The 113,224-nt window shown below is 47.5% G+C and overlaps 3 protein-coding genes across 5 annotated transcripts; 2 read left to right on the top strand and 1 right to left on the bottom strand.

Moving 5' to 3' along the window:
- Positions 1 to 23,536: 23,536 nt before the first annotated feature.
- Positions 23,537 to 72,076, bottom strand: LOC142311225 (gastrula zinc finger protein XlCGF66.1-like). The gene is made up of 7 exons (XM_075349442.1): positions 71,996 to 72,076; positions 52,499 to 52,610; positions 39,200 to 39,391; positions 38,991 to 39,114; positions 38,830 to 38,906; positions 37,753 to 37,864; positions 23,537 to 24,430 (listed from the first exon to the last, which is right to left on the bottom strand). Exons 2-7 carry the CDS (start codon positions 52,574 to 52,576, stop codon positions 23,733 to 23,735), a joined length of 1,281 nt encoding a protein of 426 aa, XP_075205557.1. The 5' UTR covers positions 52,577 to 52,610; positions 71,996 to 72,076; the 3' UTR covers positions 23,537 to 23,732.
- Positions 72,077 to 72,106: 30 nt separating this feature from the next.
- On the top strand, positions 72,107 to 78,856 carry LOC142311230 (oocyte zinc finger protein XlCOF29-like). Of its 3 annotated transcripts, none has more exons than XM_075349450.1 (4): positions 72,107 to 72,185; positions 76,139 to 76,283; positions 76,422 to 76,610; positions 78,772 to 78,856. In XM_075349450.1, exons 2-4 carry the CDS (start codon positions 76,206 to 76,208, stop codon positions 78,778 to 78,780), a joined length of 276 nt encoding a protein of 91 aa, XP_075205565.1. In that variant the 5' UTR covers positions 72,107 to 72,185; positions 76,139 to 76,205; the 3' UTR covers positions 78,781 to 78,856. The 3 variants fall into 3 exon arrangements, with proteins under 3 accessions (XP_075205565.1, XP_075205567.1, XP_075205564.1); XM_075349452.1 differs by lacking the exon at positions 72,107 to 72,185 and adding an exon at positions 72,374 to 72,456; XM_075349449.1 differs by lacking the exon at positions 72,107 to 72,185 and adding an exon at positions 72,387 to 72,456 and having other exon boundaries at positions 76,144 to 76,283.
- A 22-nt stretch (positions 78,857 to 78,878) lies between these two features.
- Positions 78,879 to 108,354, top strand: LOC142312731 (uncharacterized). The gene is made up of 9 exons (XM_075351719.1): positions 78,879 to 79,436; positions 105,508 to 105,609; positions 105,689 to 105,790; positions 105,870 to 105,971; positions 106,054 to 106,155; positions 106,581 to 106,658; positions 106,740 to 106,953; positions 107,034 to 107,190; positions 107,319 to 108,354. The coding sequence occupies exons 1-9, from the start codon at positions 78,879 to 78,881 to the stop codon at positions 108,352 to 108,354; spliced, it is 2,451 nt and encodes an 816-aa protein (XP_075207834.1).
- Positions 108,355 to 113,224: the final 4,870 nt, after the last annotated feature.

Here is a 113,224-nt window from a genome sequence, read left to right as displayed (position 1 = left end):
AGATAGCAGCTCCTACCACAGGGTCACGGCAGGGAGTCCTCCTGTGTCCATTGTTCCCACATCATCTCATCTCCATATCACAGGAGATGGCCATGGAGGTGTAACACCTTCACAGATGCTGGACATTGAGAACAAGAAGGGAGGGGGGCACTGCCAGGGAGTGATGAGCGATTATGACTGGAAGTCATAATTCATCTTCATATCCCGGGATTTGCCTCACACCTCCCCCCTTTTGAGGGCGCTAGGGGGCAGCACACTCCGGTGTTCCCCCGTGCCCCCGTCCGCGACCTCTCCTTGTCGGGACAGCCCGTCTGCGTTACCGTGGTCACGGCCCCTTTTGTGGCGAATGGTGAAGTTGTATTGCTGGAGCGCAAGGCTCCATCGCAACAATCGCCCATTCGTCCCAGAGACGGTGTGCAACCAGCTGAGGGGATTGTGGTCCGTCTCCACGATGAAGTGGCGCCCGTATAGATAGGGTTGCAGACGCTGCAGGGCCCACACTATGGCCAGGCACTCCTTCTCCATCGTGGAATAGGCCACTTCCCTTGGTAACAGCTTCCTGCTCAGGTACAAGACTGGGTGCTCTTGGCTCGCAGAGTCCACCTGGCTGAGCACCGCACCGAGGCCGAAGTCACGGGCGTCGGTCTGTACTACAAACGGCCGCGTGAAGTCGGCTGCCTGTAGCACGGGCGGGCTGGACAGGGCGTCCTTTAGGGCCTGGAAGGCTGTCTCGCAGTCCATTGTCCAATCGACTGCAGAGGGCAGCTTCTTCTTGGTGAGGTCCGTCAAGGGCTTTGCCAGGCTACTATAGCGTGGAACAAACCTCCTATAGTACCCGGCGGTCCCCAAGAAGGACATCACCTGCTTCTTGGTCCTGGGGGTGGGCCAGGATGCGATGGCCTCCACTTTCTCAGGCTCGGGCTTCAGTGTTCTCCCGCCTACCCGGTGACCGAGGTACTGGACCTCGCTCATGGCCAGCTGACACTTTCCCGGCTTGATGGTCAAACCTGCCCGGTGGATCCGCCTGAGCACCTGTGCTAGATGCTCTAGGTGGTCCTCCCAGGTGGGACTGAAGACGGCAATGTCATCCAGGTACGCGGCCGCGTACCCTTCAAGTCCCTTGAGCAGGGTGTTGACCATCCGCTGGAAGGTGGCAGGGGCATTCCTCATCCCGAATGGCATCACCGTGGACTCGTACAATCCAAATGGGGTAATAAAGGCAGAGCGTTCCCTGGCCTTGCGAGTCAGGGGGATCTGCCAATATCCCCGGCTCAGATCCATGATGGTCAGGTACTGAGCCCCGGCCAACTGATCGAGCAGGTCATCGATGCGTGGCATTGGGTACGCATCGGCGACCGTGACAGCATTGAGCCCCCTGTAGTCCACGCAGAACCGAGTGGTTCGGTCCTTCTTAGGGACGAGGACTACAGGCGAGGCCCAAGCGCTGTTGGATGCCTGGATCACCCCCAGCTTCAGCATCTCGTCAATCTCCTGGCGCATGTGTTGCTGCACCTCCAGGGAGACCCGATATGCTGAACGCCGGATCGGGGGATGATCCCCAGTGTCCACGTGATGGACAGCCAAGTTAGTCCTTCCGGGCTGGTTGGTAAACAACCCCCGGAAGGGGTGTAGGGTGGCCCACAGCTGGGACCGTTGGTCCTCCAAGAGCTGGTGGCCAACCTCCACATCCTCAATGGATCCGCCTGCCCTAACCTGGGCTAGCATATCCAAGAGGGTCTCCGCTTCTCCCTCCTCGGGCAGGTTGCACACGGGGAGCGCACATGCCTCCCGCTCATGATGTGCCTTCATCATGTTCACATGGAAGGGCTTCCGCCTTCCACGGGCAGGGTCCAGGGTGACCAGGTACGTTACAGGGTTGAGCTGCTGGTACACGAGGTATGGGCCTTCCCAGGCTGCCTGAAGCTTGTCCTGTGGTACGGGGACCAGTACCCACACCTTTTGACCCACTTGGTAGGTCCTCTCACAAGCGTTCTGGTCGTACCAACGCTTCTGATCGGCCTGGGCTTGAGCCATATTGTCGTGTACCCGTTGCGTCAAGGCCTGCATTTTGTCCCGGAAGCGCACGACATACTCGATAACCGACACTCCAGGGGTGGCCAAATCCCCTTCCCAAGCCTCTTTCACCAGAGCCAGGGGGCCCCGCACACGTCGCCCGTACAGGAGCTCAAACGGTGAGAATCCTGTTGAGGCCTGTGGAACCTCCCGGTAAGCAAATAACAGGTGTGGGAGATACCGCTCCCAGTCACGCCCATGGGAGTCGACCAACATCTTAAGCATCTGCTTTAAGGTGCCATTAAACCGCTCGCACAGGCCATTAGTCTGTGGATGGTACGGGCTGGCCACCAGATGTCGCACCTGGACTTGCTTACAGAGGGCCTCCATCAGCTGGGACATGAATTGGGTCCCCCGGTCAGTGAGCATTTCCTGGGGAAAACCCACTCGGGAGAAAATCTCCAGCAATGCGGTGGCCACCTTGTCAGCCCGAATGGACGACAAGGCCACTGCTTCTGGGTACCGGGTGGCATAGTCCACTACCGTCAGTATGAAGCGTTTCCCGGAGCTGCTGGGGATGGCCAGCGGGCCGACCAGATCCACAGCCACCCTCCTGAAAGGCTCATCGATGATGGGCAGAGATACCAGTGGGGCTTTGGGGCGTGGCCCCGCCTTCCCCACTCTCTGACAGGTTTCACACGAACGGCAGTAGGCAGCCACATCGGCCCCCATTTTTGGCCAGTAGAAATGCTGGTTTAACCTGGCCTTGGTCTTAGCGATCCCTAGGTGTCCGGCCATCGGAATCTCATGTGCGATCCGCAACAACTCCGTCCGGAACGGATAGGGTACCACCAACTGTCGGTCCCTGGGCCACGCCTCCGGTGAACCCTGCTGGACCGTGGCCCGGTACAGCCGTCCTTGGTCCCAGACCACTCGCTCCGGGTCCGAGTCCGAGGGAGGCTGTGCCGCCTGCTCCTTAAGAGCTTTCAGGCTGTCGTCAGCTTCTAACGCTGCCTGAAACCCCTGACTAGATGCGGCCAGAATCGACGAGACTGTCACATCTTCGGTCAGTACCCCGGGACCTGTGTCCTGGCCTCCACCTGACTCGGCTGCCACTTGGTCAGAAGGGGAAGAGCTATCGGACCTCCGGGAGGCCCCTTGGCTTCCAGCACTCCCACTGCGGGTGACAGCGGCCACAGCCGCTGCGACCGTGGGTCGTGCCTGCTCCTCCTCCGTTCCTGACCAAGTCGCCGGTTCAGGCAGACCGACCTGGCTTCCTGACACCCCGGTTGTGGGGGAACCATGCACCGAGATCTTACCTGGGAGCACTTCCGCTCCTGGACCGGCCCCAATCTCACCTGCCTGTTCCCCTCCTGCAGCAACAGAACCCCGCTGTGAAATCTCTGGGGACCCCACATTTGCTGTGGTAGCCCCCACCCCACACACTGGTCCTCCCCCTGCAGCACCCTGCTCTCTGCTTATCCCTGCAGAGGGCAGCAGATCCCAGCTCACAGGCTGATTACTTGTAGAGGCATTGTCACACCTTTCTCTGACCCCCTCCCCTGTCACAGCTGCAGCTGTGTGTGTGTCTATGGTGTCTGTGCAAGCAGAAATATCAGAGTTCACTCCCCCCTCTCTCACATCATTCATAGATAACACATTAACATTGTCAGGAGTCTTGTCCGTACTGGCTGAAGGTTCAGCCCTTGGTGGGGGCCCAAACTGGGAGGGTATCTGCCCCAAATCTGTCCCAAGTAGCACGTTTGCGGGGATCCGATCAGTTACCCCCACCTCCCTCACCCCTCGCCCTGCGCCCCAGTCCACATAAATGTCAGCAACAGGCAGCGCCGGGTCAATGCCTCCAATCCCGGAGACAGCGAGGGTTTTTCCAGGGATCAAGTCTTGGGGGGACACCATCTCAGGCCGCACCAGAGTCACCTCCGAGGCGCTGTCTCGCAGTCCCATGGTCACAGACCGGCCGACGGTGACAGGTTGGAAGCTGTCCAGGGACCTACCACCACCCCCACCCACACAATACACCTTGGGCGGCCCTTGGGACGGGGACGGAGCCGGGGCCTTGGGACGCTGAGGGCACATGGCCTTGAAGTGTCCAGGTAGGTTGCACTGGTGGCACCGTCTTGGTTCTGCCACGGGCCTGGAGAGGGGAGTTGAGGGGGACACCCCCTGCAGTCTAGGGGCAGGTGGGGCAGTCGCAGAGTTCATCTTACCCCCTCTCCAGGTGCTGCTGGTGGCTGCTCTCCTGGCCTCAGGAGCCCGATTGTTGGTGTAGTCATCGGCCAGGGCAGCTGTAGCCGTGGACCCCTTTGGCTTCTGGTCTCGGATGAACTGGCGGAGATCCTCAGGGCAGTTCCACAAGAGTTGCTCCGTGATGAACAAGTCCAGGATCTCCGGTCCGGTGGAAAGCTGCAGGCCTTGGGTCCAGTGGTCGGCAGCTCGGGCAAGTGCCCGCCGGTGGTCAGCCCAGGAGTCCTTTGGTCCCTTTTGCAGGGTCCGGAACTTCTTGCGGTAGGACTCTGGAGTGAGGTTGTACTGTTGGATCAGGGCCCGCTTGATGGTGTCGTAGCCCTGATCTGCCTCAGCAGGCAAGTCCCCAAGGATATCCAGGGCCTTACCCCTTAGACGGGGGGTCAGGTATTTGGCCCACTGATCCTTGTCCAGATGGTGCTGCAAGCAAGTCCGTTCAAAAGCAGTCAGGAAAGAGTCCAAGTCTCCATCCTTCTCCAGCACTGGGAAGTCCTCAACACGGACCTTTGGAAGTTTGGTGTTTTGAAGGTCACATGTGGCTGATGAGGGCCGGAGCTGAGCTAGCTGCAGCTGGTAGTCACGGTCTGCCTGTCGCTCTCGCTCTCGCTCTTCACGCGCTGCCTGCCGCTCCGCAGCCTCACGCGCTGCTTGCCGTTCCGCAGCCTCAGCGTCACGCGCTGCTTGCCGCTCCGCAGCCTCAGCGTCACGCGCTGCCTGTCGCCCACGCTCGGCCATGAGTATCTCGTAGGTATCCCGGTCTCCAGCCATAAGCCTGGCCAAGGCAGCTTGAAGGAGGGCCTCTTTCACCTCTCAGGCCGGAGGGATTGGCAAGTGGTGATCTGCGGCCCGCTGCGGAGCCTGGTGATTCACTGTCCATTGCAGAGCGGAGGGCTGGCATCTGGCTCGTTGAGGACCCTTGGGTGAGCTGCTCCTCATCTTGTCCAGCAGTGCCAGGTTGTGCAATGTCCTCTGCAGAGCTGTTTTCTGGCGTCGAGCTCCTGGAGGACTCGTGGGCAACCTCCTCATTACTGTCCACAGCACCGTCCTCCCTCTCTTCGGCTCCTGCTTTAGCATTGGCCAGTTGCCTAGCTCTGCTCCTGGTGCCATCAGCCATTCTTGCAGACTTTTGGTCACTGACACAGAACTGACACCTGATGCCTCCACACACCTTACAGTATCTGCACTCTGACACTCTAGTGTTGAGCTAGTCTGAAGACCCCAGCAGCCACAGCTGCTGCAGGCAGTCTTTAGTGTCTGGGAGTATGGGTCTCACACTCACACACACTATTATCTCGATCCCACCGCTATGCCACCAATATGTCACAAACCACCGGGGGGGTCACTCAGAAATCCCCCGCGCTGGCTACCAGTACGTCACAATCGGGGGGTAACAAGTGGGGGGTCACCCCTCCTTTATACCTCCCGACCGACAGACAGAGCACGTGACGCGCTCTCTAGCGCCCCTCTTATAGTCAGGCCAATTATGGAATTGCCCGACAATAAGCAAGGAGGCCGCTATACTACTTATGCCGATTATTGAAGGGTCCCCGGTGAGAGTAGGGTATATATTCCCCCGACCTCCGCGGGCGGAATATATAAAACCTCCCCGAATCTCACTGGCCTCCCCACAATAATCCTTGGCACAACTCGCTGCCACCAACCGCTTCACGGTAACTATTAGCCGAACACACAGACGTGGGATTCAAGATCGAGATAACAGAACAGCCCAAGATTAATTATATAATTTAATCAGCCTAAAGCCACACTAGAAACTACAATATATACAATAGGGAATCTACAGAATATACATATGTCAGAGTACAGTTACAGATAAAGCATGGTTTACAAACAGGCATACACAGTTCCCGCAGTTACCTTGTGCGTCTGGCCACAGGGGGGCGCTGTAGGCCAGGTTTCCAGGAACTCCCACAGATGTTTCCTACACGTGACCCCCAGCGAAAGAACGCTGGAAAATGGCCGAAGTAGGGTTATCAACCTGGGCAAATCCAGGTCCCCTCCTACCTTCGTGACCTCAGAGGGAGCACTGCTCCACCCCTGGCTTGAGTTATGGACAATATCCCAACATGGAATATGGGCCATAACTTTGCCTGGGAGCGTCGTAGGCGGACGCCAACGCTCTCATTGTGACAGCTATGAATTTAGCTACAGAACGAGAGGACTCATGACTTGCCTACTAGTTCCCCATTGGCTGATATCACGCCTGGGGTATTTCCCAAGCTCCCGCTCCCATAAAAAGGGTGTGCCAGCATCGTCCGCATGCGGAGACACCATTTTTATGGTTGCCATATTTATCGGAAATATGGCTTGCGAGATATGAACCATTTTTTACTGGAGTCGTTCTGTCTGGATACTTCCAAGCTTGCTAATTAGATAGCAGCTCCTACCACAGGGTCACGGCAGGGAGTCCTCCTGTGTCCATTGTTCCCACATCATCTCATCTCCATATCACAGGAGATGGCCATGGAGGTGTAACACCTTCACAGATGCTGGACATTGAGAACAAGAAGGGAGGGGGGCACTGCCAGGGAGTGATGAGCGATTATGACTGGAAGTCATAATTCATCTTCATATCCCGGGATTTGCCTCACAGTCTCCTATTTTAGAAACCACCTATGTAGCTCTTTTGCATGATCTTACAGAAGCATAAAGGAGGTTTTATAATAAATATGTTACCATTTTATTATAATGATCTCCTATTGCAAAAATAACAATGTCATTTCTATAAATTCTGAATTGTTAAAAAAAAAAAAAAAAAAAAAAAATTTTGAAATTTTTGGCAAAAAATTGCAATTTCTTGAGCTGCCTCGCCACGTCACGGCAAATCTCATTTGAGGCAGTCCTACACTAAAATATTTTTATAAAATGTGCCATACGGCCTCACATATGAATAGTAGAACTGCTCTTAGCAGCACTCACCTGGTCTATTTCAATCCCGTACCCATGACTGAGTCATGGCTGTGGGCGGGACAGGTCCAAGCAAATGCTGCATGAAGTAAATAGCCTGTGGACAAGGCCTGATGACTTAATGTGAACAGTCACCAACCGCCAAAATCTAGACAGATGGAATACATCCCAAATTGGGGTGCATAGCAAGGTGGAGGTCAACCACCGACCAATTCAATGAAGAAAAAACAAAAAGCCAGCACTAAATGTGCACTTCAGCACTAACAATTCCAAACTGTACTTATTATAAAAATTTTGAAATTTTTGGCAAAAAATTGCAATTTCTTGAGCTGCCTCGCCATGTCACGGCAAATCTCATTTGAGGCAGTCCTACACTAAAATATTTTTATAAAATGTGCCATACGGCCTCACATATGAATAGTAGAACTGCTCTTAGCAGCACTCACCTGGTCTATTTCAATCCCGTACCCATGACTGAGTCATGGCTGTGGGCGGGACAGGTCCAAGCAAATGCTGCATGAAGTAAATAGCCTGTGGACAAGGCCTGATGACTTAATGTGAACAGTCACCAACCGCCAAAATCTAGACAGATGGAATACATCCCAAATTGGGGTGCATAGCAAGGTGGAGGTCAACCACCGACCAATTCAATGAAGAAAAAACAAAAAGCCAGCACTAAATGTGCACTTCAGCACTAACAATTCCAAACTGTACTTATTATAAAAATTTTGAGATTTTTGGCAAAAAATTGCAATTTCTTGAGCTGCCTCGCCATGTCACGGCAAATCTCATTTGAGGCAGTCCTACACTAAAATATTTTTATAAAATGTGCCATACGGCCTCACATATGAATAGTAGAACTGCTCTTAGCAGCACTCACCTGGTCTATTTCAATCCCGTACCCATGACTGAGTCATGGCTGTGGGCGGGACAGGTCCAAGCAAATGCTGCAAAAACAAAAAAGGTGACTCCGAGGAGAGCGCAGCCAAATCAGAGACTCTCCTGAGAGAAGTTATGGCAACTAGAAAGGCCACCTTTTGAGAAAGACGATACAAAGAAACCTCCCTAAGGGGCTCGAAAGGGGGTTTCTGCAATACCGTGAGGACCAAGTTAAGGTCCCAGGGATCCAAGGGCCGCCGATAAGGCGGAATGATGTGAGACACACCTTGCATGAAGGTGCGGACCTGAGCCAGCCGGGCGAGACGCCGCTGGAACAGCACTGATAGAGCTGAGACTTGTCCCTTGAGAGAGTTGAGGGACAGTCCTAGCTGCAGACCGGACTGTAAAAAAGACAGAAGGGTCGGCAACGAGAATGGCCAAGGAGAATGGCCGGAAGAGCGACACCAGGACAGGAAAATTTTCCAAGTCCTGTGATAGATCTTGACGGAGGAAGACTTACGGGCCCGAGTCATAGTGGAGATGACTTCAGGAGGAATACCAGAAGCCGTCAAAATCCAGGACTCAAGAGCCACGCTGTCAATTTGAGTTCCGCAGAATTCGGGCGGAAAAACGGACCTTGCGAGAGCAGGTCTGGACGATCCGGAAGATGCCACGGCATCTCCACGGACAGTTGGAGCAGGTCCGGATACCAAGCTCGCCTGGGCCAGTCCGGTGCAATGAGGATGACTCGATGGCCCTCCATTCTGATCTTGCGCAGGACTCTGGGCAAGAGAGCTAGAGGGGGAAACACGTAGGACAGACGAAACTGGGACCAGTCTTGAACCAGAGCGTCCGCGGCGAAGGCCTGAGGATCGTGGGAGCGAGCCATGTAAACCGGAACCTTGTTGTTGTGACGGGATGCCATTAGGTCCACGTCCGGAGTGCCCCACTTGCGGCAGATTGACTGAGACACTGCCGGGTGCAGGGACCACTCGCCACCGTCCACGGATTGATGGCTGAGATAATCTGCCTCCCAGTTTTCTACGTCAGGGATGTGGACTGCGGATATGGTGGACTTGGAGTCCTCCGCCCATTGAAGAATGCGTTGGACCTCCAACATTGCCAGGCGGCTGCGTGTCCCGCCTTGGTGATTGATGTAGGCAACCGCTGTCGCGTTGTCTGACTGGACTCGAATGTGCCTGCCCGCCAACAGGTGGTGAAAGGCTAGGAGAGCTAGAAGCACAGCTCTGGTTTCCAGCACATTGATTGAAAGGGCTGACTCGGACGGAGTCCAAGTGCCCTGTGCTCTGTGGTGGAGATGTACCGCTCCCCAGCCAGATAGGCTGGCATCCGTGGTGAGAATCACCCAGGACGGAGTCAGGAAGGAGCGCCCTTGGGACAGGGAGAGGGGTCGAAGCCACCACTGAAGAGAGCTCCTGGTCCGTGGCGACAGAGCCACTAACCTCTGTAAGGAGGAAGGCCGCTTGTCCCAACAGCGGAGAATGTCCAGCTGCAGAGGACGCAGATGGAACTGGGCAAAGGGAACCGCCTCCATGGAGGCCACCATTTGACCCAGCACCTGCATCAGACGCCTGAGGGTATAAAGGCGGGGCCTCAGGAGAGAGCGCACCGCCAACCGGAGTGACAGCTGTTTGTCTAAGGGCAACTTCACAAGTGCCGGTAAAGTCTCGAACTGCATCCCTAGGTACGTGAGACTCTGGGTCGGAGTCAGAGTGGATTTGGGAAGATTGACAATCCACCCGAATTGGGCTAGGGTGGCGAGAGTGAGCGAAACACTCCGCTGACAGTCTGCGCTGGATGTACCCTTGACCAGAAGGTCGTCCAGATAAGGAAGCACTGCTAACCCCTGGAGGTGCAGGACCGCAATCACTGCCGCCATGACCTTGGTGAATACCCGAGGGGCCGTGGCTAACCCGAAGGGGAGAGTCATGAATTGGAAATGATCCTCTCCTATCGCAAAACGTAACCAACGCTGATGTGACACTGCGATTGGCACATGTAGATAGGCATCTCTGATGTCGATGGACGCCAGGAACTTCCCTTGGGTCATAGAGGCAATGACTGATCGCAGAGACTCCATGCGAAAATGCCGCACCCGGACATGCTTGTTGAGAAGCTTGAGATCCAGGATGGGCCGGAAGGTACCGTCCTTTTTCGGAACTAGGAAGAGATTTGAGTAAAAACCTCTGAACCGTTCCTGAGCGGGAACTGGGACAATCACTCCGTTTGCCTGCAAGGACGCCACGGCCTGTGAGAAGGCGGCGGCCTTGGAGCAGGGGGGAGTTGAGAGAAAAAATCTGTTTGGAGGGCTGGAAGAGAATTCTATCCTGTAGCCGTGAGATATGATGTCTCTCACCCACTGATCGGAGACTTGCTTTAACCAAGCGTCGCCAAAGTGGGAGAGCCTGCCACCGACTAAGGACGTGGCTGGAGCGGGCCGAGAGTCATGAGGAAGCTGCCTTAGTGGCAGAACCTCCTGCGGTCTTCTGTGGACGCTCTTTTGGGCGCCAGTTGGATTTCTGATCCTTGGCTGAGTTAGCGGACGAGGCGGAAGGCTTGGAGGATGACCAGTTGGAGGAACGAAAGGAACGAAACCTCGATTGATTCCTACCCTGGGCGGGTTTCCTGGTCTTGGTTTGTGGCATGGAAGTACTCTTCCCGCCAGTAGCTTCTTTAATGATTTCATCCAGCTGTTCACCAAACAGCCGTGAACCAGCAAAAGGGAGCCCAGCAAGAAACTTCTTGGAAGAAGCATCTGCCTTCCACTCTCGAAGCCACAAAATCCTGCGGATAACAAGAGAATTAGCTGAAGCCACCGCAGTGCGGTGAGCAGCCTCTAGCATGGCAGACATGGCATAGGATGAAAAAGCTGAAGCCTGAGCAGTTAAGGTAACCATCTCAGGCATAGATTCCTTGGTGAGGGAATGCATCTCCTCGAGAGAAGCAGAGATGGCTTTGAGAGCCCACACTGCTGCAAAAGTCGGGGAAAACGCGGCCCCCGCAGCTGCATACACAGATTTGGCCAGAAGGTCAATCTGACGGTCAGTGGAATCCTTAAGTGAGGTGCCGTCAGCCACCGACACAACGGTCCGGGCTGATAGCCTAGACACCGGAGGGTCTACCTTTGGGGAGTGAGACCACTCCTTGACCACCTCAGGTGGAAATGGAAACCGGTCATCAGAACCACGCTTTGGAAAGCGTTGGTCAGGGCAGGCCCTGGGTTTGGTCACAGCGGTCTGAAAACTGGAGTGGTTAAAGAACATACTCTTCACTCTCTTAGGCGAGGTAAACTGGTGTTTTTCTGCCAAAGAGAGTTGCTCCTCTGACATTGGCGGATTGAGATCCAGCACAGAATTAATAGAAGCAATCAAATCACTAAGATCTGAGTCACCCTCAGAGAAATCGATGGGATACATAGCCTCCGAGCCCCCAGTGAGGGCATCCTCCTCATCTAGAGAGTCAGCTCTTGAGACAGAGCCGTGGGATGGGGAGGGGGAGGAAACCCCGCGCCTTCTCTTAGAAGGACGAGGTCTGGGATCAGATGATGAATCCTCCGTGAGCTCCGATGGACGGAGGTCAGAGGATAGGAGTCCTCTGTCAAGAGTATTAGAGGCACCCTGTGAGGGGGGCTGATACAGATTCATCAAAGTCCTGGACAAAAGCCCCATGGACTCAGCAAATGACTGGGATATGGACCTAGAAAAGGACTCTACCCAGGCCGGGGGTTCAATCACAGGTGCAGCAGCAGCCTGAGAGACCACTGGGGGTGAGACTCCAGGCTGTGGCACCGCCAAGTTAGAGCAGACATCACAATGTGGATAGGTGCTCGGCTCAGGCAGCAGGAGCTTACATGCAGTGCATGCAGAATAAGGCTTTGGAGCCTTGCTCCTTGTGTGAGACATGCTGCTGGAGTGGGGGCTTTGCAGAGAATGAACCCCATGGAGAATATACAGAGGTCCACAACCGGAGACCGGCTGTGGCTTACCAGACCGCTGAGCGCGGTGTTGTGTGCCCTCCAGATCCCGAAGCCCGGTCCCCCAGTCGCAGCACCTCAGCAGAGATGCAGAATGCAGGATGTCCCAGAGCAGAGTGAACTCTGCCTGAGAAGAGGGCGTTCCTATAAAAGAGCGGGAACTGGAGGGCTATAGAGACCTGCAGGGAAGGAGGGACGCCCCAGCAGTGGGGAGTGTCCCTCCCCTGTGTAGAACGGCCGCCGGGAGGAGCCGAACCTGTCCCTCTGCATGAGTGACATGCGAGGGCAGGAAAATGAAACTAGGCCTCCGGCGAAGCCAGGGCCTAAATTTAAGCGGCGAGGCCGACAAGCAGGCACCATCGGCGCGGTTCTCAGGCAAAAGCTAGAGAACCCGCCGGAAAAGTTAAAACAATCACATACAGCATACTCTCCCCTTACAATAAAGAACCGGGACCCCCAACATAAACGTCTCAGGTACTTAGCTGCTGAGACGCAGGGCCATGTCCCTGGGGATGAGTGCTCCGGTCCAACAGAATCCTCAAGGGGCTGTGGATGGAGACCGGACTCCTGCCAGGCATGGAGACCGTGCTGGCTCCCACTTCAAGCCAGAGCCCAGAAGGGATGGTGAAGGAGCGCGGCATGTAAGGCTGCAGCCTTGTAAATCAACCTTAACAACACCGCCGACACAGTGGGGTGAGAAGGGACATGCCGGGAGTCCAGACATGGACCCGCTTTTCTTCAAACTCTTTCCAAAAGTCAAACAAATCAGATGAGAATGCATGTGTGGATGTATGCCTCCTGACACAAAGCAATAAACTGGCTAGGACTGGCTACCAGGGGGTGTATAAGCTCAGAGGGAGGAGCTACACTTTTAAGTGTAGTACTTTGTGTGTCCTCTGGAGGCAGAAGCTAAACACCCATGGTCTGGGTCTCCCAAAGGAACGATAAAGAAAAATAAATGGCGAATAAAAAGTCATATGTAAAAAACTATATCAACAGAAAAAAAAGAAAAAAGTTACATTTCTCAGAAGATGGCGATGCAAAAACAAATTCATTTTTTGTAAATTCTTGTTTTTAGTGTGTAAAAGTAGCGAAGATTAAAAATAGCTATAAAAATATGGTATTGCCGTAACTGTACTGACCCGAAGAATAAATTGGGCCTTTCACTTTTAATGCAAGGTGAATTGTGTAAAACACTAAAAAATAAAAACAGTAAGTGAATTACTGGTTTTTGTTCATTCTGCAGCTGAAAATTCTGAATAAAAATCGATCAAAAAATAATATATACCGCAAAATGTTACCAAAAAATCTCCAACTCATCACTCATCAGCTCTCAGAACATGGTAACGAAAGAACTATTATAAACAAGTATTGGTACAACGTGATAGCAGCAAAACATAAAAAAAAACCTATATAAATCTGGAATCACTGTACAGTAATCACATCGACCGGTAAAATAATTCAGTCTTATTACGAATACCGCAAGGTGAACCTCGAAAAATAAAATTAAGATATATTCTATTTGTTCATTCTACCTCAAAAAAATCTGAATAAAGCTTGGTTCCAATTTATCCTGTGCTCTACGCTGAGCACTTATGTTGGGGCTTCCGCAAAAATCCCAAAAAACGCGATTCAGACAAAACTCCCAATGGAACCACTCCCTCACTCACTATGATGCAGACACTTTGGATTACGTCTGGTCTCTGTTTCGGCCCAGCACTGACAGACCACAGTTCTGTGCACGCCTAAAAAGATGGAGACCACTGAAACAGACACCATTTGGAGTCCAAAGTGGATCCACCTCATCAGAGTGGGTGCTTTCGTTAGGGGTTCCGTCTGAATCACATTTTGGGGGAATTTACACGGAAACCCCGATGTAAGTGCTCTGCGCAGAACACAAGAATGTGATCAATTGTTCTGTACCGCAAAATCTTACCAATAAAACCCCTAACTTATCCCGCAGAAAACCAGCCTCACTCCGGTCCATCATCTGTCAATGGAAAGATTGAGAGGTCCCACATTACTGGTAAAACTAAGAGTCTGGAAAAGCAACATGGCTCCCACCCCCACAAATAAAATCCAGTGACATCTTTGCTCCAAATCCAAATTCCCCCCTTATTTTGAACCCCCCTGTGCCTAAACTGCAGTAAGCGGCCATGTTTGATATTATTGTTTCGGGGAGAGCGCACTTAACAATTTACAGGGTGCATGTCGTCAGAAGGATAGGCTGGGCACAATGAATGGGAACTAGAATGGCATATTTGCACTTCTCCAGAAAAACAGCATGGTGTGAATGATACAAAATAGTCACTGCAGCCGTAGATGAATTCACTAAGGTGTAATTTCTACAATGGGGTCATTTTGGGGGATTTTCTGCTGTTTTGCACCTCAGAGGCTCCTTAAATGACGCCCACAAACTATTCTAGCAAAATCTGTGCTCCAAAAGCCAAATAGCGCTTCTTCCATCTCAGACCCTGCTGTGTGACTAAACCGTAGTGTCTGATGACATACACGACATCACCATGATCGTGAGAAAGTGTGCAAGAAATAATGGGGTCCATTTTCTCCATTTTAGTGCTAAAACATTGTAGAAAAAAAACCATAATTTTCGTTTTCATGTCCACATTTTAAAAAGTTCTGTGAATCATCTACGGGTTCAACATGCTCAACACACTCCTCGATGAATTCCCTGATAGGTCTAGTTTCCAAATTGGACCCTGCAAATGCAACATAGCATCTGCAATTTATTCCAGACAAATTTCTATTCTAAATGTCACTCCTTCCGTTCTGAGCCTTGCCGTGTGTCCAAACAGAGCTTTTGACTACATAAGGGGTATTGCCACACATAAAAAAGTGAGCAACAAACTGTAGTGCCCACTGTTTGGTGTTACCTCTTGAAAAAGTGAAAAATTTGGAGCTTAAGCAACATTTTTGTGAAAATGATGACCTAATGTTATCAAATTCTGTGAAGTATCTGTGGGGTCACAATGCTCACTATACTCCTTGATAATATGCTTGAGGGTTCTAGTTTCCAAAATGGGGTCACTTGTGGCAGGTTTCTGCTATTTGGGCACCCTAGGGGCTCTGCAAATGTAACATGGTGCCCGCTATTTCAGACTACTTTGTGTCCCAAAATTGGGCCTAAGAGGGAAGCAGAAACTCAATTTTCAGGCACAGTGTTTCAGGATGGTTGTCCCTAATCAGTGCAAAATATGAGATCTGATCTGGCTATATGAGAGGCTAAGATGGGGTCTAAGGGGGAAGCTATTCTCCTTGCCAAGACTGACACACCAATCCAGCATGCCAGTGATGAGGAGACTTTAAAGCTGCAAAGCTCCTCTAGGAAATGTGCAAATTATATCTTCTATGAGGAAGTAGTCAAATTCTAGTGCTACCTAATGGTGGTAGCAATCCTAACAGTCAAAAGTGACCCTTTAATGAGCCTTGTCATATGACTTAGTATTTATACCAGATCAGAAACTCAATTTGCAGACACGGCATTTTGGGTTGATTGCCCCTCATCAGTGTAAAGTATGAGATCTGATCTGGCATGTTGGATTTGTGTGTCAGGCTGCGTAAGGAGAAGAGCTTTCCCCTTAGACATCGTCTTAGCGTCTCATACAGCCAGATTAGATCTCATACTTTGCACTGACAAGGGACAACCATCCTGAAACACCGTGTCTGCAAATTGAGGTTCTGATCTTGCATAAATCCTAAGTCTTATGACAAGGCTTGTTAAAGGGTCACTTTTGACTTTTAGGATTGCTATTTTCAATAGGTGGAACTAGAGTTCATTTACTTCCTCACTGAATAGACAATTTGCATGTGTCCCAAAATTCTAATTCTAATGGTGATCCTTCCTTTCCAAGCTCTGCCGTGCGCCCAAACAGAGGTTTCTGCCACATGTGGGGTATAAGTGCGCTCAGAAGAAACTGAGTAACGAATTATGGAGTCCAATTTGTCATGCGATCCCTTGTAAAAGTGAAAAAATTGCGGCTAAAGCATTATTTTAGAGGTAAAATTTAATTACTTTTTCATTCCACTTTGCATTCCCTTCTGTGTGGCACCTGAAGGGTTAAAACATTTCCTAACAGCAGTATTGAAATATCTGAGGGGTGCGATTTTTAAAATGTTATCCAATATATAGGCCCCTCAAAGTCCATTTAAATCTGAATAAGTACCTAAAGAACAGGTTTTGTAGATTTCTTGAAAACAATAAGTAATTGCTGCTTAACTTTTAACCCTTCTAATATCCTAACAAAATAAAATGACATTTGAAAAATGGTGCAGATGTAAAGTAGACATATGGGGAATGTGATTTATTGATTATTTTGTACAGCATGACTAACTGGTTTAAGGATATAAAAAAATGAAAGTTTGAAAACTGAGTTTGTTTGTTTTTTAATTTTTGCCAAAGTTCCAATGTTTTCACAAATAAACGCAAAAAAACAACTACATTTACCAATAACGTAAAGTACAATGTATCATGGAAAAACAATCTCAGAATCTCTGGGATCCGTTGAAGCGTTCCAGTGTTACTACCATATACAAAGGTCAGATCTGTAAATTTTGCCTTGGTCATGAAGGTCAAAATTAGCGTGGTCACTAGGGGGTTGTGTAGTCTAAATCCTAAGTCTGCAGTCACTCTGTGTAACTGTAGACTTATGAATCCTCACATCACACACACAGTGCAATGTCCTCACAGCTACCTACCCAGCCCCCACACATAATATGATTTCTCAGCAGTCAGCCCATACAGGATAATGGCTCAGCAATACATTCTCTCACACACAGTGTTAGGCCCTGTGCGCACTAGAAAAAGGAATTTTCTTAAGAAAACTCCGGAGGCTCAGTAAGATTTCCGCACCTGAAAGAAAATACCGCACTGAAATCCGCATCCAAATCCGCATGCGTTTTTTTGCGTTTTGCTGTGGATTTTGTGCGGAAATGCTGCAGCCAGCAAAGGACTGGCTACTGGAGGAATCTCCAGTAATGCCAGGCCTGGATTCAATTACCTGCACTGAACTCCGGAGCTCCCACCTAAGCTCCGGAGTGCAGCCTAGACTAAACTGCGAGCGCCGAGTGATTGATTCCCCGGCGATTGCAGGCTAGACTAAACTGCGAGTGCTGGGGAAACAATCACTCGGCGCTCGCAGTTTAGTCTAGGCTGCACTCCGGAGCTCAGGTGGGAGCTCCGGAGTTCAGTGCAGGTAACTGAATCCAGGCCTGGCATTACTGGAGATTCCTCCGGTAGCCAGTTCCGCAGCTACCTGCAGAAAAGAAGTGACATGCAATTGTCTTTGCTGCGGGAATCCCGTAGCAAAACATGCAGCTGTCAAAATCCACAAAGTGCACACATCATTTTTTTTTCCCATAGGATTTGCTGGTGAATCACTGCAGAGATGTTATAAAACATTTTCTGCAGCGAAACATGCAGCAAATCCGCGGTTAATCCACGGGAAATTCCATCTAGTGCGCACAGGGCCTAATGCCCTTAACAGCTCCCCTCTCCCCATACACACAGTATGAGTCCCATACAGAATAATGTCCCCAGCCACCCTCACACAGTATAATTACACCCATAGTAACCCCTACACAGTATAATGCCAGCCCACACAATTTGATTCCTCCAGTCACCGGCACACAGTGCCCCCTTAGCACTCCCATATAATATGATTCCACCCACACAATCCTCTCCCTCCACAAATTAGGAATCCCTCACACACACAGTATAATTCTGCCACAGTTACCCCCATCCCCCATACAGTATAATGCTCCCACAGCATTCCATCATAATATTTTCTACCCACAGTAAATGACCTTACACTCCTCCCACAAAGTTTGATTCCCCCAGAGCCCCACAGACAGTATAATTCCCTCACAGTCACAGCTACTAAGATTCTTACAAAGCCATCTACATAGTGTGTGCTTTTACCACGGTCACTCCCACAGTATTATGCCCCCACAGTGCCCAATGCACAGTATGAATCTATGAACAGTCATCACCACACAGTATAATGCTCCTATATTATCCCCCATGGTGTATTTCTCCCACAACACCCCCACACAGTATGAAACCTCAATAGACCCGAACACACAGTCTGATACCCAAGCTGTACAATTCCCCACACATTGTAAAACGCCCAACAATACAGTATAATGCCCCAAATCCCCACACACCCAGAGTATGAGACCCTCATACTGGCCCTCATACAAGCAGTTCACTTACCTGCATGCCTGCTTCACAGCAACGGAGCTGCTTTTGATTGTCAAGTGACGCAAAGGTCCTTCAGGGCGCTATATGGACAGAATGCTGTAATGTGAGATGGTGAAACAACCCCCTTGCCCATTGCCAGAAATATGTACCTGGTTAAAGATGCAGATGGCAAGGCTTTATACCAACTTTATAATGGACAAATGTTATTTGTCCACAAGAGGCCACTGTTTCCCAGCACAAATGAAAGACTGCAATACATACAGTGGGTACGGAAAGTATTCAGCCCCCTTTACTTTTTTCGCTTTGTTTCATTGTAGCCATTTGGTAAATTCAAAAAAAAGTTAATTTTTTTTCTCAGTAATGTACTCTACACCTCATCTTGACAGAAAATAAACTGAAATGTAGAAATTTTTGCAAATTTATTAAACAAGAAAACCTGAAATATCACATGGTCATAAGTATTCAGACCCTTTGCACAGTATTGAGTAGATGCACCCTTTTGAGCTAGTACAGCCATGAGTCTTCTTGGGACTGATGCAACAAGTTTTTCTCACCTGGATTTGGGGATCCTCTGCCATTATTTTTTGCAGATCCTCTCCAGTTTTGTCAGGTTGGATGGTGAACATTGGTGGACAGCCATTTTCAGGTCTCTCCAGAGATGCTCAATTGGGTTTAGGTCAGGGCTCTGGCTGGGCCAGTCAAGAATGGTCACAGAGTTGTTCTGAAGCCACTCCTTTGTTATTTTAGCTGTGTGTTTAGGGTGATTGTCTTGATGGAAGGTGAACCTTCGGCCAAGTCTGAGGTCCAGAGCACTCTGGAAGAGGTTTTCTTCCAGGATATCTCTGTACTTGGCCGCATTCATCTTTCCTTCAATTGCAACCAGTCATCCTGTCCCTGCAGCTGAAAAACACCTCCATAGCATGATACTGCCACCACCATGTTTCACTGTTGGGATTGTATTGGGCAGGTGATGAGCAGTGCCTGGTTTTCTTCACACATACCACTTAGAGTTTTCACCAAACAGTTCTATCTTTGTCTCATCAGACCAGAGAATCTTATTTCTCATAGTCTGGGAGTCCTTCATGTGTTTTTTTGCAAACTCTATGCAGGCTTTCATATGTCTTGCACTAAGGAGAGGCTTTTGTCGGGCCACTCTGCCATAAAGGCCTCACTGGTGGAGGGTTGCAGTGACAGTTGACTTTGTGGAACTTTCTCCCATCTCCATACTGCATCTCTGGAGCTCAGCCACAGTGATCTTGAGCTTCTTCTTTACCTCTCTCACCAAGGCTCTTCTCCCACAATTGCCAAGTTTGGCTGGATGGCCAGGTCTAGGAAGAGTTCTGGTGGTTTCAAGTTCTTCCATTTAAGGATTATTGAGGCCACTGTGCTCTTATGAACTTTGAGTACTGCAGAAAGTTTTTGTAACCTTGGCCAGATCTGTGCCTTGCCACAATTCTGTCTCTGAGCTCCTTGGGCAGTTCCTTTGACCTCACGAATCTCATTTGGTCTGACATGCACTGTGAGCTGTGAAGTCTTATATAGACAGGTGTGTGCCTCTCCAAATCAAATCATATCAGTTTAATAAAACACAGCTGGACTCCACTGAAGGTGTAGAACCATCTCAAGGAGGATCACAGGGAAATGGACAGCATGTGACTTAAATATGAGTGTCTGAGCAAAGGGTCTGAATACTTATGACCATGTGATATTACAGTTTTTCTTGTTTAATAAATTTGCAAAAAATTTTACATTTCTGTTTTTTTTTCTGTCAAGATGGGGTGCAGAGTGTACATTAATGAGAAAAAATGAACTTTTTTTGAATTTACCAAATGCCTGTAATGAAAGAGTGAAAAATTGAAAGGGGTCTGAATACTTTCCGTAGCCACTGTAGCTTGAGACGGGGCGGAGCTATAAGCTGGGATAACATGTACATCACAATGTCACAATTTCAACTCTATCTGCATTCTCAATAGGTTGGTTATTCTTGAATAGTGTAGCAGAGAGCTGATGGTTTCTTGAAGCTGCATGCTTCACCATTCAGCATATGAATCTGAGTTAAGGCCATGTGCGCACTGGGAAATGGAATTTTCTTGAGAAAATTCCGCATGCTCTCAAAGATTACCGCACCCGCGGTAAAAAAACGCGGGAAACCGCACCCGAAAACCGCATGCGGTTTGCTGCGGTTTTACCGCGGTATTATTCGCGGTATTGCCGCGGTTTTGCCGCGTGCGGGTTGGGATGTGCTTTATTGCATTCAATGCAATAAAGCACATTGAAAAAAAAAAAAAAAAAAGTCATTTAATTCTGAGATAGTAGATAGATAGACAGAAGAATAGATAGATAGAGGTATAGATAGATAGACAGACAGATAGAGGGATAGATAGAGGACAGATCGCTGCATTTCCCACGGTCGGCAGTGAGTTCACATTACCGGTCGTGGAAAATGACCGGTAATTACCTCTGCTGTCTGCTGCATTCATTCAGCGCTGTGTCTGTGACACATTGCGGCTAGATGTCAGCAGTGCAGGACCCTGTGGATTATGCCGGAGCTGTGTGGATTACGCCGGAGCTTTGGTGCGGGAGGGGTTAATAAAAGGGTTAACGAGGCTTGTTGGTTTTATTTAAAATAAAGGATTTTTCGGTGTCTGTGTTTTTTTCACTTTACTTACGGGTTGATCATGTCAGCTGTCACATAGACGCTGCCATGATCAAGCCTGGGGTTAATGGCGGTGATCCCCCACCATTAACCCCTTGTATTACCCTGCCGCCACTGCTACACGGCGGCAGGAAGAGCCGAGGACACTCCCGGTGCTGCCGCATAATGCATGCGACAGTCCCGGGGCAGCTGCGGCTGATATTCTCGGCTGCCGGAGGGGGAGTGAGGCGGGGGACATTACCCCTGCCCCTCTCCCTCCCCAGCCTGAGAATACCGGGCCGCCGCTGTGTGCTTACCTCGGCTAGACGGTAAATATGCAGCGGAGCCCACGTGCTTTGTTTTCTATATTTCCGTTTGCTTTCTATGTGTGTTCTATGTGTCTGTGTCTATGTGTTCAATGTCTGTGATGTGTGTGTGTGTGTGATCTGTGTGTGTTTACTCTCTGCACGGCTTCCTCTTCCTGTAATGACATCACTTCCCTGCAAAACCGCAGACAGGCGATGTACATTACCGGAGGTAAACCGCGAAATACCGCAGGGAATAACGCAGGAAAACGCCGTGAACCGCACAGAATTTGCTGCCTGCGTTATTCCCTGCGGGATTTCATGATTACATTGGAGTCAATGGAGTGAAATCCCGCAGCGATGTGCGGAAAAGAAGTGACATGCACTTGTTTTTGCTGCGGGAATCCCGCAGCAAAACATGCAGCTGTCAAATTCCGCCTGGTGCGCACAGGATTTTTTTTCTCCATAGGATTTGCTGGTGATTCACTGCAGAGATGTTATGAACATTTTCTGCAGCGAAACATGCAGCAAATCCGCGGAAAATCCGCGGCAAAATCCGGTAAGTGCGCACATAGCCTAACACAGCAGGATTGATGATGTTACTAGATTGTGCCTTCTGCGCAGAGCCTTAGTCGACATGCTAGAGCAGTGCATTGGGGTTACTGGGCTAGGTGAATAATGCTGTTTATTTTTTCTTTATTCAGCACTTGAAGGGGGTTGTGGAAGCCATCATACTGTGTGGGGGCTATATGAGCTATCATACTGTGTAGGTTTGGGGGCAAGAGGAGGGCTGTCATACTGTATAGAGGGGCATAAATAGGTCTGTGGGAGTGAGGGTATCATACTTTGTGGGGGACTGTGATGAGGCCATCACACTGTATATGCTAATGTTAGGGTTGTGGGGGGTATCATTCTGTGAGGGCCAAGATACTATGTGGGAGAGATGTGGGGAAATCATACCATAGGGGGGGTCACTGAGGGCATCATACTGTGTGGGGGGCTGTACAGCCATCATACTGTGTGGGGGCTATCATACTGTGTAGATTTGGGGGCAAGAAGAGGGCTGTCATACTGTATAGAGGGGCATAAATAGGTCTGTGGGAGTGAGGGAATCATACTGTGTGGGGGACTGTGTTGAGGCCATCACACTGTATATGCTAATGTTAGGGTTTTGGGGGGTATCATTCTGTGAGGGCCAACATACAGTGTGGGCGAGCTGTGGGGACATCATACCATAGGTGGGGTCACTGAGGGCATCATACTGTGTGGGGGGCTCTATAGCCATCATACTCTGTTTGTGGACAGTAGGGGCTATTTACTGTGTATGGATCAATGGGAGTGGTCTCACCTTAGAATTGTAGCAACACTGTAACTCGCTTCTACAAGTATATGTTTATATATTCACATTGTCATGGGATTTTCTTTTTTAATTACAAATAACCATTCATAAAATCCTGAAACCAGTATTTTATAATGTGTGCAGTGATAGAAAGGTCAGTTTAACTCCACAACTACAAATGGCCTTGGTGCTCTGAATCACATTTTTTCTCCTTAGGCTAGGTTCACATTTCCGTTGTTTATGATCAGTCACAATCCGCTGCTCTGATAAACAACGCAGTCTGTTTGGCGGATTGCATTGTTTCCCATAGACTTGTATGAGCGGCGGATTGTGACTGATACCCTTGCGTTGCATCCGCCGCCGAACTGATCAGTCGTGGAACGACTGACCGTCGGGCGGCAGGAACGCAGCATGTAACATTTTTTGAGCAGCGAAATCCTTTTGATTTCGCTGCGCATGCTCTCTCTCGGCGGCTGAGCTATTGTGAACGATCAGCTGATCGCTCTCATTAGCCGGCCGCAGGGAGATCATCTGATCGCTCTCAAAAGCCGGCGTCCGGCTATTGTGAACGATCAGCTGATCGTTCTCTCTCTCTCGTTTTACAACGGAATCCGCTTTCTCATGACAATGAATTCCAATTCTTGTCACCAGTTGTACAACGCATCAGTCACAAGCATCAAGCAACGCATGTGACTGATGCAAAACAACGGAAATGTGAACCTAACCTTAGATCTGAGCCACAAATCACTTTTTAGCAAGTCATTTATAACATGGAAAATCAAGGCTAATTTCATCTTAATAATTAAAAGAGCGAGATAACTCTTAAATTCGGGTAAAAACAACTATGTTAATGCCATGATTAATTTTACTCACTTTGTGTGACTTCTTCCTTCATATGAAATATGAGACCTTTTTTTACATTACAAATGCAGAAGACATATTTCCTTTATACACCTTTTATCAGTTTCAAAATATGGTTTTATTGTAAAAGATTATTCACATTCCAGAAATAGATTTTACCGGAGTCCTTTTCACGTTCTACAAAAAACATTTCCCACATGTACAACATAATTATATTTTTACCATTTAAGAATAAGGTTAACAAAACTAATTTCTCGGTAGACCATCTCCAACTTTGTGAACATGTTTTAGTTTAGTGTCTATGATATATGAAGTTTCTGGTGTGCAACAAGATTTGATTTTTGGGTAAAGCACTTACCACATTCCAAGCATAAGAATGGTTTCTCTCCTGTGTGAATTCTCTGGTGATCGACAAGGGATGATTTCTGAGTAAAACATTTTCCACACTCTGAACATGAGAACGGCTTCTCGCCTGTGTGAGTTCTTTGATGATCAATAAGAGTTGATTTTCTACTAAAACATTTCCCACATTCAGAACATAAAAACAGTTTCTCCCCTGTGTGAATTCTCTGGTGGTCAACGAGACCTGATTTCCTAGTGAAATATTTGCCACACTCTGAACATGAAAAGTTCTTACCATTTTTGTGGGTTTTTCTATGTTTACTATGATCTGAATTCTGTAGAAAACACGTTCCACATACAGAACAAGATGACAATGTTTTATCCTTTGTGTGAATTTGCTCATGTTCTGGATGACTTGAATTATAGAAGATGGGACTAAAGCTTTCGTATTGTAAATATTGTTTTAAGTCTGTCGGCAGCATCAGATCAGGAGCACTTTTAGAGATATCTTCTTTTATAGGTTCCAGACTTGGGTGAACAGATGATAGATCTGCACTGCTGAATCTTGAATGTATGTGTAGAGTAATGAGATTGTCTTCAAGGGAACTTTGTGTAATATTTTCATGGTGTCTTTCTCTGCCCTTTCTGAGTCCATCTGGTGGAAAAAAGATCAGATTTCTGGTTTCCTAACATGTCAACATACGATGCGGTAAAACATGAAACTTTAAAACTTACAAATATCATGCATTGTAGTCAAGTACTGCTATGAAGTGGTAAAGAGCATTTTGCCATTACACAAAAAAATTGTTCATTATTGCAGACTCATCACACAAGAAACTAATTCAGAAACTATCCAATATATAAAATTCAGACATATTCTGGACTTCCAGATCCGGTCCTGGCTGAGGTGGAAGCCTAGAGGAGAAGCTCCTGCCACCCCTCACAGAAACCGACTAAAAAAAGCCCCCCCCCCCCGGACAAGCCACCGAGCAGAGAGCAGCACAGGAGGTTATCTAAAGCAGCCAGCTATGGAACGGTACCTCCTGAGAAGCGCTGGCAGCGGTGAGGGAGCCTGGAGAAGCAATGACATGGATGGGCAGTGCAGAGAAGAAGATAACAGCATGGCGCCGACGAGCCTGATGGGGGAGGAGCCTGAAGGCATGGTGCGAGACACAGAAAAGCAAACACAGAGCAGGAGGGGGAGAGATAAGGGAGATATGAGCGAGGAGACAGGAGATAAGGGAGATATGAGCAAGGAGTCACAGGAGGACTGAGCAGGAGAGAGGTGGATGCAGGGGACTGATGAGGGTGGATCACAATGGGAGGATGAGGGAGATATGGAGGCAGAAGGGAGAGAAGAAGATGCTGGCAAAGCAGGGGAGCTCAGAGACACAGCAGTGTTGGAGGATGAAACAGACAAACAGTACAGGGAGATTAATCCCACTCAGACACACAGGAAGTCAAATGCAAGAATTAACAGTACCCCTTCCAAAGGAAACAGAAAACAGCTTGCTACACCAACATCACAAGCCTTCAAGTTATTGGGGGAGGGAGGCAGTGGCCCAGTCCAGACAAAGAGCGCTAAGAAAACAGCACCACCTGCAGGCCAAGTCAAGTATACACAAAAGCTTAATGTGGACTATAAAAAACTGGCTGAAGAAGTGGCATCACACTTGTCAAAAGAGATTAAAGTGGCTATTGAGGCAGCCATACAAACATCATTAGCTAATATGCAAAAACAGATAAATGCCCATGCATCTAGACTAGCAGAATCAGAGCAGAGAATATCTGACTCCGAGGAGACAATACTGGCTATGCAAGCACAAATAGCAGCTCTAGCGAAATATAATGAATACTTAAAGGATAAGGCGGAAGATTTGGAAAACAGATCGAGACGCAACAACCTACGTATAGTGGGATTACCAGAGTCGGTGTCGATTGGACAGTTGAATAATATATGCGAGTTGGAGCTACCGCAGGCCCTGGGCATAAAGGTGAAATTCAGAGTTGAAAGAGCCCACAGAGTGGGTCCACTGAGACACCAGGAGGCGAATAAGGGAGAGGGCCAAAACTCAAACAAGAATATCGCGATAAGAGCCAAACAGGTGATAGTCAAGTACCTGGATTATAAGCATAAGGAGGAAATATTGAGGGCCTTTAGAGAACGAAAGTGTCCACTACAATATCAAGGCAACAGACTGCTAATTTTTGGAGATTACTCAGCCGAAGTATCCAGAAGGAGAAAAGAATTCAGCAAAATTTGCTCATGTCTGTACAACAAAAAAGTAAAATGCCAGCTATTATACCCTGCTACACTGAAAGTTAGAAATCCCAAAGGCTTGTTTGTATACTACAAGGACTACAAAGAAGCAGAAAACATTCTCATGGCAGAACTCGACAAGACTAGGTCAGAAAGGCAAGAAAAAGGATCTAGTGGAGAAGGGAATAATAGAAGAGGACCCCCCACAAGCTCAGGAAGAGATGTGGGACGTCTTGGGGGACAAAAGCAAGTCGAGACCAGGGAGGAAAGGAGGCTAAGCCCGGGTCAACAGCATAATTCTCGCCCGGAACACAGGAACCAATCCTTGGAGAGAAACCATGATGCCTGAACTGGAACTCCATCATTGTTTTTCCTTCTTTGCCTGTTTTTTTTTTTTTTCCAAACAGGAAGAGGCGTTGAGGAGGATGCATTAAGGAGAGAGGGATGGGGAGGTGAGAGGAGGAAGGGGGAAAGGAGAAAAGAGAGGAAAACATCCCAAAGTCTGGGCCCTCTCCCCCCCCTCATTTTTTTTTTCTTTCTCCATCTTCTCTCCCCGTTGTCTTTTTTCTTTTTCTCCTTTGTCCAGGAACATCATCCAGATTCAAATGAAGTGGGCTTGTTCTAAGTCGGACTGATGGCTACCTGGAGTCACAGATAAGTAGGACTGGAGAATCTTGCTGAGGTTTTGACATACTGTGCTAATTTTTGCATAATTTTTTAAGGCTTAATCAAGTTAGTCCGGGGATAGAACATATATTTTATGGGGGGTGATTAGGGAGCTACATATTTTGGCTAGGAATAGGGGAGCTCACCAACGTGGCGGAAAGCGCCGTGGATTTCTCGGAAGGGAAAATATGTTTTACAGTTACATGCTTTTTGTTGTATTTGTTATATTTGCAAGGTGGGGAAAGGGAGTGTCGATTTTGTGGTACCAACTGTGATTCTAGTGTCAAACATCTCGTCTTCCTTGATGCAGGGGCCCATAGGGGAGGGAGTAGTAAAAGCAGAATACACAGGTAAACATGATACAAATAACTACGTGGAATGTTAAAGGGCTGAGATCACCTAACAAACGAGCAATGATATTGAGACATCTAAAAAGACTAAAGACAGACATTGCCTTATTACAGGAAACCCACTTGGGGGGGGGGTAGGGGGGAGGATTTTTCCGCATGAAGTAACATTGGGTGGGCACCGTTTACGGGGCAGCGGCACAAGGTAGAAAAGCCGGCACTATGATCCTAATAAATAAACAATTCAGCCATGAGGTAGTGGCACATGAGGCAGACGACCAGGGAAGGTGGCAGCACTTAACAATCGTTAGTCCAGCGGGTAAACTCAGTATTTATAATATCTATGGCCCAAATTCACAACAAATCACATTCCATAATGGCATAAAGGCCACCATATTAGCAGATGGGGAGGCTAACATTATAGTAGGAGGCGATTTTAACACAGTCCCAGACTCAGCTGAAGATAGGAGGAGGGGCGAGGAGGGGACAGCTAATGTGGGCAGGAGTTTAGACAATAGGGATGTAACATTAGAAGACGTAGGACTGAAAGACATCTGGAGACTAACTCACCCACATGACAGAGAGTATACACACTTCTCTCACCCTCATGATAGCTGGTCACGTATTGATCAGTTCTGGATCTCGCAAGATTTACTGAGTGGAATGCAAGATTGTGTGATAGAGACTATGGTGATCTCTGATCATAGTCCGGTGAGATTGGGCATTAGAGAGGATAGAGAGGATCAGATATCATATGGAGATTCCCATCGTTCCTTCTCAGGCAAGATAATTTCCACAAGGTGCTACAAGAGTGGTGGGGAGAATTCACAGAGGACAATAAGGAACATAGAGAGTCCCCAGTGTTATTTTGGGAAACGGCAAAAGCGGTCCTAAGGGGCCGTCTGGTGGGGTACGCAGCCACGATCAAACGGAAAACCAATGAGTATTATAATTTCCATAGTGAAGCAGTACGGGTAGCATATACAAATTATGTGACAAATAGATCTCCCATGACAAAAGGCAGATGGCTGGAGGCAAAAGAGGGATTTGACGAATGGGCCAAAAAAAAGGAACAACTATTCTGGTCGCACAAGGAGGTTGACTTACATAGGTTTGGCAACAAGGCGGGAAGGATGTTGGCCAATCTGGCAAGGGGCAGCAGAAAAATGACAGTGATCTCTAAACTGAAAACAAAGGGGGGAGTGGTGACTACGGATCCTAAGGACATTAATAAATTGCTGGGAGATTACTATAGAAAACTATATGGGTCAGGGAATAACGACATGACTGACGAGGCAGAGTGGCTAAGACAAGCCCAAATGCCTAGCTTGACGGAGGAAGATTTGAGTGCCTTAAACACAGATATAGATCTGAAAATAAGGAGCGCTGATAGTGTAACACCAAAGTGATCAGTGGGGTATACCTGGAAAATATACACTCACCTGGATCAGTTGTGACAGTCACAACCACTAGTGCGCATGAGATAATTGCGTCTGCTGCAGCCCCACGTGGATGAGCATACAAGATAAGGCAGAAAAGGGGTTAATGCTGCGCATCAGCCAAATGAAGACGTATAATGTTGATGAAGATGAGTATTCTTTTATTTTATTTCATAGGTCTACGCGTTTCAAGGTGACAACCTCTTCCTCAGGACCAATGCATCAACAACAAATAAAAGAATACTCATCTTCATCAACATTATACGTCTTCATTTGGCTGATGCGCAGCATTAACCCCTTTTCTGCCTTATCTTGTATGCTTAAACACAGATATCACAGTAGAGGAGGTGACGAGAACAATTGGGGAGCTTAACACCAACAAGGCACCGGGACCTGACGGTTTTAACAGTGAATTCTATAAGGCTCTGAAGGATCTGATCTCGCCGGATCTAACCTCAGTCTTTAATGCTTTCCTGGGAGGGGCGGAAATACCCAAAAATTCCAACATAGCATATATTAAATTACTCCCCAAGGGAACCAAGGACCTGGATGATCCCTCTAGTTATAGACCTATATCGCTCATAAATCAGGATTTTAAAATTATGTCCAAGATCATGGCTAATAGACTGGCCGAGATGTTACCTAGGATCAGTACGAACCACCAGGTGGGGTTTATTAAGGGGAGAAATGCTTTTACCAATATCCGAAAGACAATTCTAGTGGTAGACGCGGTTAGACTGGGTCTCACTGAGGGAGGGGCTAGACATGCCCTAGTTACACTTGACGCAGAAAAAGCGTTTGATAATATAAATTGGAGGTGGTTAGACAGGGTAATGGAGGCCATAGGGATTGTAGGTAAGATGAGACTTTACATTAGAAACCTTTATGCCAACTCGGGAGCTAGGGTACACACTCCGCGCTTTCTATCAGACGTGTTCCCTTTGATGAAGGGAACAAGACAGGGTTGCCCATTATCTCCTCTTTTATTCAACCTGGCAATCGAGCCGTTGTCAAGAATACTACAGGGACAAAATAGCTTTAAAGGAATCAAGATAAGGGGTTCAGAAGTAAAGACAGCGCTTTTTGCTGATGACATCATACTTTATATGGGGGACCCCAGTGCGGATTTGCCACAGACTCTTGCCTTGATTGAAAAATTTGGTTCATTCTCCGGTTTCAAACTGAACAAAAAAAAAGTGCGAGATCATGTTCCTAAAGGGGCATCATGGGACAATGGGGGGACAAGTAAGGGATGGCTGTCTATGTGGAATTCCTATAGCACAATCTTCAATTAAATACCTGGGAGTGCATATAGGAAGAACGGTGGAAACAATCTATAACTTGAACTATGGACCGCTAATCAGGAAAATTATAGTTCAATTAAAGGGATGGAAAGGTCTGCCACTTCCATTACTGGCAAGATGCCACCTGATAAAAGTGATGAGCTTTCCTAGGCTACTGTATCCCTTCCAGACGATCCCGCTATTGCTAAAACTAAAGGATGTGAATAAGCTCAACTCCGCGTATACAGAATTTGTGTGGAGGGGAAGGAAACCCAGAATAAAGCTGCGTACGCTGATGAAGTCAGCAGAGGAGGGAGGTCTAAACTTTCCAGATGTCCAAGGGTATAATCTTGTATGTATCATGAGGCATGTAATTGATTGGGTGAGAGGAACGAGTAGGCACTCAGATCATGCGATGGAAACTAAATATGCGTCACCGTGGAATCTGACGTCCATTCTGCACTCCCCACTATCCAGGGTTGAAGGGCACATAAGGAACTCAATTATATTCCGAGACACCATGCTAACATGGAAGTCGGTAAGAAAAAAACTAGGGTTCTCATGGAAAGTGTCCAAGTACTTGAACCCCTGGGCATTCCCAAATTTTCCCCTGGGACGAGAAAACAAGCTATTTACTAGATAGAAAGAGAGGGGAGTCAGGAGAATGATAGATGTTATGAATGTGGAGGACAGGAGGTGGATGACAGGTCGGGAAGTGTTGGATAAGTACAACCTTAATAGTTCACATATCATCAAATATGAACAATTGAAGCATGGAATAATAGGAGACCTGGGTGTGGTTGGAAGAGAGTTGAATAGAAGTTCGATTGATGAGTTACTGGAATGTGATGTAACAAGTGTAAATGTCTCTAACATTTATCGATCGCTAAGGGGGGTGCTTATTTCACGGGAGGATAGTCGGACTTTAACAGCGTGGGGGAAACAATTGGGAAGGGAAGAAGTGGTAGATGATATACTGAAAGGATGGGTACAAGTGCGGAAACATATTACCAATGAGAGATGGAGAGACACTCAATTCAGAATTCTACATAGGGCCATTATGGGTTTCAACATTCCAGGTAGGGATAGGTGGTGTCCTAAGTGTCAAAAAGAGAAAACGGATATGCTGCATGGGCTATGGGAATGTGAGACAATCGTTAGGTTCTGGAACCAAGTCAGACTGTTTGCCCAGTCAACATGGGGAATTTTCAGCAATCTAGACTTAATGGTGTGGATTTTCCACTCCTTTGAGGGAGGAGTAGGAGGAGGACCGAGCACGCAGGAAAAAAGGAAATACACAATAACGCATGACATAGCCATGATAGCTAAGCGTTGCATCTTAAAACACTGGATTCAAAGGGAGGGCCCATCCATAAAGGAGATTATGGGCGAACTACACAACCTTCAGAAGTTGGAAAAACTAGAAGCGGAGAGGGATAAAGATGGGTTGACAGCCAAGTTTTTTGTGAGATGGAGACATTTTATTGAAAGCCAATTCACACAGGGAGAAATAATTAACCTGATGGCGCCTTTTGTTCACTCGGAGTGGTATATCCTGAGCGATATCCAGGACAGCCTGGGTAAACTGAGAATCACCTAGGAGGGGGCTCTGGCGGGAGGGGGAGACGAGACGGTTGGGAATACCAAGGCACGCTAGCAAAATTGAAATCATTCAGGGATGACACAGAGATTTAACGAATTGTATTGCATATGTTATATTATATTTCATTACCTCTGTTTTGGTTTAATGTTACTGATACTATCTTAAATCGAACAGCAGCATGGAACTCCAAATTGGGGTATCACCCACCTCTATGTCATATTTTGTCAGACTAATGTTCTTCTTTTGCAATGATATTTGTCATGTTTTTATAAATTTGAAAAATCAATAAAAAACGTTTTGGAAAAAAAAAATTCAGACATATTCTAAAAGAGTTGGAACGTGGCAGATGCCTGTGCTGGCAAACAGGAAAGCAAAGAGACAGAAGGTGATATGGTGAGATGAATTAATGTCTCTTCTAGGCTCTAAAATTGTCATCATGACATTTATGCTATACCTTGGCAATCTAAACGAAGCACTAATCTGAGTCACTCCCTTCCTGTAGACCGGTCTATTTTTTGGAAGTATAAGTAGATGACTGCTTCTTCTGGTTATTCAAACTTACAAACTGTAGCATGTTAAGGAAGCAGCCTAAGCTGTAAGCAACAGGCTGTGTGGTCAAGGTAAACAGAGCTTTCTATGGCCACTTCTCCACGTGCTGTTCTTCTTTATAGGCACATTGTATTAGTACATAAAGACATCAGCTCACAACTATGTACTAAGACACATACATATAGATACATATATATATATATATATATATATATATATGTGTGTGTGTGTATATGTATATATATATATATATATATACACACACACACACACACACACACACACACACACAGTCATATGATAAAGTTTGGGTTTTTGCAACAGCTGTTTCAGTTTCATATATCTAATAACTGATGGACTGAGTAATATTTCTGGATTGAAATGAGGTTTATTGTACTAACGGAAAATGTACAATCCGCATTTAAACAAAATTTGACAGGTGCAAAAGTATGGGCACCCTTATCAATTTCTTGATTTGAACACGCCTAACTACTTTTTACTGACTTACTAAAGCGCTAAATTGGTTTTGTAACCTCATTGAGCTTTGAACTTCATAGGCAGGTGTATCCAATCATGAGAAAAGGTATTTAAGGTGGCCACTTGCAAGTTGTTCTCCTATTTGAATCTCCTATGAAGAGTGGCATCATGGGCTCCTCAAAACAACTCTCAAATGATCTGAAAACAAAGATTATTCAACATAGTTGTTCAGGGGAAGGATACAAAAAGTTGTCTCAGAAATTTAAACTGTCAGTTTCCACTGTAAGGAACATAGTAAGGAAATGGAAGAACACAGGTACAGTTCTTGTTAAGCCCAGAAGTGGCAGGCCAAGAAAAATATCAGAAAGGCAGAGAAGAAAAATGGTGAGAACAGTCAAGGACAATCCACAGACCACCTCCAAAGACCTGCAGCTTCATCTTGCTGCAGATGGTGTCACTATGCATCGGTCAACAATACAGCGCACGTTGCACAAGGAGAAGCTGTATGGGAGAGTGATGCGAAAGAAAACGTTTCTGCAAGCACGCCACAAACAGAGTCGCCTGAGGTATGCAAAAGCACATTTGGACAAGCCAGTTACATTTTGGAAGAAGGTCCTGTGAACTGATGAAACAAAGATTGAGTTGTTTGGTCATACAAAAAGGCGTTATGCATGGAGGCAAAAAAAACGGCATTCCAAGAAAAGCACTTGCTACCCACAGTAAAATTTGGTGGAGGTTCATGCTTTGGGGCTGTGTGGCCAATGCCGGCACTGGGAATCTTGGTAAAGTTGAGGGTCGCATGGATTCAACTCAGTATCAGCAGATTCTTGACAATAATGTGCAAGAATCAGTGACGAAGTTGAAGTTACGCAGGGGATGGATATTTCAGCAAGACAATGATCCAAAACACCGCTCCAAATCTACTCAGGCATTCATGCGGAGGAACAATTACAATGTTCTGGAATGGCCATCCCAGTCCCCAGACCTGAATATCATTGAACATCTGTGGGATGATTTGAAGCGGGCTGTCCATGCTCGGCGACCATCAAACTTAACTGAACTGGAATTGTTTTGTAAACAGGAATGGTCAAATATACCTTCATCCAGGATCCAGGAACTCATTAAAAGGTACAGGAAGCGACTAGAAGAGGCTGTTATTTTTGCAAAAGGAGGATCTACAAAATATTAATGTCACTTTTATGTTGAGGTGCCCATACTTTTGCACCGGTCAAATTTTGTTTAAATGCGGATTGCACATTTTCTGTTAGTACAATAATCCTCATTTCAATCCAGAAATATTACTCAGTCCATCAGTTATTAGATATATGAAACTGAAATAGCTGTTGCAAAAACCGAAATTGTTATAAAGAAAAAAGGTTAACATTAATAGGGGTGCCCAAACTTTTCATATGACTATAATATATTATATATATATATATATATATATATATATATATATATATATATATATATATATATATATATATAGATATGTATATATATATTATATATACACACACACACACACACACACACACACACACACACACATATATATATACACACACAGTGCTGGCCAAAAGTATTGGCATGGCACCCCTGCAATTCTGTCAGATAATACTCAGTTTCTTCTTGAAAATGATTGCAATCTCAAATTCTTTGGTATTATTATCTTCATTTAATTTGTCTTCACTGAAGAAAAAAAAAAATTTGTCAAAGCCAAATTGGATATAATTCCACACCAAACATAAAAAAGGGGGTGGACAAAAGTATTGGCACTGTTTGAAAAATCATGTGATGCTTCTCTAATTTGTGAAATTAACAGCACCTGTAACTTACCTGTGGCACCTAACAGGTGTTGACAATAACTAAATCACACTTGCAGCCAGCTGACATGGATTAAAGTTGACTCAACCTCTGTCCTGTGTGTACCACATTGAGCATGGAGAAAGAAAGAAGACCAAAGAACTGTCTGAGGGCTTGAGAATCCAAATTGTGAGGAGGCATGAGCAATCTCAAGGCTATAAGTCCATCTCCAAAGACCTGAAAATTCCTGTGTCCACGGTGCGCAGTGTCATCAAGAAGTTTAAAGCCCATGGCACTGTGGCTAACCTCCCTAGATGTGGAAGGAAAAGAAAAATTGACGAGAGATTTCAACGCAAGATTGTGTGGATGGTAGATAAAGAACCTCGACTAACATCCAAACAAGTTCAAGCTGCCCTGCAGTCCGAGGGTACAACAGTGTCAACCCGTACTATCCGTCGGTGTCTCAATGAAAAGGGACTGTATGGTAGGATACCCAGGAAGACCCCACTTCTTACCCCGAGACATAAAAAAGCCAGGCTGGAGTTTGCCAAAATTTACCTGAGAAAGCCTAAAATGTTTTGGAAGAATGTTCTCTGGTCAGATGAGACAAAGGTAGAGCTTTTTGGGAAAAGCCATCAACATAGAGTTTACTGGAAAAAAAAAAAAAAGAGGCATTCAAAGAAAAGAACACGGGCCCAGTGTGAGAAAGCTGGGTCTTCCTCAGAGGTCATGGGTCTTCCAGCAGGACAATGACCCAAAACACACTTCAAAAAGCACTAGAAAATAGTTTGAGAGAAAGCACTGGAGAGTACTAAAGTGGCCAGCAATGAGTCCAGACCTGAATCCCATAGAACACCTGTGGAGAGATCTCAAAATGGCAGTTTGGAGAAGGCACCCTTCAAATCTCAGGGATCTGGAGCAGTTTGCCAAAGAAGAATGGTCTAAAATTCCAGGAGATCATTGTAAGGAACTCATTGATGGTTACCGGAAGCGGTTGTTCGCAGTTATTTTGGCTAAAGGTTGTGCAACCAAGTATTAGGCTAAGGGTGCCAATACTTTTGTCTGGCCCATTTTTGGAGTTTTGTGTGAAATGATCAATGATTTGATTTTTGTTTCATTCTCTGTTGTGTTTTTTCATTGCAAGTAAAATAAATGAAGATAATACCAAAGAATTTGTGATTGCAATCATTTTCAAGAATAAACAAGAGTATTCTCTGACAGAATTGCAGGGGTGCCAATACTTTTGGCCAGCACTGTATGTGTATACATATATATACATATATGGAAGTAGCACTCCAATGGAAATAAGTGGAAAAAGTGCATTTTATTCATTCAGTTACATGCAACATTTCAGCTTCTCATTTGATGCCTTTCTCAAGAATCAAATGTATTCAAGTACATTTATAACATTTATGTATTACATAGATTTATCTCTGTGTAAAGGTACAATGTGCCTAAGAGACAAGAACAGCATATGTAGATAGAAAAAAACGCTCCTATGATGTGCCACTTTCCAAAAAAATAAGATTAAAAATATACTTTAGTGTTTATTAAAGGGTTAATTGTCCGGTGTTGGGACAAACTTCTGCAGTCAAGCTATGTGACTGCAGAATTGTGATGGCGTGTGGGGTGTAAACTGTCTTGATTCCTCAGTTTTGTCGAGGAAGTAGTTACATGGCCACAAGAAATATGATTTGCTTTCACGTGCCAACTGGGTATGTTGACTAATCTCCATATAAAGGCTACTTTACACACTGCGATATCGGTCCCGATATCGCTAGTGTGGGTACCCGCCCCCATCTGTTGCGCGACACGGGCACATCGCTGCCCGTGGCGCACAACGTCGCCCACAGCCGTCACACATACTTACCTGTCCGGCGACGTCGCTGTGACCGGCGAACCGCCTCCTTTCTAAGGGGGCGGTCCGTGCGGCGTCACAGCGACGTCACTGAAACGTCACTGAAACGCCGCCCAATAGCAGCGGAGGGGCGGAGATGAGCGGGACGTAACATCCCGCCCACCTCCTTCCTTCCGCATAGCGGCCGGGAGGCCGGTAGGGAGAGCTTCCTCGCTCCTGCGGCGTCACACGCAGCGATGTGTGCTGCCGCAGGAACGAGGAACAATCTCGTTACTGCTGCAGTAACGAGATTTGAGAATGGACCCCCGTGTCGCCGATTAGCGATTTTGCACGTTTTTGCAACGATGCAAAATCGCTTATCGATGTCACACGCAACGGCATCGCTAATGCGGCCGGATGTGCGTCACGAATTCCGTGACCCCAACGACTCCGCATTAGCGATGTCGTAGCGTGTAAAGCCCGCTTTAGTGAATTGAGAGAAGCTGGAGGAGTCTAGTTGGCATGTAACGGTTATTGTTAGTATGCAAATCGAATACATGCAGCAGTCACATGATAACCTGCATGATCTATCCTTCTTTCTCTTTTTGAAATATAAAAAAGCAAAAAAGAAGAACACATATCCTTACTAACAGCAAAGATGGAACTGCAGCTGTACGTTACCTAGGCCAAAAACTACTACTCCAGCAGGATTCAGCTAAGCCCCCAATAGGTGGAGGCATCACAGGTGCAGGAGAAGCAAATCACACACTTCCAAACATGGAGGGGGCGATTGCTGGATGTTAAAACTGCACACTGATGGCTTGCATAGAGCGCTGTTCACACTTGCAGATGTGGCCATAACACAAACAAAAAAAACTCATTTTTTGGACAGGATACAGCCAGGCCCCTTTTTGTTGGGCCTTGCATGTTAGAGTTCTGTCCCTGTATGATGTGCAGTGGAGTACGGGTTGGCAGCCCCCTGATCTAATAGTATGGGCGTCACCTAATAGGCTGCGGGTTTGTGACTGTGCATCCGCAAGTGTGAACAGTGCTCTATGCAAGCCATCAGTGAGCAGTTTTACCATCCAGCAATTGCCCCCTCCATGTTTGGAAGTGTGTGTGTGTGATTTGCTTCTCCTGCACCTGTGATGCCTCCACCTAGTGGGGGCTTAGCTGTATCCTGCTGGAGTGGTAGTTTTTGGCCTAGGTAACGTACAGCTGCAGCTCCATCTTTGTTGTAAGTAATTTCTCTTTTTGAAGAAAAAAAAAACCAGATATGCAACTACCTGTGTTTGACTGAAAGTGGGGAGTAGGACTAACTGATTGCTGACTTATAGTTGAGAGTTAAATAATACAAATAATTTAATGTTGATTGCACTTTTGTGCTTTATAGGGAAAGTTCTTGATTGTAAAAATGCCTATTTTGTAATTTAGCCTTTGATTACCATCCATTACTGAACAGTGATGTTCTGTAAATGAATCCTGTTCTGAACCATACAGATGTACTCAATAAACTGATATGAATGGTACTGAGGACATCCCCAGTGTAGAGATTTAGAGGATACACCAAAAAGTAAAGTGGATGTATGCAAGAAAATATCATCTTGCAGAAAAGAGACCAAACTTTCTGGCTTCTTGATGGAAAGAGGGGAACAGACTCCTGTCTATATCCCACCACAAATATTTTTCCTCATATTTGAATATACTCACCTGGTTGAATAGCCACAGGAATTGCTTCTTCCTTGAACTGATTATCACTCTTCAGATATGGGTCTTCTATTTCAGCTTGAATTTCAGCTTTAATATTGACCAGATCTTCCCACTGATTCACCATAAGGAATAAATGAGTAATACTTTAGCACATCGACTGCTATCAATTAGCCCCCTACAATATCCCAGCTATCTAATAGTGCACATGCATGAGATGCCATCATGAACAGATCTAAAAGTAATTACATGTTATTTTTTATTTTTCTAAGATACGCACAAGTAAAATGCACTTAATTTATTGAAAGGCCCACCTCGTAATAAGATAAGCTCATGTCTTGTAGTTCTTATGCAGGGAAATCAAATACACACAATCATATTACCATATACTGTACCACGGTGTACTGACAATTGCTCATTTTGCCCTTCTACCAGTAAATTCTTCTCTTTTCTCTGCTCTATGTAGAAACAGGAAGTTTCTTGTCCCTGCATGAATCATTCCCCTCTTAAACGCCCGACCCAGGTGCTCCCTCCTCCTGGCTGCCAGGGACTTTTGCAGTGATCACTCATGCAGGGAAAATAGATTTCTTGTTTCTAAATAGAGTGAAGAAGGATTCAGCTTGTAATTTTTCAAATTACATAATGTCAAAGACCTAATGGAAAGCAGAAAGATTAACTGGGTAGAAGAGAAAATTTAGCAATTCTAAGTAACCAGTGTTCTATAATATAATGACAGCTATATATTAAGATGATAAAAACTTTAATGGGAGTGCTTTTTTTAATAAGATAACTATTTTTCACGCTTGAGTTGGGAGACACGCAGCCAGTCTGGGCATTGCAATCTGAGGAGATCAGATTGATCATCATGGATGTCTGAAAGAGCCCTTATACTGATAGGCAGTAAATAATGCGCCTCTGACAGCAAAGAATCTTCAAGACTTTTTAATGCTGCAACAGAATGCTTTTCATCTACAAATTATATTCCAACATTCACTGTTTTATATATAACCTGAAGTCTTATACTGAAGTCTATATGTGTTGCAAAACTTTAGGTTTTAGAAAGGCCTTAAAAAGACCTACCTGAGTCATCAGTGGACAATCCTGTGCAAATGTGGAATTGGAACCTCCCTCTGACATTCTTCTATTATTTAATCTATCTGTAGAAAACACACGAGGATGGAGGTATTAGGCGTCTTTCAAACTTGTGATCACCTTAACAACCAACAAAAGTCTCCCTTTACTTAGTGATGTGGGGTTCTGTGGGTCTTCAATCAGGACGTCCTTGTACAGATCCTTGTTTCCTTCTATATATTCCCACTCCTCCATGGAGAAATGGACAGTGACATCCTGACACCTTATAGGAACCTGACACATACAATGATACAGTCATCATCCAGACACATCATCCCTTGTTACGGTATAATGTGCCAGTATTCCCAGCAGCGCTCACCTCTCCAGTCAGCAGCTCAATCATCTTGTAGGTGAGGTCTAGGATCTTCTGCTCATTGCTTTTATTATGTATCAGTAAATGAAGAGGGTTCTCTCTAATAGGCCTCTGGGTTTTGCACCCTACTCCTATTATTTTTGGATAGTTGCCGGAGGTGACACACTCAGCAGAGGTCTTCTTCACCACTGTGTAATCCTGTGTTTGGAGAGTGACAGCATTCATTATATACATTCCAAAAACGCCTTCTCTCTCCAGCCATGTTTATTGATAATTGATAGAAATGGTCTATTAATCTTGTGTTTAGCAGCATGTATCAGGCACTGGCTGTAGGATTTCACTCACGGGCAGCATGTATCAGGCACTGGCTGTATGATTTCACTCACGGGCAGTATGTATCAGGCACTGGCTGTATGATATCACTCACGGGCAGCATGCATCAGGCACTGGCTGTATGATTTCACTCACGGGCAGCATGTATCAGGCACTGGCTGTATGATTTCACTCACGGGCAGCATGTATCAGGCACTGGCTGTATGATTTCACGCACTGGCAGCATGTATCAGGCACTGGCTGTATGATTTCACTCACGGGCAGCATGTATCAGGCACTGGCTGTATGATATCACTCACGGGCAGCATGTATCAGGCACTGGCTGTATGATTTCACGCACTGGCAGCATGTATCAGGCACTGGCTGTATGATTTCACTCACGGGCAGCATGTATCAGGCACTGGCTGTATGATTTCACTCACGGGCAGCATGTATCAGGCACTGGCTGTATGATTTCACTCACGGGCAGCATGTATCAGGCACTGGCTGTATGATATCACTCACGGGCAGCATGCATCAGGCACTGGCTTTATGATTTCACTCACGGGCAGCATGCATCAGGCACTGGCTATATGATTTCCCTCACGGGCAGCATGCATCAGGCACTGGCTGTATGATTTCACTCACGGGCAGCATGTATCAGGCACTGGCTATATGATTTCCCTCACGGGCAGCATGTATCAGGCACTGGCTATATGATTTCACGCACTGGCAGCATGTATCAGGCACTGGCTGTATGATTCACGCACTGGCAGCATGTATCAGGCACTGGCTGTATGATTTCACTCATGGGCAGCATGTATCAGGCACTGGCTGTATGATTTCACTCACGGGCAGCATGTATCAGGCACTGGCTATATGATTTCCCTCACAGGCAGCATGTATCAGGCACTGGCTGTATGATTTCACGCACTGGCAGCATGTATCAGGCACTGGCTGTATGATTTCACTCACGGGCAGCATGTATCAGGCACTGGCTGTATGATATCACTCACGGGCAGCATGTATCAGGCACTGGCTGTATGATTTCACGCACTGGCAGCATGTATCAGGCACTGGCTGTATGATTTCACTCACGGGCAGCATGTATCAGGCACTGGCTGTATGATTTCACTCACGGGCAGCATGTATCAGGCACTGGCTATATGATTTCCCTCACGGGCAGCATGTATCAGGCACTGGCTGTATGATTTCACTCACGGGCAGCATGTATCAGGCACTGGCTGTATGATTTCACTCACGGGCAGCATATATCAGGCACTGGCTGTATAATATCACTCACGGGCAGCATGTATCAGGCACTGGCTGTATGATTTCACGCACTGGCAGCATGTATCAGGCACTGGCTGTATAATATCACGCACTGGCAGCATGTATCAGGCACTGGCTGTATAATATCACGCACTGGCAGCACGTATCAGGCACTGGCTGTATGATTTCACTCACGGGCAGCATGTATCAGGCACTGGCTGTATGATATCACTCACGGGCAGCATGCATCAGGCACTGGCTGTATGATTTCACTCACGGGCAGCATGTATCAGGCACTGGCTGTATGATATCACTCACGGGCAGCATGCATCAGGTACTGGCTGTATGATTTCACTCACGGGCAGCATGTATCAGGCACTGGCTGTATGATTTCACTCACGGGCAGCATGTATCAGGCACTGGCTGTATGATATCACTCACGGGCAGCATGCATCAGGCACTGGCTGTATGATTTCACTCACGGGCAGCATGTATCAGGCACTGGCTATATGATTTCACGCACTGGCAGCATGTATCAGGCACTGGCTGTATGATTCACGCACTGGCAGCATGTATCAGGCACTGGCTGTATGATTTCACTCATGGGCAGCATGTATCAGGCACTGGCTGTATGATTTCACTCACGGGCAGCATGTATCAGGCACTGGCTATATGATTTCCCTCACGGGCAGCATGTATCAGGCACTGGCTGTATGATTTCACGCACTGGCAGCATGTATCAGGCACTGGCTGTATGATTTCACTCACGGGCAGCATGTATCAGGCACTGGCTGTATGATATCACTCACGGGCAGCATGTATCAGGCACTGGCTGTATGATTTCACGCACTGGCAGCATGTATCAGGCACTGGCTGTATGATTTCACGCACTGGCAGCATGTATCAGGCACTGGCTGTATGATTTCACTCACGGGCAGCATGTATCAGGCACTGGCTGTATGATATCACTCACGGGCAGCATGTATCAGGCACTGGCTGTATGATTTCACGCACTGGCAGCATGTATCAGGCACTGGCTGTATGATTTCACTCACGGGCAGCATGTATCAGGCACTGGCTGTATGATTTCACTCACGGGCAGCATGTATCAGGCACTGGCTATATGATTTCCCTCACGGGCAGCATGTATCAGGCACTGGCTGTATGATTTCACTCACGGGCAGCATGTATCAGGCACTGGCTGTATGATTTCACTCACGGGCAGCATATATCAGGCACTGGCTGTATAATATCACTCACGGGCAGCATGTATCAGGCACTGGCTGTATGATTTCACGCACTGGCAGCATGTATCAGGCACTGGCTGTATAATATCACGCACTGGCAGCATGTATCAGGCACTGGCTGTATAATATCACGCACTGGCAGCACGTATCAGGCACTGGCTGTATGATTTCACTCACGGGCAGCATGTATCAGGCACTGGCTGTATGATATCACTCACGGGCAGCATGCATCAGGCACTGGCTGTATGATTTCACTCACGGGCAGCATGTATCAGGCACTGGCTGTATGATATCACTCACGGGCAGCATGCATCAGGTACTGGCTGTATGATTTCACTCACGGGCAGCATGTATCAGGCACTGGCTGTATGATTTCACTCACGGGCAGCATGTATCAGGCACTGGCTGTATGATATCACTCACGGGCAGCATGCATCAGGCACTGGCTGTATGATTTCACTCACGGGCAGCATGTATCAGGCACTGGCTGTATGATTTCACTCACGGGCAGCATGTATCAGGCACTGGCTATATGATTTCCCTCACGGGCAGCATGCATCAGGCACTGGCTGTATGATTTCACTCACGGGCAGCATGTATCAGGCACTGGCTATATGATTTCCCTCACGGGCAGCATGTATCAGGCACTGGCTATATGATTTCACGCACTGGCAGCATGTATCAGGCACTGGCTGTATGATTCACGCACTGGCAGCATGTATCAGGCACTGGCTGTATGATTTCACTCATGGGCAGCATGTATCAGGACTGGCTGTATGATTTCACTCACGGGCAGCATGTATCAGGCACTGGCTATATGATTTCCCTCACGGGCAGCATGTATCAGGCACTGGCTGTATGATTTCACGCACTGGCAGCATGTATCAGGCACTGGCTGTATGATTTCACTCACGGGCAGCATGTATCAGGCACTGGCTGTATGATATCACTCACGGGCAGCATGTATCAGGCACTGGCTGTATGATTTCACGCACTGGCAGCATGTATCAGGCACTGGCTGTATGATTTCACTCACGGGCAGCATGTATCAGGCACTGGCTGTATGATTTCACTCACGGGCAGCATGTATCAGGCACTGGCTATATGATTTCCCTCACGGGCAGCATGTATCAGGCACTGGCTGTATGATTTCCCTCACGGGCAGCATGTATCAGGCACTGGCTGTATGATTTCACTCACGGGCAGCATATATCAGGCACTGGCTGTATAATATCACTCACGGGCAGCATGTATCAGGCACTGGCTGTATGATTTCACGCACTGGCAGCATGTATCAGGCACTGGCTGTATAATATCACGCACTGGCAGCATGTATCAGGCACTGGCTGTATAATATCACGCACTGGCAGCACGTATCAGGCACTGGCTGTATGATTTCACTCACGGGCAGCATGTATCAGGCACTGGCTGTATGATATCACTCACGGGCAGCATGCATCAGGCACTGGCTGTATGATTTCACTCACGGGCAGCATGTATCAGGCACTGGCTGTATGATATCACTCACGGGCAGCATGCATCAGGCACTGGCTGTATGATTTCACTCACGGGCAGCATGTATCAGGCACTGGCTGTATGATTTCACTCACGGGCAGCATGTATCAGGCACTGGCTGTATGATATCACTCACGGGCAGCATGCATCAGGCACTGGCTGTATGATTTCACTCACGGGCAGCATGTATCAGGCACTGGCTGTATGATTTCACTCACGGGCAGCATGTATCAGGCACTGGCTATATGATTTCCCTCACGGGCAGCATGCATCAGACACTGGCTGTATGATTTCACTCACGGGCAGCATGTATCAGGCACTGGCTATATGATTTCCTTCACGGGCAGCATGTATCAGGCACTGGCTATATGATTTCACGCACTGGCAGCATGTATCAGGCACTGGCTGTATGATTCACGCACTGGCAGCATGTATCAGGCACTGGCTGTATGATTTCACTCATGGGCAGCATGTATCAGGCACTGGCTGTATGATTTCACTCACGGGCAGCATGTATCAGGCACTGGCTATATGATTTCCCTCACGGGCAGCATGTATCAGGCACTGGCTGTATGATTTCACGCACTGGCAGCATGTATCAGGCACTGGCTGTATGATTTCACTCACGGGCAGCATGTATCAGGCACTGGCTGTATGATATCACTCACGGGCAGCATGTATCAGGCACTGGCTGTATGATTTCACGCACTGGCAGCATGTATCAGGCACTGGCTGTATGATTTCACTCACGGGCAGCATGTATCAGGCACTGGCTGTATGATTTCACTCACGGGCAGCATGTATCAGGCACTGGCTATATGATTTCCCTCACGGGCAGCATGTATCAGGCACTGGCTGTATGATTTCACTCACGGGCAGCATGTATCAGGCACTGGCTGTATGATTTCACTCACGGGCAGCATGTATCAGGCACTGGCTGTATGATTTCACTCACGGGCAGCATGCATCAGGCACTGGCTATATGATTTCCCTCACGGGCAGCATGTATCAGACACTGGCTGTATGATTTCACTCACGGGCAGCATGTATCAGGCACTGGCTGTATGATATCACTCACGGGCAGCATGTATCAGGCACTGGCTGTATGATATCACTCACGGGCAGCATGCATCAGGCACTGGCTGTATGATTTCACTCACGGGCAGCATGTATCAGGCACTGGCTGTATGATATCACTCACGGGCAGCATGCATCAGGCACTGGCTGTATGATTTCACTCACGGGCAGCATGTATCAGGCACTGGCTGTATGATTTCACTCACGGGCAGCATGTATCAGGCACTGGCTATATGATTTCCCTCACGGGCAGCATGTATCAGGCACTGGCTGTATGATTTCCCTCACGGGCAGCATGTATAAGGCACTGGCTGTATGATATCACTCACGGGCAGCATGTATCAGGCACTGGCTGTATGATTTCACTCACGGGCAGCATGTATCAGGCACTGGCTGTATGATTTCCCTCACGGGCAGCATGTATCAGGCACTGGCTGTATGATTTCCCTCACGGGCAGCATGTATCAGGCACTGGCTGTATGATATCACTCACGGGCAGCATGTATCAGGCACTGGCTGTATGATATCACTCACGGGCAGCATGTATCAGGCACTGGCTGTATAATATCACGCACTGGCAGCACGTATCAGGCACTGGCTATATGATTTCCCTCACGGGCAGCATGTATCAGGCACTGGCTGTATAATATCACGCACTGGCAGCACGTATCAGGCACTGGCTGTATGATTTCCCTCACGGGCAGCATGTATCAGGCACTGGCTGTATGATTTCACTCACGGGCAGCATATATCAGGCACTGGCTGTATAATATCACTCACGGGCAGCATGTATCAGGCACTGGCTGTATGATTTCACGCACTGGCAGCATGTATCAGGCACTGGCTGTATAATATCACGCACTGGCAGCATGTATCAGGCACTGGCTGTATAATATCACGCACTGGCAGCACGTATCAGGCACTGGCTGTATGATTTCACTCACGGGCAGCATGTATCAGGCACTGGCTATATGATTTCCTTCACGGGCAGCATGTATCAGGCACTGGCTATATGATTTCACGCACTGGCAGCATGTATCAGGCACTGGCTGTATGATTCACGCACTGGCAGCATGTATCAGGCACTGGCTGTATGATTTCACTCATGGGCAGCATGTATCAGGCACTGGCTGTATGATTTCACTCACGGGCAGCATGTATCAGGCACTGGCTATATGATTTCCCTCACGGGCAGCATGTATCAGGCACTGGCTGTATGATTTCACGCACTGGCAGCATGTATCAGGCACTGGCTGTATGATTTCACTCACGGGCAGCATGTATCAGGCACTGGCTGTATGATATCACTCACGGGCAGCATGTATCAGGCACTGGCTGTATGATTTCACGCACTGGCAGCATGTATCAGGCACTGGCTGTATGATTTCACTCACGGGCAGCATGTATCAGGCACTGGCTGTATGATTTCACTCACGGGCAGCATGTATCAGGCACTGGCTATATGATTTCCCTCACGGGCAGCATGTATCAGGCACTGGCTGTATGATTTCACTCACGGGCAGCATGTATCAGGCACTGGCTGTATGATTTCACTCACGGGCAGCATGTATCAGGCACTGGCTGTATGATTTCACTCACGGGCAGCATGCATCAGGCACTGGCTATATGATTTCCCTCACGGGCAGCATGTATCAGACACTGGCTGTATGATTTCACTCACGGGCAGCATGTATCAGGCACTGGCTGTATGATATCACTCACGGGCAGCATGTATCAGGCACTGGCTGTATGATATCACTCACGGGCAGCATGCATCAGGCACTGGCTGTATGATTTCACTCACGGGCAGCATGTATCAGGCACTGGCTGTATGATATCACTCACGGGCAGCATGCATCAGGCACTGGCTGTATGATTTCACTCACGGGCAGCATGTATCAGGCACTGGCTGTATGATTTCACTCACGGGCAGCATGTATCAGGCACTGGCTATATGATTTCCCTCACGGGCAGCATGTATCAGGCACTGGCTGTATGATTTCCCTCACGGGCAGCATGTATAAGGCACTGGCTGTATGATATCACTCACGGGCAGCATGTATCAGGCACTGGCTGTATGATTTCACTCACGGGCAGCATGTATCAGGCACTGGCTGTATGATTTCCCTCACGGGCAGCATGTATCAGGCACTGGCTGTATGATTTCCCTCACGGGCAGCATGTATCAGGCACTGGCTGTATGATATCACTCACGGGCAGCATGTATCAGGCACTGGCTGTATGATATCACTCACGGGCAGCATGTATCAGGCACTGGCTGTATAATATCACGCACTGGCAGCACGTATCAGGCACTGGCTATATGATTTCCCTCACGGGCAGCATGTATCAGGCACTGGCTGTATAATATCACGCACTGGCAGCACGTATCAGGCACTGGCTGTATGATTTCCCTCACGGGCAGCATGTATCAGGCACTGGCTGTATGATTTCACTCACGGGCAGCATATATCAGGCACTGGCTGTATAATATCACTCACGGGCAGCATGTATCAGGCACTGGCTGTATGATTTCACGCACTGGCAGCATGTATCAGGCACTGGCTGTATAATATCACGCACTGGCAGCATGTATCAGGCACTGGCTGTATAATATCACGCACTGGCAGCACGTATCAGGCACTGGCTGTATGATTTCACTCACGGGCAGCATGTATCAGGCACTGGCTGTATAATATCACGCACTGGCAGCATGTATCAGGCACTGGCTGTATAATATCACGCACTGGCAGCATGTATCAGGCACTGGCTGTATAATATCACGCACTGGCAGCATGTATCAGGCACTGGCTGTATAATATCACGCACTGGCAGCATGTATCAGGCACTGGCTGTATGATATCACTCACGGGCAGCATGTATCAGGCACTGGCTATATGATATCCCTCACGGGCAGCATGCATCAGGCACTGGCTGTATAATATCACGCACTGGCAGCACGTATCAGGCACTGGCTGTATGATTTCCCTCACGGGCAGCATGTATCAGGCACTGGCTGTATGATTTCACTCACGTACATTTGACTCTGCAATGCTGCTACATATTTTAGTAGCCATTCAGGCAGACAGGTCTCTCCCTGTACAAGCAGGCAGTCCAGGAGGGTAGGGGAGTGGGTAAGGAGAAGCCACTGGGACCCCACTGTCTAGCTAGTCTACTGGGTGGCTTGGTCCTCGGCCAGCTATTAAAGTATGTTTTTCTCTGAAATACTGCAGCGTTTCCCCCCTCTCAATATTGATGGGTTTGGCCGACAGTCTAGGAGCACAAGACAATTTATTGTATGGGGAAACATCGATCAGGCACGCCCGATGTCGGTCTCCTGAAGGTATTGTCTCTCAGGAATAAGGCACATGTCTGGTAATAGTTCTCTCATAGTAAATATAGTATTATTCGCCCAACATACATTTAATGTTTAAAGTGGCCTTTAGGGCAATATCTACCACGGATGTCCAGTTTGCTGTGAGACGGATCTGCACGAAGATTAGCACCATTGTGATTTAATGAAGTGTTGTAATCCTGTTTCTCAGGAATGTACTGCTTCTTTGCCTACCGGCTTCCTGGTTGTCAGGGGAGAAACACGCTACTGAAGATTCACAGTTTGGACCAGCACTCTAAGGCGGGCTTTGCACGTTGCGACATCGCAAGCCGATGCTGCGATGTCGCGCGCGATAGGTCCCGCCCCCGTCGCAGGTACGATATCGTGTGATAGCTGGCGTAGCGAAAATTATCGCTACGCCAGCTTCACATGCACTCACCTGCCCTGCGACCGTTGCTCTGGCCGGCAACCCGCCTCCTTTCTAAGGGGGCGGGTCGTGCGGCGTCATAGCGACGTCACACGGCAGGCGGCCAATAGCGGCGGAGGGGCGGAGATGAGCAGGATGTAAACATCCCGCCCACCTCCTTCCTTCCGCATATCCTACGGAAGCCGCGGTGACGCCGGTAGGAGATGTTCCTCGCTCCTGCGACTTCACCCACAGCGATGTGTGCTGCCGCAGGAGCAAGGAACAACATCGGACCGTCGCGTCAGCGTAATTATGGATTACGCCGACGCTGCACCGATGATACGATTACGACGATTTTGCGCTCGTTAATCGTATCATCTAGGCTTTACACACTACGATGTCGCATGCGATGCCGGATGTGCGTCACTTTCAATTTGACCCTACCAACATCGCACCTGCGATGTCTCAGTGTGCAAAGCCCGCCTAAGGCTACTTTCACACATCCGGTTTGAGCAGTGCGGCTCAATCCGGCTGTGAAACCTATGCAACGGATGCGGCGAAAACACTGCATCCTTTGCATAAGTTTTACATGCGGCCCGTCCGTTTTTTTCCGGTTGCGGCACGCTACTGAGCATTTGCAGTGGAAGAAACCGCATGCGGCAGCCGGATGCGTTTTTTTCCGCATCGCGCCGCATCCGGCGTCTATAGGCATGCATTGAAAAATGCGCCGCAGCGACCGGATGCGGCGCGATGCGTTTTTTTTGCCTGAGCAAAAAACGTTGCAGGCATCATTCCATCCGGCCGCAGCATCGGCTAAATCTGCCGCATGCGGCAAAAACCGGACCGGACGCAAGCCCATGCGGCACAATATGGCACTAATGTAAGTCTATGCAAAAAAACCCGCAACCGGCGGCAAAAAAAACAGTTGCGGTTTTTCTGCAGAGCGCCGTATTGTGCCGCAGAGCAAAAACCGGATGTGTGAAAGTAGCCTTACATTCCACTAGCAGAGGCAGCTTTGCCTTTGCAGCATGGTAGACAGTTCAGAGGAACTGAAGCTGGCTGAATCAATCAGGTCAGCTTCAAAGTAGCACTTGCTGACTCTCAGAAATGTCGACATCAAATACCCAGAGGGCGAAAGTTAAAAACTTGGACCAATTCCTGAGCCAACCTATTTGCGAGCCCCACATAGTCCTCCATACAGAATAATGGGCACCACATAGTCCACCATATAGAATAATGGGCCCCACATAGTCGTTGATACTGAATAATGAGCCCTACATAGTCCTCGATACAGAAAAACGGGACCCACATAGTCCTCCATACAGCATAATGAGCCCCACATATCACTCCATACAGAATAATGGGCTCCATATAAAATAATGGACCTCATATAGTTATCGATACTGAATAATGGGCCCCATATAGTCCTCCATACAGAATAATGGGCCCCATATAGTCCTCCATACAGAATAATTGCTGCCTGGCATCGCAGGCCAAATAAAATCAGCCAGCGGGTCAGAGATTGACACATGTGCTCTAAGGCATAGCGCAGGAATGCACAAGCTTTTCTGGTCAGAGAGCCATATGGTAAAACTGAATTACCGTATTTTTCGGACTAAAAGACGCACTTTTTCCCCCCCAAATGTTGGGGGAAAGTGGGGGGTGTGTCTTATAGTCTGAATGTGGCTACGGAAATGAGGGTGCTGTGGTAGATCGGGTCATCGGTGGCATGAGCAGGCTGTAGAAGCCTGCCGTGACCACGTGGGCCCGCTCATTTCATATGCGCGCCCATCCTCCCACCCATCATCCCGCAGCGCTGAAGCCGGTGCTGACAGGTGGGCGGGATGATGGGCGGGGGGGTGCGCGCATACTAAAGGGCCGACCTGCGTGATCACCCCTGGCAACTACAGCCTGGAGTGCTCATGTGCGGCTGTATTCACTGCCCCCGCGCATCATCATCAGCAGCGCAGGGGGCAGTGAATAAGTACAGTATACTCACCCGTCACCGTTGTCTGCAGCATTGCAATCTCGTCCTGTCTGCCGGCCAGCTGATCTGGGTAGAGAGCGGTGAGCACAGCGATGATGTCATCGCTGTGCGCAGCGCTAGTCTCCACACAGGTCAGCTGACAGGCAGACAGGAGGACGAGCGATGCTGCAGACAACGGTGACGGCTCCACACTCCAGCGGCGCTGCTGCCGGCACAGACAGGAGGAGGAGCGATGCTGCATGGAGTGAGGAAAGAGGAGTATAAACGTTTATTTTTTTTTTTGTGTGCCACATGTAGCGGGTCATATAGCAGGATGGATGGGTTTATAAAGCAGGATGGATGGGGGTATATAGCAGGATGGATGGGGTATATAGCAGGATGGATGGGGGTATATAGCAGAATGGGGGCATATTCCAGGATTGCAGTATATAGCATGATGAGAGCATATAGCAGGATGGCGGTATATAGCAGGATGGCGGTATATAGCAGGATGGCGGTATATAGCAGGATGGCGGTATATAGCAGGATGGCGGTATATAGCAGGATGACGGTATATAGCAGGATGGCGCTATGTAGCAGGATGGGGGCTATACCATGATGGCAGTATATAGCAGGATGGGAATATATACCAAGATGGGGTACATATATACAAGGATGGGGATAATATGCAAGGCAGGAGGATCATTACCAGGATGGGGTACCTTAATAGAGAATTTGGGGACATCACCCCCATAACAGTGTCAGTAGCAGATCCTCGCCCCATAACAACGTGTCATGACCACATCTTTTGCTTAAAATTTTATTTTCCTATTTTCCTCCTCTAAAATCAGGGTACATCTTACGGTCCGGTGCGTCTTATAGTCCGAAAAATACGGTACTACCTAGGGCTGCAATAAATCTTATAGGAATATCATCTGAGGCATTTCTCGCAAGCAAAATTATATCCCATAAATAACAGACAGAAAAGAGTCCAGAAGGAGAAGAATGGTGGTCGCCTTTTCACTTAGTTAGCGCTCCAGGGAGGAGAAAGCCATAGGTGCACGCAGCTCTGCATTATAAACTCAACTGCCATAAACTACAATGGAGACAACCACATACATCGATTGTCAACTGTAACTCGTGTACACTTCTGAAAGGCTGTGCATTGGAAGCTTACAGTATTTTTCTATGCTCAAATGTCAAATCCTGTACACATGAACCGGTCTTAGACTATTCATACATCAAACTCATTGTAAAAATAATATACTGTGAATGATTTAAATGTAAATGAAAAATGTAGTAAAAATATTAAAGGGAACCTGTCAGGTGCAATATGCACCCAGTGCCACGAGCAGTTCTGGGTCCATATTGCTAATACCTGCCTAACAGTCCCTGTATATACTAGCATAGATACAGAGATCTTTAGAAAAAGTATTTCTAAAGATCTTTCACTATATGCTAATGAGCGCGGGGACTAGTCCCCTGGGCGTTAGTTCCCCTTGCTAATCACCTCCATTAGCATGTTACTATGTCCCTGTAAGTGTGCTAACATGCCAATGAATGTTCAGCGTCAGAGGATGATCTCACTCACCTCTCCGCCGCCATCGCATCCGACGGGGGATTTCGGCTCAGTGCGCATGACCCTGTAGTTTGGGTCATGCGCACTATGAAACCGGGTGTACACGTCTTGGCTTTAAACTCCGGGGTTATACGCACTGAAATCCAGCGTCAGACGCTATGGCGGGGGAGAGGTGAGTGAGATCATCCTGTGATGTGTATTCATTAGCATGTTAGCACACCCACAGGGGCGTACTAACATGCTAATGGAGCCGACTGTCAAGGGGAACTCACGCTCAGGGGACTAGTCCCCTCACTCATTAGCATACGATAAAAGATCTTTAGCAATACTTTTTCTAACGATCTCTTTATCTATGCTAGTGTATACAGGGTTGGTTAGGCAGGGATTAGCAATATACACCCAGAACTGCTCATGGTTCATATTGGACCTGGCAGGTTCCCTTTAAAGGCTTTACCAATGTATTCAAGCTGACTGTACACCAAAAACCCAACTTACTTGTTAGAAATGACTTTATAGGCATGTAAAATGTATAGGCCAAATGTAGCGTCAGTACGGCCTACGAGTGATGTCACGAGACACAATCCCAGAATCGCTCACCTCTCCGGTTAGCAGACAAATGATCTCTAGATTGAGACTTATTATCTTCTGGAAGATCTCGTTCCTGGGCTGCTCCATCTGTGGTGACTTGTTCAGAGAGGAGAAAAATCACCTTGTGGAAAAGATATGGAGAGGCTTCAGAGTGACGGACATTCAGCAGAGCACAGCATTGATTTAACGTGCAAGTACAGTTTAGATACAGACATATAATTGTATATAAACTACAGTGGGTACGGAAAGTATTCAGACCCCTTTACATTTTTCACTCTTAAAGGAGAGGGTACTCCAGAAAACCATAGCAAGTAGAGGGTGGGTCCAGGCTCTGCTGGAACCCAGCCCAGTTAGCACAAACTCATTGACATGTTATAGAGAGGAGGACAAGAGTTTTTGAAGTGCAAAAAAATTACAATTTTTATTAGACACAGTGGGGATAAACATCCAAAACTTCATTAAAAGCCAGTTAAAATATTAGTGACGGGTTGCCACCACACATAACAGTAGCATGGGCTGGGGTGTGCACATATAAGACATGTGATTAACAATATCAAAAATGCAGGGAAGGCATGTGGGTATAATACATCAGATAGCTGTCTCTCTCAAAGTCAAGTGACAAAAACACATTGTGGTGCAATACTGAGAACAGCTCATATTAGATAAATGGCCCCACTGACGACCCTGCACCAGCCAGTAACATTACCTATGGCACCATGCACCAGTCCTGCCAGGTGAAAGGGTGGGGGATTCCGTCAGGAAACGAGTTTCAGGATGACCTACGTACGTTTCGATATTAGGTAAATGACAATCTTCATCAGGGAGGAGGTGTCTCGTGCCACACATCCCCGGTAGCAGCCCTTTAAATGTGCAGTAATGATTACCGCGGACCTGGAAGTCTCACTGTCGGCGATCGCGTCAGCGTGTTGACCAAAATCGCGCGAGACGCTGGCCGTCACATCATGATCACGCATGCGCGGGAGCGGGGACGCGTCACCAAGGCTCCCGCGCATGCGCGCGACGTTTAGACGGCCGCGACTGCGCGCGCACGAGCGACACCAGGCGCGATCGCACGGAGACAACTGAGCAGCATAACAGTAAGTAAACATAATCAAATCTCTCTACAGGTGGAACAATTCAGTAATGTTCAGGATTTTGAAGACGTGACAGCGTCATGTAAACAAGTCCATCCTTAGGTTTTCGTAGAGATCTTAGTTTTCACAGGGCGGTCATATGGTTAGTTTCTAGGTCCTATTAATGAAAGGACATATACAAATTACACAAGCCTGACCTTCAGGGAGGGATGCACAAGTGAATACGAAGTTAAAAAAGATTAAAAAGTTAAAAGGACAAAGGATGCAGGTGAGGGGAACAAATGGCAAGTTGACAACAATATCATTAAACAGTTAGATTACACATAAAATAAGGTATACATGACAGAGCCACATACACCTAATGTCGTGAAATTCAATGGTCTCCAGGAGAGAGAATGGTATATGTAGTCAGCATCATATTGTGCCTATAAAAAGGGAGCATAACTCACTGATTCATTTAAACCTCTGGGAACCAATGTGTCCAAAGTCACTATCCATTTGGTCTCACACTGCGCCAGGCGTTTCTTGAGATCACCACCTCTGACTCCCCCTGTTATTACATCGATTCCTCTTACCTTTAGTTTTGAGGGGTCACAGGAGTGATGTGATCTGAAATGCCTGGGCAGTGTTTTAAGTATGGTCGGATCTTCCTCTGTTTTAGCCGCAGCAATGTCCCGTACATGCTTCCTGACCCTAATGCGGAGCTCCCGGGAGGTGAGTGCCACATAGGTCAGGGGGCACGTACATGTGGAACTACACATGTGGTGAATTTTGCCACATGTGATGTAATACTTGATATTATAGGTCTTCCGTCCATCAGATGAGCAGAATGTATTGCTCCGAAGGACATTGCTGCAGGCCACACAGTAGCCACAGGGGAAACATCCCTGAGGAGGTCCGTGAGACCCAAATGGGTTCACTCTAGGTGGAACATAGTGGCTCTGGACCAAGAGGTCCCTCAGATTTCTTGCTCTCCTGGAGGTCATTAAGGGATCCAGAGCAAGTATTTCAGTCAGTACTGGGTCAGTCATTAAGACCGGCCAATGCCTCTTCAAAATCTGACGCATAGTCCCCCACTCCTGATTATGTGTTCCAATGAATCTCACCACGATATCATGTTGTGCCTGCTTCTTTGGAGCATCCATGAGTAGCTGCAGCCGGGGGGTCTTTTTGGCCCGATTATAGCCGGCCCTGATGCTTCTACTGCTATAGCCCCGTTCACGGAATCGATCCCTGAGATCAGCCGACTGAGCCTCGAAACTGCCAGTGGAAGAGCAAATCCGTCTCATCCTCAAATACTGCCCGGTCGGGATGGCGCGAATTGTTGAGGGGTTATGGTCAGATGAAGCGTGTAGCAGAGCGTTGACGGACGTCTCCTTACGAAAAACGTCCGTCTGGATCGATCCCCTCTGATCCACCTGAATCATAATATCAAGGAAGTCGATCCTGCATCTGCTACTTTTGTAAGTGAGCTTGATGTTAAAGTCATTGATGTTTAGCTGCCCCATAAATAGGTCGAGCTGCTCAGCTGAACCTTGCCACACAAACAAGACGTCATCTATATATCTTAACCAGCACTGCACATGGGCGTTAAGCCCGGAACCCTCGTCTGCAAAAAGCAACCTCTCGCAGTACACCAGGAAGAGGCCAGCATACGAGGGCGCACAGGCCGCGCCCATGGCAGTGCCGCGTTGCTGTAAATAATAGACATCTTTGAAGACAAAGAAGTTGTGTGACAGGGCAAACTCGAGCAGCTCGATTATCAACTCACTCAACCCGCCACTCCGACCGGACACTTCAAGAAAGAAACGGACAGCTCGTATTCCATCTGTGTGAGATATGCACGTATAGAGGCTCTCAACATCGGCTGTGGCAAGGATCATATCATCCTCCAGAAAGATGCCGTCAATGCGCCTAAGGACGTCCGTGGTGTCCTGGACATAAGAGTGCAATGTCTCAACTAGAGATTTTAAGTGATGGTCTATAAATTTGCAGATTGGTCACATAAACCCTCTAAGCCGGACACAATCGGATACCCAGGCGGATTGACAGCATCTTTATGGATTTTGGGCAGTATGTAAAATGTAGGGACCCTGGGGTATTTTTTACACAGTCCGTCAAACATTTTTTTATTGATCAGACCGGTGTCCAGAGCCCTTCGTAATATCGCGGTGAGTTCAGTAGAAAACACAGTCAGGGGGTTGGAGGGGAGTCTCTTATACAGTTAGGTCCAGAAATATTTGGACAGTGACACAATTTTTGCGAGTTGGGCTCTGCATGCCACCACATTGGATTTGAAATGAAACCTCTACAACAGATTTCAAGTGCAGATTGTAACGTTTAATTTGAAGGTTTGAACAAAAATATCTGATAGAAATTGTAGGAATTGTACACATTTCTTTACAAACACTCCACATTTTAGGAGGTCAAAAGTAATTGGACAAATAAACCAAACCCAAACAAAATATTTTTATTTTCAATATTTTGTTGCGAATCCTTTGGAGGCAATCACTGCCTTAAGTCTGGAACCCATGGACATCACCAAACGCTGGGTTTCCTCCTTCTTAATGCTTTGCCAGGCCTTTACAGCCGCAGCCTTCAGGTCTTGCTTGTTTGTGGGTCTTTCCGTCTTAAGTCTGGATTTGAGCAAGTGAAATGCATGCTCACTTGGGTTAAGATCTGGTGATTGACTTGGCCATTGCAGAATGTTCCACTTTTTTGCACTCATGAACTCCTGGGTAGCTTTGGCTGTATGCTTGGGGTCATTGTCCATCTGTACTATGAAGCGCCGTCCGATCAACTTTGCGGCATTTGGCTGAATCTGGGCTGAAAGTATATCCCGGTACACTTCAGAATTCATCCGGCTACTCTTGTCTGCTGTTATGTCATCAATAAACACAAGTGACCCAGTACCATTGAAAGCCATGCATGCCCATGCCATCACGTTGCCTCCACCATGTTTTACAGAGGATGTGGTGTGCCTTGGATCATGTGCCGTTCCCTTTCTTCTCCAAACTTTTTTCTTCCAATCATTCTGGTACAGGTTGATCTTTGTCTCATCTGTCCATAGAATACTTTTCCAGAACTGAGCTGGCTTCATGAGGTGTTTTTCAGCAAATTTAACTCTGGCCTGTCTATTTTTGGAATTGATGAATGGTTTGCATCTAGATGTGAACCCTTTGTATTTACTTTCATGGAGTCTTCTCTTTACTGTTGACTTAGAGACAGATACACCTACTTCACTGAGAGTGTTCTGGACTTCAGTTGATGTTGTGAACGGGTTCTTCTTCACCAAAGAAAGTATGCGGCGATCATCCACCACTGTTGTCATCCGTGGACGCCCAGGCCTTTTTGAGTTCCCAAGCTCACCAGTCAATTCCTTTTTTCTCAGAATGTACCCGACTGTTGATTTTGCTACTCCAAGCATGTCTGCTATCTCTCTGATGGATTTTTTCTTTTTTTTCAGCCTCAGGATGTTCTGCTTCACCTCAATTGAGAGTTCCTTAGACCACATGTTGTCTGGTCACAGCAACAGCTTCCAAATGCAAAACCACACACCTGTAATCAACCCCAGACCTTTTAATTACTTCATTGATTACAGGTTAACGAGGGAGACGCCTTCAGAGTTAATTGCAGCCCTTAGAGTCCCTTGTCCAATTACTTTTGGTCCCTTGAAAAAGAGGAGGCTATGCATTACAGAGCTATGATTCCTAAACTCTTTCTCCGATTTGGATGTGAAAACTCTCATATTGCAGCTGGGAGTGTGCACTTTCAGCCCATATTATATATATAATTGTATTTCTGAACATGTTTTTGTAAACAGCTAAAATAACAAAACTTGTGTCACTGTCCAAATATTTCTGGACCTAACTGTAGGTGTTCCTGTCACGGAGTTGTCTAAAAACCTCGTGTTCATATTTGTCACAGGAGAGCACCACAATATTCCCCCCTTTGTCAGCAGGTTTTATCACAATGTCACGGAAACCCTGCAATTCAATCAAAGCCTTCCTTTGGGGATGGGTTAGATTGTCAGCTCTCCGATTAGTCGGGATCTTTTTAAAGTCCTCTCTGACCATTTTAGTAAATATATCAATTGCAGGGCTAATTGACAATGGGGGGAATTTTGTTGACTTAGGTAAAAGGGCACCTGGGAACATACCTGCTGTCGGAGTCTCCTGTTCCTGGAGTAGATCCTCAAGATTTTGTATGGCCTCTCTTTCCGCCTGGTTGTCGGACCCAGCATTCCACTTGTAAAAAAGTTTTTTGAGAGTTAATTTCCGCGAGAATTAATTAAGATCCTTCAAAGCTGAAAAAAGGTGGAAAGAGTTAGAGGGAGAGAAAGTGAGACCACTCGAAAGGACCTCCACCTGAGCCACAGTGAGCACCCGTGAAGATAAGTTTAATACCTGGAGTCTGTTCCCTTGGCGTTTGTTCTTATTATACGTCACGGGTGGCCGGACTCTGTGTTTGACACGCGCCCCAACCGTCTCACCGATATCCACAGAGTTCACTGAGGCCCCGGAGGAGGATCCGCCCGCAGAGGTCTGTGACACAATCGAGGAGGATCTCGAACGGGGGGTTTTGTTGGCAGTATCCCCAGTACGTCCTCTGGTTGTGTCAGTTCTCCATCTATATGCTCTCCGCAGGGTGTAGTCCTGAATATCCCTATTCAGTTTTTTCAGCTTGAAGGTCCTAATTTCCCGCTCCCATTTCTCAAGTTCTTTATCAATATCAGCATAGAAGCGGGTCACGACAACAGGTGAACAGACCTCTACCAGTTTGTTTTCCAATACTTCCAATTCGTTTTCAATTGAGGCCAATGAGGAGGAGTTGTGATCCCAGAATAAGCCCAGAAAACCTCGAGAGCAGGTCTGTGCTAATTCCTCCCATTTAGTTTTAAAGGTCTCATCCTCCAAAGGAAAAGAGGGAAACACCTGCACACGGAGTCCCCTAGGTACCAGGTCTTTCTCTAAATACTTGCCAAGGAATGCCTTATTCCACCACAATCTAGTGCGTTTTTTAAGTAGATCTTTATATTTGGTCATGATCATCTCCTCAGATTGAATGCCATCGTTCCCGTCACCTGAGACCCCACCAGTCTTAAGGACATCGTCCATCTGTAATTGCCAGGTGCTATCCCTGGCCCGAAAAGTCATGGTGACTGGAGAGCTATCTGTGGTAAACAGAATAAATATGATAAAGGAGAGGGTACTCCAGAAAACCACAGCAAGTAGAGGGTGGGTCCAGGCTCTGCTGGAACCCAGCCCAGTTAGTACAAACTCATTGACATGTTATAGAGAGGAGGACAAGAGTTTTTGAAGTGCAAAAAAATTACAATTTTTATTAGACACAGTGGGGATAAACATCCAAAACGTCATTAAAAGCCAGTTAAAATATTAGTGACGGGTTGCCCCCACACATAACAGTAGCATGGGCTGGGGTGTGCACATATAAGACATGTGATTAACAATATCAAAAATGCAGGGAAGGCATGTGGTGGGTATAATACATCAGATACCTGTCTCTCTCAAAGTCAAGTGACAAAAACACATTGTGGTGCAATACTGAGAACAGCTCATATTAGATAAATGACCCCACTGACGACCCTGCACCGGCCAGTAATAATACCTATGGCACCATGCACCAGTCCTGCCAGGTGAAAGGGTGGGGGATTCCGTCAGGAAACGAGCCTCAGGATGACCTACGTACTTTTCGATATTAGGTAAATGACAATCTTCATCAGGGAGGAGGCGTCTCATGCCACACATCCCCGGTAGCAGGCTTTTAAATGTGCAGTAATGATTACCGCGGAGCCGGAAGTCTCACTGTCGGCGATCAAGTCAGCGTGTCGAGCGAAATCGAGCGAGACGCTGGCCGTCACGTCATAATCACGCATACGCGGGAGCGGAGACGTCACCAAGGCTCCCGCGCATGCGCCCGACGTTTAGACGGCCGCGACTGAGCGCGCACGAGCGGCACCAGGCGTGATCGCACGGAGACAACTGAGCAGCATAACAGTAAGTAAACATAATCAAATCTCTCTACAGGTGGAACAATTCAGTAATGTTCAGGATTTTGAAGACGTGACAGCGTCATGTAAACAAGTCCATCCTTAGGTTTTCGTAGAGATCTTAGTTTTCACAAGGCGGTCATATGGTTAGTTTCTAGGTCCTATTAATGAATGATTAATGATAATCGAGCTGCTCAAGTTTGCCCTGTCACACAACTTCTTTGTCTTCAAAGATGTCTATTATTTACAGCAACGCGGCACTGCCATGGGCACGGCCTGTGCGCCCTCATATGCTGGCCTCTTCCTGGGTTACTGTGAGAGGTTGGTTTTTGCAGACAAGGGTTCCGGGCTTAGCGCCCATGTGCAGTGCTGGTTAAGATATATAGATGACGTCTTGTTTGTGTGGCAAGGTTCAGCTGAGCAGCTCGACCTATTTATGGGGCAGCTAAACATCAATGACTTTAACATCAAGCTCACTTACAAAAGTAGCAGATGCAGGATCGACTTCCTTGATATTATGATTCAGGTGGATCAGAGGGGATCGATCCAGACGGACGTTTTTCGTAAGGAGACGTCCGTCAATGCTCTGCTACACGCTTCATCTGACCATAACCCCTCAACAATTTGCGCCATCCCGACCGGGCTGTATTTGAGGATGAGACGGATTTGCTCTTCCACTGGCAGTTTCGAGGCTCAGTCGGCTGATCTCAGGGATCGATTCCGTGAACGGGGCTATAGCGGTAGAAGCATCAGGGCCGGCTATAATCGGGCCAAAAAGACCCCCCGGCTGCAGCTACTCATGGATGCTCCAAAGCAGGCACAACATGATATCGCGATGAGATTCATTGGAACACATAATCAGGAGTGGGGGACTATGCGTCAGATTTTGAAGAGGCATTGGCCGGTCTTAATGACTGACCCATTACTGGCTGAAACACTTGCTCTGGATCCCTTAATGACCTCCAAGAGAGCAAGAAATCTGAGGGACCTCTTGGTCCAGAGCCACTATGTTCCACCTAGAGTGAACCCATTTGGGTCTCACGGACCTCCTCAGGGATGTTTCCCCTGTGGCCACTGTGTGGCCTGCAGCAATGTCCTTCGGAGCAATACATTCTGCTCATCTGATGGACGGAAGACCTATAACAACATCAAGCATTACATCACATGTGGAACTACACATGTGCTGTATTTTGCCACATGTACGTGCCCCCTGACCTATGTGGGACTCACCTCCCGGGAGCTCCGCATTAGGGTCAGGGAGTATGTACGGGACATTGCTGCGGCTAAAACAGAGGAAGATCCGACCATACTTAAAACACTGCCCAGGCATTTCAGATCACATCACTCCTGTCACCCCTCAAAACTAAAGGTAAGAGGAATCGATATAATAACAGGGGGAGTCAGAGGTGGTGATCTCAAGAAACGCCTGGCGCAGTGTGAGACCAAATGGATAGTGACTTTGGACACATTGGTTCCCAGAGGTTTAAATGAATCAGTGAGTTATGCTCCCTTTTTATAGGCACAATATGATGCTGACTACATATACCATTCTCTCTCCTGGAGACCATTGAATTTCACGACATTAGGTGTATGTGGCTCTGTCATGTATACCTTATTTTATGTGTAATCTAACTGTTTAATGATATTGTTGTGAACTTGCCATTTGTTCCCCTCACCTGCATCCTTTGTCCTTTTAACTTTTTAATCTTTTTTAACTTCGTATTCACTTGTGCATCCCTCCCTGAAGGTCAGGCTTGTGTAATTTGTATATGTCCTTTCATTAATAGGACCTAGAAACTAACCATATGACCGCCCTGTGAAAACTAAGATCTCTACGAAAACCTAAGGATGGACTTGTTTACATGACGCTGTCACGTCTTCAAAATCCTGAACATTACTGAATTGTTCCACCTGTAGAGAGATTTGATTATGTTTACTTACTGTTATGCTGCTCAGTTGTCTCCGTGCGATCGCGCCTGGTGTCGCTCGTGCGCGCGCAGTCGCGGATGTCTAAACGTCGCGCGCATGCGCGGGAGCCTTGGTGACGTGTCCCCACTCCCGCGCATGCGTGATCATGACGTGACGGCCAGCGTCTCGCGCGATTTCGGTCAACACGCTGACGCGATCGCCGACAGTGAGACTTCCAGGTCCGTGGTAATCATTACTGCACATTTAAAGGGCTGTTACCGGGGATGTGTGGCACGAGACACCTCCTCCCTGATGAAGATTGTCATTTACCTAATATCGAAACGTACGTAGGTCATCCTGAAACTTGTTTCCTGACGGAATCCCCCACCCTTTCACCTGGCAGGACTGGTGCATGGTGCCATAGGTAATGTTACTGGCCGGTGCAGGGTCGTCAGTGGGGCCATTTATCTAATATGAGCTGTTCTCAGTATTGCACCACAATGTGTTTTTGTCACTTGACTTTGAGAGAGACAGCTATCTGATGTATTATACCCACATGCCTTCCCTGCATTTTTGATATTGTTAATCATATGTCGTATATGTGCACACCCCAGCCCATGCTACTGTTATGTGTGGTGGCAACCCGTCACTAATATTTTAACTGGCTTTTAATGACGTTTTGGATGTTTATCCCCACTGTGTCTAATAAAAATTGTAATTTTTTTGCACTTCAAAAACTCTTGTCCGCCTCTCTATAATTTTTCACTCTGTTTCATTGCAGCCATTTGGTAAATTCAAGAAAGTTCTTTTTTTTTCATTAATGTACACTCTGCACCCCATCTTGACAGAAAAAAAATGAAATGTAGATTTTTTTTTGCAAATTTATTAAACAAGAAAAACTGAAATATCAGATAGTCATAAATATTCAGACCCTTTGCTCAGACACTCATATTTGAGTCACATGCTGTCCATTTCCTTGTGATAATCCTTGAGGTGGTTCTACTCCTTCATTGGAGTCATCAAACTAATAGGACTTGATTTGGAGAGGCACACACCTGTCTATATAAGACCTCACAGCTCACAGTGCATGTCAGACCAAATAAGAATCATGAAGTCAAAGGAACTGCCCAAGGAGCTCAGAGACAGAATTGTGGCAAGGCACAGATCTGGCCAAGGTTACAAAAGAATTTCTACAGTTATCAAGGTTCCTAAGAGCACAGTGGCCTCCATAATTGTAAAATGAAAGACGTTTGGGACCACCAGAAGTCTTCCTAGACCTGGCCGTCCAGCCAAACTGAGCAATCATGGGAGAAGAGCTTTGGTGAGAGAGGTAAAGAAGAACCCCAAGATCACTGTGGCTGAGCTCCAGAGATGCAGTAACGAGATGGGAGAAAGTTCCACAAAGTCAATTATCACTGCAGCCCTCCACCAGTCAGGCCTTTACGGCAGAGTGGCCCGACGGAAGCCTCTCCTCAGTGCAAGACACATGAAAGCCAACATAGAGTTTGCAAAAAAAAAAAAAAAAAAAACACAAAACACTTGGACTTCCAGACTATGAGAAATAAGATTCTCTGGCCTGATTAGACGAGGATAAAACTTTTTGAGGATAATTCTAAGCAGTATGTGTGGAGAAAACCAGGCACTGCTCATCACCTGCCCAATACAATCCCAACAGTGAAACATGGTGGTGGCAGCATCATGCTATGGGGGTGTTTTTCAGCTGCAGGGACAGGATGACTGGTTGCAAGTGAAGGAAAGATGAATGAGGCCAAGTACAGAGATATCCTGGAAGAAATCCTCTTCCAGAGGGCTCTGGACCTCAGACTTAGCTGATGGGTCACCTTCCAACAAGACAATGACCCTAAGCACACAGCTAAAATAACAAAGGAGTGGCTTCAGAACAACTCTGTGACCATTCCTGACCAGCCCAGTAAGAGCCCTGACCTAAACCCAATTGAGCATCTCTGGAGAGACCTGAAAATGGCTGTCCACCAATGTTCACCATAAGGGGCTGAATACTTATGACCATGTGATATTTCAGTTTTTCTTGTTTAATATATTTGCAAAAATGTCTACATTTGTTTTTTTTCTGTCAAGATGGGGTGCAGAGTGTACATTAATGAGAAAAAAAAATAACGTTTTAAATTTACCAAATGGTTGCAATGAAAGAGTGAAAAACTTAAAGGGGTCTGAATACTTTCCGTACCCACTGTATATGCAGAGAAGCATGGACTCTACATATATGGACTAAATTAACCCTATGAGCCAAAAATCTTCAGAGAGGCATTAAACATTCTTTAAGTTTCGCCAAACACTCCATCATAAGTGCATAATGTTCAAACACCTGCGCGTTACACACTTGTTTAGCTGCCCATTTGCTTGTCACACACACGTGTATAGCTCCACCACCCACTTTGCACACACGTGTATAGCTCCACCACCCACTTGTCACACACGTGTATAGCTCCACCACCCACTTGTCACACACGTGTATAGCTCCGCCACCCACTTGTCACACACGTGTATAGCTCCACCACCCACTTGTCACACACGTGTATAGCTCCACCACCCACTTGTCACACACGTGTATAGCTCCGCCACCCACTTGTCACACACGTGTATAGCTCCACCACCCACTTGTCACACACGTGTATAGCTCCGCCACCCACTTGTCACACACGTGTATAGCTCCGCCACCCACTTGTCACACACGTGTATAGCTCCGCCACCCACTTGTCACACACGTGTATAGCTCCACCACCCACTTGTCACACACGTGTATAGCTCCGCCACCCACTTGTCACACACGTGTATAGCTCCGCCACCCACTTGTCACACACGTGTATAGCTCCGCCACCCACTTGTCACACACGTGTATAGCTCCACCACCCACTTGTCACACACGTGTATAGCTCCGCCACCCACTTGTCACACACGTGTATAGCTCCGCCACCCACTTGTCACACACGTGTATAGCTCCGCCACCCACTTGTCACACACTTGTATAGCTCCACCACCCACTTGTCACACACGTGTATAGCTCCACCACCCACTTGTGACGCACATACAGCTCCACCAGCTATTTATCCCACACGTATGGCGCCACCATCCATTCATCACACAAGTATAGCTCCACCACCCATTTATCACACACATGTATGGCTCCACCACGGTCATGTTGTGATTACCGGGGTTCCGCTAGTTACACTGAAATCACCGATGACCACCTCAACACATAGGGTACACAATACAATGGTGCGCCCTGGCGCTAGGTAAAGGGGAGCAGGGTCACCTCCTAAACTCACCTGAGGCTGATCCCTGCACTCACTAACGTCCCTATATGGGTTCTTTCCCCTCCTCGCCGATCACGTGCCTATCCCTGTCTTTCCGTAAACTAATCCCTGTATAGTGTGCAGGGTAGCTGGAAAATAAATAGCAATAAGGCACTTTCAGGTGTCTGGAAATTGCACCCAAGGATGAACCAGACATGTGCAAGTCCACAATTCTGTTCCTGAGAGTTGACTTCTTTTGACTTTCCCATGACACTACACAAAGAAGCAGTGTGTTTCAGATGTGAATTAAAATACATCTACAGGTGTGTCTCTGATTAACTCAGATGTTGCCAATAAACCTATCAGAAGCTTCTAAACACATGACATCATTATATGGGCGGTCCCATATTGTATAAAGATATAGTACTCTTATAGTGTATGTAATTTTTGACTTTGCAGAAAGTAATAAAAATGACTTAAAACATTCCCTCTCTTTCATTATTCTGGCATTTAGCAAATAGAAATAATTTTGGTTCCTAATTGACCTAAATCGGGAAAGCTTTATTCTGATTTCATGTCAGATAGTGAGAAAAACCTGCAGATGTGTATTTTTAGATAGTGTATGTAAACTTCTAGTTTCAACTGTAGCTCCACCGCCCGCTTGACACACCCGCGCATAGCTCCACCGCCCGCTTGACACACCTGTGCATAGCTCCACCGCCCGCTTGACACACCCGCGCATAGCTCCACCGCCCGCTTGACACACCCGCGCATAGCTCCACCGCCCGCTTGACACACCCGCGCATAGCTCCACCGCCCGCTTGACACACCCGCGCATAGCTCCACCGCCCACTTGACACATCCGCACATAGCTCCACCGCCCACTTGACACATCCGCGCATAGCTTCACCGCCCGCTTGACACACTCTCATATAGCTCCACCGCCCGCTTGACAAACTCGCATATAGCTCCACCACCCACTTGACACACTCGTGTATAGCTCCATCGCCCGCTTGACACACTCGTGTATGGCTCCACCGCCTGCTTGACACACATGTGTATAGCTCTATCACCTACTAGACACACGTATATGTCTTTCACAGACCAGAGGCAGGAGGAGGGGCTGGGGAATCACAGACAGGGAGGACAAGGCCCAGTGTACAGTCCGGCCCCTGTGCACCAAAATCTAATTAGCAGAAAACTTCAAAGAACTACAAAGTGGATTTTGTCACCAAAGGTATCAATATAATCTGCATTACAGCGCCATTCACTTTAAGTTACAAAATCGTGCTGACAGGTTCTCTTCAAGTTCCATTCCTTTGAAAGATAATTGCGTTTATCAGTGAAAATGGTTTGCACCAGATACATCAATGTTACAGGCACTCATTGGATATCATGTTAGGGCCCGTCCACATAGCGTTCCAGCCTCTGTTCAGTGGTACAGTTGGGGCTTCCGTCCGAATCCCCCTGCAAAACGAGTTGTGGACATATGCGCCGACGGTGCCACTGACTATGATGCAGACGGAGCCACTGTCATGCACCATTTTCGGGCATATAAGCTTTCTGCAGGAGGACACCCAGACGCAGTATACTACGTGTAAAGGTGGTGTCACACATAGCGACGACGACAACGACGTCGCTGCGAAGTCACCATTTTCTGTGACGTAGCAGCGACATCCCGTCGCTGTCGCTGTGTGACATCCAGCAACAACCTGGCCCCTGATGTGAGGTCGCCGGTTGTTGCTGAATGTCCTGCTTCATTTTTTGCTCGTCGCGCTCCCGCTGTGAAGCACACATCGCTGTGTGTGACAGCGAGAGAGCGACAAACTGAAGCGAGCAGGGAGCCGGCGTCTGGCAGCCTGCGGTAAGCTGTAACCACGGTAAACATCAGGTAACCAAGAAGCCCTTTCCTTGGTTACCCGATATTTACCTTAATTACTACTAGCTCCCTGCACACGTAGCTGGAGTACACATCGGGTAATTAACCCGATGTGTACTCTGGCTAGGAGTGCAGGGAACAGGGAGCCGGCACTGGCAGCGTGAGAGCGGCGGACGCTAGTAACTAAGGTAAATATCGGGTAACCAAGAGAAGTGCTTTCCTTGGTTACCCGATATTTACCTTAGTTACGCTTCCACGCGTCGCTGCTGGCTGGGGGCTGGTCACTGGTGAGATATCAATAATATGTGGAAGTGCGGCACTCCAACAAAGTTAATGGTGCCTGGATAGGGTCCAACCCCTATATCAACAAATCCAAAAATCCAGCACTCATATATGGTTTTGAAAATAGAAAAAATTCTTTATTGGAACAAGCAGTTCTTTATTGGAACAAACAATTATGTATACTGTGTATAATATTTCGGTCAAACGACCTTCATCAGATTACACTGTGACAGAAAATATTTTCTGTCACCGTGTAATCTGATGAAGGTCGTTTGACCGAAATATTATACACAGTATACATAATTGTTTGTTCCAATAGTGAGTGCTGGATTTTTGGATTCACTGGTGAGATCTGCCTGTTTGACAGCTCACCAGCGACCATGTAACGACGCAGCAGCGATCCTGATAAGGTCAGATCGCTGGTCGTGATCGCTGCTGCGTCGCTATGTTTGACACCACCTTTAGTGTCCACCTCCAGAAAGTGTATCCGCCCGAAAATAGGTGCAAGACAGTGACTCCGTCTGCATCATTATAGTCAATGGCCCTGGCGGCACACAGTATCTCGAGGGGAAGTATAAGGATATACTGATGATGGGGACAGACTAGAGGGGGCAGCATGAAGAGGAGTGTGGAGATAGCAGCAGCATGGGGCAAACTAGTGCTTGTGGGTTCATGTGATACCAATGTATAATGCGGGGTACTAAACTGACATTGCAGTTGATAGCTGTACTAAGCTTGGTGATATATGAAAGTAGTAGAATACATCAGTGCATGAATACAACATATGAATCTGCTACAGATACAGAACATATACATCTCCACTACCAGCATATTACATGCAGAGCTCTGCTACATCTCCACTACCAGCATATTACATGCAGAGCTCTGCTACAGATACAGAACATATACATCTCCACTACCAGCATATTACATGCAGAGCTCTGCTACATCTCCACTACCAGCATATTACATGCAGAGCTCTGCTACAGATACAGAACATATACATCTCCACTACCAGCATATTACATGCAGAGCTCTGCTACATCTCCACTACCAGCATATTACATGCAGAGCTCTGCTACATCTCCACATATACATCTCCACTACCAGCATATTACATGCAGAGCTCTGCTACATCTCCACATATACATCTCCACTACCAGCATATTACATGCAGAGCTCTGCTACATCTCCACATATACATCTCCACTACCAGCATATTACATGCAGAGCTCTGCTACATCTCCACTACCAGCATATTACATGCAGAGCTCTGCTACAGATACAGAACATATACATCTCCACTACCAGCATATTACATGCAGAGCTCTGCTACATCTCCACTACCAGCATATTACATGCAGAGCTCTGCTACAGATACAGAACATATACATCTCCACTACCAGCATATTACATGCAGAGCTCTGCTACATCTCCACTACCAGCATATTACATGCAGAGCTCTGCTACATCTCCACATATACATCTCCACTACCAGCATATTACATGCAGAGCTCTGCTACATCTCCACATATACATCTCCACTACCAGCATATTACATGCAGAGCTCTGCTACATCTCCACATATACATCTCCACTACCAGCATATTACATGCAGAGCTCTGCGCTACATCTCCACATATACATCTCCACTACCAGCATATTACATGCAGAGCTCTGCTACATCTCCACATATACATCTCCACTACCAGCATATTACATGCAGAGCTCTGCTACATCTCCACATATACATCTCCACTACCAGCATATTACATGCAGAGCTCTGCTACAGATACAGAACATATACATCTCCACTACCAGCATATTACATGCAGAGCTCTGCTACATCTCCACTACCAGCATATTACATGCAGAGCTCTGCTACAGATACAGAACATATACATCTCCACTACCAGCATATTACATGCAGAGCTCTGCTACAGATACAGAACATATACATCTCCACTACCAGCATATTACATGCAGAGCTCTGCTACATCTCCACTACCAGCATATTACATGCAGAGCTCTGCTACAGATACAGAACATATACATCTCCACTACCAGCATATTACATGCAGAGCTCTGCTACATCTCCACTACCAGCATATTACATGCAGAGCTCTGCTACAGATACAGAACATATACATCTCCACTACCAGCATATTACATGCAGAGCTCTGCTACATCTCCACATATACATCTCCACTACCAGCATATTACATGCAGAGCTCTGCTACAGATACAGAACATATACATCTCCACTACCAGCATATTACATGCAGAGCTCTGCTACATCTCCACTACCAGCATATTACATGCAGAGCTCTGCTACAGATACAGAACATATACATCTCCACTACCAGCATATTACATGCAGAGCTCTGCTACATCTCCACTACCAGCATATTACATGCAGAGCTCTGCTACAGATACAGAACATATACATCTCCACTACCAGCATATTACATGCAGAGCTCTGCTACATCTCCACTACCAGCATATTACATGCAGAGCTCTGCTACATCTCCACATATACATCTCCACTACCAGCATATTACATGCAGAGCTCTGCTACATCTCCACATATACATCTCCACTACCAGCATATTACATGCAGAGCTCTGCGCTACATCTCCACATATACATCTCCACTACCAGCATATTACATGCAGAGCTCTGCTACATCTCCACATATACATCTCCACTACCAGCATATTACATGCAGAGCTCTGCTACATCTCCACATATACATCTCCACTACCAGCATATTACATGCAGAGCTCTGCTACATCTCCACATATACATCTCCACTACCAGCATATTACATGCAGAGCTCTGCTACATCTCCACATATACATCTCCACTACCAGCATATTACATGCAGAGCTCTGCTACATCTCCACATATACATCTCCACTACCAGCATATTACATGCAGAGCTCTGCGCTACATCTCCACATATACATCTCCACTACCAGCATATTACATGCAGAGCTCTGCTACATCTCCACATATACATCTCCACTACCAGCATATTACATGCAGAGCTCTGCTACATCTCCACATATACATCTCCACTACCAGCATATTACATGCAGAGCTCTGCAACATGTTCATAAAAATACATCTCCACTGCATGCAAAACATGCAAAGCTCTGCTACCTGCACATTACATGCAAAGCTCTGCTACCTGCACATTACATGCAAAGCTCTGCTACCTGCACATTACATACAAAGCTCTGCTACATGCACATTACATACAAAGCTCTGCTACATGCACATTACATGCAAAGCTCCGCTACCTGCACATTACATGCAAAGCTCTGCTACCTGTACATTACATGCAAAGCTCTGCTACCTGCACATTACATGCAAAGCTCTGCTACCTGCACATTACATGCAAAGCTCTGCTACCTGCACATTACATACAAAGCTCTGCTACATGCACATTACATACAAAGCTCTGCTACATGCACATTACATGCAAAGCTCCGCTACCTGCACATTACATGCAAAGCTCTGCTACCTGTACATTAAATGCAAAGCTCTGCTACATGCACATTACATACAAAGCTCCGCTACCTGCACATTACATGCAAAGCTCTGCTACCTGTACATTACATGCAAAGCTCTGCTACCTGCACATTACATGCAAAGCTCTGCTACCTGCACATTACATACAAAGCTCTGCTACATGCACATTACATACAAAGCTCTGCTACATGCACATTACATGCAAAGCTCCGCTACCTGCACATTACATGCAAAGCTCTGCTACCTGTACATTAAATGCAAAGCTCTGCTACATGCACATTACATACAAAGCTCCGCTACCTGCACATTACATGCAAAGCTCTGCTACATGCACATTACATACAAAGCTCCGCTACCTGCACATTACATGCAAAGCTCTGCTACCTGTACATTACATGCAAAGCTCTGCTACCTGCACATTACATGCAAAGCTCTGCTACCTGCACATTACATGCAAAGCTCTGCTACCTGCACATTACATGCAAAGCTCTGCTACCTGCACATTACATGCAAAGCTCTGCTACCTGCACATTACATGCAAAGCTCTGCTACCTGCACATTACATGCAAAGCTCTGCTACCTGCACATTACATGCAAAGCTCTGCTACCTGCACATTACATGCAAAGCTCTGCTACCTGCACATTACATGCAAAGCTCTGCTACCTGCACATTATATACAAAGCTCTGCAACATGCACATTACCCATACAGCTTGTGTCTGCACATAACATATATATCTCCTGCATATTACATACACAGCTCTGCAACATTCACATAAAGAATACATCACCACTACTTGCACATTAGATACACAGCTCTGCTACATTCACATAAAACATTCATCTCCACCTGCATATTACATACACAGCTCTGCTACATACTTCATCTCCACTACCTGCATATTACATACACAGCTCTGCTACATACTTCATCTCCACTACCTGCATATGACATACACAGCTCTGCTACATACTTCATCTCCACTACCTGCATATTACATACACAGCTCTGCTACATACTTCATCTCCACTACCTGCATATTACATACACAGCTCTGCTACATACTTCATCTCCACTACCTGCATATTACATACACAGCTCTGCTACATACTTCATCTCCACTACCTGCATATTACATACACAGCTCTGCTACATACTTCATCTCCACTACCTGCATATTACATACACAGCTCTGCTACATACTTCATCTCCACTACCTGCATATTACATACACAGCTCTGCTACATTCAGATAAACCATACATCTCCACTACCTGCATATGACATACACAGCTCTGCTACATACTTCATCTCCACTACCTGCATATTACAATCACAGCTCTGCTACATACTTCATCTCCACTACCTGCATATGACATACACAGCTCTGCTACATACTTCATCTCCACTACCTGCATATGACATACACATCTCTGCTACATGCGCATTGCACAATTCTGCAATAAATCACCAGAAAAAATCATGCACTGCATGCATGCAATCATGAAGAGTAAACTAATTTTACCTGCTACAATACAGCCAGACTCCTCCCACACATGTGACTGGTCACATGATCATGACACCATTGTGATTGAGCAGGGGCCATATTTGATTTGGGCACTGCCCACTCTCAGTGCATACATATCAATTTCACACAGATTGGCTATCCATAAGAAGCAGAGATGATGGAGTCAAGGATAAGGCTAGGACTAGAAGTGAGCAGATCGGATCCACTGAGGCGTTAATTTGAGTCGAATTTCCTGAAATCCGTAGTTCCATGTGGATTTGAACATTCTGCTATGCCGTTCACAAGGATAAACAAAATGCCCGCCACCATTTCACACATGCTGCACACTAGTGGGCTTTCCCATAATGCCTTGCAGCAATCTCATCCCATAGTGTAGCACAGCCATTCAGGGGACCATGACAGGCGTTAGGCGCCTGGGCATTCTGTTATGGGGCACCTGGGGCTGAAAGACTTACAGGGTGATGTGAGGTGTTTTATTATGGGGGGACCTGGGGCTGTCACTGTTACAGGGTGATGTGGGGTGTTCTATTATGGGGGCACCTGGGGCTGTCACTGTTACAGGGTGATATGGGGTGTTCTATTATGGAGGCACCTGGGGCTGTCACTGTTACAGGGTGATATGGGGTGTTCTATTATGGGGGCACCTGGAGCTTTCACTGTTACAGGGTGATATGGGGTGTTCTATTATGGGGGCACCTGGAGCTTTCACTGTTACAGGGTGATGTGGGGTGTTCTATTATGGGGCACCTGGGGCTGTCACTGTTACAGGGTGATGTGGGGTGTTCTATTATGGGGACACCTTGGACTGGCATAATGTTGGGCAGCTGTTACTGAGCTACGTAAGGTGTACACTGTTCTGGGGACACTTTGGCCTGGCATTCTGTTATGGGGACCCTTCCGGCTGCAGACTGTTACTGGGCTATGTAAGGTGTACATTGTTCTGGGGACACTTTGGACTGGCATTCTGTTATGGGGACCCTTTCGGCTGCAGACTGTTACTGGGCTATGTAAGGTGTACACTGTTCTGGGGACACTTTGCCCTGACATTCTATTATGGGGACCCTTCCGGCTGCAGACTGTTACTGGGCTATGTAGGGTGTACACTGTTCTGGGGACACTTTGGCCTGGCATTCTGTTATGGGGACCCTTCCGGCTGCAGACTGTTACTGGGCTATGTAAGGTGTACATTGTTCTGGGGACACTTTGGACTGGCATTCTGTTATGGGGACCCTTTCGGCTGCAGACTGTTACTGGGCTATGTAAGGTGTACATTGTTCTGGGGACACTTTGGCCTGGCATTCTGTTATGGGGACCCTTCCGGCTGCAGACTGTTACTGGGCTATGTAAGGTGTACATTGTTCTGGGGACACTTTGGCCTGGCATTCTGTTATGGGGACCCTTTCGGCTGCAGACTGTTACTGGGCTATGTAAGGTGTACACTGTTCTGGGGACACTTTGCCCTGGCATTCTGTTATGTGGACCCTTCCGGCTGCAGACTGTTACTGGGCTATGTAAGGTGTACACTGTTCTGGGGACACTTTGGCCTGGCATTCTGTTATGGGGACCCTTCCGGCTGCAGACTGTTACTGGGCTATGTAAGGTGTACATTGTTCTGGGGACACTTTGGACTGGCATTCTGTTATGGGGACCCTTTCGGCTGCAGACTGTTACTGGGCTATGTAAGGTGTACACTGTTCTGGGGACACTTTGCCCTGACATTCTATTATGGGGACCCTTCCGGCTGCAGACTGTTACTGGGCTATGTAGGGTGTACACTGTTCTGGGGACACTTTGGCCTGGCATTCTGTTATGGGGACCCTTCCGGCTGCAGACTGTTACTGGGCTATGTAAGGTGTACATTGTTCTGGGGACACTTTGGACTGGCATTCTGTTATGGGGACCCTTCCGGCTGCAGACTGTTACTGGGCTATGTAAGGTGTACATTGTTCTGGGGACACTTTGGCCTGGCATTCTGTTATGGGGACCCTTCCGGCTGCAGACTGTTACTGGACTATGTAAGGTGTACATTATTCTGGGGACACTTTGGCCTGGCATTCTGTTATGAGGACCCTTCCGGCTGCAGACTGTTACTGGGCTATGTAAGGTGTACATTGTTCTGGGGACACTTTGGCCTGGCATTCTGTTATGAGGACCCTTCCGGCTGCAGACTGTTACTGGGCTATGTAAGGTGTACATTGTTCTGCGGACACTTTGGCCTGGCATTCTGTTATGAGGACCCTTCCGGCTGCAGACTGTTACTGGGCTATGTAAGGTGTACATTGTTCTGGGGACACTTTGGCCTGGCATTCCATTATGGGGACCCTTCCGGCTGCAGACTGTTACTGGACTATGTAAGGTGTACATTGTTCTGGGGACACTTTGGCCTGGCATTCTGTTATGAGGACCCTTCCGGCTGCAGACTGTTACTGGGCTATGTAAGGTGTACATTGTTCTGGGGACACTTTGGCCTGGCATTCTGTTATGAGGACCCTTCCGGCTGCAGACTGTTACTGGGCTATGTAAGGTGTACACTGTTCTGGGGACACTTTGGCCTGGCATTCTGTTATGAGGACCCTTCCGGCTGCAGACTGTTACTGGGCTATGTAAGGTGTACACTGTTCTGGGGACACTTTGGCCTGGCATTCTGTTATGAGGACCCTTCCGGCTGCAGACTGTTACTGGGCTATGTAAGGTGTAGACTGTTCTGGGGAATGGATGCGGTTCCCTGTAGCACGCTGCTTAGTCAGGGGCGCTACATACACTGTTCTGGGGACACTTTGCCCTGACATTCTATTATGGGGACCCTTCCGGCTGCAGACTGTTACTGGGCTATGTAAGGTGTACACTGTTCTGGGAACACTTTGGCCTGACATTCTATTATGGGGACCCTTCCGGCTGCAGACTGTTACTGGGCTATGTAAGGTGTACACTGTTCTGGGGACACTTTGGCCTGGCATTCTGTTATGTGGACCCTTCCGGCTGCAGACTGTTACTGGGCTATGTAAGGTGTACACTGTTCTGGGGACACTTTGCCCTGGCATTCTGTTATGTGGACCCTTCCGGCTGCAGACTGTTACTGGGCTATGTAAGGTGTACACTGTTCTGGGGACACTTTGGCCTGGCATTCTGTTATGGGGACCCTTCCGGTTGCAGACTGTTACTGGGTTATGTAAGGTGTACACTGTTCTGGGGACACTTTGGCCTGGCATTCTGTTATGGGGACCCTTCCGGCTGCAGACTGTTACTGGGCTATGTAAGGTGTACACTGTTCTGGGGACACTTTGGCCTGGCATTCTATTATGGGGACCCTTCCGGCTGCAGACTGTTACTGGGACTTCTGGGCCTGTCGTGCTGTTACAGGACCCCCCAGGGCTGTCCCTCTTATGTGGACCCGTGGCTGGCACACATTATGGGGTCACATCTGGCTGGTAGAGTATGGCTGCTGTTACACTAGAAGGGGCCGTCCACATGAATGTATTAAGTCTGTGCGTAATGTCCATCTGTAACACTGATCACAGACAATGTGATGTCCACAGGAATGCTTTTCTATGGACCGATGGTCTGAGGGTTAAATCTCCCAGCATGCACTATTCTGAGTGATATGCTATATCTGACTCGCCCGTTATGTCAGTGGGTGCAGAATAAAGGGCTCTCGCGCAGGTCACCCTCCATGTGTTGTTTGGTTTTCACCAATCCATCACAATTATATTTGTCATTTATTAAACTGTTCCTGTAAAACTGTTGCCGTGTGGCTGGAGGAGACGCCTGCACTGACTGCACGCAGACGAAAAACCCCGGACACAATCTGACTATCTGCATGGGCTTGTGTGAACCTGGCCTTAGCAGAGCACCTTGGGCGGCAGATTGTTATGGGGACCCTGTGTTATGGAGGTGCAGCTCTCAGAACCGGTTTTGTGGCTCATCCTACAATATGGGCAGGCGTGGGGCTGTCATCTGTCAGACAAGGGCTTTATACTGCATAGGTGAAAGTAATGTCCGTTCTGATGTATTTGGGGCCTCCCTTCTATCCTAAAGACAATCGCCCCCCCAATTATCTTGTGTATGGCCGGAGTGACTCATCTGTGCTTCTGCCCGTTCAGGAATCCATCACTGAGTAACAGGCGGATTTATTTTTTGCAGTAAAGGATTCTCCCAGTTGAAGTGTCCTCAAAAGACCATTGGCATTTTCCCATCTGACCCTCTGAGGATGGGCAAGATCAGAAAGGAGATGGCGGAGAGGATACTGAACCTCAGCTTGGAGATTATCTGCCTGCTGACTGGGGAGGTGAGGGATCCTGAGAATGGGGTATACATGTCTCTATTAATAAGACATCTAGGTGTCACATGGCATGATACTCTATTACAAGGGAGGTGTGGGATACGGGAGAGGTATATAGCAAAATGAAAGTGTCTCCATACACAGGACTATACAGCAGTGAAGAAGTCATTGGGTGAATGCTTAAAGCCTAGTTTCCGACCACGTGTATCAGGAGGATGGAGCAGGACCCAGAGCCCCAATATGGAGCCTTCTCCTCACTGTCTTATGTATGACAACACTGATCAGAAGATCCTGGACCTCACCAACAAGATGATTGAGCTGCTGACTGGAGAGGTGAGCGCTGCTGGGGTACTGGGACATTATACACAAGGGATCATGTGTCGGAGTGATAGTGCCGCTTCCCCTCTCTCCTCAGGCTTGTAAATTATTTCTACAGAATACAAAGCTTTGACCTTTTGTTACTTATATAGCTCCATCAGATTCCACCATCTTCCGCAGCACTTTACAGGCATCATCCTCACTGTACTCATTGGGGTACACAATCTGAATTCCCTATCAGTGTGTCTTTTGGGATGTGAAGAAATCCACACAAACACTGGGAAAACTTAGAAACTCCTTGGTGGGATGTGAGCCCAGGACTCGGTGCTAACCACTGAGCCACAGTGCTGTCCTGCTTGTGTATACGGCTTCCTTCAGTGTTTGTATCTGTATCAGACAGCCGGACCTTTTATATTTCTCCTTCTATTTTGCTGTGCTAGGATATGTGTTTGCAGGAGAGGTTAGAGTTTTCAATCCAATTTTGTTTTGCCTTTTCCCCTGTAGTTTTGGAGTACATAGAATAAAAATAATGTAAATGTTAATCCTCATGCACAGGACTGGATTTTAGGTCTGAGTGCAATCCGAGAAACCCATGGATGGTACTCGACCAATGTTATTCTAAGGGGCTGGGCACGTCTGATTTTTCCCTCGGACTGGGAAAAATTGCTCCAGATCCAAGCTTGATCTGATATTTGGGTTGTACTCAGCCATACAAGTCAATAAGTCTATGGAAGCCATCAGACTGGTTTCATATGACGTCTGAGTGCAGTCCGAATTCCATGGACTGACAGAATGGAAAAGACAGAAATTTGGTCCTCATTCTCTCCTTATCTCAGAGAAGCCGTCACATTATGCTTAGACTCTGCATAATCGACCCGATTCTCTTAAATTAGATAATACATGGTCATTAGAAGTTCCCTAGCAACCGCGCGAGTTCGCCCCCCCCCCCCCCCCTTAGGAACCGCACGAGTTCGCCCCCCCCCCCCCCTTTAGCATTTACAGTATATGTGCTTGAAAGGTAAAGAGTTGGGCATGAAGATAAATACTCAGAATAAGTGTTAACTTCTGAAAATGTTATCATTCTACAGAGCATTATTCTTATTAGATAATTACCTTCTGAGAAGAACTACAATTTACATAATGGTCCCCAAAGCCATATCCCATGGAAAATCGCAATTTTAGTAGGCACGGTTTGCTACTTTTTTTTCCTTTCTACAAAACACATACAGCTGCACACTAAAATGCTAACAGTGAATAAGGGCTCTCTGGTATTGCATTACTGCTATAGGAATATTTGAAAAAAAGAAAATATTTAGCTTATTTATTGGTCAATGCATGTGAGCTCGATCACCATGGCAAGGTAATCTCTGTATACTGGGAACTTAACTTGAAATGCCACTATCTGGGTTAAAAACCTCCATGTCTGGGCAGCTAGATTCCAGCTATAAAAGGGAGTGATCACAGCCTGGTCATAGGGCGGAGTTCTCAATCACAAAGAGATGCTCTATAAATATACAAAAAAACCTGATCCGCACACCCAACAGGTGTGAACAGGTGCTAGCTGAAATTACATTATAACTGCAAAACATATACAGCTGCACAGTAAAATGCTATTAATGAATATGGGAACTCTGGTATTACATTACTGCTAGAGTGATATTTGAAAAAAGAGAGATATTTAGCTTATGTATTGGCCAATGCATGTGAGCCTCATCACCACGGCATGGTAATACCGGGAACCTAACCTGAAATGCCACTATCTGGGTTACAAACCTCCATGTCTGGGCAGCTAGATTCCAGCTATAAAGGGGAGTGAACATAGCATGGTTAGGAAATACCAGAGTTCCCTTATTCATTGTTAGCATTTTAGTGTGCAGCTATATATGTTTTGTAGTTATAATGTGTTATCAGCTAGCCCCTGTTCACACCTGTTGGATGTGTGGGTCAGTCTTTTTGTATATTTGTTACTTTTTTCTGGCATTTTCACACTCCTTTTCTATATCCATTTTGAAGTTAGTTTTTTCTACTTTTCTCTGAGATGTGACTAAAAGTTTGTTGCTGAGCACAATGCAGCCATGCTAATACAGCTATAAGACCTACCTACATACCCTGGTATAGTACATAACAATATTCTTTATGTAATATATGTATTTATTGTTTTTTTGTGTTCTTTTAGGATCCCTAGGTTTCCAAACTAACCATGTTTCTAATGAGATTAAGAAAGAATCTGTGGTTTGTAAAGAAGGCATTGATATAGAGACTAATGTACTAGCGTGCCCGTCAATGAAAGATACAAATGATCACACTGAGGATGGCAACGTCTCTGAAGACAATATTCTCATAGACATTGATTGCTGTTCGCCTACAAAGCTCAAGCTTAACCAGGAGGCACTTCATATTAAAGAAGAATTGGTTTCTCCCACCAGTCAGGCACAGAGTTTATCTAATAGTATTAAAAAAGAATCCAAGTTATATAAAGGCTCTAAAATGTGTACAGTTGCCGATCATACCCTACAGTATTATGACCCTCATATTAAGGAGGAGTCAGTTGTATTTCAGGGAGAAAATTTCACAGGTACAGAAATGTCTACTATAGGTCACACTCAGCAATATCCATCTGTACATATTAAGCAGGAATCTGTTTCTTGTCTTGAAGTGAACTCCACAGAAACTGAGACCTATACACAGATAGATTATTTGGTACCCTATACTGATGAATGTAGTGGAGAAGATAGCGATTCACCAAGAGCACATGGGAATTCCACTGCTACAGCGAAAGAAAACAATAGAAGGTGTTATACCAAGTCATACTCCATAACTGGACAATCAAAAAACACCAAAGTATGGCTATGTGCGCACAGTGCATTTTTCGCAGTGTTTTTGCGCGTTTTCCAGGTGCGTGTTTGTTCAGAAAACTGATTGACTTTTCTTCACCAGAAAAGTCTATGAGTTTTCATTTTTGCTCTCTGCATTTTTTTTAGCTGCGTTTTTGTGGTGCGCACAAAAACGCAGCATGTCAATTATTCCTGCGTTTTTCACTGTTTTCCACCCATTGAGTTCAATGAGATGTTCAAAAACGCAATGAAAAACGAAAATTGCAAATACAGCTGCGTTTTAGTGCGTTTCTATGGCTATAAACGCAAGGGACATGTACAGGAAGAAGATTCCTTGTGTTAGTAAACACAGAAGCGTGAATCCTCCCGGTACCGCCACCCCTGCTTCCACCTGGAAGCAGCTGCGAAATCAAACATGAACAGTAAAAAAAAAAAATATCATACTCACCTGTCTGCAGACTTCCGGGACACGTCCGATGGCTGCAGGACCTGCCGGTGATCAGCTGATGCGGCACCTGACGGCATCAGCTGACAGTATAAGTCCAGCGGATGAGTAAAAAGCTGTGGAGAAGAAGCGCAATAGGGTTTTACCCCAATAACACACGGGGTAGAGACAGGGAGCAGTAATACTCACCAAGTGAAGTTGTGAAAGTCACAACTACTATGCAGGCATGGAAAGTTTTGATCAAGGCAGCAGCAACCCAGACTGCAGATAACATAGAACAATAGAGGAAAATAGGGTTTTTTTAAAACCGCGCCAATGATCACTTCTCAGGTATTCAGATTAATGAATCTTTATTTTGCACAGACCTGTGCAAAATAAAGATTCATTAATCTGAATACCTGAGAAGTGATCATTGGCGCGGCTTTAAAAAAACCCTATTTTCCTCTATTGTTCTCTAGTATAAGTCCAGCGGTGAGGCTGGCTTTTTACCGCCCGGCCGGCTTAAACTATCAGCTGATCCGCCGGGTCCTGCAGCGATCAGACAGGAGTCTGCACAGAAGTGAGTAGTTTTTTTTTTTCCACTGATGCATCAACTGATTGTATAAAAGCCGTGTATACAATCAGCTGATGTGTCATGTGATTCACATCCTTGAACCTGACACATCATCTGATCGCTTCGCCTTCCAGCAAACCGATAAGATGATATTGGATCCGGATTGGACGGCGCGGGACCCTTGACTCAGGATTACTGCGAAGGGGGGGTTCTTTAGTTCAATAAAGATGGAGTCATTAATTGTGTTGTGTTTTATTTGTAATAAAAAAATATTTTTCTGTGTGGTGTTTTTTTTTATCTTTACTAGAAATTCATGGTGGCCATGTCTAATATTGGCGTGACAGCGTGAAATTCGGGCTTAGGGCCAGCTGATAATATAGAGCTAGCCCTAACCCCATTATTACCCAGCGAGCCACCTGGCATCAGGGCGCTGGAAGAGTTGGATACAGAGCCAGAAGATGGTGCTTCTATGAAAGCGCCATTTTCTGGGGGGGCTGTGGACTGCAATTCGCAGCGGGTGTGCCCAGAAAGCTACAATCCCCAGCTGCCTAGTTGTATCTGGCTAGACTCAAAAATTGGGCGAAGCCCACGTCATTTTTTTTTTTTAATTATTTCATGAAATAATTAAAAAAACAAAAGGGTTCCCTATATTTTTGGTGACCAGCCGGGTACAAATAGACAGCTGGGGGGGGGTTGGGGGCAGCCTGTACCTGCCTGCTATACCTGTCTACCATACAAAAATTTGGCGATGCCCACGTCATTTTTTTGGGGGGCAAAAAACTCCTGCATACAGTCCTGGATGGAGGATGCTGAGCCTCGTAGTTCTGCAGCTGCTGTCTGTTCTCCTGCATAAACTAGTGGATGAAGTATGCTGAGCCTTGTAGTTCTGCTCCCCCTGCCTCTCCCTCCAGCATACAGTCCTGGATGCCTGGATGGAGCATGCTGAGCCTTGTAGTCCTGCAGCTGTCTGCTCTCCTGCATACACTAGTGGATGGAGTATTATTATTATTATTATTCATACACTAGTGGATGGAGTATGCTGAGCCTTGTAGTTCTGCAGCTGTCTGCTCTCCTGCATACACTAGTGGAGAATGAAGAACATATTGAAGAAGGAAATGAGAAATAAGACCTTTTTTTTTTATTTTCAACAATCTTTAATGCCATTGCTCACTGATAAAAAAAAAACCGCAGTGAGCAAAAACGCAGCAAAACACCGCACCAAAATGCAGTAAAACACATGCGTTTTTGCCTCGTTTTGTTTTTTGCCGCGGGTGCGTTTGTGCATTTTTTGCAGCAAAAAACGCACAAAAACGCAGCGTAAAAAAAAACGCAGCGTGCGCACATAGCCTATCTGATCCTCTCTGGCCAAGGTAATTACATGAGTCAACAAGAACTTTAAAGGTCCAGTCACACAAATCAAGATTGTTAACGAGATCTTTATTACGTTACAGTTTCCAGATCGTTGTTAAATCGTTGGTGAGATGTCACAGTCATTTTCCCAACGACTTTAGTAACGATGCAGAGACCTGTATAACGATCTCGTTGGTCGTTGGGACCCTGTCACACAGCAGCTATGTAACGATTCCGACCTAGGGGCGTAATGTTTGACCCTGTAATCCACGTAGGCGTGCATATGCGTCGCCTTTTCCACACCCCTCCGCTCCGATTGGTGGCCAATACTGCGTCTGATTAGGCAGCTGGCCTAGAAGGCAACTTTGTATCACTTCATCCTTTTGTCCCTTTTTGAGCCTTTTTTTGAGGATAGAACCTGCGACTCCACCCAGATTCATTCGTACTTTGTTCCCGGTTGCTTGCTTGCTTTTCGGATCGAAGCTGCATCTGCACCCGGATTCATCCCTCCTTCGTTCCCGAGTGTTTGCTTACTGTTCTCAGCGCCAACCAATCGGTGCAGAGGGGGCGCGGAAAAGGTGACGCAACTACACACCTACGTGTCACACTTTAAGTTCTCATCTAGGTCGTTAACGAGATCGTTGGTAGGTGTGAAACATACAGACCCATCCTGCCCAGCAGGACTCCCAACGAGCCAAAAATGGCCCAGGACATTCAGCAACAACCAACGATCTCACAGCAGGAGGCGGATTGTTGGTACGTGTCAAACATAACGAGATCGCTGGTGAAGTCGTTGTTTCGTCACAGAAACTGTGACGTACCAACGATGTCGTTATCGATCTCGTTATGTGTGAAGTGCCCTTTACACTAGACTCAATGAAACGAAACAATGAGAGGCTTATCCCCCATTTATAAACAAAATATCTTCATGTCCAGCTGAATGTTAAGAAACTTTAACCCTTGCTAGGCACTAACAGAGTCCGTGTCGTCACAGGGGCCTGACTGAATAATTCTAGCGCAAGGTTCCTGAAATCTATTCCTTCACTTGTACAGTCCTGAGAGCCTTGTATCTCATGAAGCCATTGGAAGGTAGAAAATGATACACAACCTCCCACTCTGCAAGATACAGCACAGTCAACCATATCAGATTGTTCATGACACCTCTGATTAAATTGCTGACCTATGTATGCCAGCAATATCATGTTAGGCAGGTCTATCAGTGCACATGTTAAGAGGCGGGGCCATTTGAAATGGCTGCCTCCTTCCAGTAAATTGCATATTGCTCAACTGTCCTAAACAACTTCATTGTACCATCTAGCGCAGAGGTTTCAAACACGCGGGCCACATGCGGCCCATTAGGCTACTTCTTGCGGCCCCTTTGATGATTGTGGCCGGTGCAGAGGCTGCAGCATTCAGCGCTTTATTTCAGACGATTTGCCGTCACTGCACGGAGTCAAGCTCTGTGCACAGCTATGCAGCCGCCAGTCAATCAGAGATCAGTAAGTGAAGCGTATGACGTCACCTGCTGCCTCTGATCAGCCGGTAGCTGCCCATGGAATATTTGTGCACAGAGCTTGACTCTGCGCAGTGCGTCTGAAGTAAAGTGCTGACTGACTGCGGCACCAGGTGCATGAACACCAAGGGGGCTGTGGGCCGCAAGAAGAGGAAACAAGGGAACCGAGGACAGCTAGGTGAGAAGGGCGGTGATGTATCCTGCAGCCCCCAGGCCAAGTTTCGGGGATTGCAGTGCTCGGGCTGGCAGCCGCACTTTCCTCGCTGCTGGCAGTTAAATTCATGCCTGCACATAGCGTTCTCTGCTGAGTGTTGCGTCCAGGGCAAGTTCATCTGTGGGTGGAGCTTCCGTCTCACAGATGAAGAGAGGAGCCGAAGCACCAACATCCTGCCGAGCTGTCTGTCCCCCCAACCCCAGCGCTGCCTGATTACCCCCTGGAACTGTCTGTCCCCCAACCCCATTGTTGCCTGTAACGGTCTCCCCCAATCGCAGTGCTGCCTGTAGAACTGTCTGTCCCCCCCAACCCCAATCCTGCTTGTATACCTCTAAAGAACTATCTGTACCCTCCCAACCCCAGCGCTGCCTGTATGCACCCAGAACGGTCTGTACCCCCAACCCCAGTGATGCCTGTATACCTCCCCAGAACTGTCTGACCCCCTCCTCCAACCCCAGCATTGCCTGTATACCCTCAGAACTGTGCTTCCCCCACTCCAGTGCTAAATACCCCAAGCTCTGTGTGTGAAGAATGGCACAATAGGTGAGACTACAGTCATGGCCAAAAGTTTTGAGAATGCTACAAATATTAATTTTTACAAAGTCTACTGCTTAAGTTTTTCTAATGGCAATTTGCATATACTCCAGAATGTCATAAAGAGTGATCAGCTTAACAGCAATTACTTGCAAAGTCAATATTGGCTAAGAAAATGAACTTTAACCCCCAAAACACATTTCAACATCATTGCATTCCTGCCTTAAAAGGAGCAGCTAACATTGTTTTAGTGATTGTTCCATTAACACAGGTGTGGGTGTTGATGAGGACAGGGCTGGCGATCAATCAGTCATGATTAAGTAAGAATGACACCACTGGACACTTTAAAAGGAGGCTGGTGCTTGGTATCATTGTTTCTCTTCAGTTAACCATGGTTATCTCTAAAGAAACACGTGCAGCCATCATTGCTCTGTACAAAAATGGCCTAACAGGGAAGAGTATCGCAGCTACAAAGATTGCACCTCAGTCAACAATCTATCGCATCATCAAGAACTTCAAGGAGAGAGCTTCCATTGTTGCCAAAAAGGCTCCTGGGCGCCCAAGAAGGACCAGCAAACGCCAGGACCGTATCTTAAAACTGTTTCAGCTGCGGGATCGGACTACCAAGCTAGCTCAACAATGGCAGCAGGCTGGTGTGAGTGCTTCTGCACGCACTGTGAGGAGGAGACTCTTTGAGCAAGGCCTGGTTTCAAGGAGGGCAGCAAAGAAGCCACTTCTCTCCAGAAAAAACATCAGGGACCGACTGATATTCTGCAAAAGGTACAGGGAGTGGACTGCTGGGGACTGGGGTAAAGTCATTTTCTCAGATGAATCCCCTTTTCGATTGTTTGGGACATCTGGAAAACAGCTTATTAGGAGAAGAAGAGGTGAGTGCTACCACCAGTCTTGTCTCATGCCAACTGTTAAGCATCCTGAAACGATTCATGTGTGGGGTTGCTTCTCAGCCAAGGGAATCGGCTCACTCACAGTCTTGCCTAAAAACACAGCCATGAATAAAGAATGGTGCCAGAATGTCCTCCAAGAGCAACTTCACCCAACTGTCCAAGAGCAGTTTGGCGCCCAACAATGCCTTTTCCAGCATGATGGAGCACCTTGCCATAAAGCAAAGGTGATCACTAAATGGCTCATGGAACAAAACATTGAGATTTTGGGTCCATGGCCTGGAAACTCCCCAGATCTTAATCCCATTGAGAACTTGTGGGCAATCATCAAGAGACGGGTGGACAAACAAAAACCAACAAATTCTGGCAAAATGCAAGCATTGCTTATGCAAGAATGGACAGCTATCAGTCAGGGTTTGGTCCAGAAGTTGATTGAGAGCATGCCAGGGAGAATTGCAGAGGTCCTGAAGAAGAAGGGTCAACACTGCAAATATTGACTTGCTGCATTAACTCATTCTAACTGTCAATATAACCTTTTGGTACTCATAATATGATTGCAATTATATTTCTGTATGTGATGTAAACATCAGACAAACACAATTAACCCCTTCACGACCATGGACGGATATATCCGTCATGGAGCGTATCCCAATAATAATAATAATAATAATAATATCCCAGGCGGCGGCGGTCGGCACACATATCAGCTGTTTTCAACAGCTGACATGTGTGCCTGCTAGCCGCAGGTGGAATCGCTTCCACCCGCGGCCATTAACCCCTTAAATCTTGCTGCCAAAGTCTGGCAGCAAGATCTAAATGCGCGCGGCCATGTTTTTTACTTACCGCCGCCCCCACCGGAAGTCACGTGCGTGATCACGTGACTATCGGTGGTTGCCATCGTAGCACAGGGTCATGTGATGACGCCTGCAGCTATGATGTTTCACTTTCGTTTTCCCTCGGCACGGAACAGAGGGAAAAAGAAAGTGACTGTATCTGCTGTTTACAGCTGTATAGCTGTGATCAGCAGATAGATAATAGCGATCGGATTGCTGATCGCTATAGCCCCCTAGGGGGACTAGTAAAATAAAAAAAAAAGTTTTAAAAAATAAAACAAAAAACCTAAAAGTTCAAATCACCCCCCTTTCCCCCCATTGAAAATTAAAGGGTTAAAAATAAATAAATATACACTTATTTGGTATCGCCGCTTTCAGAAATGCCCGATCTATCAAAGTATAAAATCAATTAACCTGATTGGTGATTTAGTGGCAAAAAAATTCCAAACGCCAAAATTACGTTTTTTGGTCGCCGCAAGTTTTACGCAAAATGCAATAACAGGCGATCAAAAGGTAGCATCTGCGCAAAAATGGTACCATTAGAAACGTCAGCTCGAGATGCAAAAAATAAGCCGTCACTGAGCCATAGATCCCAAAAAATAAGAACGCTACGTGTTTCTGAAAATGGCGCAAAACGTGCGCCACTTTTATTGGACAAACTTGCGAATTTTTTTTAACCCCTTAGATACAAGTGAACCTATACATGTTTGGTGTCTACAAAGTCGCACCGACCTCAGGCATCATACCCACACATCAGTTTTACCATATATTGAACACCGTGAATAAAACATCCCAAAAACTATTGTGCCATCACACTTTTTTTGCAATTTTTCCGCATTTGGAATTTTTTTGCTGTTTTACAGTACACCATATGGTAAAAGTTATGGTTTCATTTAAAAGTACAACTTGTCCCGCAAAAAACAAGCCCTCATATGGCAAGATTGAAGGAAAAATAAAAAAGTTACGGTTCTCGTAAACAAAAAACAAAAACAAAAACGCAAAAACGGAAAGTGCCCCGGGGCTGAAGGGGTTAAAAACCAGAGGGCAACAGATCATGTGAAAATATAATTTTGGTGTCATTCTCAAAAATTTTGGCCATGACTGTACTATAGGGCATTGCTACAAGAAGAGGACCAGAAAAGTGGACATTGATACAAGAAGAGCACCAGCGTTGGCACATTTGTAAGAGGGGACAATGATGGGCACATTACTACAGAATGAGGACCAGGATGCGGTACATTACTTAAAGATGAGGACCAGGCTGGAAAAATTACTACAAGATGTTGGCCAAAATTACCACATGGTGCTAATTGTAATATTATAAAAAAAGAACAAAATGTAAAAAAATAAATAAAAATAAAGCATGATTATTTTCACCATTAAAAATGTTTGTTTTTTTTATATACAGTACAGACCAAAAGTTTGGACACACCTTCTCATCTCTAGAACAACTATTAAGAGGAGACTTTGTGCAGCAGGCCTTCATGGTAAAATAGCTGCTAGGAAACCACTGCTAAGGACAGGCAACACGCAGAAGGGCTAAAGAACACAAGGAATGGACATTAGACCAGTGGAAATCTGTGCTTTAGTCTGATGAGTCCAAATGTGAGATCTTTGGATCCAACCACCGTGTCTTTGTAGAAAAGGTGAACGGATGGACTCTACATGGCTGGTTCCCACCGTGAAGCATGGAGGAGGAGGTGAGATAATGTGGGGGTGTTTTGCTGGTGACACTGTTGGGCATTTATTCAAAATTGAAGGCATACTGAACCAGCATGCCTACCACAGCATCTTGCAGTGGCGTGCTATTCCATCCTGTTTGCGTTTAGTTGGACCATAATTTATTTTTCAACAGGACAATGACCCCAAACACACCTCCAGGCTGTGTAAGGGCTATTTGACTAAGAAGGAAAGTGATGGGGTGCTACACAGTCACCAGACCTGAACCCAATCGAGATGGTTTGGGGTGAGCTGGACCGCATAGTGAAGGCAAATGGGCCAACAAGTGCTAAGCATCTCTGGGAACTCCTTCAAGACTGTTGGAAAACCATTTCCGGTGACTACCTCTTGAAGCTCATCAAGAGAATGCCAAGAGTGTGCAAAGTAGAAATGAAAGCAAAAGGTGGCTACTTTGAAGAACCTAGAATATAAGACACATTTTCAGTTGTTTCACACTTTAAGTATTTCATTTCACATGTTTTAATTCATAGTTTTGATGCCTTCAATGTGAATCTACAATTTTCAGAGTCATGAAAATAAAGAAAACTCTTTGAATGAGGAGGTGTGTCCAAACGTTTGGTCTGTACTGTATAAACAAAAAAAAGTGCATGTTTATTATAATAAACAAGCAAAATCTGTTCAAAAACAGTGATCCAAAGTTGTAAAGAGAAATAAATGGTACCACTAAAAACGTCACATGGCCCTGCAAAGAATGCGGCCCCCCAAATTATTATTTTTTCTATTTGCGGCCCATATACCCAGCTGAGTATGAGACCCCTGATCTAGCAGCTGTTCTTGTAGTTTTGTCATATACAGGTGAATGAAACATCACTAGAATACCAAGAACAGACACTCCTAAACCAGCGGCACTGTGCAAAATAGAACAGACACTTACAACTGTAAATTAAAGTGGGTCATTGGTGGTGACAACACATCTCTTTCTACAGGATAAGTGAGAAATGGTACAACTGAGACCAGTGATTTTCAGAACGAATAACTTTTATTTAGTTGGAATGGCAGTGAGCGTGCCGGACCAATACTCCATTCCTCTATGTGGCTAGGCTTCTCCCAGCAGCCCTATAAAGAATGGCAGTGAGCGTGCTGGACCTCCACTCCATTCCTCTTTGTGGCTAGGCTTCTCCCAGCAGCACTATAAAGAATGGCAGTGATCGTGCTGGACCAATACTCCATTCTTCTATGTGGCTAGGCTTCTCCCAGCAGCACTATAAAGAATGGCAGTGATCGTGCTGGACCAATACTTCAGTGTGGCTAGGCTTCTCCCAGCAGCCCTATAAAGAATGGCAGTAAGAGTGCTGGACCAATACTCCATTCTTCTATGTGGCTAGGCTTCTCCCAGCAGCCCTATAAAGAATGGCAGTAAGAGTGCTGGACCAATACTCCATTCTTCTATGTGGCTAGGCTTCTCCCAGCAGCCCTATAAAGAATGGCAGTAAGAGTGCTGGACCAATACTCCATTCTTCTATGTGGCTAGGCTTCTCCCAGCAGCCATATAAAAAATGGCAGTGAGCGTGCTGGACCAATACTCCATTCTCCTGTGTGGCTAGGCTTCTCCCAGCAGCCCTATAAAGAATGGCAGTAAGAGTGCTGGACCAATACTCCATTCTTCTATGTGGCTAGGCTTCTCCCAGCAGCCATATAAAGAATGGCAGTGAGCGTGCTGGACCAATACTCCATTCTCCTGTGTGGCTAGGCTTCTCCCAGCAGCCCTATAAAGAATGGCAGTAAGAGAGCTGGACCAATACTCCATTCTTCTATGTGGCTAGGATTTTCCCAGCAGCCATATAAAGAATGGCAGTAAGAGTGCTGGACCAATACTCCATTCTTCTATGTGGCTAGGCTTCTCCCAGCAGCCCTATAAAGAATGGCAGTAAGAGTGCTGGACCAATACTCCATTCTTCTATGTGGCTAGGCTTCTCCCAGCAGCCCTATAAATAATGGCAGTAAGAGTGCTGGACCAATACTCCATTCTTCTATGTGGCTAGGCTTCTCCCAGCAGCCCTATAAAGAATGGCAGTAAGAGAGCTGGACCAATACTCCATTCTTCTATGTGGCTAGGATTCTCCCAGCAGCCATATAAAGAATGGCAGTGAGCGTGCTGGACCAATACTCCATTCTCCTGTGTGGCTAGGCTTCTCCCAGCAGCCCTATAAAGAATGGCAGTAAGAGTGCTGGACCAATACTCCATTCTTCTATGTGGCTAGGCTTCTCCCAGCAGCCCTATAAAGAATGGCAGTGAGCGTTCTGGGCCTCCACTCCATTCTTCTGTATGGCTATATGCCTGTAATCCTAAACTAACTATCCTCCACCAGCTATCCCTACACTGAATGCAGGTAGCAGCGGTTTTACCTTCGAAAAGACAGTATGTAGCCCTGAGAAGAACTTTTGTTTTAATGGTGCAGCAGCGGTATACAGTTGCTGCTATACCAATTCAATACTGCCTATTTTCCGGCTCTAAAGTCATCTCTCCCTCCTTCAACTCTTCCTAAACTGATTCCAGAGAACAGTGTGCCAAGCAGAGAACAGTGTGCCGAGCATCATGTCATCGGGTCTTACATAAGACCTGATGAAGCGGTGCAGCCCACCAATCACAGCAATGCCAGTGATCAACTTGTTTTGCTTTTTAAAGCCGCAAAAATGCGGGGCGGATACTCAAACGAGTGTCTCGAGCATCCAGATGCTCAATCAAGTATCGAGCAATTGCAAGCATGCTCACTCATCATTAGTCCTAACAGGAGGCCATACATTCTGCTGAATTCAATATTATATACCTAACAAGAACCCATACATTAGAATGTCCTCACATATACAGTACACCTGGAAGGAGCCCATACATTTGGATATCCTCATTCATGTATACCTGGAATTAGCCCATACATTCTGATGTCCTCATTAATATATATCTGACAGGGGCCCATATATAATGTCAACAATATGCACCTGGAAGGAGCCCATAAATCTGAAATCCTCAGTAATATACACCTGGAAGGAACCCGTGCATTCTAGCGTCTTCAGTAGTGAGTCTGTTACAATGTACGGGCTGCAGTCAGGTCCTGGAAGGAGCCCGTACAGCTAAAATACTCAGTAATTAGACTGTGACCCCTGATGGGCAGGGTCCTCTCTCCTCCTGTACCAGTCTGTCTTGTATTGTTCATGATTATTGTACTTGTTTTTATGTGTACGCTTTTCACTTGTAATGCACCATGGAATAAATGGTGCTATAATAATAAAATAATATACACCTGGAAGGAGCCCGTACATTCCAGTGTCTTCAGTAGGGAATCAGCTAGAATGTACGGGCTGCAGTCAGGATCTGGAAGGACCCCGTATATCTGAAATCCTCAATAATAGACACCTGGAAGGAGTCCATACATTCTAGTGTCTTCAGTAATGAAACAGCTAGAATGTACAGGCTGCAGTCAGGACCTTGAAGGAGACCGTATATCTGAAATCCTCAGTAATATACACCTGGAAGGAGCCCGTACATTCTAGTGAAGCGACCGGTGGTAGGGCCGCGGGTGTGTGTGTATGCTCTATTACAACAAAATCCCCATACTCAGATTTTACCGGTAGTAACATTTCTTTACTAGGAAGCATATTTATAATACAATCAACCGAACTATCTGCGCACATGTGTATAGTGGAGTCCCCGGATCTTCACTCCTTCCGGGTACGCAGCAAGAAGAAAGGAAAAAAACAACAAAGAAATGGCGGCAACTTTCCCTAACTTTCCCTACAATCACGTACCAGTCTATCCCAGAAGAAGATGCCGCTCCCACGTCGCAGGCCTGGAGTCTCACGATGATGGATCCCGGTGCAGCGCTGAAGGGATGCAGCTCCTCGGTCTTTTCCTTTGATCTTCTCCCACTGGTAACAGATTCTAGTCAGTCTTTTAGTCCCGGGGCACGCCGAACAGAAGAAGGGAGGTCACAGCCCCTGCACTTGCACTCAGGGTGCGATGCTCTGCAGTCCGGTTAGATCCCTCGTGAAAACAAAGTCCTGCAGACCGGGAATGGCAGAAACCACTTCCACAGGGTGATTCCTCCAAGACTCCGGTGGCAAAAGAGCCCTCTGTTCAGGAAGACCACACGCAGCTCTCCTCTGGCTGAGCTCTGGAGCTGAACAAAACTTCCCGCACTTTTTCTTCCTGGTTCAAACACACAAGCTGCAGTAGGGGATTTCCCACCTCTGTGTTTGTGGTTGCACAGTCTGACACTGTCCCCTTGTGGGCAAGTGCTGAAGCAATATTCAAATCCACTTCTACATTAATGATGCAGTCTGAATTGTTGATCCCATTACATACCCCCCCACTTAAAGGTTGGCAGTCCCTGTCAACTACCGTCGGTTCCCAGGCAGCGATGACTGCAGATGTCACAGGGGTTGGTTGAGAAGTGGGCCATACATACTGGTCCCTGTAAGACTGCCCGGGCGGGATCCCAGCAGTGGTGCGGTCAGTGCGTCTCAAGGGTCGGTTGTTCCCTTCCCTGTCACTGTCTTTACGCCCCACTTCACTCAGCACTCCGGGGGAAGAACTGGGTTGTGTAGGTGGGTCACCGGTCTCAGAGTCGACATGATCACTATGCTGGGAAACGTCCGTGACGTCACTCGTGTTGGCAGCGTCACCCCCTCCGGGTACTGTGGTAGGGGAGTCAGGCTGGGATCGGCAGGAACGCAACATATTTCGGTGCACAGTGCGAATGTTGCGACTGTCTTCACCCTGCACTCGGTATACGTGCCCGTTGGGGTAGGGGCGTTCGATTACCCGGTAGACTTCAGTCTCCCACTTGGCTCGAAGTTTCCCTTGTGGCTTCTTGATACGGAGCAAGACTAGCTGTCCTAACTTCAAGGGTTGCTCTTGCACGGGGAGTGGGTCAGCATGTATCTGGCCCCGGATTTGTTGGCTCACCAGCCGGTGTACAGTCTCCATCTTCTGTTGGTGAGCATTTAGCCAGGAGGGGTAGTTATGGCAGACATCATCTCCAGGGCGGAATAGGTTCAGGTCATGGACCCCTTTTCCGGGGCGGCCAAAGAGAAGGGTGTGTGGGGTGTAACCAGTCACGGAGTGGACCTGGTTGTTGTAGGCCCATACTAGATCGGGAAGGAATTGGGGCCATTGGTCTTTCTTATCATCGGCCAAGGTGCGGATCAGCTGGAGTAGAGTCCGGTTGAAGCGTTCACATGCACCGTTCCCTTGTGGGTGGTAAGGAGTGGTCCTCGACTTCTGGATCCCATACATCCGATGCAGCTCTTTGATGACTCGGCCTTCGAAACAAGCCCCCTGGTCGGAGTGCAACCTCTCCGGGCACCCGTAGACGTGGATGAACTGTCGACAGATGGCCCGAGCAGCCGATTCAGCCGTCTGGTCTTTGGTAGCGACCGCGACAGCGAATTTTGTGAAGTGATCCACCATGACTAGGCAGTACTGATAGCCACTGCTCGCCGTCCCAATCAGCAGATAGTCCACCATCAACAGCTCAAGGGGCCTGGATGTTTTAATTGTCTGAACAGGTGCACGCTGCTCAGGGGACTTGTGTAGTTCACAGGTGCGACAGGTCTGGCAGACGTCTTCAACCAGCTTGCGGAGCCCCGGACAATAGATGGACTGTTGAATCCACCGAAAGGTCTTGTCTATTCCAAAGTGCCCATTCCTTTTGTGGGCTTGGGCCACCATCTCACGGGCCAATTGATCAGGCACCGCAACTTGTGTGCATTCCTCCAGCATGTGCGACAAGAGAACCTTCCGGTATAGCACTCCTTCTCTCAGAATCAGCCGGTCCCACTGACTGAGCAGGGTCAAGGTCCCGGTAGACAGTCGTGCCCGTATATCGGCGGGAGGCTTCTGCTGCCGCTTCACCCATTGTTTGAGTAGAGCCCATTCAGGGTTCTGGTCCTGGAGCCTGCACCGCTCCTGGGGTGGCAAGGCGACCCCCACTGGAGTTCAAGCTTCGCCCACAACGAACTGGCGGTAATCCACCATCTGTTGGGCGAGCTTTGCAAAGTCAGGCGTCTCGTCCCCTTCTAATTCTTCATCCCGGTCTCGGTTGAGTAAGGGGTATGACACTCTAGAAAGGCTGTCCGCATTTTGATTCTCAGCTCCAGCCCTATATTTGATCTTGTAATTGAACTTGGAGAGCCGAGCCATCCAACGCTGCTCCATGACTCCGAGCTTCGCATTTTCTAAGTGGGCCAACGGGTTGTTATCGGTCAGGACTAGTACTTTAGCCCCCGTGAGGTATCCTGCAAATTTTTCCGCCATAGCCCACGTTAGGGCCAACAGCTCCAGCCGGAACGAGCTATAATTGGTGGGGTTCTTCTCGCCCTCATGTAGGGACCGACTGGCATAGGCTATGACCCATTCCTTGCCTTCTTGGACCTGTGAAAGTACTGCCCCTAGACCCTGTAGACTGGCATCGGTGTGTAGTTGGAAGGGCAGGTTGTAGTCCGCATATGCCAGGATGGGGGGAGACGTTAAGACACCCTTTAGAGCTTGGAAGGACTCTTCCTGGCTGGGTCCCCAGCTGATGGGTCGTCCTCTGGGGCTGTTGGCGGTCCCTCGAAGCAGGTCATGCAAGGGTGCAGCAAGCCGGGCGAAGTTTTTGACGAACCGGCGGTAGTAGCCGGCCAACCCCAGGAAAGCCCTGACCTCCTTGACGTTTGTGGGCTGTGGCCAATCCCGTACGGTGGCTATCTTCTATGAAGATGGCTGGACACCTTCGGCTGAGATCCGGTGGCCCAGGTAATTGATCTCGGGCTGCAGAAGACGGCACTTGCTGGGTTTCAACTTCAGGCCATGTTCTCTCAACCTACTGAAAACACGGCCCAGCTGCTGCAGGTGTTCTTCAAATGTGGCCGAATAGACTACAATGTCGTCCAGGTAGATGAGGGTGAAGTCGAAGTTGAAGTCTCCCAAGCAGCGCTCCATCAGCCGCTGGAAAGTCCCTGGCGCGTTGTTCAGACCAAAGGGCATCCGGTCGAACTCGTACAGGCCCATGGGTAAGATGAAAGCAGTCTTCTCTCTATCTTTCTCATGCATAGGTACCTGCCAATATCCGCTGGCCAGATCCAACGAAGAGAAGTATTTGGCTTTCTTCAGGGCTGTCAGGGATTCTTCGATCCTTGGCAAAGGGTATGAGTCCCGGATGGTGCAAGCATTCAAACGGCAGTAGTCCACACAGAATCTCAGGGATCCGTCCTTCTTCTTGACTAACACCACCGGTGCAGCCCAGGGGCTCTGGCTTTCTCGTACCACTCCAGCATGTAACATGGAATTCAGGAGATTTTTCACTTCTTGGTATTGCTGGGGAGGAATTTGGCGGTACCTTTCACGGATAGGAGCAGTGTCACCGGTGGGGATTTCGTGCTTGATACTGGTGGTGCACCCAAAGTCGGTGTCATGCCGGGCAAAGGACGCCTGATGCTCTTGAAGTAGCTCTTCCACCTGGGATACCTCCCGTTTGGAGTATTGGGATACGTCCAACTGACACTTCTCTCGTAGTTCTCGCCCCGCATTGGTGTCACCCGCGACAGCGGCCATGGCAGAGACCGTCACTGTCCAATCTCCCTCTGTAGACGGTATAAACTGGAGGGGGCTCATAGGGTTCACCTCTTCGGTTAGAGCGTAGACTCGGGCGAGCTGTGTCCCGGCTTCTAGGTCAACGCTCACGTTAGCCGTGTTGCCCAGCCTGATAGGAATTCTTCCCTTTCTCACTACTGCTAGAGTTCGAGCGACGAGTGGATTCAGCTTCCCTTCCTTCGGGGTGCGCGGCTCAATCAGCACCTCCACGCCTTCAAGCTGTCTCGTGGTGCTAAGGGGTAGTGAGATAACTGTCTCTTTCCCAGCCGGTAAGGTGATCCTAGTATGGCGGGGTACGGTGATCGTAGTCAGCGGCAGTTGTTCTTCTGTCATTCGCTGGAGGTTGCAGGTCCGGATCACTTGCTGAAAGGCACGGCGGGTGGCCCTATGTGCGGTCACTTCTTGCCAGTACTTGGGCCCCCTCTTGGTAAACAACACCAGATTCAGGTCTTTCAAGATGTTCATCCCAATAATCATGGGCGTTTCTGATCCAAAGCCTTCCCTGACCACGATTATCCCTCTCTTCCCGAGATCTTGGCCACAGATTTCGGTGTTCATCCAGGCAACTCCTGTCACCGGAATGGGTAGATTATTGGCTGCTTTGATCTTGATGGCGGTATCAGGGTCATAGGCAACCCGTGGCTTTAGACATTCTTCGTAGAACTGCTCGGAGATGGTGGATACCTGAGACCCAGTATCCATTAACCCTTGTACGGCGATCCCTTCCAGTAATACCTCCAGGGTGGGGCTATTTGATGCAAGTTTGTTCCATGGCTGGCTCTGCTTTCCTACACCCCTCTCTTTGGCATCCCCTGCCGAGTGAGCCTCTTTGGCAGGGGCGTCTAGTTTAAAGGCGGCCACTGTTGTGGGACATGACTTGCTGGTTCTGGTAGATCGGACTGTGGATGAACTTGAAAGTTCTGGGGTCAACGGTTGGCTCTATGGCGGGGATCGCCGCATGTCCAGCATCTTCCCATCGGCCGGCTGGGTTGTTGTCTCGCTTGCCGGCCCGCCTGTTGATCTAGGGTGAGCTGTAACACCTGTTTCTGCAACTCTGCCACCATCTGTTTCAGTTCTTCCGTGTTGCTGTTCGGAGTCCCGATACCAGATATGGACCTGCAAGCCGCGGTATATGTCTGTGTCTCCACGACAGGTCCCCTTGAACGTTCTATAGCTTCTTGTTTGACCTCAGCGAATGTAAAGGCCGGATTTATCCGGAGTAGATCTTGCAATGAGCGGTTAAGGTACAGGTCTCTCAATCCGGTCACAAACTGATCTCTCAACACCAGGTCACGGGCACCCGTACTAGCTATCTGTTCTTCTTTTCTACAGGCTTGTTCTAGCAGCACTTGAAGGGCATTGGCATATTGAGGAATGTCCTCTGACTCGAGTTGAGTACGCCGGAAGAACATATAGCGCAACGTTCCCGCATATGTGGTCGGCCCATAGGTGTTCTCCAGCACCCGCACCAAGTCATCCAACGTACGCTGGCCCCTAACCGTCTCCAGCCTGACTGTCGTCCACGCTTCCCCCTCTAATGTTAGCATGGCCATTTCTGCTAAGGTCTTAGGATCAGTGTTATACATTTCCCCCACTATCTTAAGTTGTTCAGTCCATTCAGTTACAGGATAGTTCCGTCCGTCAAACTTTCTCACCTGATTGACAATAGACGGCGGGGGAGCTGTCCGGTTATAAGTTACTACCGGGGGATGATTTTGTTGGTCACACATCTTGCCGACTACGCCACATGAAGCGACCGGTGGTAGGGCCGCAGGTGTGTGTGTATGCTCTATTCCAACAAAATCCCCATACTCAGATTTTACCGGTAGTAACATTTCTTTACTAGGAAGCATATTTATAATACAATCAACCGAACTATGTGCGCACATGTGTATAGTGGAGTCCCCGGATCTTCACTCCTTCCGGGTACGCAGCAAGAAGAAAGGAAAAAAACAACAAAGAAATGGCGGCAACTTTCACTAACTTTCCCTACAATCACGTACCAGTCTATCCCAGAAGAAGATGCCGCTCCCACGTCGCAGGCCTGGAGTCTCACGATGATGGGTCCCGGTGCAGCGCTGAAGGGATGCAGCTCCTCGGTCTTTTCCTTTGATCTTCTCCCACTGGTAACAGATTCTAGTCAGTCTTTTAGTCCCGGGGCACGCCGAACAGAAGAAGGGAGGTCACAGCCCCTGCACTTGCACTCAGGGTGCAATGCTCTGCAGTCCGGTTAGATCCTTGGTGAAAACAAAGTCCTGCAGACCGGGAATGGCAGAAACCACTTCCACAGGGTGATTCCTCCAAGACTCCGGTGGCAAAAGAGCCCTCTGTTCAGGAAGACCACACGCAGCTCTCCTCTGGCTGAGCTCCGGAGCTGAACAAAACTTCCCGCACTTTTTCTTCCTGGTTCAAACACACAAGCTGCAGTAGGGGATTTCCCACCTCTGTGTTTGTGTTTGCACAGTCTGACACTGCCCCCTTGTGGGCAAGTGCTGAAGCAATATTCAAATCCACTTCTACATTAATGATGCAGTCTGAATTGTTGATTCCATTACACTAGTGTCTTAAGTAGTGAAACAGCTAGAATGTACAGGCTGCAGTCAAGCCCAGGAAGGAGTCTATACATTCTAGCTTCTTCAGTAGTGAGTCAGCTACAATTTACAGGCTCATTTCAGATCATTACTGCAGCCTGTACATTCTAGCTAATTCACTACTGAAGGAGCTAGAATGTACGGGCTCCTTCCTGGGCATAACTACAGCCTGTACATTCTAGGCTCAACCCTCTGGAAACAGTGCGCTGTGTGATAGGACCTAAACCTCGTGAAACGGCCAAGCCACTCTATTTAAAGGTGCAGTGGCACTGATACAGTTCATAGTATTGTAGGTCCGAGTGGGCCCCCTCTGAGCACAGGGCCCGGGGCGACCTCACCCTCTGCCCCCGCCTCCCGCTAGCTACACTACTGCCCTACACTGAATGAAGCAAACAGCTGTATTAATAAGGAATATAATAGACGTAGCCCTGAAATTGACTTTTGGTTTTAGGAGGCAGCAGCAAGAATTGTAAGGTAATAATCCCTGCCTATATGCCTGTAATCCAAACCTATCCCTCCTCAGCAGCTATCCCTACACTGGGCGATAGATGCAACTTTTACAAACCTCTATGTGAGTTAATTTCTTTTTTTTCAATCAATTGTTGAGACCTTGCTTTCTTTCATTAAGGATACAAAAGATCTTCTGAAATTGCATGGCTAAGGGTACTTTCACACTTGCTTTGGGTACACATCGGGTTACTAAGCAATGCGCTTTGCCTAGTTAACCTGGCTACGGGTGCAAGGAGCCAGCGCTAAGCGGTGTACGCTGGTAACCAAGGTAAATATCGGGTAACCAAGCAAAGTGCTTTGCTTAGTTACCCGATATTTACCCTGGCTACGAGAGCGACTGTGAGCGATCAGCTAATCACCCGGCGACCGGCTGCTGTGAGCGATCAGCTGATCACCCGGCGACCGGCTGCTGTGAGCGATCAGCTGATCACCCGGCGACCGGCTGCTGTGAGCGATCGGCTGATCACCCGGCGACCGGCTGCTGTGTGCGATCAGCTAATCACCTGGTGACCGGCTGCTGTGAGCGATCAGCTGATCACCCGATGACCGGCTGCTGTGAGCGATCAGCTGATCACCCGGTGACCGGCTGCTGTGAGCGATCAGCTGATCACCCGGCTACTGTGAGCGATCAGCTAATCACCCGACGACCGGCTGCTGTGAGCGATCAGCTGATCACCCGGCGACCGGCTGCTGTGAGCGATCAGCTAATCACCTGGCGACCGGCTGCTGTGAGTGATCAGCTGATCACCCGGCTACTGTGAGCGATCAGCTAATCAACCGACGACCGGCTGCTGTGAGCGATCAGCTGATCACCCGGCGACCGGCTGCTGTGAGCGATCAGCTAATCACCTGGCGACCGGCTGCTGTGAGTGATCAGCTGATCACCCGGCTACTGTGAGCGATCAGCTAATCACCCGACGACCGGCTGCTGTGAGCGATCAGCTGATCACCCGGCCACCGGCTGCTGTGAGCGATCAGCTAATCACCTGGCGACCGGCTGCTGTGAGTGATCAGCTGATCACCCGGCTACTGTGAGCGATCAGCTAATCAACCGACGACCGGCTGCTGTGAGCGATCAGCTGATCACCCGGCGACCGGCTGCTGTGAGCGATCAGCTAATCACCTGGCGACCGGCTGCTGTGAGCGATCAGCTGATCACCCGGCAACTGTGAGCGATCAGCTAATCACCCAGCGACTGGCTGCTGTGAGCGATCAGCTGATCACCCAGCGACCGGCTGCTGTGAGCGATCGGCTGATCACCCGGCGACCGGCTGCTGTGTGCAATCAGCTGATCACCCGGCGACCGGCTGCTGTGTGCGATCAGCTGATCACCCGGCAACTGTGAGCGATCAGCTAATCACCCAGCGACTGGCTGCTGTGAGCGATCAGCTGATCACCCAGCGACCGGCTGCTGTGAGCGATCAGCTGATCACCCGGCCACCGGCTGCTGTGAGCGATCAGCTAATCACCTGGCGACCGGCTGCTGTGAGTGATCAGCTGATCACCCGGCTACTGTGAGCGATCAGCTAATCAACCGACGACCGGCTGCTGTGAGCGATCAGCTGATCACCCGGCGACCGGCTGCTGTGAGCGATCAGCTAATCACCTGGCGACCGGCTGCTGTGAGCGATCAGCTGATCACCCGGCAACTGTGAGCGATCAGCTAATCACCCAGCGACTGGCTGCTGTGAGCGATCAGCTGATCACCCAGCGACCGGCTGCTGTGAGCGATCGGCTGATCACCCGGCGACCGGCTGCTGTGTGCAATCAGCTGATCACCCGGCGACCGGCTGCTGTGTGCGATCAGCTGATCACCCGGCAACTGTGAGCGATCAGCTAATCACCCAGCGACCGGCTGCTGTGAGCGATCGGCTGATCACCCGGCGACCGGCTGCTGTGTGCAATCAGCTGATCACCCGGCGACCGGCTGCTGTGTGCGATCAGCTGATCACCCGGCGACCGGCTGCTGTGTGTGATCAGCTGATGGTTCACAATAGTTTGCCGCCGGTAAAACTGTAAAGAAGAAAAAAAAAAAAAAAGATTCCATTGTTTTGTACGATCTGTTGCATCCGTTGTGCCACTAAATGCAACACATCCGTTGTATCTGTCACACAACGCAATGCAACAGATGTTGTTCAACACAAGTGTGAAACTAGCCTTACACATCGGAGATGCCATGATGTTGATCATGTGTGATGTTGTTGAATCATTGAATACATCATTGAAATAGGATTTTTTTTTTCATTTCAAGAGCTCCCTCTACCTGTAGTTCCTGGGTACTGCAATGGGGTTGGTTTGCGCATATACAAATCTTTTCCTGGGGCTTTGGGAGAGGGGGACCTTTGTTACTGAGCCAGACCCATGATTCAGTATGTCCACTTCTAGCGCTGCTAGATCACTGACATTGTATTGATATTGGAAGATATAGGTGACCCTGGTAATTTTGTGTGCCATCTTAACAGATATGATTATAACATGAAGCTAACATATTCTGAGAGTCGCACTTCTGTTGATTTCCTTCACTTATCCATACAGGTGGATCATTTTGGATACCTACAGACTGACATTCATAGGACGCAAACTGCAGCTAATAATTTCACTTATATCATCACATCCCGCTCATTTGATTAGAAATATACGGTACCAACTGGACAGTTCTTACGAGCACGCAGGATCAATGATTCTAGGTACTATAAACAAGGACTAGATCTGACTACCCAATTTTAGGAATGGGGATGCAGCCAACAGTGTATTGATCAAGCAAGAAGGAGCGCAAAACAAACAAAACACTGACTTGTTAACCCGCAAAAAAAACCAGACGATAAAATGAATCTAAGGCCCCATTCACACATCCGTGTCTCCGGTATGTGTGACGTCCATTTTCACATATATCGGAGACATGAGCACATGTAGACCCTTTAAAATTAATGGTTTTGCGCACATGTGCGTGTTTTCCCATGGACCGTGTGGAGCATACGTGTGTCTGTGTGCTCCAGACAAAGACAGGTCCGTTTTTTTCTCCTGTAGCATGGGTGTCACACGGACCGCACACTGATGTCATCCGTGTGACATCAGTCTGACACGTACTGGAGAAAACACACATGTCTCTGAAATAAAAGGAATTTCTATACTTGTATACTCATTTTCTCCAGCTCTGCAGTCTCTGCCGCTGCTGTCACTTGCTGCCAACCCCCGCTCATTATGATCATCGCATATGCATGACACAGAGGACCGGAAGCAGCAGCAGCGGGGAGTCAGCAGGGCCACAGACCGTAGATCAGCACCATGGACAGCAGCGCCAGGGACAGGTGAGCAGGAAGTTCCTGTTCTCCGTGTATTATCACGGATAACACACGGAGAACGCACGTGTGCCAAAATCACGGCACACGGGCGGCAATACGCACCTTTTACATGTCCGTGCAAAACGTGCGTGGTTTTCACGGACGTGTGAAAGAGACCTAATAATGTCACATTCATGCAAACATATAAAATAAATAGCCACTCAATAGCTTCAAATCCAATTTTATTAAATATGCAATAAATATACAATAAAATTGTTTTTAACAATGAATATGGAAAACGCATCAGTAATAAGTGTTGTATAAATGATCACTCTTAAACTCTTCACGACCTATAACGTATATGTTAGAGTTATTGGCGGGAGCCCAATAACCATGGGCCTCCCCAGCCTGAGAATACCAGACCCCAGTCGTCTGCTTTACCTTGGCTGGTGATCCAAAACAGAGGTCCCCATATAAACATGGGCCTCCCCAGCCTGAGAATACCAGACCCCAGCTGTCTGCTTTACCTTGGCTGGTGATCCAATTTTGGTCGGATTTCACGTTTTTGTATTTAAATTATTTAATTTTAAACCCTTCACGACCCATGACGGATATATCCATCATGGATCGTGTGAGGTTAATCCCCGCCCCCTGCTGTGGGCAGGTCGCGGCGATCCGCGCACATATCAGCTGTTTTCAACAGCTGACATGTGTGCCTGCATGTTACGAGTGGAATCGCATTCCACCCGCAACATTTATCCCCTTACATTTCGCGGCCATTGCTTTCACTTACCGCCGCCCCCACCGGACGTCACGTGCATGATCACGTGACTTTCGGTGGTTGTCATGGTAGCACAAGGTCATGTGATGACGCCTGTAGGTAGCATCAGTCACTTCCTCTCAGTGCCGGCATAGTGCCAGCACGCAGAGTAAAGCAGTGCATCTGCAGTTCTCAGCTGTGTAGATGAGATCTACAGATAGGGCAGAGCGATCGGATTGTTGATCCATATAGCCCCCTAGGGAGACTAGTAAATAAAAAAAAAAAAGTTTAAAAAAATAAAAAACAAACAAACCTAAACGTTCAAATCACTCCCCTTTTCACCCCATTGAAAATTAAAGGGATAAAATAAAAAGAAATGTACACATATTTGGTATCGCCGCGTTCAGAAATGCCCGATCTATCAAAATGTAAAATCAATTAATCTGATTGGTAAACGGCGTAGCTGCAAAAAAATTCCAAACGCCAAAATTATGTTTTTTGGTCACCACAAGTTTTGCACAAAATGCAATAACAGGCGATCAAAACGTAGCATCTGCGCAAAAATGGTATTGTTAAAAATGTCAGCTTGAGACGCAAAAAATAAGCAGTCACTGAGCCATAGATCCAGAAAAATGAGAACGCTTTGTGTTTCGGAAAATGGCGCAAAACGCACGCCACTTTTATTGGACAATCTTGTGATTTTTTTAACCCCTTAGATACAAGTAAACCTATTCATGTTTGGTGTCAACAAACTCGCACTGACCTCAGGCATCACATAGATACATCAGTTTTACCATATAGTGAACACGGTGAATAAAATATCCCAAAAACTATTGTGCCATCACACTTTTTTTGTAGTTTTTCCACACTTGGAATTTTTGGCTGTTTTCCAGTATACTATATGGTAAAACTCATGGTTTCATTTAAAAGTACAACTCGTCCGGCAAAAAACAAGCCCTCATATGGCAAGATTGACGGAAAAATAAAAAAGTTACGGCTCTCGGAAGAAGGGGAGCAAAAAACAAAACGGAAAAACACAAAATGCCCGGGGGCTGAAGGGGTTAAATAAATAATTGAAAGCAGCATCCCTGGGCGCCCTCTGTTTTGGGTTACCGGTGTGTGGTCTCTGCACAGGTGCGAGATTTCACCAGGGCATGTGGATGGAGCGATCATAATAACAAGACAACAGCTATCAGCGTGGAGAAGAGGGTCAGCAAGAACGACCGAAAGACTTATGCAGGCTTTACACGAGACAATCTATCGCGCGATGCATCGTCGGGGTCACGTTTTTTGTGACGCACATCCGGCATCGCTTGCGACGTCGTTTCATGTGACACCTCCAAGTGACGCAGAATCGGTCACAAATCGTGAGTCGTGTACTCGTCGCTTATTTTTAAAATATTGTTTATTTTTCATGGCGCCGGTTGTTCATCGTACCCGGGGTTGCACACATTGCTCCGTGTGACACCCCGGGAACAATGAATACAGCTTACCTGCGTGGCTCCCGGCCAGCTATGCGGAAGGAAGGAGGTGCGCGGGATGTTTACGTCCCGCTCATCTCCGCCAATCCACTTCTATTGGGCGGCCGCTGTGTGACGTCGCTGTGACGCCGAATGAACCACCCCCTTCAGGAAGAGGATGTTCGCCGCCCACAGTGAGGTCGCTCTGCAGGTAAGTGCGTGTGACGGGGGTTTAACGATTTTGTGCGACACGGGCAACTAATTGACCGTGACGCACAAACGACGGGGGCGGGTACGATCATACCTCCCAACCATCCCGGATACAGCTGGACTATCACGATTTGCAGAGTTTGTCCCGTTGCCCCGGGCGGGAGGCTGTATCCCGTGGCTCCGCCCACCCACTCTCTCCCCGCCTCGCTGCTTTTCCCTCCTACCATCCTAACACGTGTCGTCAGCATTACAGAGCAGAGCGCGCTACGGAAACTAGTCTCTGTCTGCTCTGTGGTCTGTGCTGCTGCTGCTGCTAAGGTAATGAATGTCCCCAGCGCTGATTCCCTCCCCCTCCCCCGGCCCGGAGCCTGTGCTCCTCTAGCTGTTTCTCTGACTCCCGTGTGTTTGTGTCCTGATCTATCGTGTGTGCAGTGTTTGCCTCTCAGTGCTGCAGGCACACGGTAGATCAGGACATTGGGGAGAGGACACAGTGTGTACTTACCACTTGTGTCCTCTCCTGCAGGTGCACAGCACTGGCCAGTAATATGCAAAGATAGAAGCATTGCCAATGCTTCTATCAGCTTACCAACCACATGATCTCCTGCCTGGCAGAGCTGCTGCATCTTACGCTGCTTTCATACCTCCGGTTTTAGCAGAGACGGCCAATCCGGCTCTAAAACATATGCAATGGATGCGGCGACAAAACCGCATCCTTAGCATAAGTTTTTTACATGCGGCCCGGTTTTTGCTGCTTGCGGCAGGCTACTGAGCATGCGCAGTGGAAAAAACCGCATGCGGCATCCATAGGCATGCATTGCAAATCACGCCGCATCGGCCGGACATTTTGCTGGACAAAAAAACGTGCCAGGCACTGTTCCATCCGGCCGCCGCATCGGCTAAATCTGCCGCATGCGGCAAAAACCGGACCGAACGCAAGCCCATGCGGCACAATACGGCACTAATGTAAGTCTATGCAGGAAAAACCGCAACCGGCGGCAAAAAAAAATAGTTGCGTTTTTCCTGCAGAGCGCCGTATTGTGCCGCACGGCAAAAACCGAATGTGTGAAAGCAGCCTTAGGCTACTTTCACACATCAGTTTTTTCCCATCAGGTACAATCCGGAAAAAAAAGGGTAAACCGGATCCGGTATCGCATCCGATTTATCCCCATAGACTTGCATTGTAACCGGATTGTACCTGATGGCTTTGCGGTGCATCCGGTTTTTTCCGGATGCGGCAAAATAATTAAATGCGGCGGCCGGATAGAACGTTCCATGTAACGTTTTTTTGCCCCTTAAAAAAACCGCATTGTGCCGGATCCGGCACAATGCGGCATTGTCTACAATGATTGTCTATGCATGCCGGATCCGGCGCGATGCGGTTTAAACCGGATGCGGTCACCGCATCCGGTTTGTTAAACAGAGCATGCGCAAATTTTTTTTTTTTTTCATCACAAAACATATAAAAGTCTTCTGCACATTCTACACACTTCCTGCCGTTCGTTCCTGCCTTCAAGTTGTGCTGTCCTCCAGTCCAGTGTCCACAGTACTGTCCACAGATCACTGTTCTGAGCTGCGTACATGTACTTAGACATTTTTTTTTTTTTTTTTACAGGTGCAGTGTTGCGGTCAGCGAATCTTCTGGTCCAGCCATTTGCTGTTTCATCGCGTTCTGTCCTGTCCCTGTGTGCGGTTGGGGGAGTACAGTGTTCCTGAGGTAATGTCCACAGTACTGTCCACAGATCACTGTTCTGAGCTGCGTACATGTACTTAGACATTTTTTTTTTTTTTTACAGGTGCAGTGTTGCGGTCAGCGCTTGTTGTGGTCCAGCCAGTTGCTGTTTCATCGCGTTCTGTCCTGTCGCTGTGTGCGGTTGGGGGAGTACAGTGTTCCTGAGGTAATATCCACAGTACTGTCCACAGATCACTGTTCTGAGCTGCGTACATGTACTTAGACATTTTTTTTTTTTTTTACAGGTGCAGTGTTGCGGTCAGCGCTTGTTGTGGTCCAGCCAGTTGCTGTTTCATCGCGTTCTGTCCTGTCCCTGTGTGCGGTTGGGGGAGTACAGTGTTCCTGAGGTAATGTCCACAGTACTGTCCACAGATCACTGTTCTGAGCTGCGTACATGTACTTAGACATTTTTTTTTTTATTTTTTACAGGTGCAGTGTTGCGGTCAGCGCTTGTTGTGGTCCAGCCAGTTGCTGTTTCATCGCGTTCTGTCCTGTCCCTGTGTGCGGTTGGGGGAGTACAGTGTTCCTGAGGTAATGTCCACAGTACTGTCCACAGATCACTGTTCTGAGCTGCGTACATGTACTTAGACTTTTTTTTTTTTTTTTTACAGGTGCAGTGTTGCGGTCAGCGAATCTTCTGGTCCAGCCAGTTGCTGTGGAAGCGAGGCCTGTAAAAAAAAAAAGAGATGTCGTCTTCTGGTAGCCCTCCCTCCTGTTCACAAACTGAGGTATTTTTTTTTTTTTGGTGTTTTTTTTTTAAAGAAAAAAAAAAAGTTTTAAAAAAACTAAATTTACACAGGTTGCAGAAACATCACAGGAGGTGCTGCCAGAAGTGGACGAAAGGGGTGGAGAAATACACGGAGCGGGCGGTCATAGTGTAAGTTTCATACAGGAATTGATTACCACAGCACACCAAACACATAAATAAATAATGGTTTTTTTTTTCTTCACTAAAGGCTTCCACTTCTAGGGCTCACGATAGAGCTCCTCCAAGACCGTCCCAGGGTCGTCGTCGAGGTGGCGGTGGTCATAGTGTAAGAAAATAACATTTTTTTTTTGTTTCATGTCTGTGTGAATTGCTGTCTAATTTTTTTCTTTTTTTTTCCTTTGAACAGGCATCACAGCGTGCTCCCGATTCTGACGGTGAGGAGGCCGGATGTATCAACATCGACCTCCTCATCGATGAAGTTAGAGAGAGGGAGCCGCTGTGGAACATGGCTGACCGCCGCCACGCTGATACTATCGTAACCCGTCGACTCTGGGACGAGGTATGCCACGCAGCGATAGAAGGTTGGGAGGAGCTCAATTCTCGGGCCCAGAAGAAAGCGCGTAAGTATTCACAGTTCAGTAGGTTATGCTGCGGGTTGTAATGTGTTGTATACTAACCACTTTGTGCTTTCCACTTTCAGGTGACAAACTTCAGAAGCGGTGGCGGTCTATCAGGGATCGCTTCAAAAAGGAGTTGAATCAAGAGATGCAGGCCCCGAGTGGATCCGGAGGACGCAGATCGAAGTACCGTTACTTTAGAGCGTTGTCGTTCCTCCGGACAACTATGGTGTGCAGAAGGTAAATATTCCCCACAATATGTACAAAGTATAATAGTTTATGTCTGATCTTTTTTGCCTTTTTTTTTAGTCAGTGCCAATGTATAGCAATTAAATTAATTATTGTTTTGTTTTTCCTCTTTTTAACAGCACTGTCTGCAGCACTCGGGAGCCTGCATCGAACCCGTCAGGAGCGATCCCTGAACAGTCCGCCACTGGGGAACACAGGCACAGACCCCACCCATCTGAACCTTCCCTTTCATCTACATCTGTCCCATCCACCTGCGCTGGAGCTTCCGGTGAGACTTCATTACCTGAAGCTGCTGGTGACGAGATAGCTTTTCCCCTACCCCACCCCTCTGACACTGCTGCCCTCAGTAGAACACCTTTGGGTTCTGGGCGTCAGCGTCATAGGGGTCAGGATAGGAGCTATGCGCCCGAGTTCTTGCATCTAAATGCAGCCTTCCAGAACGCCATTAAATTATTAGCAGAACAATCTAGTTCTGGTTTTAGCTTCATGAAGGCCTCTATGGATAAAAATACACACGAATTGTGCACGCGTCTGGACAGGCTGCATTTAGATGCAAGTAAATCACCCAATCATTGTTTTTTTCAAGCCGTACTCGAGCGCATGGAAAAGCTATCTCCTGACCAGCAGATGCATGTAATGCAAGCCACACAGCAGGCTCTGGCGCAGGTTTCCTCCCAACCACCTCCACCCACCCCTCCTCCAGCACCTGCCCCCCCTCCAGCCATTGTCCCTACTCCCCCTGCTGCCCAGTACCAGCCTGCTGCCCAGTACCAGCCTGCTGCCCAGTACCAGCCTGCTGACCAGTACCAGCCTGCTGCCCAGTACCAGCTCCCAACCACATCTGCCCCTACACTTCCTACCCACTACCACATCTCGCCTTCCACACCCATCATGACCCCAACTCAAGCCACTAATTCACCCGCCACCTCTTCTGTCTCCCAATCCCTCCACTCCACCCCTCAATCCTTACCAAATCCCATCCCATCTCCTGGTTTCCCTCTTGGTTTCTCAACCACACCTTCACCTTCTGTTACTTCCCCACCACCACCACCAACACCACTTTCCACCCTCCATACTCCCACTGTGCGTGTGTTCCCATCTGTCAGCCCCTCCAGTACTATCTCCACCCCAAGCCCAAGATATACTAATTTATAATTTATTTATGTATGTAATAAAAAATAAAACATTTTAGTTGAAATGTATTTATTTGTTCTTGTTTTTTTTTGGGGAGGAATATTATTTTGCAAGTTCAGTTAATAATAAGGTAATACAAAAACATAACATGTTAAAATTTGACGGTGTAAAAATTACAAATTTTTAAAGATATTCAAAGATTAAAATTACCAAGGTTAACAAGATATTTTTTTATTTATTTTTAACTATTTTTATTTCTTATAAAACTAAAGATAAATCTTATACCATTTGATCTTGCCAATCTACTCTACCTTCTGGGGACACAAAATAGTCAGCATATTTGTCACGTATTGTTGAACAGGCAACACTACTCCTAAATCCAGGACTGGTGTAGTCACTCAAAGAGGTGGATTCCAAACTCTGGTCATCCAAGGACAAAGGTTCCTTTGTTAAAACATAATTGTGTAGTACCACACATGCTTTCACTATTTCATCAACAGTTTCAATGTTTAAATTAATCGCTGTTAACAACACTCGCCATTTGCTGGTTAGTATCCCAAAGGAGCATTCCACCATTCTTCTGGCTCTGGATAATCGGTAATTATATATTTTTTGTGTTTGCGTCAATCCACGGCTTGCATATGACTTTAATAGATGTTGGGAGAGTTGAAAGGCTTCGTCGGCCACAAAAACAAAGGGCATTGGGGGCTCACATGTGCCAGGAAGAGGTCTTGCAGGAGGGAAATCAAAAGTATTCCCATAGATTCGCCGCCCCATTGGGGACATTTTAAAGACCTGAGAGTCATTTGATCTCCCATATGCGCCAATGTCCACTGAGATAAATTTGTAGTCCGCATCCGTTATTGCCATTAGGACAATTGAGAAATACTTTTTATAATTGTAGTATTCAGACCCCGAAGCTGCAGGTTTCACAATTCTTATATGTTTGCCGTCCACTGAGCCAAGGCAATTTGGAAACTGACAAATGTTGTAGTATTGTTCGGCAATTGCAAGCCATCTGTCCCTGGTGGGCTGGGGGATGAAATCCTCCTGTAGACAATCCCACAAGGCTCGGCAAGTGTCTCTAATGATTCCCGAGATGGTGGAAATTCCTAGTCGAAACTGGTAGTGAAGGGACGAAAGTGACTCTCCAGTTGCAAGGAATCTGTAAAGGAAAGACAATAATTATAAAAAAATAATAGCAAACACATTACAGTTAAAAGTCAATTTAACAGGAGGATACAATTAAAAAAAAAAACTTACCTAAGCGTAACCAGCAAACGCTCCACGGGTGTTATAGAGTAACGGCAGTAGGTGTCCGTTTTACGTATGTGGTCCGCAACAAGGCCAAGGAGGACGTCAAAATTATTCACTGCCATCCGGACATAGCTTGTGAATTTTTCATGGTTTCCACGGAGCTCCAGGTATAGGGTTGAAAACACCCCACGTGTCAGTCTCTGGGCAGTCAGGGGATGGATCCAAAAGCGTCGATGTCGCTGACGCCTCAGTCGCTGTCGCTCCTTTTCTCTGACGATGATACCCAAGCAATTTGCCTCAAATGTAAAATCTGCAGTGATCTTTGTGATCTTTTCAAGAATAACATCCATGGTTTCTGCTTGTCTCTGTCTTCATTCTGTCATATATGCTTCAAAATACTGTATATATACCGTATTTTCCAAATAGCCAATCAGAATACGGAACGCGTTAATTGTTTGTTTAGTGTTTAAAAAACGGATCCGTAAAAAAACGGACAAAACGGATGCAAAACGGATGCAAAACGGACCCACCGGATCCGTTTTTAATCGGATCCGGTGGGACGGATCCGGAATAAAACGGATCCGGTGGGTCCGGTTTGCACGAAAAAAACGGAAACGTTGGATACGGAAAAAAAAAGGACTGTACCTGAATACAGAAAACTGATGTGTGAAAGTAGCCTTAGGCTAAGTTCACACATCAGTTTTTTCCAATCAGTCACAATCCAGTTTGTGCCCGATGCAACGGATCCGTCTCAGATTGTGAAATAACTGATGCGACAAATCCGTTTTATTTTTTTGTTATGCTGAGAGAGAGACAGAGACCCCACCATCACTGCACAAACACCGGCACTACCTCACACGCATCATCACCGCACACGCCAGCACTACCCAGCATACATCATCACCGCACACGCAGGCACTACCACACACGCATCATCACCGCACATGCCGGCACTACCCAGCACGCATCATCACCGCACACCCCTGCACTACCGCACGCATTATCACCGCACACGCCGGCACTACCCTGCACGCATCTTCACCGCACACAACCCGGCATTACCTCAGTAACGTCACCGCTGACAGCGCGACTCCCTTCAGTTGCTGTGTGGAGCTGATAGAGAGAGGCGGTGTTCTACTGCCGCTCCTGTCAGCTTCATGTAGTAGAGCTGAGAGCGTCGCAGGACCTCTGTGGATTACGTCGGACCTTGAGGGGTATTTGGGGATTTTAATAAAATGGTGAAAGAGGGTGTTTTTTTGTCTTTTATTTAAAATAAAGGATTTTTTTGGGTGTATGTGTTTATTTACTTTCACTTACAGGTTAATCATTGGGGGTGTCTCATAGACACCTGCCATGATTAACCCCTTATTACCCCGATTGCCACCGCACCAGGGCAATTCGGGAAGAGCCGGGTAGAGTTCCGGGACTGTCGCATCTAATGGATGTGGCAATTCCGAGCGGCTGCTGGCTGATATTTTTAGGCTGGGGGGCTTCCCATAACGTAGAGCTCCCCATCCTGAGAATACCAGCCTTCAGCCGTGTGGCTTTATCTTGGCTGGTATCAAAATTGGGGGGGAACCGCACGCCGTTTTTCTTTTAATTATATATTTATTTTACTGCACAATATAGACCCGCCCACCGGCGGCTGTGATTGGTTGCAGTGAGACAGCTGTCACTCAGCGTGGGGGCGTATCTGACTGCAACTAATCATAGGCGCCGGTGTGCGGGGAAAGCAGTGAATACGAGATTGAATAATGGGCGGCCGGCATTTTCAAATCAGGAGAATCCGCCGGAGCAGTGTGACAGCCGTGCAGCACCGCGCCGGTGATTGGTGAGTGGGTGAGAGTGAGTGAATGAGTCAGTGAGTCACTCAGTGAGTGAGAGAGTTTGAGAGAGAGTGAGTGATTGATTGATTTTCTGACAAGCAATGAATTTATATCACTTCTGGGCATGCTCAGAAGTAAAAACGGAATCGGTACAGGGATTGTGCCGCACAGCAAAAACCTGATGTGTGAACATACCCTTAGCTGCACACCCTGTTCAGCTCTCCTCCTGGGTTCTAGCTGCCTGCACACCCTGTTCACCTCTCCTCCTGGGTTCTAGCTGCCTGCACACCCTGTTCAGCTCTCCTCCTTGGTCCTAGCTGCCTGCACACCCTGTTCAGCTCTCCTCCTGGGTCCTAGCTGTCTGCACACCCTGTTCAGCCCTCCTCCTGGGTCCTAGCTGCCTGCACACCCTGTTCAGCTCTCCTCCTGGGTCCTAGCTGCCTGCACACCCTGTTCAGCTCTCCTCCTGGGTCCTAGCTGCCTGCACACCCTGTTCAGCTCTCCTCCTGGGTCCTAGCTGTCTGCACACCCTGTTCAGCCCTCCTCCTGGGTCCTAGCTGCCTGCACACCCTGATCAGCTCTCCTCCTGAGTCCTAGCTGCCTGCACACCCTGTTCAGCTCTCCTCCTGGGTCCTAGCTGCCTGAACACCCTGTTCAGCTCTCCTCCTGGGTCCTAGCTGCCTGCACACCCTGATCAGCTCTCCTCCTGGGTCCTAGCTGCCTGCACACCCTGTTCACCTCTCCTCCTGGGTTCTAGCTGCCTGCACACCCTGTTCAGCTCTCCTCCTGGGTCCTAGCTGCCTGCACACCCTGTTCAGTTCTCCTCCTGGGTCCTAGCTGCCTGCACACCCTGTTCAGCTCTCCTCCTGGGTCTTAGCCACCTGCACACCCTGTTCAGCTCTCCTCCTGGGTCCTAGCTGCCTGCACACCCTGTTCAGCTCTCCTCCTGGGTCCTAGCTGCCTGCACACCCTCTTCAGCTCTCCTCCTGGGTCCTAGCTGCCTGCACACCCTGTTGAGCTCTCCTCCTGGGTCCTAGCTGCCTGCACACCATGTTCAGCTCTCCTCCTGGGTCCTAGCTGCCTGCACACCCTGTTCAGCCCTCCTCCTGGGTCCTAGCTGCCTGCACACCCTGTTCAGCTCTCCTCCTGGGTCCTAGCTGCCTGCACACCCTGTTGAGCTCTCCTCCTGGGTCCTAGCTGCCTGCACACCATGTTCAGCTCTCCTCCTGGGTCCTAGCTGCCTGCACACCCTGTTCAGCCCTCCTCCTGGGTCCTAGCTGCCTGCACACCCTGTTCAGCTCTCCTCCTGGGTCCTAGCTGCCTGCACACCCTGTTCAGTTCTCCTCCTGGGTCCTAGCTGCCTGCACACCCTGTTCAGCTCTCCTCCTGGGTCTTAGCCGCCTGCACACCCTGTTCAGCTCTCCTCCTGGGTCCTACCTGCCTGCACACCCTGTTCAGCTCTCCTCCTGGGTCCTAGCTGCCTGCAAACCCTGTTCAGCTCTCCTCCTGGGTCCTAGCTGCCTGCACACCCTGTTCAGCTCTCCTCCTGGGTCCTAGCTGCCTGCACACCCTGTTCAGCTCTCCTCCTGGGTCCTAGCTGCCTGCACACCCTGTTCAGCTCTCCTCCTGGGTCCTAGCTGCCTGCACACCCTGTTCAGCCCTCCTCCTGGGTCCTAGCTGCCTGCACACCGTTCAGCCCTCCTCCTGGGTCTTAGCCGCCTGCACACCCTGTTCAGCCCTCTTCCTGGGTCCTAGCTCCCTGCCTGCACACCCTGTTCAGCTCTCCTCCTGGGTCCTAGCTGCCTACA

Source organism: Anomaloglossus baeobatrachus, chromosome 5, assembly GCF_048569485.1.
Source record: "Anomaloglossus baeobatrachus isolate aAnoBae1 chromosome 5, aAnoBae1.hap1, whole genome shotgun sequence".
NCBI lineage: Eukaryota > Metazoa > Chordata > Amphibia > Anura > Aromobatidae > Anomaloglossus > Anomaloglossus baeobatrachus.
This window is presented reverse-complemented; position numbering and strand designations above follow the sequence as displayed.

Excerpts from the sequence above, each read along its gene's own strand:
- LOC142311225 (XM_075349442.1), bottom strand. The coding sequence starts at position 52,576 with ATGGAGCAGCCCAGGAACGAGATCTTCCAGAAGATAATAAGTCTCAAT. Across the intron at positions 38,907-38,990 it reads ACAGAACCCCACATCACTAA|ATAGATTAAATAATAGAAGA; the intron begins GTAAAGGGAGAC and ends TGTTTTCTACAG. Across the intron at positions 37,865-38,829 it reads ATTGTCCACTGATGACTCAG|TGGGAAGATCTGGTCAATAT; the intron begins GTAGGTCTTTTT and ends ATGGTGAATCAG.
- LOC142311230 (XM_075349449.1), top strand. The coding sequence starts at position 72,426 with ATGGGGCACCTGGGGCTGAAAGACTTACAGG. Across the intron at positions 72,457-76,143 it reads GGGGCTGAAAGACTTACAGG|GATTCTCCCAGTTGAAGTGT; the intron begins GTGATGTGAGGT and ends TTTGCAGTAAAG. Across the intron at positions 76,284-76,421 it reads TCTGCCTGCTGACTGGGGAG|GACTATACAGCAGTGAAGAA; the intron begins GTGAGGGATCCT and ends CTCCATACACAG.
- LOC142312731 (XM_075351719.1), top strand. The coding sequence starts at position 78,879 with ATGAAAGATACAAATGATCACACTGAGGATGGCAACGTCTCTGAAGAC. Across the intron at positions 79,437-105,507 it reads GACAATCAAAAAACACCAAA|GTGCAGTGTTGCGGTCAGCG; the intron begins GTATGGCTATGT and ends TTTTTTTTACAG. Across the intron at positions 106,156-106,580 it reads GGGAGTACAGTGTTCCTGAG|GCTTCCACTTCTAGGGCTCA; the intron begins GTAATGTCCACA and ends TCTTCACTAAAG.